This window comes from Chelmon rostratus, chromosome 6 (assembly GCF_017976325.1).
Source record: "Chelmon rostratus isolate fCheRos1 chromosome 6, fCheRos1.pri, whole genome shotgun sequence".
Taxonomy (NCBI): Eukaryota; Metazoa; Chordata; class Actinopteri; order Chaetodontiformes; family Chaetodontidae; genus Chelmon; species Chelmon rostratus.
In genome coordinates, this window is record NC_055663.1 from 19,977,453 (window position 1) to 20,118,799 (window position 141,347).

General features: G+C 43.4%; 9 protein-coding genes across 15 annotated transcripts in view; 3 read left to right on the plus strand and 6 right to left on the minus strand.

The window, feature by feature from the left end:
- Window positions 1-5,426: 5,426 nt before the first annotated feature.
- Window positions 5,427-12,905, minus strand: hbp1 (HMG-box transcription factor 1). The gene is made up of 11 exons (XM_041939200.1): window positions 12,859-12,905; window positions 11,438-11,599; window positions 11,144-11,324; window positions 10,883-11,003; window positions 10,631-10,745; window positions 9,794-9,912; window positions 9,361-9,517; window positions 8,913-9,057; window positions 7,236-7,523; window positions 5,762-5,903; window positions 5,427-5,628 (listed from the first exon to the last, which is right to left on the minus strand). The coding sequence occupies exons 2-11, from the start codon at window positions 11,508-11,510 to the stop codon at window positions 5,611-5,613; spliced, it is 1,359 nt and encodes a 452-aa protein (XP_041795134.1). The 5' UTR covers window positions 11,511-11,599; window positions 12,859-12,905; the 3' UTR covers window positions 5,427-5,610.
- Window positions 12,906-13,373: 468 nt separating this feature from the next.
- On the minus strand, window positions 13,374-20,669 carry LOC121608268 (cAMP-dependent protein kinase type II-beta regulatory subunit). 2 transcript variants are annotated; one of them, XM_041939481.1, is made up of 11 exons: window positions 20,369-20,669; window positions 19,262-19,297; window positions 18,357-18,409; window positions 18,146-18,229; window positions 17,820-17,926; window positions 17,431-17,584; window positions 15,481-15,582; window positions 15,316-15,390; window positions 15,130-15,198; window positions 14,892-15,027; window positions 13,374-14,799 (listed from the first exon to the last, which is right to left on the minus strand). In XM_041939481.1, the coding sequence occupies exons 1-11, from the start codon at window positions 20,631-20,633 to the stop codon at window positions 14,666-14,668; spliced, it is 1,215 nt and encodes a 404-aa protein (XP_041795415.1). In that variant the 5' UTR covers window positions 20,634-20,669; the 3' UTR covers window positions 13,374-14,665. The 2 variants fall into 2 exon arrangements, with proteins under 2 accessions (XP_041795415.1, XP_041795414.1); XM_041939480.1 differs by having other exon boundaries at window positions 20,357-20,633.
- A 5,343-nt stretch (window positions 20,670-26,012) lies between these two features.
- hsp90b1 (heat shock protein 90, beta (grp94), member 1) lies at window positions 26,013-32,638 on the minus strand. The gene is made up of 18 exons (XM_041939479.1): window positions 32,504-32,638; window positions 31,886-31,988; window positions 31,428-31,569; window positions 30,531-30,647; window positions 30,079-30,410; window positions 29,821-29,932; window positions 29,559-29,690; window positions 29,245-29,361; window positions 29,004-29,141; window positions 28,810-28,887; window positions 28,631-28,696; window positions 28,005-28,274; window positions 27,599-27,844; window positions 27,308-27,444; window positions 27,093-27,171; window positions 26,780-26,935; window positions 26,399-26,515; window positions 26,013-26,291 (listed from the first exon to the last, which is right to left on the minus strand). Exons 1-18 carry the CDS (start codon window positions 32,550-32,552, stop codon window positions 26,265-26,267), a joined length of 2,418 nt encoding a protein of 805 aa, XP_041795413.1. The 5' UTR covers window positions 32,553-32,638; the 3' UTR covers window positions 26,013-26,264.
- Window positions 32,639-34,445: 1,807 nt separating this feature from the next.
- On the plus strand, window positions 34,446-43,228 carry nt5dc3 (5'-nucleotidase domain containing 3). The gene is made up of 14 exons (XM_041939088.1): window positions 34,446-34,765; window positions 35,446-35,630; window positions 35,825-35,899; window positions 36,019-36,074; window positions 36,346-36,436; window positions 36,528-36,665; window positions 38,126-38,186; window positions 38,394-38,496; window positions 39,463-39,564; window positions 39,734-39,815; window positions 39,912-39,998; window positions 41,484-41,624; window positions 41,722-41,786; window positions 41,872-43,228. Exons 1-14 carry the CDS (start codon window positions 34,480-34,482, stop codon window positions 42,128-42,130), a joined length of 1,731 nt encoding a protein of 576 aa, XP_041795022.1. The 5' UTR covers window positions 34,446-34,479; the 3' UTR covers window positions 42,131-43,228.
- A 482-nt stretch (window positions 43,229-43,710) lies between these two features.
- Window positions 43,711-45,521, plus strand: parietopsin. The gene is made up of 4 exons (XM_041938679.1): window positions 43,711-44,062; window positions 44,537-44,865; window positions 45,026-45,271; window positions 45,366-45,521. Exons 1-4 carry the CDS (start codon window positions 43,711-43,713, stop codon window positions 45,519-45,521), a joined length of 1,083 nt encoding a protein of 360 aa, XP_041794613.1.
- A 3,165-nt stretch (window positions 45,522-48,686) lies between these two features.
- On the plus strand, window positions 48,687-50,848 carry LOC121607738 (dopamine D2-like receptor). Its single transcript, XM_041938680.1, has 2 exons — window positions 48,687-50,249; window positions 50,693-50,848. The coding sequence occupies exons 1-2, from the start codon at window positions 48,687-48,689 to the stop codon at window positions 50,846-50,848; spliced, it is 1,719 nt and encodes a 572-aa protein (XP_041794614.1).
- A 1,917-nt stretch (window positions 50,849-52,765) lies between these two features.
- LOC121608351 (potassium voltage-gated channel subfamily D member 2-like) lies at window positions 52,766-85,047 on the minus strand. Its single transcript, XM_041939606.1, has 6 exons — window positions 83,936-85,047; window positions 57,000-57,162; window positions 56,441-56,539; window positions 55,378-55,476; window positions 54,144-54,364; window positions 52,766-52,943 (listed from the first exon to the last, which is right to left on the minus strand). The coding sequence occupies exons 1-6, from the start codon at window positions 85,045-85,047 to the stop codon at window positions 52,766-52,768; spliced, it is 1,872 nt and encodes a 623-aa protein (XP_041795540.1).
- Window positions 85,048-104,349: 19,302 nt separating this feature from the next.
- Window positions 104,350-126,919, minus strand: LOC121607479 (filamin-C-like). 2 transcript variants are annotated; one of them, XM_041938304.1, is made up of 47 exons: window positions 126,242-126,919; window positions 123,692-123,940; window positions 122,081-122,178; window positions 120,717-120,867; window positions 120,457-120,575; window positions 120,270-120,347; window positions 119,983-120,145; window positions 119,625-119,825; window positions 119,344-119,460; window positions 118,602-118,739; window positions 118,281-118,407; window positions 118,055-118,191; window positions 117,759-117,952; window positions 117,542-117,655; window positions 117,287-117,430; window positions 116,995-117,118; window positions 116,567-116,727; window positions 116,373-116,463; window positions 116,052-116,221; window positions 115,848-115,965; window positions 115,471-115,733; window positions 114,732-115,329; window positions 114,118-114,291; window positions 113,155-113,317; window positions 112,742-113,070; window positions 112,506-112,629; window positions 112,158-112,314; window positions 111,888-112,077; window positions 111,763-111,786; window positions 111,413-111,654; window positions 111,206-111,305; window positions 110,956-111,096; window positions 110,709-110,837; window positions 110,421-110,594; window positions 110,122-110,286; window positions 109,770-109,973; window positions 109,529-109,681; window positions 109,307-109,429; window positions 108,945-109,193; window positions 108,537-108,806; window positions 108,300-108,437; window positions 108,035-108,150; window positions 107,102-107,234; window positions 106,806-106,982; window positions 106,481-106,699; window positions 105,795-106,016; window positions 104,350-105,083 (listed from the first exon to the last, which is right to left on the minus strand). In XM_041938304.1, the coding sequence occupies exons 1-47, from the start codon at window positions 126,615-126,617 to the stop codon at window positions 104,896-104,898; spliced, it is 8,235 nt and encodes a 2,744-aa protein (XP_041794238.1). In that variant the 5' UTR covers window positions 126,618-126,919; the 3' UTR covers window positions 104,350-104,895. The 2 variants fall into 2 exon arrangements, with proteins under 2 accessions (XP_041794238.1, XP_041794239.1); XM_041938305.1 differs by lacking the exon at window positions 119,344-119,460.
- Window positions 126,920-130,063: 3,144 nt separating this feature from the next.
- Window positions 130,064-141,347, minus strand: part of LOC121608015 (coiled-coil domain-containing protein 136-like) — a 20,460-nt gene continuing 9,176 nt past the window's right edge. For 4 of the 5 annotated variants that reach the window (XM_041939108.1, XM_041939109.1, XM_041939107.1 and 1 more), the window contains 7 exons: window positions 139,574-139,648; window positions 138,312-138,614; window positions 137,217-137,334; window positions 135,742-136,018; window positions 135,481-135,612; window positions 133,711-133,823; window positions 130,064-132,396 (listed from right to left, as the gene is read on the minus strand). In XM_041939108.1, the coding sequence (XP_041795042.1) occupies window positions 132,384-132,396; window positions 133,711-133,823; window positions 135,481-135,612; window positions 135,742-136,018; window positions 137,217-137,334; window positions 138,312-138,614; window positions 139,574-139,648 (1,031 nt within the window). In that variant the 3' untranslated portion in view covers window positions 130,064-132,383. The remainder of the gene's footprint in view (window positions 132,397-133,710; window positions 133,824-135,480; window positions 135,613-135,741; window positions 136,019-137,216; window positions 137,335-138,311; window positions 138,615-139,573; window positions 139,649-141,347) is intronic. The other variant, XR_006006900.1, reaches the window with a different exon arrangement.

A 141,347-nucleotide genomic window follows, 5' to 3' on the forward strand; every position in this document is an offset into this window, starting at 1 on the left:
ATTGGTGAGCCCTTAACTTTTCTTCTGGCGCCACTGGCAGATCAAAGGAAATATCTCGACATCTACTGGACAGATTGTCACAAAATGACCGACACCCGGAAAATGTATCCTACTGATCGATCCTCTGACTTTTCCTGTGGTTCTGAACAAAATGTCTCAACAACTGTCAGATTGATTTTTGGGAAATTTGCTGCACATATTCATGTTCCACCAAGATAAATTGTGATCACTTTGGTTATCCCCTGACTTTTTTTTTTTAGCACCATTATTAGGTCAAACTTGAATTTTACTAACAGTAAATATGGCTAACATTATACCTGCCTAACATGAGCATGTTAGGATCGTCATGTCATTGCTTGATAAATAACTAACTAAAATATACTCATTATCAAAATTGTTGCAAAATGATTAGTTAATTCACCTTTCAGCACCACTTTATAAAACAGTTATGTCACACAGTGGTGACACAGCTGTCGGACTACAAAAGCAGTCACCTGGAAAGTGACTCGGCCCAGACTTTGCCGGGCTTGTGTGTGTCTACGTGAACAGCTATGTAATCCAGGGCAGCAGCTACAGTGTGAGCATTAGTGTGGATTAGTATGCCAAGCAGCGGTTGTGTCCTCGGCTTCTCCGGAGCTTTGTTTGACTCTGCCGTGATTTCTGTCCTCCTGGCTGTTTTGTAGTTCGGCTGTCAGACCAAAGAGCAAATTCTATCAGCGGGGGTTTATTCAATTCAGTTCTCCTTTGCCTGAAACCTGTGGACCAAGAAAATGGAATGATTTTCCTCCTTTCACACCATCCAATTAGGGCTCCCAAACACAAGGGAGAGAGCAATAGGCAGGCAGAGATGTGGGCAGTACAAAAGGACAAAAGAAGAACGGTATTGTGACAGGTTATAGTATATAGTTGGAGAAGGAAAGAGACAAAAGAGGAGGCAACAATGGTGCCTTTGAATACCATCATACTTGCTTGTATAGAGTACGCTGCTCTCTTGAACTGTGTTGATCTTGATCACTGTTTTAACTCAATCGCTTTTAACGCTGTTTCCACTTAAATGTGTGTTTTCTACTGTATGCTATTAAGACATTATAACAAAATTATATCTCTCCATATGAGCTAAAAAGAAATTCCACTTTAAAAAGACTTGTTAAGGTCATTAGCAAACAGGGTCTCCATTACATAGATTGTCCACCAGAGGGCGCTGCAAAGCTTATTTTTCACAGATTTTTAAAGGATCTTCATCAAAAATCTTTGTTTATATGATGTGTTTATGTAAAAACAAAAAACAAAAAACAAGCAAAGCTAAAGATTCAAATATCTAATGGTGCCATCTTCAAAAATCCAATGGTCAGGCTATAATCTGTACTTGCTAACGTACTAGTATGAAATGCTACCACAGTTAGTTGCCAAACAGCACCTTTTTTAAATGCATTAAGTGGTCAAATTCACACAAATGTGCCATCAGCATCAAACTACAATTTCAGAGCCTCTTGCCAGCACTGAAACACACTGTAAATCAGCAGAAAAAGGTTCAAATGAGCACCTGCAGCACCATAACTGCATAATGAGCTATATTCACTGCAATATTCAGATCAGCAGTAGCTCACGTTTCAAATCTCTGCCATGACTAAGACAGGCTGTTTGAAAAGAAGGGGAAACACACATTCAGCAACAATCATTAAAAGGTTGTAAATTTTGAGCAGGTGATTCAGTCCAAACCAGAAATCGCAGATTTTGCCTCTCTCTGTGTGATCTGCATTTCACCATCACGAACATTTCCACCAACATCCTGTCGCTTTGGAGCACACGCTTTATCGACAGCCTCACTCTTAACTTTAAATGAGGGTAAAATTCAGTGAGCGGAGATTAATAGACTGACTGTTGCTCAGCATCGCCCCCTTCAGTTGCAGCAGGCAGAACTGCACCTTGCCCTCCTGCAGTGAGCTTCAATCACTGGATGACTGAGTTCTACCTGACTGATAGAAAGTGACAAGATAATGTTCACTGTTCTCTGCTGGCCTTTTAACGCGCTGGACTAAAGTGAAATATTGACAAGTTTTTTTTCAGGTTAAGTGTTGAACTGTCCATCACGGTTATTGCAGAGCCAGCCAAAATCTGAGCAGGATTATGATTGGGTGAAGTTTAGAAAGAGCAAAGCACTGACACAAACGTGTCACCATAACCACGGTCGCTCTGTGTTTTAAACCGACTGTTTCCTGCAGTCTTCTTAATGTCAGCTCCTTCCCCCTAAAGTGACACAGCGCCTTGCACAGCTATGCGAGTGATAAATGAGCATGAACTTGCCTCATGCCACATTTGTTCATGTGATCGATAATGTACTAATATAAAAATGATGAGGTGCTGCATCAGTCATTCTCCAGACTATACATAAAACTGCTTAACAATTACAGTCACCAGTATAAAAAAGTAATTATCTGTAACATAATGCCGTTTAGATGACTGCCAGACATAAACACTTTTCTCTAACAAAGACGCAGAGACTCTGCTATCTCTCACTAAAGCTAATTGCCCCTAATTAGGAAGCCTTGATTAAGGTGCAGCTTGTGATTTAAGAGGAAGCCAGCAGTGATGATCACTGTCTCAGCTTCTCGCCATTCTAATTGTTCATTTTAGTGTTCATTTCCTCTTTAATTGTTCCTGTCAAAAGACCTTTTGCATAAATGCATGCCATTTGTGCCAAATTACACCTTTCTCTGCAAATTGCTACCCAGTGACCTTAAATGAATTAGATGATTATTTTTTCCTCAATTTACGATTGTTTCAAAATAAATTACCTATGAAACTTGCCATATCTTAAATTAAACATTGCATGTTATGATCTAGATTTTTTTTTTTATATGTTCTCCAGCGATGTTGGCCGTGGTCGCATCTTAGTCCATTTTACCCTCAATTAAACCTCAGCAGTCATTAAAAATCAAATGCGAGAGCTGATGTGTGTAGTTTTTACAGCAGCATGCCATGTTACCTCACTCTGTCCGCACAGTAAAGTTCAGAAATGGAAAACCCTGCTTTCATGTTGCGTAATCTGCCTTATGACAGTGACACAGCATTTTAATTTACAAATCTGTGACAAGATGTGAAAAATGCTTTTAATTTCTGACCGCAGTAAATAGAATATTCTTTAGTTCTCCATTTAAACTTACAATAGTGCGAAGCCAGAAGCACATCCAGCACAACCCTCCATTTCCTCAAATACTCCATAAAGTATTCAGCTTGGATCATTTTGGAGTGGCCTGTTACGGATGTGCTATAATTAGATTCCTATGCTTGAGAGGCTTGCAGGGTGTTGATCATTGTTATTTCATGAGGCATGCAGTGCTGTGAATCTCATCTTTTCAGACTGTTTCATACTCGCAGACACGCAGAGCCCTAAGGATATTTATAAATATGAAAATAATAACTTCCTAATGTCCATAAATCATTTGAGGGATGCTCAGCTTGTTTGTTTTTTTTAACTTAAAGGTAAAATGCTAATCATTTACTAAGATTTCATTCAACTGCAACATTACGTTCCTAAACCACAGATTCATTATGATCAACACTATCTCTATGTCGACTTTAAAATCATGTTATCTCTTACAAAGACAGGACTGAGATGGGAGATGCTCATATGATGGGAAAAGCATAATGTCTTCCACTTAGCAAAAATGGAGCGATGGCGCCCTCTGGCGATAACAATGAAAATGATGTCTAAAATCTGTAATAATATTGTACATTATTACTAGTTTCCATCATTCCGTTACGCCTGTGCAAACCTCAGGCAGTAAATTAAGCAACTCTTCCACATGTAACGACATCACTGGTTGTTTAACAAAAATGCCTTGAAACACTGTCTCCATTAAAAGCTTATGATAATGTATTCTTTCATTTTCCTTTCAGATCCTTTTCCATCTCCAGGGGGAGAGGCCAGCGTCTCAGTAAGTGTAAGATTCAATTAAAAGCTTTAACGTTGTCCCCATTCAGCCCACGAGCGAATGATCCAGCTTCAGTATAATTGCTCCGTGGGAGGCTTTTGTTAGCATCTGCGCGTGATGGTTTTTATGTGTCAGACTGGCAGAGAAACCGAAGAACACGACTCACTTCAACCGTGTTGTTACCTGGAAACGTCAGGCTGTACTTGTTGGATTGTGGATATCGAGAGGCCTTAAAGCTCCAGTTAAAATTGCCTGGTTCAGCGTGTCATTTAAGGACGCGCGCTTGTTCGCAGGTGGAAGCAAATTGAAAGCAAAAGACAGGCAAAAACATATTAACATGTATTCAAACACGAAGCCAAGCATCACCCTGGGCTGTGATTACAGTTTAACAGTTGATGAAAACACTTGGATAAGATGCAAGTTTTAAAAAAAGTATTTATAATATGATACAAGGATATTTTGTGCAAGAGGTTGTTGGGGCTGTGAAACCTGTACATTATGAACAAAGCACTTAAAATTCAGTGGCAACCTGGAAGCAGAACATGGCTACTGGGCCATGATTGTGTCAAACGGCTAACTATCAAGATACTCGCTGTATTATACAAATGGTGTCCACCAGTATACAATGGCAGTAAAGGATTAGATTACATATTTATATAAAGTGCAAAAAAGAAACAAGCACTTGCAGCGAAGGCCTGAAGTGCTGTGTGACTGAGTGTAAACCCACCGCCACATGCTGAGAGCCTCTCGTCATGTGGCCAGGTGGCTGGGCGAAAACAATCTGAAGACATGGCGGGCAGCATGACAAACTGTTGGCCAAAGTTCAGTTGCAGAATATATACTGTATTACAAAATGTATGAAAGGGTTACCAATCTGTGCAATATACTGAGTCTTACAAATATAATCAGTATGGACAGGTGTGGAAAAGTTATCTAAAATTCCCCTTTTTACAATTATAAATAGACACTTTTTGTTGACTGCTCCTTCTACACTGAAGCATAGCACCACAGGCTCTCATTTTTCCATCCTTGAATATGAAATGACCTGAAATAGATGAGAAGGTTCATTCGTATTTCAGCGGAATAGGACATCCTGGACATGAAAGATATAAGAAAATATATGCACTGTTAGTGACTAGATTACATGTTTATAGTTCATATAACCCAGATTCCAAAAAAAACTGTGATGCTGTGTAAAACACGTGTTTACTGACAACTGTTTTACAAAGTGTAGGATGCCCCCTTCATATCCAATCATGATACTATCAACCTGTTTCCCTGTGGAATGATCCAAACAGGTGTTTTTGGAGCATTCCACAACTTTCCCAGTCTTTTGTTGCTCCTGTCCCAACTTGTTTGAAACTTGTTGCTGCAGGAAATTCAGAATAAGCTGGGTTTAAAAAAACATTATGTTTTCACTTTAGTATATTTCAAAAAGAATTAGCAGTTATTTTACTTATGTTTGTACACAGCGTCCCAGTTTTTGTGGCATCAAGGTAATTCTGTTTTTTTTTTTTTCTAATAATGCTTCAAGGTTATAAAAAGCAAGTGAATTCAGCATCACAGTTGAGTCTCAAGAATACAGGAGAGCAAAGAGGCATCAAGCGGTCCATCAGACTCTGTCCAGCACTTCTCTAGGCCAAAACACCAGCAGCTGGGGATTCTGGGGGATTATCTAGGTCTGCTGGGAACCCTGTTGAAAGACAACACAAGTGATTGGTGTACAGTAGGCTGTGTACATGATTGAAAGCAAAGACTGGGGAGATATAATAGAAAATTAAAATGAAGACTGCTCTATGCTGTAGTTCATTGACTTTGGTCCTTACTGAGTTGGTTCGTTTACGTTTCCAGCAGTCTGGATTGAGTCTTTTCTGCTCCTCTGCGAGAGCCTTGGCCTCCATGGTGTACATCCTCCTCTCCTCGCTCTTCATCTTCTTCCACTTGTCACCCAGGATGACGCTGATGGCTCTGGAGAAGGTGAGAGAAGATCAAGGACTCGCTTTTTTCACACGACTGTCTTTATAAGAATTGTCTAACTTCTAACTTTTCTTGAATAGTTTCTAGGTAACATGAAGACAGCTTGCATTTTTTTCTGATTTCAAACTAAAGCTCTTCTTGGCAGTCTCACCAGCCTCAGGAGTATGAGAGTGGGACCTGTGGCTTGAAATGAAGAATTAACTTCCAAAATCAGTCGTGTGTAATGGTCCAAGAAAATAAAAGTGCACTGAAGGTTCTACAAACTGTGAAGCCTGGTGATACTCCTACACTAGAACGTGATTGAATATGATTAGCCAACTGAAAAGGAAGATCACACATCCTCTAGATGTAGTGACAGAGGTCTTCTAATTCACATGCAGAGCAAACCACGCTGGCTGAGAGATGATTGGCTAAATAAATTGGTCCAAGTCTTTGGAGATAAACGCGATGCACGTGGGCTCTTTAATGGTGGGTGTTAGAGGAGCAGAGTATTACTCATTCAGTTTATCTACCACACTTTCACAGATTATCCAGGCATTAAAACTGATAACCACCAGTGTCAGAATTACGACTCTAACCAGTGTGCTGCTAACAGAACTGAAAGCTTGAAGAGATCCTGTGCACATCATTTTTACAGTGACTGTTACTTTATCCTCACCCCTGGGGTCTCAGGGGCTCATGAGGGATTCTCTTGTTGTGAAACTAAAGCTCATGTACGCATGTCATGGACTTTTAATCTGCAGCTCTGGCCTTGATAGCTCTAGCCTCGTCGACTCAGTAACATTCAAAACAAGGAGTTTCAATACACGCCGCACCAACATGACATCACAAAGGAGAGAAGGTCACTGTGCTGTAAAACACCTCCACATCCCTACAAATTTTACTCCCTCCCATGAATTAAAACCTGTAGGCTGGAAAGTCAAGCTTGTGTTTCCTGTTTTGTAGTGATCTCCTGCCGGCTTCAGTGAACCCGCAGGTCCAAAGTCGCCTTTGACCAAAGAAACACTGATGCAGTGTGTTTGGAAATGGGCATGTCATTATTCTACTGTGTGCCATCATGCTGTTTAGTACAATGTTACACAACCAGACTACAAACGATATGCGATCACTGATTACTTATCACCCACACTGGAACCATGACCTCACATCCTATTTCAGGGATGAGTGCGGGGCACTTTCATTGAACAGAAGGCTAATGTGACTGTAACTTAAGATGCGACACAGTGATATAGAAATTCATTACCTAAATCAGATCATTCTGCTCTACAAAAAAATCAACTAAACACGTGATAGCTTGATTAAGAACACTGAATTTCTGCATACCTGTTGTCCTTCCCAGGATACATCTGCGTGTACTCCACTCGGTACTTCTTGGCAAAGAGCATGAAGGCATTCATTGGCCGCTTGCATTTTATAGGCGTGGCACCACTGGCTGTCCCTGAGGTGTGGCTCCTGTTTGATTTGCTAGTCGAGGATTGTGGGGAGCTGGAGCGCTCGAGTTTATCACAGTCTGGACTGACAGCACCCCCGCTAGACAGGGAGGTCCTGCGCTGACGAGCCATGCTGCTCAGAACATACACTGCAGAGGAATCTAGTGGGGTGAAGTCGTAACTGCAGGAGAAAGGAAGGGAAAGAGGGACATGACTTAATAGTGTGTTCTTCTTTGTTAAAATAAATCAAAAAAACATGTCACTTCAAAATGCTGCTGCACTGCAATACACATTTTTCATTTTAATGTATTTTGCCATAAAAAAAGACCCTGTTTACACTTGGTATTAACAGGCACCAATCACAAGTGGAGAGAGCTAAATGTGTGTAAACAACCACCAAGATGATGTGATCCCATCATTCAAACCATTCATTCTTGCCGCGGTGGTATGGAACTATTGTGACCACATCTTTTGTAGTGTAAACACTTATGTGAGGTGTGAACTGCGATGTGTCTCGGCTGTCCACTTGTGATCAGATCAGCCAAGATGCATCTTAATGGCAGGTGTAAACAGGGTCAAAAAGTCTCAAATCTACAAATACTGTGCATGCTATATAATGAATTAATGCAGTGGCATATATTTTAGGATAAATGACACATTTCTAACTTTTTGTTTTATTTGATGTGATATAGACATAGAGGATTCTTGTTCTGCAAACTATAAGTGGCATTCAATAAACAAGTTTGAACAAACAGTTTCTATTCTTTGTACAAAATGATTAAATGAGGAATAGTGTACAAGATGGCTACAAGCTAAGGATGGACTAGTGTGTAAATAACAGAATTGTGATGTTATAATTAAACTGTGTGGAAATAAACAGTGAAACTGGCGTGAAACTGAAGAGGACTGTACTTAATGTTATTACGAAATATGTGGTGTGTGTGTGTGTGTGTTGTCTCTGCATCTATGATGGATGACTCGTTATGAAACTTCTCAGAGTGTTTTTTAGGCCACAGCAGGCAGCTTTACACCTTTAATAAGTGACATTTTTTGGCCACTTGGGGCAGCAGACACAAGTTGTGAACACACGACTGACAGAAGGCTATATGATGAACGCATTCAGCAGACATGGAGCAGTGTTATCATTTATTGGGAGCCGTGTCTCTGGCCACCTGGTGAGCGTAAGTCCAATATTCACTCTTTTTTTTTTAGCTCTGTCTCTGCCAACACCTGAGGGAAATATATGGCTCATTAGCTGCTAAATGCTCCGCTATGTTCAACAGCTAGACACCAACTGTGTCTGTCTGTTGTTTAGTGCTGAGCAGGTAGCATACAGTGATTTTTAAAACCTTTTCTCCAAAATCAGCAGCCTGCTGCAGCTGAAAATAGTACTACAAGAGCTGTGAGAGTGAACCAAGACTGCAAAGTTGTGGGTCTGAACAGTTTAGCACTGAGCTGAAACTGACTATGCAGCTGAGGGGAGCTGCAAAGTCAGGTGAAAACTCTGTATGTTTACGCCTTAATTCTCTTCATTACACAAAGCAAGACAAGATTAATTATAAGAGTGTACCTTCTGAAAGTGTCAAAGACCACAGAGTCGTCGCAGTTAATGGCATCTGGGTGGTTTGGTGGCAGGCAAACATCGCCCAACTGCATCTCATAGCACGGGATCCCATGGTGCACCACAGTAAGGCTCGGATAAAAGGAAGACCACCCTGAAAAACACAGATGGTATAGTAGCCGTTACTATGATCACAACACTCTGTTTACTTAAAAAAAAAAACCTGAATAGTCTGCATTTGGTGAACAACATTTGGTCAGCGAAACCTTCTGTTGGCAAAATTTCACACATTGCTATAAAATCTGTTTTTGCTTTCATTTCTTGCCAACAAAGCTGACATTTATATTCTGTTTTTGTTTGTTTGCTTTGTTAAGACAGAGCATAACCTGCGGTTGGTATTTGTACTCTATTTGAATAGAAATAATCTAAGAATTGTTTTTCAAGGGTCTTATTTTACCTTTATTTTTGACAAAAAATGGGTGATCCAATCGGCATTCAGCTGTTAACAGGCCATCATCAGGTGAGCCAGGGTCAAAGGTCAGCTTCAGAACTGCCTGGCTAAAAGATACCGTCTCTTCGTGGCTCACCAACTTCAACCCATCTGAACCATACCTCTGCAAATGAAACAAAAAAACGATATGACGAGTCTTTACTCAGCAGTAAGATGAGCGAGTTGTAAATACAACTTGATGCCCGGCTGAAAACTTGATTTCTATGATACTAAGTAAGACCACCACTGCAAATCAACTAGGATGTAATGTCTTTCAGAATTCATTCGTTCATACACTAGCTCACTTACTTCCTTTACTTCCACAGTTAGCCTGGCTGCCACCTTGTGGCCATTACAAGCCACTGTCATGTCTACTGACATCTGACTATTCGTTGCCTACCTTAAGAGAGGAGGAGGATGGCATCATGGTTTCATCATCTGAGTCATCATCAGAGTCCCCGAGTTCATCGGCTTCCTGCCACTCCACATTAGGACCTCGATGGAAGCGCAGGCGAGTTCCTGAATATCAACACAACAATGTGACATAATGAATAAGATCAGTGTTGTTACTGAGAAGAGAATGCTAGAAAATAGATGCAGTACTCTTGTTTGGACACCTGAGGTCACAATTTCTTTACAAATGTTTGTAATTCACGCTCAGCCTAGCAAAGGGAGGATCCTCTCAGAAAAGCATAAACAAAAGATTAGTGTCAGCACCTCTACAGCTTCTGTCCAAAACAGCCTTGATTACACGTCTGCTTGTCATCAAGACAGTTTGAGGGCAGAGCAGTTAAACAGCCCATGAGTGCTGTTTTCACCATATAAATTACAGGTCTACTCACAAACATATGAGAGTTTGACTTTAAGATAAAAATGAAATTGTTTAACTGATCATATTGGAAATAAAATGGTGTTTTCCACTTATTGTGTGTCACCATTACTGATTTTAACATTAACGGTTTTAAGAAAACATTGCAAATCACTTTGTTTTCCACTTATTATACGGTATACTTATCATATCTTGATTTTTACTGATGCCTCTTATCCTTTGCTGCTGTAACACTTCATATTTTCCTGCTGTGGGATTAATGCAGGATTATCTTATCTCGATAGGGAGTGCATGTTTACGCTAGACTGGGGATTGTGCCTTTAAGATATGTATGAGGCAAAGCTGGACATTAACCTCAACATGTGTGAGTGAGGAGAGCTGAGGTGGATGGACTGGTGGATGCAGTACCTTTAAGGAAGCAATGCCAGGCTGTGGAGGGCCAGGAGTGAGACCAGGCCATGTCTTCATCATCAGAAAACGATGAGGACATTGAGAAAACTCCAGACTCCGATTCACTGCTTGCCTGTTGTGCACAATTAAAGTAAAATAAACTATTTCAGTGTACATGTCATGCAGAATTTATAAGGACATTATCATTGGGTCAACAGGAATGATTGATTCTTAAGTTTTCAGAGGTTGAAGTTAGAAGTTAAAGGTTACCCTGACACGCCTGCGCTCCCTGAGGTGGCCTCTGGACGGGTTGGGTGCGCTACTAGCTAATGGGGGACGGGCGTAGGAATGTAAACTATTACTGTTGCCAAAGATGTGGACTGGAGATGATCTGAAAAAATGACAAGGGATAAATGATATTTATAAACTACAGACATCTGAATTTAATCTTGTTGTTCAGCATCTGCAGCAACAACACGAGATTAATCAGCCTGTTAACTGATTTTCATTCTAGCTGGTGTCGGGACAAACCTCTTATGTGGGGCGTTCTTCAGCAGGGGGCTCTGAGGACTGGTGGCAATGTTGGCTAGTTCAGTAAGCCAGTTGGTGCTGGGGGAGCAGCTGAGTTCTTGGTGAGACACTCCCGCTCCAACCTGAAATAACCCTGGAGACCTCTGGTCCTCCTCCACCTCCTGCAGCTCTGGCATGTCATCTGGGGAGAGGTCAACAGTAATGTGATAAGTAATAATTAATATGTGGAAAAAAAGCATAGTTTTTCTTAAACTCTTAAAGTCAGAATTTGACTTGCAGGTTTAGGATTTTTACCATAATCCATGTGACACCCGGGGGAGGAAGGCAGGTCCTCGTTACACTTGAGTGGATCAAAAGACTCGTCCATTCTTTACAATGTTCTGCTGTTTCCTCTTTTTTTTTTAAACAGGCCTGGTCAGTTTACTCAGCTTCCATCATCATATTATGCCACGCCAGCTGGTCAAAGGCCAAAAAAGACAAAACTACAGTTGTCACATACAAACTGAAACTGCTGCACAATTCTTTCATTGCTGTTTCAATCAGACCTATACAATACCTACTCATCATCAAGTCTGAATGGTGATATGTGGATTTTTACATGACTTAATGAATGGATCCATGCAATAAGACATTAACATAATGTGCTTAATCCGTAAAAGATTTCTAACCACGGAAAATAAAGAATATCCCTGACGGTATGTCATCATTGCAGGACATGTCACGTATTGAATCATTATGACGGAAAGACAGGCAGCCTTTCGGGAATCCTTTGTCTCTGATCCGACACAGTGTACCTCTGTGACTAGTCATGTGACCCTCTGCGTGGAGGCCTTGTTTATAAACTCCAAAGGATTTAGCGCATGCGTACCAGAGCTCATTCATTCATAACTGCGTAGCAAAAGCGATAAATAGCATCGATTCGTTCAAAAAAGTGACGCATAGAGAATCAAAAGCACGATGTTGAAAAAAATGCGAAAAGAATATCGATGCCAGAGTGAAAAATTTGACGCTCGCTTGGAAATTATGAGGCGTTTGGCGACATGCAAAGTAAAACAAAATCGTTAAAGCACAAAAGAAGCTGCAAATATCAAAATAATCAGTTTACAAGAAGAACTGACGGTCATTTGCGCTCTGACATCGACTAAAAGTCGCTTTCCGCGCTGACAACCCGTTTCTTCGACTTCGTGAACGCGGATATGCAAACAACATAGCGTTAATAAACCGTTTCGGAAGTACCATCATGTCCAAAAAGACAGTTTGGACGACAGGCCTACTGTTCCCCTAGTCCTCAAATGCAACAGTAGTGTTCCCAGTTCAAACCCAGAGACTGTCGGTCCAACACTGTAAACAAAAGAATGTCAACAAGTTGAGGCATGACGCAACCTCTGCCCCGTTCAAAATGAATGACACGAAATCCCCTCGAAGACTTTTAACAGCACTTCCACACTAAACAAAGGGCCTTTTACCAAATGACGGAATAGTTTTTGCACACAAAACTGCAGTCGGATGGGCTTTTTATCAGCAAAACAACAAGCGTCACAGCGAAAAAAAAACCCAGTCGACCACAACCTGTCATTCGACATCCAACAAAGGCGTGACAACACCGCCAAAACACCGTGTCAGAGCTGTAAAGACACGGATCACAAAACGCTAAAGTTAAAAATTAATTTAAACCTGTTATTTCTTCGAAAAAAGTCATCTAACTTCCCACTTACCAAACCTGTCGCCATCGACAAACTCTCTGGCATTCACTCGAGAGGTGGGAATGAATGTTTCAAGAGAAAGCCTACTATTGGGGGATAAGAACGTCAAAAACAAGAATCCGAGTCTTGTATTGGTTGTTGCTGTTGAGAAAAATATGGGAGGCGGGGCCTGGTTTGTTGATCATCGTATCATTGGATGAAAGTGCATGCCTATTACTACCCAGTAACAGCTGATTGGCAATAACAGGAACAATACATGTTTTTTTTTATCTGCAATGTTCCAACAAGAGCAAGAAGTACTCACAGTGTTTTCTACAGGATTTTCACTTTCCCTTGTAGTGCAATCATTGATTTCTACATAATCTACTGAGTGAACGAATGAATGAATAAGAATGAATGAATGAGTGACTGCACGAAAAGCTTTGAAAGTGTGCACTTCCTTTGTTGTGACAAATCTTCATGTGACACACGTGTATAAAAAGTTCTTTATTGACATGAAAAGTGAAACATACAGTACTTTCAGCCAGTATTATGGGTTTGCCTTCAAAAATGACCAGTACTACCTGCACAAAGGGGGGGCAGGGGAATAAATTCAGAATGTTTCAATGTCAAATCAGCTTTAAACATTTTAAGCTGCAGTAAACCACAGACGAAATACAGAAGACTTCAATTATCAATTTCAAAACGAGAGACAGAGAAGAAGAAGAGAGAGAGAAGACCCACTTTAGATTCGTGTTGAGAGGGAATATCAGAATATGTGTTTTCCAAACAGTAGAAGTTGTTGGCAGAGGTAGACAGCAATAATGGATGTTATAATCATAATATATGTTTCACCGACACAAAAAGCAAAATGATTTAAATTTTACATTGGAACACAGGAGAAGCAATAGTCTCAAGATATTGCCTATAATTACTACAATCTGGTGGGGTAACTTATTGAATTAAAAGTGGGCCTATATAATAACAGTAAATACTCAGTTTCAAATTGTACAGCAATGTGTTGTATATTCTTACAAAACTATCAGCTATCTCTCTCAAGTTTGTTTTTTTCTTTTTTGCAAAAGCATTTTATTAGGCTAACAGCCACACACACTAACCAACAGTGACATACAGTTTATGAACGTGTATTCGAGGGATTCAATCTTATGATCAACAGAAAAGTATTGTGTAAAAATGTACTTCCAAGTCTACATTCTGCTGTGATCGAAATGTGAGCGATGTTATTAAAGCACAGAATCAAATCCACCTTCTCTACATATTGTTTATCCTTGCTCATGTCGGGGCGCCCTTTTCTGGTGCACCTCACATGAATACATGAGTGTTGGTGCTCTTGCCAAAAATGACATATTTGCTCAAGGTTATCCGGTAACAAATTAGCTTTGGCGTCTGATTTGAACAATGTTTAGAAATTTACAAATGATATTATCCTGTAGGTGTAACTATAACACTGTGGAGAAAAGGTGAGAGTTGACAAAAGTGTTCAATACTCAAACAAATAATGCATCTGACAAGTAAAATGCACACTTACATTTTTAAGGTTAGAGTCGTGTGAAATCTAATTTAAACAAGCTTTAAGCAACTCTGCTTTGGCTTACTTTACTTTTGTTATAACACTGTGGCAAACTCTGCTAAAATTAACAGGGTCTCATATGGGAATCAGGCGTGGTCTGTTTCATTTATCTGACACACAAACGTTTGTAGTGGATATTCACATTTCTTGTAAGAAAAGCTGTTAAAGTGATTATGGGGAAAAAACATCCGTACAAGCCTCTTTTTTTTTTGTTTTCCATCCACTGAATCAAGGTCCATTGGAGCTGTCTCATGCACTTTGTTGCTCAATCTCAGTGCTACTTCCAAACAGGGTCACCAGCTGCTCCTCATAGTTAGCAATGTTTCTCTTCATGATGTCCATGCACGGGCCCAGCAACCTCTCGAAGGCTTTAACGTCCATGACTGCAAAAAAGGAGAGTATATGTAACATGGTAAGTTGCATGCAGGGATATTTGCATGCTGAATACATGAATGGTCATAAACACAAACTGTACCCAAGCATTTGACGCTCCCCACAGCATAGGCTGATGCAGCTCTGGGCTTGTTTGTGACAAGCGCTAACTCCCCAAAATACTGTCCCCGAGAGCATGTGGCGATATCCACGTCCTCTTCCTCCTGTTCTTTTTTCGTCTGGAAAAGAGAAAAGAAATACAAACTATCAGACACCAGAAGACACCAACATTGTTTTTTCTCTCTTTGTCAGAAGGTTTTTTTTAACACTTAAAAACATACCCTGCTTCTTTTGATGGTGATTCTAACTTGGCCGGACTCAACAATGTAGAAGCAATCAGCCAAATCGCCCTGTAACACAAAGCATTGGTATAATTGTAAATGAGCTCAATAAAAAAGAAGCGAGTCGGTGTTCAGAAATGCTCCGCAGCAGCAGAAAATGACAGATCACACAAAGAGATTCATCACCTGAGCAATAATCTGCTGCGAATCACTGTACACCTTGGTGGATATCACGTCGACTACCTTCATTCTCTCTGAGAGCTGTGGATGAAAGGATATTTGGTTGACACCGGTTTCACTGTAAGTGCGTTCTGCACTTTCTGCGCACTGGAGGACAAAGCTAATATTAACCTCTAATGACGTAAGCAGTGGCAGCGTTTCGATGAACGCCTCGTACAGCTTCCTCTTCTTGGCATTGTTCTTCACTATGATCCTCCTGAATGTCAGACGATCCTGAAACACAGATTTGAAGAAAAGAAGAACATTAAGGTCTACGTGTAAAGACGTCATCATGTCTCCCATACTGAAAGTACTTATGTAAAAAAAAAATCTTTTCTTTTTACACGTCTCTCTTCACGCTCCCTGTAAAATGTTACAATATTTTTGATGACTCATCTCGAACTCAAAGGTGAACAAATAACAGAGTAATAATAAATAATAACAATAACACTGTATTTTAATATCCATATCTTATGATGTGCAACTCAGAAATTTTCTGTTGGCGATATTACTTTTGTTCTCTTTTTGTACATAATGTGCATATATATGTATATGGCTGATTGTATTTTGTATCTCCTTTTATTGTCTATTTTGCTCTTTTTCTATGTCTCCTTTTTATTCTTGCTATTATTGCTGCCTGCAACATCTGAATTTCCCCAGCGTGGGATCAATAAAGTTCTTCAATATCTGATGTTATCTTATCTTCATAGCAATAATAATAATAATAAAAGAAAAAAGAACCTGCGCTGCACAGACTCTGATGCCACCGTAATTTATGATCTCATGCTCATTTTCCCTGCAGGGTAGCTGGGTTGTACGACTCATTTACATTTTCCCTGCAGTTCCAGACTGTTCTGGCAACATTTCACCACAGCATAAATCATATGAAGCAACATTTTGCAGTAGGGGTCGCTGTAAACCGGATTTTAAGAAAGTTCTGCAAACCATAACACCACTCGGGACATGTCAGGCAGCGGCACCCATGTGTTCCTGTCATCCTGCTGCTTTCAGTGAGAAATCTTTAGAAATCTCTTCAGCTGTGTGTCATGCCAGCAGGACGATACACAGTTTAGACTCAAATAATGGTAAGCAACATGTTGCCGTTAGATGGTTACATACTGTACTGCAGGAAACAGAAGCAGCTTCCTAGAGCGCCCTCTAGCTTAGAATAAAAAATAATTCCCAAGCAAACGTGGCTCTAACCTTAACATCTTACCAGGCAAATTCATTGTACACAACTTTAATCCTAAACTCTAATTAAAGCTCCTACTACAGACTTGTGTTTGCTCAGAGGCCCTTCAGCAGCGCAGGTCCTCCTCCACCTCGGAGGATTCTTGGTTGAACAGGTCCGGCTGCTTGTTCGCAGACTCAAACAAACACTACAAGTACCCAGGTCAACAGGGGACATAGCTGCAACCTGCCCCGTCCGCACACAGATGACATAACAAAGCTGCTACCCACAGTTTAAGGACACGACCCTCACTGACTCATTAATGATCAAGCTGCTCCACAGAAAGAGTAGCAACTGAATATTCACAACAGCTGTTCCGGACAAAATGATGGAATAGCTGTTTATGCTGCGTCACCAAAATATCATTCAACAGAACAGAAATCATGCAGGGGATATAACTGTTTTCACCTTGTGTTTTCTCCTTGACGGCGTCACATTTAGATCATTTATAACATCTTGAATTCTCAACTACCGAAGTTCATCTGAGGTGCATACTTACTTCAACAGACAAGCTTAGCCTTCTTTGTCTGAGCTGATAGCAACAGCCCACAAAACGATTTCATTCAATTTGCACCCATTCATTGGCTTGAATATATGCATTAATGAGCATATCAATTCATATTCAGGGGCATGATCAGCGCTCCCTCGCTTTCTGTTGCATTCAGCAGATTTCACACAGTATCTTATCTCAGTCAGACAACATGATCTCACCTGTGGTACCAGGTACTAACACTGCCACAGACAACCTGCATGTTTACTGTAAATCCTGACAACTGACAGCACGGCGTGTTAGAAAAACCAGAGCACGGAGCCAACTGCGCTCTCGCATGAGGATTTAATGGTTTACTCACTAGGCACCAAAGGGCTCCAGGCGAGGTGGCGATTATTGTGGCTGCCCTGGGGGTGTTGTACATCAACGCCAGTTCTCCGAAGCTGCCACGGTTGTCATAGCAGCCTACAAGCTTCTCTGTGCCATCAACCTTCACAAAAATGTTAAACGTCCCACTGAAGGAAAACACAAAGGAGAAACAGACGATCAGAGACAATATAGTCACATGGCAGCCATACTGGTGTCTCCTGTAGGCTTTAGTCAGCAGGAATCCATCCATCCATACAGAGAGAATAGATAGATAGATAGATAGATAGATAGATAGATAGATAGATAGATAGATAGATAGATAGATAGATAGATAGATAGATAGATAGATAGATAGATAGATAGATAGATAGATAGGATCACCTTTCAATAACATAGAAGTTGTCTCCATCATCATCTTGATCAATGATGTGCTCGCCTTCGGTGCAGAACTTCTCAAACATGGCATCCAGCACCTGAGACATCTCTTCCTGTGATGGTGCGAAATGTAAGTCAACACTTGAATCTCTTGTGTTGAAACAATCATGCAGAATCCACTCAGCTAGGTAAAAACAAGCATCTTTAAAAATCATGCATGTTGCACGGAGCCGCGACACAAAGCCTCAGGCCGTGTCCTCCTTTGTGTAATGTGAGAGGTGGCAGAGCACAAACCAGAGGAGCACAGAGTGCTTATGGAATAATCCACTCACCGCATCCAAATTCTTGAATAGAAGAATGTCCCTGCATGCTTCCTGTAGTCTCTGTCTCTGCTCATCGGTTTTTGGGTGGGTGACCTGCAAATCGAAGCACAGTCTTGTGACATGACCCTATGATGGCCTTCACATTACAGCACATACAGAAACCTCTATCACATCAATTAGACTCTTAAACAGGATCTTTGTGCAATAAAAGGTAGTTTACCCATGGCTCTTTATCCTCCTCATCTTCATCAGGGTTGAACGCTTCAGCACACACTGCATGACAGACACCAGCAAATGAATGAAGTGGACACCCAGAAATTCAAAGACAAAACCTTTGGAAAAGCCAACAGTTGAACTCCAACACTGATGAATAAAGATCAAGTGGCCTTGCAGCACAACTATCATCCAGGTCTTACGACAAAAGCCAAATCCCAGAGATGATTCAGATGCATTTCTTGCAAATAAATCTGTCAGTAAACGCAACTTCTCTTGTCTGAAGTGTGAAGCTTTGGGAGGATACAGTGAGGGTGGTGGCACGCATACCACGTTTCCTTCCTGTGCTTTATTGGCAAGCTGCAACAGTCATAAACTGTTACTTGGTTAACCTTTTTATAGGAAACAAACTGAAAAATGCTTTATAATTATGCTCACAAATTTATTTTAATTCTGTAAAAGCATGATGCTTAAACCCTTGAAACATTGTTGATAAAATATTTAAAGCCCTGTACCAATGCCTCATTAAATCTACTATTATCCTAAATACACTTTCTTTGATTCGTCTACCACCATTGTAGTGTCCAATGGTGGAGATATCAGGCCTCAAACAGCCAAGTCACTCTTCTAAAGCCACAACCTCACTACTATCACATAGAGGATATTATTAGATATTATTAGTGGTACTTGTCCTGATCTCCACACCCACGTCACTCACTGACATTATTAGCTAGCTAAGGCTCGAGACAAAGTGTGGTTTCATAAACTTTAATAAGTCAATGCTATTATAAGATGAAGACAGTGACAAAAGACAGGTGGAAAAACACTTCAATACTGCTTTTACTGGAGCAAATCTGACGTAGTTTTATATGCTTGCAGCGCTGACACTGTCCAGAACAGGCTTACACTCACCTGAAGCTCTTCTGATGAATCTGTTTATTACCGGGGCTGCAGGAGATGAGAATATTAACATGTTAAATTTCACCACGAAGTAAATCTGCCTCGCAGTAACAGATTAATGCACTGTGTTGCTTCATTTTACATTACAGTGTGGAGTGGAGTGTACCCAGCCCTGTGCTCATTAAGGATCATTATTTATTAGGCTAAAACCTGAAGAATGACAGCTGCTTTGAAGTGCGTTCGCCTCTTTGGATCACATTCAAATGAGAACTAAATGTAAATGTGAAACACAGCAGAACCTCCAAACACTGGCACAGTATGAAATATGCATTAGATAGTGGGTCTCGTGCATTAATAGCCCGCCAGCCAGTGCTATGGGAGGAGGATCATCGAGACAATGCACTGGAGGTGTGATGGAGCACATGCGACCAAAAATACTAGAATAGTTAGTTTAAGGACTGCATGTGGTGTACTTGTCCTTATGTAACCATTGCAGCCAGCCCTGCAGAGCCCACCACTCATTGGGATGCTGTGTCAGAGCTCTGGGTTGCTATGCTACTTGCTGCACCTTATGGCAACACTGCACCGGCCATTGCGTTAGATATGACCACAGTCCAGGAGGCACAAATCAATCTGGGGGTCGGCGAGAGTCACATTTTGCATTGCGTGCATCACAGCAGAGATTTAGCTTTCTGTCCTCATGTGCTTTGTCATATTTTTGAGACGTAATCAGGGTAGGCCCAGCAGGCCTGCACCTGATACTGAAAATATTCAAATGACCTAGTCTTTCTTACACACACACACACACACACACACACAAACCCACTGCAGCTGCTGTGCCCTAACGCCGTCCTTATCACAAAAGCGGGGCTGCATAGATGAAGACGAAGACACGTTCATTCACCATTATTCATCCTCCCTGACCATATATGGCAACTGACAGCGCCGTGGTGGAGGCAAGGTGGCGCGCGGCGGAGCATCACTGCGCTCTCCGTGCGCCTTCGCCTCACCCGCTGAACGGGAGCCGTGCATACACAAACACACGCTCATCATTCTCAATAAAATCAGCTCATCCTCTGCCTCACATCTTCCTCACGTGTAGTAAACCCGTAAGCCTACCTATGAATTCCTCGTCATCATCGTCCTCCTCCTCTCCGTTTTCCGAATCGATCTGCATGGCTTCGTCAATGAAATTGACCGCTTTTCCAGGTCTTGGGGCCGAATTTTGGTCATTGCCAAATGAGGCCTCTTTGGTCTCGCTTTCCTTCAGCTGGGTGAAGTACTGCAACGCAAACTCGAGCAAATCCCTGGGCTGATTCCTCAACACTTCCACGGTAAAGCTCTGTAACAGCTCCGTCAGTCCTTCAGGAATTTCTATACTCATTCCTGTTCTCAGTCAATGGATGTGGACAAAACCGGTTTGCTGCTTGAAACGAGCTGATCAAAAGCATACAGCCGAGAGCGAGTGAGGGAAAAAAACAAGGCTAAACGAGAAGACGGGTGTAGTCAGGCCACCCAGTCAACGAGCCATCCACAGCGGATCCTCTCTTTTTCTTCAATGAAAATGGCTCTGGATTTTTTGGTCCGAGCATCTTCTGCTGCTTCTGGCTACAGGAAACCCACGCATGTGACCCAGGAATCCATGGCAACCACCTATCCAGGGATTGCGTATGAGCAGCAGCAGCGCAGAAACTGCAGTCAGTCGCACAATACAGATCCTGGGTTGAGAAACCCTCTGATACATCAGTCAGAGATCGATTTTCACCGAGAGAGATGAGATGAGACAGGCGATGTCCGTATTATCTCTGTTGTTTAGTACTTAGCTTAAAATTCTTATTAAAATCTGCATTTATGCAGCCTAAATCTCACTTAAAATAATCTAAAATATAATGATGAAATAAGGCATATAAGATAAAAACAATCAAATAAATGCAACAAACAATAATTGTCCTGCAAGATTTTAAAAAAATACTATTGAAGACTGATGAACAGGAAGTGATACACTGTCACTCATTTACAATGGGACAGGTAAAGCCAGCAACAGGTAAACAGCAAAACTGATGTAATGTACCAGAAGAGGTTTGCATTCATGCTGTAAAACCATGTTAATTACAATTAAAAATTAATGAACAGCCTTACAGCTGTTCATTAGAAATGATATAATGATATAGAGGGATTGTCCCTTTAACAGCACCAGCAGTTTGGACCCTAGTTCTTGTTCCAGAGGGAGAAAAAAATAAATTAATAAATAGAACAAATGTGATGCGTAGTTTAATGTCATGGGACATGTCAGAACATTGTGTGACTCCCGGTTTGCTGCCAGGGAAAGCAACATTACAGAATGAAAGATTCAGCATCTGGGGGGAAAAAACCCTGAAATGTGACAATCAACACACGTCAAACAGCCGTCTGCCGTGAGCTCTTTAAATGAGACGGTGATGCAGTCATTGGGTGGGGTCATTTATGGATAAATGGATAAAACAGCACTTTGTAGAAACTTTATAGAAACTAGTCACTTTAAAACCTTTACAGGTTCTCTCAACAGAAAAAAACTCATTTCTGGGCTTCACATGTGCCCTTAAACCCATAAAACTGGCAACTCTCTCCAGCTGTGCTCTCAACTTTAACTTTCCCACGTTACCCACAATAGAACAAAATATAAGAGAGGACAAGGAACAATAAATTAAAAATTGCACGTTCATGACAAACAGCTTCAGAAGATATACTGGCAGCAGATTTGGTGAACCTAAAAAAACCCTGAGACTGCCAAATGTGCCATAGCTCCTTCATGTGGGGCCTATCTTAGGGAATTTGAAGGTAGAGAGCAGAGGGCAAGAGAGATGAAGGAATACTTCTACAGGTTAGCAGCAGGGAATCACTTCAGGGGAAAAAAAAGAGTCTACCAACAGAGCCCAGCTATTATCTGCCATGGTTGTTGCCCTCTGTGCCTCTGCTATGACACCCCTCCCCCTGCTGTGGCCCCTATCTGTCACTCTTTGTTAAGAAGGCACAACATTTTCTCACTCAGGCGAAACATGGGAGCGCAGCCACAGAGTGACCTGTAACGTAACGCTGCTGCTGCTGCTTCGCTGGCTGCTCTCAAACGCGCCATTCAGGGCTGCAGGCTGTGAGCCGTCCACCGAGGGGATTTTATTTGGATGTGTACATCGCGGTGTTGACTGTGAGAAGAGGCAGCTGTTAGCGGAGAACGAGCACTGTGCATCAGGCCTGCTCTCTGAACCGTAGATCCTGGAGATTGTTGCTGCTTAATGCTCCTCAACAGACCAATGGAGCTTGCAGCTGTGAGATTGTTGCACCTCAAAACGCAAAGAGATGCTGAATCGTCCTCAGATTGCAATAAGGTGGTTTACTGAATGTAGAACCAGGAACTGGCCTCTGCTGACATTTGGAATAAGGCTCAGTATTTACACAGGGCAACAGGAAACAGTCAATCTACTGTATCTGAAGATTAGTTGGCAGAGCAGATAAGAATGCACAGAATATACTCTGTTTATTAGGCAGCTAAAACTACTCCCTGTTTATTCTCACCTCTCTGAGGCGGATAACAACACAAATCCACCTGCAGTATAACACCATACAACAGTACCTCATTCTACAGCCGTCAAAGTGACCATGAAGCTGAACCTCCCTCAAACACTGAGAACAACACCTGAACATTATAATCCTGATGAATGAACAGCACATGCCGCCACCTGCAGCTTCAGACAAGTGTGGAGTCAAGCTACAAAATTAAAGGACACCAGTAAAATATATTTTACTCTGTGTTAATAACTCTCACATATTGCCATCAATTATATGCAAGTATGACAACCCGGAGGCTCAGAGTATATGCAACACTATCATATCAGTCTGTTAAGTGTTAATAAACCAGGTGTGGGAATTCATTCATCTTCATACAGCTCGGCTCATCTTTCACAAATCCAGAGGAAATGTGCTTACACACACATCGACCACAGCATCCCGAGTGTTTCCTTACTTTGTCCGCAGTTCAATGCTGCTATAAAACCTAGAAAACACAACTTCCGTTACTTGGGATGGTAAAGACAGTGCGGAGGATGCCTCTTCATGTGTGTGTTTAGGCTTGTTTGTGGTCCAAATGTGCTCAAGACATCAGACCGAGCTGCTTAAAATCAGCCTTTTTTATATGTGATACATTTCTGTGAGTGATTTAATTTTTGCTTGGATTACCTAATAAACTGGCAACTGAGTGCAGTTGAAGGCCGAACTGCAGTAACACATTGCTAAGACATGTCTTCTTTCTAAGATATGCATCCTATAGTGACGTTCTCATTTTGAAGATGTGGGTGACTCTGCCACCTACTGGGCACGGTGCGGTAATGCTTTGTTATAAAGCTCCTCTCCACTGAAGTCAAGTCTGATGAATCATTCTGGTGTTTGGTCAGATCCTCTGTTAAACTCAGTTTAAATCAGTGCAAGGGGGGGTGGTCAACAGTGTTACTCCTCAGGAGAAGCCAGGGATGGTTAAATGTGTTATTATATTAAAAATGTACTGTTAAATATGAACATTTGCAGAAATGTCACTTTTTGGTTGCAGTTATTTTGTAGTTTTTTTCTCTTTTTAGCATTATTCTCACATACAGGAGAGAAATTAGAAAAAAAATGGAAATTTGATTATAAAGTATGTTTTAATATGACTGTAGGTTGTCACACATTTTTAAAAAATGTGTAAAACAATATTCAGTGATTTTTGCTTTCTTTTTGTGCATTGTAAAGAAGATGCTTCGTAAACTATAATGAACTTGGGCCTTGCTGAGCGTTAATGTGTTCGTCAACAGACAGATATTGAGATAAACTCATACAACTCGACCTTATCAGAGCTGTTAGCAAACCGCACACAAACACTGCTGATAGGAAATCTAAACCACGCAGCCTCAGCTGAAGACATGTCAGCCACTTTGTGACAGCAAACATGCTTCATGAGTCTGGAAGAAATTCACTTGTTAATTTTTATTTTTTGGCTTATTCTGATGCTGTATTGATTGAAAAATCATCGGTAAGTAAATACGATCACTTTCTGTTGATGCAGCACTGTTGTCACTTGTATGGCCTTTGTGTTTCTACTATAAAAGCTGATTTTTGGATTTATTCATGCTTTCGCTGACTGACAAACAATAACAGTAACAGCATAGCTCCCACCAACTCGGTGAGCAGTTGGGTGACCCTTACCTGGATAAACTTCCATTCAACTCAGTATTGGTTTTGTTCACTTTCAATAAATGAAATAAAGAGGAACACTGCTACAGACACTTTCTACTGTATATCAGGTCTTACCTGTAGGCTCTCTCCCTTTGGAGGTCCTGTAAAGAAACCACAGCTGATCAGTCGTGTCCAGCTGATCAAAAGCATTGTTTTTCTTCCTTGAATCTGCAATGCTGAGAGACAGAAAAACAACATTTCATTTCAAAGGTTTGTTTCGAAAGGTTTCATTTAACATCAGCATTGACAAACAACCTTCACCATCAGATTAAAAATAGTTCTTATACCTCCAGCTCTGCTTTTTTCTCCTCTGGTTTAGGTGCAGAGAGTCAGGTACAGCAGCGGTTCAGCAGGCAGGCCAGGGCAGCCAGAAGAAGCATGGTACCATGGGTAATAATAAACCACAAATACAGCACAGACACACATCAGTGTCTTAGTGTATACAGTGGACGGATGTCCCTCATTATTTGTTTATTGTAGTTTGAGGAAGCTACTGAGACTATTTCTGACGTTTCAGTGAAACTGAAAAACTAAAAATTCAATGGAGTCGTGCTGACTCAAGGTTTTTACCTCAGAGGAACCATGTGAAAAAGATGTTAAGGCTGTGGAGGAAATCAAAATTCTCAGCTATGCTTTGAGAGACTGATTGAAACAGTATAATACATTAAATGTAAAAGCCAAAAATTTGTCAGAGTCTGAGTTAGTACAACAGAAAGCTCAAACTCTTGTCTGCTTAAGATCTTGTATTTAGTGTGTTTCTCTTGGCATATTAATTAATTCAACATTTTTTTTTCTCTTTTGATGCCTTATGTTTCATTTCCTATCTCAAAGCGCTGATGGACACAGTTCTTTGTACCTGCCAAATGGCTGGCAACTAACCTGACATGCATTTGCGTAAGTACAAATTTCAGCTGGCTAAAAGCCTTTTCCATTAAGTGTCTATCCTTCGTAATCTTTTGCTCACACATACACCTCCACAGTCTGTTCATTTATAAGATCCACAATCCAATTTACATCCAAGTCAAAGCAGCTTCCTTTCAGTTACAACCCAAATTTAAAAAAAGCCTTGACAGTGTACAGAATGTTCATTTGCTAATGCTTTTTGATATACACTCAATTGAAAACAGACAATATATTTAATGTTTTACCTCATTAAGTTTCATTGATTTTTGTAAATATCTGCTTTTTCTTAATTTGACACAGCATTATGTTTCAAATAAGGAGCAACAAAAGACTGGGAAAGTTGTGGTAAACTCCAAAAACACCTGTTTGGATCATTCCAGAGGTAAACAGGTTGATTGGTAACAGGTGATAGTATCATGATGGGTATGAAAGGCGCATCCTGGAAAGGCTCAGTCGCTCAGAAGCGAGGATGGAGCGAGGTTCACCCCTTTGCGAACACGGTTGTATAAAGGATGTTACTACACGGGCTCATTTGTTTTACAGTGTCCCAACTTGTTTGGAATCAGGGTTGCTTGTGTATTGTCAACATCAATGTGTCACCACATCAAGCAGGCACTGTATGTCCTTTTTCCAGGAAACATTTATTCGATCAAGAGGCAGGATCGCATCTTTCCATAAACAGGTCAGTTAAATATTAACAAATTTACAGACATGAGGAATGTGATAAAAAAAAAAAAAAAACAAACAAACAATGTTCGCCTTAAAAAACCCCAACCCAGGGACCCCACCCACGATAACATCGACCATGGTGGTGCCGGAACAAGATTCAAATTCATGTCCAGCTCCATTGTTACATGCTCTTCCATTCAGTGCTTCACAGTTCATCTTTGTCTGTTTTTGTCTGTAAGAGAACAAAATAAAATCATGAAGAAACAACCAAAACAGTAAATACTCCAAACTCTGAATTTTTTATCCTTAAGATGCCACAGCATGTTAAAATGTTCTCACTGTTTCATCATCGTCTTCCTCATCTACGATTTCCTCTTTATCCTCAGAGTCGTCCTCTTTGTCTTCAGAATCGTCCTCTGCGGCCTCTTCTGGCTCCTCCTCTGGCTCTTCTTCAACCTGTAGGACGGTCACATCATTTTTAACATAACACGCCCACAGACCATCGCTGAGCTGACATGCTTAAAAATGACCTGGAAGAGGTGTGGATGCTTCGAATGTTTCCAAAGACAGAAAGTACTACAAAAAAGGAAGACTTCTAATTTGCGTTCACTGGCAGTGGAAGACGAGATGTGACTTGACACATGCACACCGAAATTGAAAACATTATCTATGCAAATGTTTCCAAAGTAATGTAATCTGTGGCAGCTGGCATAGACTCGCCTGTTCGTCCACGTCTACGTTCATGCTGAGTCGGAGCATGCGCTCTATCCTGTCTCCGTAAGCCTTTGTGTCACTCAGCTGGTAGCCCGAGCGCAGCGTGGCCGTCTCAAACAGAACCACGGCCAGATCTGATGCAGTCTGGTCCTCGGCGTCATCCTGAAGAACATGAGGGAAAGAAGCTGTTCACTTATCTGCTCTGATTGGTCCATTTTATGTGTAAAAATGATGCACTAAACAGATTCATCTGTGATCACTGGTGAGATCATCATGTCAAATCATGCAAATATAGTGAAGTGACAGTGGTCAGACTTACATTGACTTTTTTAAGCATCTTCTTGATGAGAGGATGTTTGGGGTTGATTTCTAATGTTTTCTTCTGGCTGGCATAATAACTGAAGAAGAGGGAAGATGGGAATTGCCATATAAGCTCAGTGAACAGTCAGGCTGGCCACAGCGGGCTCGATATTTGCATTTTAAATCGTGATAATGAGCATCAACATTGAGAGAAAGAACTGGACAATTACTCACTTTGTGGAAATGTCTTTGCCTGTCTGGTAAGCCTGTGCCTTCATGATCCTCTCCATGTTTCCTGACCAGCCGTACTGACTGGCAACCAAAGCGCAGGGTGAGTCGGTTAGCCTCTGAGAGAGGACGGCCTTCTCAATCTGTGGGAAACACAGCATCGGATTAAATTATGTGGCTGGTGGAACAAATGTAAATTAGCAGCAGCCGCCAAATTTTATCGCCTAAACATCTCTTCTCTGGCTGCTGTTTCTGTTAGTTTATGTCATGAATATTACATAATATCTGGCTCTCTACCATGTCCTTCAGGGCCTTGTCCTTCAGCCAAGTGGTGAGTGGTTCATACTCCTTCTCCAGCGCCTCCCTCTTCTCCTTGGCCTTGTCACTCTCATCAAACTTGACACCCTCCTTCGCCACGTTCTGGAAGCGTTTTCCATCGAACTCGGGCAGTGCCTGGATGCAGTACTCATCCACGGGCTCAGTCAGGTAGATCACCTCATAGCCCTTCTTCAGCAGCTTCTCCACGAAGGGAGAAGACTCAGCCTGCAGAGGGAAAACGGGACAGACTATCAATGGCAGGCTATGACATTTCATATTACTTGAAAAACTTGGTTTGTTTGGCACAAGTGTAACTTCAGCACAACCTGGCAGCTTACACAGACTTTAACATAACCGACCATACGATACAAAGACCTCCACCCACCTCCTTCCTGCTGGTACCAGCCATGAAGTAGATCTTGTCCTGCTTCTCCTTCATGCGCTCCACATACTCCTCCAGGCTGGCCAGGGCTGTCTCGCTGTTGGAGGTCTGGAAGCGCAGCAGCTTGGCCAGACGGGTCCTGTTGGAGTGATCCTCAATGACACCCAGCTTGATGTTGGTTCCAAACTCCTTCCAGAACTTATCGTTGTACTGTTCCTCTGCGATCTTCTTGATCATGTCCAACGTCTTACGCACCAGCTTCTTGCGGATAACCTGAACAGGGAGAAGAAAAGTATTATGTCTTTTGTCGCTTTCCCTTTACATGAAGTTTAATATTCCTTATTTCTAAGTCTTTTTATTTGTTCTATAACTTTACCTTACATCTCTCTCTCCTTCCTGTAAACCACTTAGTGACTAATGCTTTGAAATGTGCTTTATAAGTAAGGTTGCCTTCTAGCTTGCTTATCAATAATCTGGCTGCATTTAATTAAAAAAGTTTTCAGTCATTAAAGATCAGATACATTATAGACTCAATGAAGAAAATGTTTAACTACAAAAGCTAAAGAGGGACATGTAGAGATAAAATGAAACAGCTGCATCCAGATGGTGTAGTATTCATGTTAGCTCACCTTGAGCAGCTTGTGCTGCTGCAGAGTCTCTCTGGACACATTCAGGGGGAGGTCATCAGAGTCAACCTGCCAAATAAATTTCCATTAATCACGGTGGAGGTGCTATTCTGAGCAAAGACCGAACAGGTCATATTAGACACGTGACTGTGGCCACCAAGAGAGTGAGAAAAACCACTCACCACTCCCTTGATGAAGTTCAGGTACTTGGGCATCATGTCGTTGAAGTCGTCGGTGATGAAAACTCTCCTCACAAACAGCTGTGACAGAAAGAGACGTTCATTAATCAACCGAGTTAAGGGAATTCATGATAATCATTCAATAAGCATAATACAATCCCTTAAAATGGATGGTGAATACTACTCAAGGGACATACCTTGATGTAGTCATTCTTCTTGGAGCCATACTCATCAAACAGGCCGCGGGGAGCTGAAGTGGGCACAAACAGGATGGACTTGAAGGTAACCTCGCCTTCAGCCATGAAGTGGATGTGGGCCAGAGGGTCGTCGCTGTCCTGTTTAGAGAGAGAGAAATATAGTTTGAATTTGTAAAATGGACACTTGTTGAGCCTACAGTCCAGCTTGCCGTTGATGAAGTGCTATTGTTGAGGCGTGTACCTTAGAGAAGGTCTTGTAGAAAGCCTTGTACTCATCCTCTTCAACCTCCTTAGCTGGTCGCTGCCAGATGGGCTTGATATCATTCATCAGTTCCCAGTCCCACACAGTCTTCTCAACCTACAGCAAGCACAACACATTTTTAAAAATGCTGAAAAATTTTATTCTCAGGAAAAAAAGAAGAAACAAATTGCCTCAATCAAATAAGTGTATTAAATGTTCTGAATAAACATAAAATCTTATAATAATTTAAATACATTTGACAGCCATTACATTGCATTGACTTTGCCCATATCGCCCACCACTGAAATTCTTACCTTCTTTGTCTTTGGCTTGTCTTTGTCCTCATCCTCTTCTTCCTCAACCTCAGCCTCGTCTTCAGTCGCCTCTTTCTCTGTTTCCTCTGCTGCCTCAGCATCTTCCTCAATGGGCTCCTCCACTGTCTCAGTCTGGCATTGTTGAGGGGAAGAAATTATGCAACAGCCGTTTGTTAATTTCCATATTTGTCAATTTCATAATAAACTTGCATTGGGATCAAGTCTCAGCCAAAGTGAGGAAGGAAGAGTCTTAAGTAATTACCTTGCTGGCCCAAACGTAGATCGGGAAGTTAATGAACTGAGAGTATTTCCTGACAAGGTTCTTGATGGTCTCCAGCTCCAGATAGTCTGAGGCCTCCTCTTTCAGGACCAGTCTGAGATTAGAAAAACATGGGGAGGATTTAATTAAAAAGTCAACACTATTTCAAGGGCAATAAGACTAACAGCAGTTGATCACAATGCTAGAGAAGCAGCTGAAATTGCTATTTTAAGGTGGATAAAAAACAGAATGTAAACCCACGTAATGGTGGTTCCTCTGCCCAGTGTGGTCCCACGTGGGTCCTCAATGACAGAGAACTGATTAGAGTCAGACTCCCAGATGTGCTGAGTGTCATTATTGTGTTTGGATGTCACGATGACTTTGTCGGCAACGAGGAAGGCAGAGTAGAAACCCACACCGAACTGGCCAATCAGCTCTGAGGTTGACTGTCCCTCAGACTGCATCTCTGTCATCTTGTTGAGGAACTCACTGGTGCCGGACTTAGCAATGGTGCCCAAGTTCTTCACCAGCTCCTCTTTGGTCATTCCAACACCAGTGTCAGTGATGTGGAGCATGTTCTTCTCCTTATCAGACTGGGGATAGGATCAATGCAGTTGAGTTACCAACAGAGCAAGAATTATTAAACATTACCAATAAAGAGTAAAGACTGTAGCATACAGTAAATGTACCCCCACCCAACTTCTTGTGCATACTTTTATTTTGATGGTCAGTTCTTCATTTGAGGCCAATGCTTCCTCGTTGGTCAGAGACAACAGGCGGATTTTATCCAGAGCATCTGAGGCGTTGGAAATCAGCTCCCTAAGGAAGATCTGAAACAGATGAATAGTCATTTGATCATTAGTTCAGCCTTTCCTGAAGAGGTAAGCCATATCATTACAGCTGGTGCCAGGTCTGGGCTTAAAGCTCCAAATGTTTTCAGCAAAGCTCTGAAATTTTTCTGCCATTTTTTGTACCAGACCCATATCACAGCTGCGTAGGAACCAATGTGTTTTAACCTGAATGGTCAGAGCATTTGCGCAGATGGTTCAGAACACAGAGTGCCTGCCTTCAAGGGCAGCTTTCGTGTCCTGATAGTCAGGCCACTAAAATAAAGTAAACATAACTTTGAACAGGTAAGTTTACTCAAAACTAATTTATGAAAGCTTTAATAATTTGCTCCAGGTGGTAACTTACCAACAGTATTACAGCAGGTAGTGCATTTAGTAAGTGCACACTGTGTCTACATGAACATGCAGATCATGATCATAATACATAAAAACTATAAGAAAGCATGCCCTGCGAGCCCAATCAGCAGACCCGCTGACTCGCCCCATGCTCCACACCTCACAGATCCACGGGTGTGCCTTTGTACATAACATGACCCAGATTGTTTATTCAGTGGCAATGTTAATTTTGCTTTTCTAATGTGCGCCTTGGTGTATATTAGGTAACCAAAACTGTTTTTGACAGTGAACGGTGTGTTGAAGTAACAATAATAATGACAATGACACATGACCCTAGAACCACCCTGCTAATACAAGCAAGTCCATAGAAATCATCTTGCAGAACTGATTATACTGTACATCAAAATACTGTTGATTCCTGCGCACCTCTTTGTTCTTGTAGAGGGAGTTGATGATCAGCTTCATCATACGGTTGACTTCAGCCTGAAAGGCATGTTTTTCTGACTTTTCCCTAAGTTCCTTGATCTGAGCTGCATTCAGTCCGTCTAGCTGGACAGCCTCCTCCTCTCTGAGGGTAGACAGATGCACAAACAGGTGAGATCAGGGACATGCAACAACAGTAAATCACAGCAGGCAAATCTCCCCTCTAGGGATCAGTGTCCAAGCTGAAGGCAAGACACACAGGATTCCCTTGTCTTAATGAGGGAACATGCAGGCTTGCAAAGCTTTGCCACCACTACAACTGGTATGAGTGTTTGAGTACATAAGCTTGGTCATGTTGACCTTGTGCTGTTAACTTAAGGTTTAGTCGACCTTTCCTGATAGGGACAGCCACAACTCAGTCAACAGCCATAATATGAAAAGATATTCAAAGTGACACCTACCTCTGCACCACCTCATCATCTGTTCTGGAGCCATCTCTGCTTTTACCGAGGTCCTCCTCTACTGTCCCATCGACGTCAAGTTCATCCTCTGCCTTTACAGCAGCTGCCAAGGGTCAAAAATTGGATTAAAAAAAAAATCTTACAGAACTGCAGACGTATTTAGAGAAATACTCAGCATTTAAGATTCTTTCATCTGCAAAAAGACTAAAGCTCAGCAAAGATGTGAGCCAAATTACCAATAAATAAGGTGCAATGCTATGTAGGATGTCTTTATCTAAACCACGATGAATTAAGATCTACGCAACAGCAACGGTTTTTCATGGTGATGTTAGCACCAGACAGCTTTAATACAGTGTTTCCACTAGAAACTTCTGGAAAGGCAATCAAAGAATTACGGATAGTGTTACTCCGAGAAATGTGCTGAAGCCTAATCAATTGTGCTGTCTATCATTAAGAAATTGGCAAAGTGAGGCTTTAAAACGGCAAATATTAGAAGGTTCTAGTCATGAATGAGCGAAGAAGCACATCAGCAAGTTAACGCTAGCTTACAGGCTAATGTTAGCTGAAATGTTGGCTGATAAAAAGTAAGACGAGATAGCAAATCGTTCCGCTACTCACCGAAGGCTAGTAGTGCGAAAAGGAGACCTATCACCCAAACTCGTTTCATTTTGAGATTGTGCTTGACTGAGGATGTGTATCTTCAGCTCCTGAACAAAAGCCGGGAGATCAGTGCATGCAGCACTGCCTTAACAAGAGAGACTGACAAGCAACTGCTCCACCAAAAGAGCCCACTCTGTTAAACCCGTGACAAGCGACCAATGGCTGCGCACCACGCACAACCTTCGACCAATCCCAGCAGCGTCTATCGTACATGTTGTCCAATCAGATTCTTCAACATAAGTCAATACCCGAAAATCGTGGCTAGACACCATTGGCCAAGAATGAATAATCAGCACATCACTTCCTAAAATTTACCTCTCAACGTAAAAAAAAAAAATCTCTGTCAACACTTTGGTTAAAGTTTTATTTTCTTACGTAATATTACAACCAGACGTACGCTGGAGCATGGTGACATTGAAAGTACAAGCGTGACTTATAAGGCTCTTGTCACTGACTGATTGTAGCATTTATCTATGTGTGTTTCAGTCTATCTTAATCTAGATTATATAGCATTTATCTACGTTTGTGTATATGGTATAGTATTTAGACTACCTGCATTGCCTTTGCTCTAAAGGCGTGGATTCATTGCGCTAAGATATCCTCCCGTTGCAGCATACAGTGAATAATGAGTACATATTATGTGCACCACTGATCTTTGTCCACTTGGTGGCCCTGTTCAGTTAGTGAACTAAAAATGCAGATGATGGCAAAGTCGCTTCTTTTTACCCACATACACTCTGATCAATATGTTAATAGTGAGCAACATTATCAGATAACTGTGCGCATGAGCGTGCTGCTTGCTTATTCTGTGTCATGGGTGTGTTTCCGATCGTATGGCTATAGGATATGTCCACAGGTGTCAAATGGCACTTATACTTACAGAAAGGGGTAAAGGGTGTGTGTGTGTGTGTGTGTGTGTGTGTGTGTGTGTGTCTGACTGGAGGTCGGTTTCCAACAAAAAAACAAAAGAGGAAGTATTACAAATAGCAAAGTCAAAGCACTTATGGTACATGAAAATTAGGATTCCTGAGTCAGTTTGATATCCTAAATGCATCAAAGTCTTCACTTAAAGTGTAATTTTGCTTTAAAAAGTAAAACCTCTGATGAGTCATTTCATTGTTATGACTTATAACCTTATTATTATGGCTTACTAATACAATGCTGAAGTTATGAGATACTTCTGTAAGACAAAATGTAGATGGGTGAGTCACATTTATGAGACAGTCAAAGATTTGTCAGAAATTTTGATTCCAAGGCAAGACAAAAGAGAGATGCAAAGCCAGAATAATGAGACAATGTCAAAATAATGAGACAGTAAGTAATTTAAAACCAAAAAACTCCTAAGTCGCTCCTAAAAAGCATCTATAAGGAATGAAAATGTTAAAATACTTTAAATGAGAAGTTCGATTTACCAGGTCACAATTACCAGACAGCGAGAACTCTCAGTTTAAAATGCAATGATTTTGCCTTTAAAAAAAGTCAGACATTCGATCAATTATCTCATTACTGTGACTTAGTATCAAAGACTTTATTTTAGTTATAAGATACCAAGTCATAATGTAGACTTTTTAACATTTTCTCAATTTCCAGAGGCGAAAATATGTCTTAGATTTTTTTAAACTCGAACCTTTCAATGCTAGAGGCCGAGAAACTCCTGCTGACCCCTATATGATCACGGCTCGTCCTCTGGATTATGCGTGTTTAACACATATGTGTGTTAACCCAGCAGCTGTTCACTGGACAGCAGGGAGCGGCTGAACCACAGACGCACCAGCCTCTGATTCGCTGGTTGGCTGGGACCTTGCCGAACGCGGAAGTGACGTACGGGGCAGGGACACTTTCGGCATTACTCACAGAGGAGCTTGTTAACTGCATGTAGTCAACTAGGAGACCACCGCGACCTACAAACGGGCTGCCACCCGAACAACACAGCCATGGCGCCCTTGTCTTTGCCCCTGTCCTCTCTTCTCAAGCACAAGGGCTGTCTGCAGAGGGCGGCTGTCTTCTGCAGCGTGTTAGGCGGTTTGCAGCACCAGCCGCTCAGATCTCGCTTATGGAAACGGAATTTCGGTGCAGTTGCACATGGAGTCGGTCAACTACTGTCACACCAACCCAGAGCCCAGAACTACGCAGCATCTGTTTGCAGCAGCTCTGCAGACGGTCAGGACTTGACAGAGAAGCTGTGGTCCGTTTACAAAGAGACCAAAAAGCAGACTGAAGGTATGGACTCAATAAAATAGAACGCCAGAGTGGCCATTCATTCGCTGACATACAGCACTGCGGTAGATACAACACTTTTGTTGCCTTTTATTATAACCGTTATGATGTTTCCAGCAGCCTAACGCGTTTCTGCAGCGCGATAAACTCGTCCTGCTCATATGTTGGCAATCATGCATTGTGGTTATAGGACAAAACATTAAGACCCGTGGAATATGATGCAATCCAAAGCAGCAGCCCTGTGATTAAGGCTGCCTCTGTGAAGCCTACAACATGCAAACCAGTTGAAATTTAGCTGGAAGTTCAAACCTGTAGGCTATATGTACTTGTAGGTTGTTGTGTTCACAACTCAAAACCGTCTGTAAGGAGCTTGATTGTACCTAAATATTTACAGAAATTTGCAATCAGGGTGAACTACAATACAAAGGCCTGTAAAATACAAAGCAATTCAATTAAACAACCATGCAGTAATACATAGTGAAGGCTTTGCTGTGAACATGTCAGAGACGGATTGAATCAACGTTGCAGTGGTTTTGTAGTGCAATGAATGATGTGCTGAGGCGTTCCTATTATTTTGTCCTCTCTTGAACTTGGAAACAGTCCTATTTTTGTCCACATTCCCGTCCGAAAATACGCCCGTCTGTCATCAAAATAAGCTCAGGGGTGTTTCTCTCTCACCTTAGATTTGATTCCAGTCATATCCACCAACTCGGTGAACCCCGACAGCATTTTTGCCAACAACGAGATGAGCCTGCGAGACATAGAGATCTACGGCTTCGACTATGACTACACCCTGGCCTTCTACTCCAGACACCTCCACACCCTCATCTTCAACATAGCACGGGACATCCTCATCACCAACCACAGGGTTCGTCCGTGACTCCTTGCACCTTAGACATGTTGTGTTCCAAATTGGCAGCAGAGCTGAATGTGTTGGAGAGCTTTGGTGATAACAGGCATCATAATTGCCCCACTTTTATGGCTATTATATCGATGTTGCTCAATTGCTGAACCTTGTTTTGGTATCAGTAAAAATCTGAAGGCAGTTTTGCTTTATGTTAGTATCCTGAGGGTCTGCGGAAGTATGAGTACATTCCTGATTTCGCTGTAAGAGGACTTCACTACGACGTCCAGAAGGTGAGGGGTCTGTGCTCGTCTAACTCAAAAACTGACAGCTGTTTAATAATTTGCATCAGTTGTACCTGACGCTCAGTGTGAGGATCATTCTTGTGGAAATGCTGAATGATTTGTAACAGGCGCTGCTGATGAAGATAGACGCTTTTCACTACATCCAGCTGGGAACTGTCTACAGGTATCTGTGCACTGTGCTACTTCTCACACCAGGGTAGTGTGTAGTAAATAATACGCTGATGACAAATGTGCAATTCACACAACACTGTGTGAGTATATCATGCTTTTTCTACTCAGGGAACAGATTTAATTTTTTATCTGTTGTAATGCAGTCTTTTAATACTTCAGTCTAGACATCTTACATCTTTTCTGTGGTTTATTATCATGTTGCACATGTTAAATGACGTGGTGTGACTTGTCTAAGGATTTCATATTCTGTGTCTCTTCCACAGGGGTCTTCATCCGGTTTCCGATGAGGAAGTAATCGCCATGTATGAAGGAAGTCACGTCCCTCTCGAGATCATGAGCGACTTCTATGGCAAGGTAATGATCATTTCCTCCTTTGTGTATGACAGCAGAGACTCTACAGAAATGAACAGCACAGAGTATAATGATGTTAATCGCTGCCCGGCAGAGTTCCCATGGCCACACCATGAAACAGTTCATGGACATATTCTCCCTGCCGGAGATGACGCTCCTGTCCTGCGTCAACGACTTCTTCATGAGCCACAACATCGACTACGAGCCCGTCCACCTCTACAAAGACGTAAAGGTGAACCACCCTGTTATAATTCTGCCGTCTTTGATGAATGTTTTTGGGAAAGACGGCACACAACATTTGCAACAATCTAACAAGGTCATTCAGTAGAAGCTTCTCCCAGTTAATGTACAACCCCAATTCCAAAAAAAGTTAGGACGCTGTGTAAAAGAAAAAATTAAAAGGAATGTGATCATTTGCAAATCCTTTTTGATGTACACTCAATTGAAAACAGTACAAAGACAATATATTTTAAGTTTTACCTATTAGCTTGATTTTTGTAAATAGCTGCTTATTCTGAATATAATGCAGCAACACGTTTCAAACAAGTTGGGACAGGAGCAACTAAAGACTGGGAATTGGGGAATGCTCCAAAAACACCTGTTTGGAACATTCCACAGGTAAACAGGTTGATTAGTAACAGGTGATAGTATCATGATTGGTTATGAAAGGAGCATCCTGGAAAGGCTCAGTCATTCACAAGCGAGGATGGAGCGAGGTTCACCACTTTGTGAACACATGATGGTATAAAGGATGTTACTACATGGGCTCAGGAACACTTCATAGAACCGTTGTCAGTAAACACAGTTCGTTTGCAAATGATTGGATTGTGTTTTCATTGAAATTTTGCACAGGGTCCCAGCTCATTTGGAATCAGGGCTGTTTCTCCCAGGGCTCAATGTGTGCAAATACGAAATCGCTCCACACGTACATAAAAGTTAATGTATTTACATGTTTACAGTGTGCCGTGACACCCCAGCCATTCAACACCGTCTTAATTTTAGCTCTGAAAACCGGTGTCTAATTTTAGTCGAGCAGAGCCCGCCCCCAGCCATCTGCGTCTGTTCTCCGGTGGCTCTGCTACTTCAGAGGGAGAGGGACGGGAAATCAGGCCTGTGTTCTCCCTTTGAGGGTGGCTGTCATGCCGGTCCTGTCTCTTCTGTGTGACACTGCAGCGTTTTTGACAGATCGCTGTCATTAGAAGCCCTCACACACGCTCTCTGTTCCACAAGTGCCTGTCATATCTTTTCAAGGACACCCGGCTCAATCTTTTTTTTTTTCCCTGCCAAGCCTGATTTATTATTCAGCGTATACTCTGTTTTTTTTTTTTTGCTTACTTTTCCTTTGACTTTTGTGTGCATCAAATAATCTTTGCATATGATAAACTTCCTTTAAATGTGCCCTTAAATGTGCAACTCTGCAAGGGAGAGTCTGTTTACTCTTCCACGGATTCTAAAGCACAAGTTGCGCTGTTGTGAAAATGTGGAAACTGTCTCACTGTGTCACCAAAGTAACTAAACTCCAGGGCCTGCTTTCTTCATATTTAATTTGTATTCAGAGATGCACTTCTTTGTGCTTCCAAGTCAACCATTTATATACAGAGCAAAGTGTTGCTACTGGAGCTGAATGCTAACATTGTGTCGCTGAAGTCATGACTTTCTGGCTGAGGGCTGTTTACTTTTTCCTCTTCACAGGAAGCCATTAGAGATGTTCACGTCAAGGGCATTATGTACCGAGCTGTGGAGGCAGATATTGGTAATGTTCTTTGATTCATATTGCTTTGTTTGAGCTAATATAAAATAAATTACACAGCCATGTCTGAGCTGCTGCCAAGACATAAAAAATAATTCAGTAATAATGAGACTGTGATATACAAATAAAAAGCAGTGCTTTGTTTGTGCGAGTTATATCAGTATCACACACCCCATCCCTTCCCTCCTCCTCTGTTTTCTCATTTTCCAGAGAAATACATTTGCTATGGTGAGCAAAGCCACGCTGTGCTGAAGAAGCTGTCAGAGGACGGAAAAAAGATGTTCCTCATTACCAATAGCCCGTTTGACTTTGTGTAAGTGTGAGCAAACAGAGCGCACGTGGTTGTTGGCACGACTAATTAAAACCGCCATGTTATCGGTGAACTAATATTTAGTTGCCGCTACTGTATAATGTTCCAACTTCTGTAGTTCGGCAACCACACATCAAAGGGCTTTCCCTCCGCGTGTGTTTGTATTTCATTGTAAGTCTTTATGAGCCTCTTTTGAAGTCGGGCTCCATTGCACAAAGTGAGGAGCTGTGCATATCCAACCTCGAAAGGCTTCCCTGAGACAAAGACACTAAACCTACAGTAGGTTGTTACATTCAGCCCAAGGAGAGGCTGTCTGCACACTGAGACCTGCAGGTTTTTACTAATGCAACTCTTGACCTTGACTTCCTCCCAGATCTATATTCTTTATTCCTTATTTACAGTCTATGTGTGATTTTGTTTTCCTCATTTTTCATTTTGTAGTTTTGTTATTTTTGTCTGTTCTGTACCTATTGTCTATCTGAGATTTCTTCCATTTGTGAGTTTTTCCTTACCCAAATCGAGGGTCTAAGGATAGAGGGTGTCAGATCGTGCAGCCCCTTGAGGCACCTTTGTGATTTACCATATTGGGATATATACATAAAGTTGACTTAATTGACCTGCAAGTCCTTACAGGTTGAAAATACCTTGCAGGTTGAAATGTTGCAGCAGTGAAAGCTTGCAAATTCCAGTGTGCAGACAGCCTCTTTTCCTTTTTTTGCTGTTTTTGTAATGCGTACTGGGGTTGGATGTGCACACGATACACCTTTTTTGCAACCAACAGGGACCAGCAAGGTCGAAAGTCACCCGGCGCTTTCATTGAGTTTTATTTAAACTCAGACTCGCATCTTAGAAGATGGACATGTTGTTGCTGGCGTATCACTGTGCCCTCAGCTCAGGTGTTTGTTACCCTCATGATGAGCTTTAAAATGTTGCTGACAGGATAATGTCCTGAATCTTTGTCCTTCTCAGGGACCGAGGAATGAGCTTCATTGTAGGGAAGGACTGGAGGGACCTGTTTGATGTCGTGATTGTTCAGGCTGACAAACCTGGTTTCTTCAATGACAGGAGAAAGTAAGTGTGTCTGCGTCTGCTGTGCCTCTATTATCCCACAAGGGGCCTCAGTGGGACTGCCAGCAGTTACCAGTGTAGCCTGTACACTTTGCAAAGGAGAGATATGTTTGTTTGGAAGCTGCCACTTTGATGAGAGGCTAAGATTTGTCTTTGTGTATTTTTTTCACAGACCTTTCAGGCGAGTGACAGACAAAGGTGCGTTGCTGTGGGACAGGATTCACAGGCTGGAAAAAGGGAAGATCTACAAACAGGTGGTGTAACAGAGAATAACTGTGACATGCTCCTGGATAAAATGCATTTTTTTATGTTTTGTTTTTTTTCATTCTATGTGTGTTTGATCACTGTAGGGAAACCTTTATGAGTTCCTGAGACTCACCGGCTGGAGAGGATCCAAAGTGCTCTACTTTGGTGATCACATCTACAGTGACTTGGCAGTAAGCAGCATCCATTTTTACAAACAAAGGACTCAGAACTACACAACACACTGTAGTATGAAAGATAGGATATCATGAACAAAGAGGGGAGTGTATGTCTGGGAAGATGCACATAGTTTGATACTGATTGAATGCTTGAAAGAGATCAAAGATGCTAAAATAACGAGTTGAGGATGTAATTCTTCATGCATTGAACCACAGTTACTGTAACTCTGCATTGAGTTTGCTTGACAGGCATTTTAATGAGTCTCTATATGTCCTACCATATCTATTTACCTTTTCTTACCTGTAACCTAGCAACGCGTCAACGGCTTTCCCTCATCTGTGCTAAACAAACGAAATGGCATCAGTTTATTTATTTTTAATCTGCGTCACAAGGAGTTATAATGAGTTTTGTATATATGAGTGTGTCTGTTAAGCTGTAAATGGTGGCAATGAAAGACAGAGTTTGGCATTATGCCTCGCTGGTGGCAGGCAGCCGGCTGTCAAACATGTCGTCCTGCTTATTTAGGGAGATGGAACATGGCGTGTGTGGTTCGTACAGACCGCAGCTTGCAGTCAGCCTGAGATGAGATCATTACTGCGAGTGGACACAGAGCCGAAGCGTCTCTGAATTGCTAAGGAGTTACAGGGGAGGGAAGGATGGAGCAGTATTTTATTTCCACTTTATGCGTGTTTTTTTTTTTAAAGCCTCCAGATACACTGATGAATCCCCCAAAATGACTCACTTCCCTGGACCCATTTCAGCAGAGTTTTTCAGTCTCCCGTCTCGTGTTCTTCTGATGGAACAGACACGCTTTCATTTTAATTGCCGCTATTTGCACTTAATGGGTCAGCCCCTGCTTGAGCTTTAGGTGTGTAGCTGCAACCAGAGGAGTACAACTACAATGATTGTGTGTTGGGCTGCAGCGCTGGGCCTACAGAACGAAAGTGACATTGCAGTTGTGCAAAAATAAAATGAATAAATAAATAAAAGGCCCAATAAATAACTTAACATGCCATTAAATGCACTAAAATATTAAGAATAAATAAAGGCATTCATTAATTTAGAAACTGTGACATAAGTTTATATTTTTGTGTGTTTTAATTTGCATCCTGTAATCATTTACCTAAATACCCTGTTTATTTACATATTATTCATTATATATTCTTTGCATTTTCCCCATTTATTTCCCCAAAATTGTTTATTACTGTGTTTTTTCTTTTGACATTTCTTTATACATTTCAGCTTCTTTATGCAAATGAGGGGGTTGTCATTCAAAGAGTGTCAGGTGGTCAACGTGCCATAGTTTAGTACTTCCATAGTTCAAATCATAGTTTTCTCAACAGGTAATACGAGTATGTATATTCAGGCAGTACTGTGGGATTTAAGCCTGCAACTCCATCGTGTATTTTTTGATAGTGCTTCCTTTCATTTATTATTTAATGAATCATGCTGTACAGGTCGTAGGTTCAGGACTGATCTTCTGGTCCTTTGTTTTGCAGGATCTGACGCTGAAACATGGCTGGAGGACGGGCGCCATCATCCCTGAGCTGAGGAAGGAGATCAAGATCATGAACACGGAGCAGTACATGCACATGATGGCCTGGTTACAGGCGCTGACCGGACTCATCGAGCAGATGCAGGTCAGCGGACTTTACAAAACCATTTGTGTCTGTCTTTTGCTTTTTGCCTCCCTCCTCCAATTTTTGTGCCCAACTTCTGTGCTCTGCTCCCAAATAGGTCCACAGGGATCCAGCATCTCAAGCCGTCGTCGAGGAGTGGGTCAAAGAAAGAGAAGCCATGAGGTAATGAGAACTTTTGATCGCTTGTTGAGATCTTTGTAGAAGTGATCTACCTCATCTCGACGGTTTGAATGCGTTTTCATGGCAGGGCACAGACGAAGGACATCTTCAACGGTCAGTTCGGGAGTCTCTTCCGGACATACCACAACCCCACCTACTTCTCACGCCGACTGTCGCGCTTCGCTGACATCTACATGGCCTCCATCAGCTGCCTGCTCAACTACGACTTCCAGCACACCTTTTTCCCTCGCCGCACTCCCCTGCAGCACGAGTCCCCCTTCTGGCCCGAACACAGTCCTGCTGGCATCGGCGTCTCCTCACAGCTGCACAGGACCAATTCCGATTAGAGAGAGAGAGGAAGAGAGAGTTTGGAATAAAGACGAAGATGAATGATCTCTGATCACTGCTTACTTTTTACGTTCTGAGAAATTTTAGAAGATGCATGCCGCATTTTAAGATGTGCATAATTGGTAACAAACTGTTGATGTTTATTAAGCTTTAAAATAGTCATTTGCTTCCTCTCAAATAAGAGGAGCAGATTTAGTGCTTTTTAAGACAAATGACAGGTGACAGAATCAGTATTTTGACGTCTTCATTTTAAACATGAATGCGATGTATTTTACACTTTCCTCACACAGAGTTTGGAACATCGAATGCACTGATTGTTTTAGCTTTGCATATGTGTGTGTGTGTGTGTGTGTGTTTTAGTGTGTATGAGAGAGAGGAAGGGTAGTAAGATTATACAAAGATGATGCAGTTACCCCGTCTAAACAATAGGGGGCAGTCACACACCAAGTGTATCATGGATCTCTTGTACATGCTGTGCATTTTATTTTATCCTTTGCATCTGTAAAACTGTAAAAGTGAAGTGCAAATACTCAGACGTGACATTTACATCACAAAGGTTGCTGCCTTAATCTCTTTTTCACATCACTGCAATGTATATATTTTTGTAATAGCCTAATGTAATTTATGGTAATCAAGCTTTTCAAATTCTACCAGCGAGCATCTCAGTTCATTTCATTTCTGAGCTGCACATTGCGATACACATCGCACAGTTATGTTCTGAGATCTTTGCATCTGATTGTTTTAACCAGTTCCGCACAGCACGGCCTGTATATGTCTCATTTTAGCACTTAGACATGTTAATATTTGTCAGGAAAAAAATAGAGCATCACTGCTATATATAGCGCGAGTGTTGCTGTTTGATCTGTGACGGCAGCTGTGGGATTCGTGGGTTTGGCGCTTTTGCAGAAAATGTGTGAAATGTTTCCTCACGTGCTGGAATGAGAAGAATATATTTGATATATGAGTCTTTGAGATTTATTTGGAAAAAGGGAATTATCAAGTACCAGTGGCCACAACCAAGACCTCATGGTTCATTAGTGTGTCTGTAGTTTAAATGGGTATTGATGATGTGTATTTTTATTCCAATATTTATTAAAATGGAGCTGGCTTAATGACCTTGCCAAGTGTTTATGTCTTGAATTTAAAGCAACTTGATGTGGTTGGATAATTAATCAGATTTAATTAGCAAGAAGGAGAATGAGTTATTGAACCTGTAGTCCATTTGTGTACTATGCTCCCTTTTTTCTTTTCTATTAGCGGTACAAACAGCAAGAGGAAGAAATATTTAATAATTTGAAATTAATTTTGAGGCCTAATTCATCCCTCTTTAATATCGCTCAACTTTCCAATTACCATTAGAGCAGTGGGTTTATTGGGATTAATCCTTCCAAATCGTGTTATGGAGCAATTTCCCATATTGCATTTGGGGCTTTATCTATCAGACAGGTGCACAATCTGACATCTTGCAAAATAAGAGAAGCTGACTGGTTTAACGGGGGATCAGAAATGATAAGATCAATGACGCTGTGCCCTGAGCTGAGCAGAGTGTCTGCAGGTTCAGTCTCGCAATTGTTTCACCATGGACGGCAACAGCACACTGTGGAGCTCCGGCCCCCATCCTCCTTCCATCCAGGCCGAGGTGGCGACCGTGGTGCCCACCATCTTTCCTCGGCTGGGCTACAGTATACTCTCCTTCCTCATGTTCATCAACACAGTGTTAACAGTTTTCAACAACGGTCTCGTCATAACCGTGATGCTGAGGAATCCGTCTCTCCTCCAGCCCATGAACGTTTTCATCCTCAGCCTTGCTGTGTCTGACCTCATGATTGGCCTCTGCGGCTCCCTGGTCGTCACCATCACCAACTACCAAGGCTCTTTCTTCATCGGCCACGCAGCCTGCGTGTTTCAAGGATTTGCAGTCAATTATTTCGGTAAGTGGAGCTGTGAGAGAGCAGTTTCTGTTATACAGACTTCTCAGATCAATTGGGTTTTTTTTCTCTGCGCCCGGAGGTGCATTGTTGTGAAACACAATAAGCAAAATTGCAAGGCAAAAATATCCATCCTCCTCGGCGATATTGCTTGACTTCACCTAATCTCAGAAAGTAAAATGTTTATGCTCGATATTTTTTTGAAATTTTCTACTGTTATCGGATCTTGCAAATGTCATGTTCCTTTCTTGAAAAATATGTTTTTCTGAAGTTCATTGAAATTCCGTAATTCAAGGCACACTTTAGCTTTCTTCCACAGTTTTAAACAATACCTCACAGTCCTGATGGCTCAGTTGCAATGGAGATATTGCAAACTCCATTCCCAGAGACAGACAATGAGATGCAGTTAAAGATTTGCAGAGGAAGCTCTGTGGACCTTGAGCTGAGATTTTGTTTTTGTTGATTCGTCTGTCCTAGGTCTGGTGTCCCTCTGCACTCTGACCCTTCTCGCCTACGAGCGGTACAACATGGTGTGTAAGCCAAAAGATGGTCTAAAGTTGAGCATGCGGAGAAGCATCATCGGGCTACTTTTCGTCTGGATCTTCTGCTTGTTCTGGGCTGTGACTCCGCTATTTGGCTGGAGCTCCTACGGACCTGAGGGAGTCCAAACCTCCTGCTCTCTGGCCTGGGAGGAGAGATCGTGGAGCAACTACAGCTATCTCATCCTCTACACACTCCTCTGCTTCATTTTCCCTGTTACAGTCATCATCTACTGCTACTGCAAAGTGCTCACATCCATGAATAAGGTGGGCTCCTGATGGCTTCTGCATATTTATTACACTTTTACACCATTAGAGCCAGATTTAAAATTCATACCTCCATTTTCATCTGGATGCAGTTTACCACCTACAGGCTAAAACAAGTTATTAGCTTTTAACGGGTGTCGAATTTGCTTTCTGCTCGTAGCTGAACAGGAGCGTGGAGCTCCAGGGTGGGCGTTCCAGCCAGAAGGAGAATGATCACGCCGTCAACATGGTCCTGGCCATGATCATAGCTTTTTTTGTTTGCTGGCTGCCCTACACGACATTGTCAGTGGTGATAGTCGTGGATCCAGAGCTCTACATCCCTCCACTTCTTGCCACCATGCCCATGTACTTTGCCAAGACCAGCCCTGTCTATAACCCCATCATCTACTTCCTTTCCAACAAGCAGGTGAGCAAAGGCTAAGGTGTATATCTGCTGCAAATGCTGAGTGTGCACAAAGGTATATTTCCTGATGGTGTTCCTGTGTTTTTATGCCCATCAGTTCCGTGATGCTGCTCTGGAGGTGCTGTCCTGCGGCCGCTACATTCCCCACGTGCCCACCAGCGTCAGCATCAACATGTGCTCCTTGAGCAAGAGGAGCCGGCTGACTTCCTTGGGCAGGAGCGTCAACACGCACAGCAAAGTGTTGCCTCTGTGACTTTCTCCTGCAACAATGAGAAGCTGCCACGGTCGTCAGTGTTTTTCGGTGCCTCATCATGGACACAGACCTGCACACCTACAGGTCCGCGTCGCTCAGAAAGGTCCCCACTGTAGCCCAGTGAGAACAGGATCGGCTCAGAGACTGATAGCTGATATTCAAGAGGTGGACAAAATCAGTGGAAACTCACACACAGTAATGCAATACAATACAATAACACTGAAAAAGTGTTACTTTTTCTTATGTAAGAGATGCATTGATTCATCTCCTGTTGAGACTCATTTGATTTGGCATATTATTGAATTGCATTATATTGCAGGGTGTTCCTGTTGTTATTGTCTATCCCATTTTCTAGCAACAAGAGTATTCTGTAAGATTGTTATATTTGTGTGTTTTCTTTAGATCAATAAACTGTTACCTTTTTCATATCAGCGTTTGCAGGTGTGCACTGTATGCATGTGTAGCCAAAAGGAAAGGAGATCTAGAACGGGCAGAAAACACTGACTGTAATGAATGTTTAGTGCAAAATGTAGTTTCCATTTGTTGTTCTCCACTTGTATGCATTTTTAACAAGACTAGGCAAGTGAAATGCAACCAGACTGCAGAGAGAGACTGGGAGGAAGTGAAACCTTTGACCGCTGAGTTCTTGTTCATAAATAAAATGCACCAGGCCAGTTTACGTGTAGTCTGAGAAGATGCTTCCTCCTTTCTGAAAGTCACTTAGATGTTTAACATTTTCAGAGTCTTGGGTAATTCATTCTGCAGCATGAAATATTGATAGTAAATACATAGTAAACTCTATAACACTTTTTATATAACAAGGACTTTTTCTGCCTTTTTCCAGAAACAAATACTCAGATTTTATGTAAGCTATACACATATTACACAGCAACTCTTCCTGTGTAATGTTATTTTCTAAATAAATAAAATCAGTGTCAAAAACAGCCACCCATCATATCATCATCACTGACAGCTAGCCCATATAATGTTATTTATTATGGATTGTACAACGTATAAGTCCTGCCTTTTGCAACGACTCACACTTCCCAGAAGTCTGCGGCACAAAACACATAATATGAGAGTGCTGCAGTGTATGCACACGTAGTTTTACTCCTAAGCACCTGTGTGAACACAAGATTTACTCAGTACAATTATTTATCAATTGCAGGACATTTGCAAAGGCAATATGCTATCCCTCACATTGTGCAGCTGGCCTAATACATAATATGTGTTTTTAAGAAGGTTTGGCAATACCTACAAAATCAAAAATACTGGAAATTTGGGTGCACTTGTTAAATAAACCTGCTGCACACCTCAGCTTGTGCAATTAACAATGGGATGTCAGTCAGGCATTAAAGACTTTCATATTTCTTGCTTGGCCAGTTCTGTCAATTTCTTATTTGTATTATTTGTTTGTTTGTTTTTCAATCTTTATCTTAATAGGCAGTTCAGAGGGGGATTAAACAGTTCAGAGAAGGATGACATAATGACAAAGTCTCTGGGCCCGATTCAAACCCAGGCCATCACGTCTTATGTGGCATGCGTGTGAGCCCACAGTGAGTCACCACAAACGAGGATTAATATGCATCACTGAATGAAGATGAAGTAAACGGACTGTTGAGATCGTAGCCAGTGTGCAAGAGCAACTATGAATTCAATCATGAATATTTGACTGAGGTTTGATTAAATTCCCTGTTCAGTGTTGATGATCTGATCTACGAGGGGTATTTATTGATTTACTTTACTTCATTTCGCTGATATGTTTTTTTAAAATTGGTTTATATGTTTTTTTTGGGGGGAGCAATGATTTGATTATATTTATTAAACCATAACTCAGTTCAGCATACTACTGAAAATATCGTTTCATGAGCTAGTCAAAAGGCTCTACTTTACCTGTTGTGCTTTGTGAGTCTCTCCCCACCAACAGATCCTTCCCTCATTGGTCAGATTGAACTTTAGTCGTCCAATCCCTGACATGAACACCTGATATAACGACTGTAAGCATCCAGAGAGTTCATTCTCTCATTGACTTTGTTTGACCGCTACGCTTTCTATAGTATTTGTGTTTTTGATAAATCTCCACTATGACAGTATGACTGATCTGCCCTTTACACCGTGCACACATTTGAGATTTCTATTATTGTACATACAGATGTTAGTGGTAAATTCCCCCATTACAATGTTATTTAATAGTCCTTTTATAAATGGGTTGGTAAAAATAATGAATTTTTGTTTTGTCCTGTTCCCTCCCACTTGTTTGGCACAGTTGATGTAAATATTGTAAATGTTTTTCATTTACAACTCTTTTGTCTCATCATTTCTATTGCAGCAAGTAGTTTATTATACCATCCGGTTTATGGTGTCCTAAAATATTTACAGTTGGTGAATTGCTTTGTGTTTTCGCTTTTCTTTTGCAGAACTTCCAGGTTTTTTTTTTCCACATGATTTTTGGAGACATTTGATCAGTATAATATGTGGGATGGTCAGGAGGGAAATGTATTGTGTTGATCTAATCCCAGATTTGGCATAGTCAATAATCTTGCACTTTTCAAGCAAAGAGCATTTCACACTTTATCTCCAAACAGGATTACACAGTGTCATGCTATAATCCAGCAGCATAGCTCCCTTTATTTCCTGAGCCAATTCAAGAACTCCGAAGTCATCCATCTGGCATGCTCTATGCAAAGCTTTTAACCTTAGTGAGGTGCTGCATTAAATGAAATGGACAGCTGTTCACTTCACACATTCTCTTCACAGTCTATGCATCACAGTGTCATAATAATCATCATTACTGCACTACAGTTTTGAGCTCTTGGTTGACTTTTTAAAATTGTAAAACAGGATTGAGACAATAGTGACATTCAATTAACAGCCATTCTTTTTTTTTTTTTTTCTTTTTCCAGTTGTCGATGCTGTGAATACACAGCACGGTTTTTAATGAATGTGAACAGCTAGGACTCCCAGGTGACCTGCTGCCGCTGTGGAGTGATAATGAAAGGGGTGGATACTTTGCCGTAATTTGTCCAAGCTGCAGCCTCGTCCATTAAAATTATTCGTTCAGAGGAGAATCACTTGCCGGCAAGCTAAGCGGGCTTTCTGCATGTTCGGTCAGCGTAGAGAGAATGGAGATGCAGAACTAAGCATGACGACTCTTTGAACCTGGAGATGAGAGGCGAGCCTGCACCTGCATGGGACTCTGGGAACAACACCGTTTGGGAGGAATACACTGATATCGCCTTTGTGGTGGCAAACAGCTTCATTCTGTTTATCACTGCTCTTGTGGGGATTGCAGCAAATATTTTTGTCATACTGGCAGTTTATCACCAAAAATCACTCCAAACTTGGAACAATGCGCTGTTGGTGAATCTTGCCCTAATAGATATTCTGAGATGTGTGATTGACTGCCCCATTCTCCTAACCATCGTCATGATCGTGTATCAAAGAGGACATGTGGACGAGTTGATCTGTGATGCACAAGTGGCCTCTTTCTCTTTCAGCTGCTGCATCCAGCTGTTGACGCTGGCCTGCATAAGTGCAGAGAGATACCAAGCTATTGCACAACCCTTTAAAACCAGTCAAAGGCGAAGACGGATTATGGTTCTGATCCCTGTCACATGGACTTTGGGCATTGTGGTAGCTGGTTTTTGTCTGATGTTTGTGAAGGACTCACCCGTGCATTTAAAATGCAAAGGATTACAGAGAGAAACATCATCCTCCTATGACACCTTTGGACTTTATATGTTATTACCACTTTGGGCAGCTTGCTTTGGTGTTATCACTGGATTTTATGGTCGCATATTTATCCTTGTCAGATCACATAATCGCAAAATATTTGACAAAGGTACTTTTCCCCTTTCAAAAGTAGACAAAACAGATGACAAGCAGAAGAAAGAAGAAACCACAGCTGTGCAAAATGGACATGACAAATCAGAACAAAACCAGACCTTGAGCAAGGATGTTGCTCAGATGGAACTAGTGACACAGGCTGAACCAAATTTTTCCAAGAAAGACTCTGAGGCTGCTCTGCTGGCCTCAGCAAAACCTCTGCAATGTGTCTCCATCAGTTCAGAGAATAAAACAGAACCAGGAAATACATTTGAGACAGCGGACTTGGAAACAGAACAACCTCGCCTTCCTGCAATGCGGGTTGCAGTGGAGAGTGAGGAGAAACCTCTCACAACAGAGCAGTCAAATCTCTGTGCAGAGAAAGTTGAGGCAAAACCATCAAACGGAGCCGCCGTTGCTGGTGTTAAGAGCTCAACCGCAAAGCCGCAGAAGGTGTCAAGCAATTCTGACACAGAGAAGCAATCCAAAGAGAGAGTGATTAACAAAGCACCCTCTGAAATGAAAGAAACCAGCCCACATGTCCCATCGTCTGCACAGTTAGAAAACCTTGAATCCACTTCTGTTTTACTGATTGACCCAAAACATGCTAAGAACAACAACGGAGGAGAAACACTGGCTGTTGCTGCAGCGGACCAAGCATCTTCATTACCCCCAGTCTCAAATAATGTCCCTGAAACAGAAGCTAGAAAACCAGTTGTGGAGGTGGAGGGCGCCGTTTGCATGATGCCTTCGAAAGCAAGTAAGGAGAGAGCGAGCAAGAAGAGGGAAAGTAAACTGGCCCAGCGTGCCGGCTACATTATTGTAACTTTCCTCCTATTCTGGCTGCCGTTGATCACAACTATCCTGGTGAATTTTGGGATTCACAAAAACATGAATAAACAGGTAAGTAGTTCTGGAGGTGAGGATTCAAATTTTTACCGACACTTTGCATGTCAAAAGGTGGAAGATAATGTTTTTGTTTGCAGCAAATGATCGACTGAGATCTTACACTGTGCTGCACAGTGGGGACTCTCAGCTGCTTGAAAACTCACTTTTTGGTTGCAAAAATTATGCCAGCAATTCAATTTTCTTTTTTGCTATATGGACAGAGAGAGAGAGAGAGAGAGAGAGAGAGAGAGAGAGAGAAAACTTAGTATTTTCAAGGTCAAATAAATTTTCCTTGACCTTTTCTATATATATATATATATATATATATATATAGTCACTTATATATGTGTATAAGTGACTATATGTGGGACCTTGAAGGTTGAAAACCTCTGATCTATAGGTTGATAGCTGCTACCCAAACTCTAATGTTGTCTAATGCTTTTCTTCTTTTTTTTCAGATAGCAATCATTCAGCATGTGGAGATTCTGTCAGTCTCTGTTGCCTGCATCACATCACTGAGTGACCCGATAATATACACTGCAGTAAACCCACAGTTTCGGACAGAATTTTACAGGCTTAAAAACAGGGTTGCATCTGTATTCAGTAAGAAATGATTATATTTCCACTTCTGTCTAACTTTGAGCTGCACTAGACCAAATGACCATATTCAATATTCACTGTGTAAATGAATAATAAAATGGTCAACATTTGTCTAGTCACTGTCCAAATATGAACTGAATTAAAGCCCAGACGTCAAAGTGTGATTTTTTTATTTGGGTATAGGAGGCCTATTATTTTATATGCCGCTGTGTTGTATTAGATTTTAATGCTGGCTGACGTCTCAGCAGCTACTAAACACTGCAGAGCAGAGGCGCGGCATGCTGGGTGAAGCAGCCTGGACCGATGCAATCAGCTCAGCAGGAGGACGCGGCTGAGTTTTCTGTCAAACAACCACTGAGGCCTGCTCGTCCGTCTCCAGAGAGCCTGCAGTCGCGACCCACCGCTGGGCCGGTCAGGTCCTCACATGTCCTCCAGCAGCACCTAATTATGATCTCATCCTGTTATTAGTGGCGCTCTTTGAGCAGTCAGGCAAGACCTCATGAAGTCCATCCAATTGTGTTCTAATAAAAAAAGACATGGGTCATTTAATGGATGTTCCAGTAGAGCTACAGTATTTATTCTATCCACTGCACCAAATGCACAATGTGTGATTATTTGTCCCTTTTCCTTACCTCTTATATATGTACTCCATGACAAGATTAAAAGCAAAGTGTTGCAGAATTTACATCATAACATACCAGCCTCATTGTGTTTCCTTCCGGCATTTTTACTGACAAGCCCCCAACAAGAAGCAGAGACATACTTATAATAAAACAGAATTCTGCAATGACAGCATGCAAATCCTTAATTCAACCAGTTAACAGACAGAAATAGTATGCCAACAACTGTCAACTAAATCTAGAAATAAGAGGAGCCAACTTCAAATGCAGTTGATAAAGTTCTAACTGAGATATTTACAATATGAAAAATGTACAAAATGGCCCTTGAACACAGTGAAATCTACCAAGTCTCGCTTATGAATATTATAATTTATGAGGAACTCAATGGAATCGGTGTTACACTCTTTCATATGGTGTTCCAGGTCAATACTATGTGTCCACATTGGGGTTGGTATTAGTTAAGTGTTGCGCAGAACATTCACTTGTGTTTCTACCTCATGACCTAACTAATATGTACCCTGTATAGTTCTCAATATCGATTGTTAATTAATGACAGTGGCTTCCACATAGATCCATATCAGAATGTCAAAATATGTAAGCTAACACAAACTCTGTCATTTCGACTTTCACTTGCACATTTCACAAACATGTCAGGATGCGTAGTATATTTTGCTCATCAAGCGATGACATCGACCAGTTAATGAGTCAGTTAATGAATATTCACAACAGTTATCCATTCCAGCGGATGTATGTTTTCTGAATTTACAACAGCGAGGGGACCATCAGAGACCAGTTAATTGAGGGGTTGCAAAACAATCTACTTAACTGGGAGGTGAGTGAAGTGGATGCTTCTAATGTGTAAGTAGACTGATTTATTCACAAAGATGGCCCTCCGGTGATGAATATGTGTGCTTTGTCATCAGAGGCCATCGCGGGTGACCTTTTAACATCTGCCTTTCCTCCTTTGTATCAGAAGACAACAAATACAACTACATTACATATTCAAAAATAAAGTTTTTTTCTCAGTATTTTTAGGCAACAACGATAACCACGCAATCCCAACACTTCCTTGCTCTGCTGTGCTTAATGGAGCAAGATCTGCTGGTTCGCTTTCATTTCCAAGGCAGCCGTCCATTCATCATTCTAATACCATGCAGAGTTTGACATCAGATGAGATCACTACTTCAAAAAAACCCGACTTCTGCTAATCTTATAATCCCTCTAGATTATGGCAGGTTGATGCTCGGTGGTCCCTCTCCTCAGCATCTGGTGCTTCTTGAGACCAGTTATCTGATCAGATAGGCATGACATCTACAAGGCAGATACTCGGACAATGTTGCTCTGAGAGTATGCGGCGGTGGTGGTGGAGCCGTGCCCGTCTGATGAGGTCACCACGGGGGCAGATAGGCTGACCATGGAGGGAGTGATGTAAGGTTCGTCACATTTCAAGGGCACGGTCTCATCAAGTTTGGCGTTCAGGCTGGAGCGGCTGTAAAAGAAAACACCAGATGAAAGAGGGTGAGAGGCCTGACCTTGTGAATGTATTACACAAAACCTGTATTACAAGGTCTTTTAGACATTCTTACACTAAAGAAAAGCCACTTAAGAAATATCCACATTCTTTGTACAGTGAGGGAATATAGAAGCTTCAGCTCATGTTGCTCACTGAGGTATATTTCAGCTTTCAGTGTGGACTTCTCTTTTGTCAGAGTCTATAGAGAACATACTGTGTATAAATACTGTGTATAAAGTCTGAGACTGCTTATACTGTATATCTTCTGTACAACTGGGTTTATATGTGGTTCATCTTGTACAAAGGCCTGGCATGAAAACATATTAAATGTGTTTTTTTTTTGGACGCACGTGAACACATTGAATGCGTACTGTACTGTCTTGTTGCATGTGAAATCTCACACAAGAAATTAATATTTCATGCAACAGCATGCATGCTCATGAAAAAGAATTTGCAGTTTCTCACCTATGCATTGCAGTTTTCAGTTAATCTAATCTATGAAATAACGTGTTTTCTCATTCACCCCTTGTGGCGTCAAGAAATGCAGATGCGGCCGAGCTTTTGTATGAATTGTTCTGAGATATCATCACTGAGAAGTCTGCAGCCGCGATAGAGGTGAATGGGATTTTATTTGTGCTGCTAACATCGAGAGATTACGTTCAACAGCAACACCTCCTTCCAGTGTGCTAGTCGCTCTGGATAATCCACAGAACAGGAGAGGGAACAAAAGAAGGGACTATTTCTTTGGTTGACAGTAGTTACACTGAAAACTGCACCGCCTGTGGATTAGCCAGAGTAGCGGGGACGCTACTGTTCATTTTTTCTTTTTGTACCACCAACAGAATTCCATTAACTATAACTGTATTGGGTTGGAAGCAGAAATGGTGCAGACGGGGCAAATTAAATCCAAACAATCTGGAGGTGGACACCAGTAGAGGTAGAGCAAAGGGTGAGAACTGGCCCTTATGACTATCACATGCAATGTAAAAATAATGCACCCTAAATCCATGTCACACATGCTTTGGGTTTGCCAGTTGTCGCTGTCCAATGAAAACCACACATCTCCAAAATGTAGGTTTTTCATTAAATAAGAAAGACAGCCTTGTCTGAAGCCTTGGGCAACTGTGCAGGGTCATACAGACAGAGAGACAAAAAAGAGCAAGCCAGAGAGACTACCTGTTGGCCACTGGCCTCTCTCGTATCTGTATGGTGCTGAGCTCCTGGTTGTTTGTGCTGGGCAGGCTGAAGCTGCTCTTCTTCCTGTGGCGCCGAGAGCAGCACGAGCTGAGTCCGTGCGGAGACGAGGACAGCGAGGACGCACGGGAGCCCGACTTGTTCATCACAGAGATCTCCATGCAGTTGGACTGGAACGTCTGCTCGTCCACGAACTCGTGATTCTGCAGCGGAAGATGGCGAAAATGTTGCTCATGAATCACTCTATTACCTCAATGACGGGCTCTGCTAAACAATGAGTGAAGATGTTTCACAATGAAGGCTAAACAGACTGAACGGAATCCACAGCAAAATTGCTTAATAATTGGAAAATGAATCATCAAGGGAATAGAAATATATTGGCCCAGATGCCCATATTAAGTGCCATCTGTGAAAACATTCACAACTGTTATCCCTGTGACAAATGAGCGTGACTTGAAGGTCAGGCTCCAAGTGCGTTTCAGGCTCTGCCAGCAGGTGGCAGAGTGACACCATGCAGGATGTGATGCCATGCCCTGAATCATGCATCCGTTCTTATATGTTCTCCCTGTCACTCCTGCACAACACTCTGCCATCTATAATGCACACCATGAAGAGGCCTGATGTAAACACGCGCGCTGCCATCTGAATGGCATGAAGCCTTTATGGAGCTTTTCCCAGACGACTGGCAAGCCTTTTACTGGGGGGAGGATCATCTATGAGGAGCAACACTGATTTACTGCCTGTCTATGTCTCTGTATGAGGTTTAGAGCTGCAAGTGTAAAACTCATGTCACAGCCAACCATTAACGAGGCTCTTACATCTCTGAATTATAGATAGAGAAAATTAAGTATGCTGGTTTGTTTGGAAGGAATAATGTTACTGGCTGGTGGACTCATGTTATCTTTAGCATGTTGCTGGAGAGGGGACTAAAGATTTCCCATCCCCATTTACAGCTATTTTTAACTCGTGCTGCATACAAAATGATCGTACAGTTTGTGCATGGATGAAAAAATTCACTTTGTTTCTATTTGCAGCACACTGTAACAGGCTGGCACTACCGATGACACAGTGTCGACTGCTGAAGTGATGCAATTTAACACAAAGGGAGTTATTTTTTACAGTGAGTTATTTTAAATCTGTTGAATGAAAGATGCTGAAGTGAAGCGTTTTTCCAGTGGACGCTTTTAAGTTTCAGAAAAGGAAAACAGGATTTTACCGTGGTCTTCTCCAGGCAATGCAGCAGGTGATGGTGTTGGCTCTCAAAAGGAGGGTTGGGGGCCTTCCCCACCAGGGCTTGTCCTGCCTCCTTGGCAGCCTTCGAAGAGAAACGGAAAGTTAAAAAAGAAAAGAAAAGAAAAGAAACAGCGCAGATGAGCAGGTGGAGGCTCTGCATAAGAACGGAGTTTCAGGCAACAGCTAGCTCGGTGATGTAGTGGAGAGTACACAAAGCACTGAGGGTTGAAATGCTGATCTGTAGCACGGCAGCCAATCTACTGAGAACCTAGTGAGATGGGGATGTTTTATAGATGCACAGAGACAGTGGCCGATTACAACGTGTTTCACTGATAGAATTGGTTTTGCCATTCTTACGCCGATTTGGTGAGAAAAGACCAGGAAAGTCAAATTAGAACTGAGCTCATTTCAGTGCAACAGCAGTGGCACACCTAGACACAGATCGAACAGATTGCACCAACCACGGCACAGATTCTGGACCACAACAACACCACACACGTTGATGAAGCTCTGCGCGGCTCTGGGATGGAAGGTATGTTGTGTTAGTCTGCACTACGACCTGGATGCTCTAGAAATAACACACAGAACACACAGCAGATCAAAAACAGAGTTTAGAGGAGATGCAGGCTGAGCAGACAGCCTCCATGGGCGACCTACTGTCCAGTAAGCCTCTGGTTCCCTCCTTCCCCTCCAAACCCTGTTGGACAGACATGCAGAGCTTGGTCATGAGTCAGTGTGAGTGTAATGGCCGTGCTCCACCAGAAGGCAAGTGTGCCTGCCTGGCCGTCCTGCTGTATGGGCAGAGAGAGAGAGAGAGAGTGTCGACGAAGCATGTCAATGCTGCAGCTGAGAGGTGTGATGTAAGAGAGAGGACGATCACACTGAAGCACTGGAATGACAGCAGCCCCTGTGTTACAGCATGAGAAGCATACCCCCCCCAACCCCCCTCCCCTGTGTGTGGTGGCATGGCCCCCGAGCAGAGCGGCATGCAAGCGTCAGCGAGGCCCCGGTCAGTCAGCCCCCAAGCCGCCGCTTGGTCCCGTTACCTCCTCCAGTGAGTCGATCAGGAGCCCATTTTGTTTGTAGCGCATATAGGCATTAGTGCCTCGAATCTTCGCAGCACGGATTCTAGCAAGCCGAGTTTTCTGTTTGAACAAACAGACCTCTGTTTTAGCCTCTGACGGTTTGTCTGTCACACTAATTGGCTCTGTCTCCCTCTGGCAGCCACAGTATTTAGCAGGGAGAGGCCACGCTTAAATCTACCATTAGGAAATTCTGCCTTAGCAAACACTTTTAGGAAGAAGTGCACATATTGCTATTGAAAAGCTGCTGACACTATACTCTGAAGATCATTTGTTCAGTCATTGTCATTCCCTCTCTTGTTCCTTTCTCCCACTGAAATATACTCAAGCAAGTTTAGCCCGCCAAATACACACATACACAGAAACACAATAAAGGATTAATATTCTGGAAGATAGTGTTTGCCCTGTCATCCTGTTACGTGCGGATAAGACAGGGACAGAGGAAAGAGGCAGATAGAAGCAAAACAAAGAGAGATAGAGGGAAAAAAAGGGAGCGGGAGGCAGAGGGAGGGAGAGTCAGTACCCTCTGGGCTCGTCGTTTCTCTGCCCGCTGGCTCTGGTGGTAGATACGGCTGAAGTTTGACACTATGACAGGGACAGGCAAGGCGATGACCAGCACCCCACTCAGAGAGCATATGGACCCGAACACCTTCCCCACGATTGTTTTTGGCACCATGTCACCGTACCTGCAACACAGAAAACAGACGACAGTGAGCACACAGGGCGGAAAAACAAGATTCCTTTAAAGAATCCACTCCGGGGGTTTGTTTTATCGTGCTAAGTTGTTTTGTGTTTCATGTTATTTTTACTAGTCTTGAAATAGTTACACTGACCTTGGATTATTTCGCAACTTCAAATACGAAGTCACACATTTGAAGTGGGTGAGGAATAAATAGGACTTTTCTGAAGCCTCTTCTCGCTGGCCTACTTTCTGCATGCCATCGTGATGTTCCTCTTTTAAAACCCTGTTTCATATATAATTACACACCTGCTGGCACGAGCTAATGCTTTCACGACGTGACCAAACGCACTACATATCCCCTGTGACCTCTGTTAGCCAAACAGCTTGTGAAAGATACAGGGAGTAGTATCACATCGAGCAAATGCAGAAGGGGGAGGGAGCAGTGCGATGGCGAACCCTGGAGAAATCGTTTAAGTCTGCAGGCCACTTGTGTGTTTTGTTCCTCTTCCCACATCAAGCTGGACCTTGAATATTGAATGCAGATAAGTGGTGAAACTGCATGAAAACAATTCCTGTTTGACATAAAGCGAAAAACAGCTCTTTGGAGAAGGCGCGCGGCACTGATCTGATGGTGTACCTCAGCACAAGCGTGTCATTTTTCAACGCTATACAAACGTTGAACAGGCTACATTCAACATGAGCAGATTAATGGTTGTACATATGTCAGATGGGGCTGAATCATCCCCATTAGAGAGATTAATGCGCCTGTCTTCTATCAAGTCGGACCTGTCTGTGCTCAAGGTAAAGCTCGAATCAAACTGTCTTCACGGTTTCACGTTCTTTACATTAGCCCACGCCTCCAGCGCCGCTTACCAGAGGTGTAAACAATGAATCGCTTTGCTGACTTGAATTGTTTCGTTCAGATTTGTTGTCACCAGCTACAGGTTGCTCACTGTTCGTCTAAGCCAAGCACCCGCATTTAATTTCAAATGTGCAACGATCCAGATTAGAAAGTTCATAACAAAGAGGCAAAACTCTGCAGGTCTGCCAAATCACAATCAATGCCCCCTCGAGGCAGGTGGCCAAATCTCCTGGTTTTACCTAATTATTAGCAATGTAGCCACAACAAAGGGATCTTCAGAAGATTAAAGGCTCTCTTGGTGTTCAGACCTTGATGAAGAAATTACAGAAGACGAATGGCAGGATATCTGTTAACTGTCTCGAGCCCAAATTATGAATACTTGCTTCAAATTGCTTCAGTACAAATGGATAATGAGACGACACATTAGTCAGCCCTGATGCACCTGATCTGTGTGTCAAATGTGGTTCCGCGCACACGCGGGCGGCTTGTTTCTTTGCCACCGGGAACGACCAACCACATCAGAGTATTGGAAGCACATAATAACTTTATCCACCGCCACAGAACTAAACAGTGTATTTTCAGATGTTTCCCACTAAACTGTTAAACAATACAAATAAAAAGGACGGTTATATTCTGTTTCCTTGAAGCCAAACACAAAATTGCTCTCTCATGGAAATCTGTTCAAGTCCAAGCGAGCAAAGTCAGCTTGATGGATGGTTGCGGTGTCTGTCTGCTGAGAAACTTACACTCAACATTTCTGAAAAGATTTTAGGGCTCGCTCATGAAAACTTCTGCAGGGGAACGATTAAGCTTCGGCCTGCCGGTGAACTGCTGTTTATTTTTATTTTCATTTTGACTCTCGAAGTGTCTTTAAGTGTCGGATCATTTCTTTTTATCCACCAGGATGTGATTTTCGTGCGGCAGCAGAATGCATGCAAAGTGCCTTAATGTGTTTTGTTTAGCTGTGTCCTTTTTTTTTTTGCCTTTTATGTTTAATGTGAAGTGTATGATTTGTATGTTACGCAGAATATACAGTAAACATATTTGTGAAGAAAAGGCGAACTAATCACCGTTCATGAGGACAAAACCAGACTATACAGACACAGTTTATAAGGTTAACGGCTCAGCAGCCGGCTATTTGAGGCAAAGTCATATCATGATTGTTTCTGTAGCTTTGTGGTCTCTGAATAGACTTTTGACGAGGAAATAACATGACAACAATGCTTTCAGGAGCTCCCCTGCTAAAAGCCACTGGTTCGCTCAGCGACAGTTTGAAGATTCTGTGTTTAAGATTCGTTCCTACATGTGTTAAACGCCTCTTCCCTCACATTCAGCGGCAAAACTCACTGACATTCTGTTGCCTCACAGAGAGGTGATTATCATTCAACATCATAATTAGGGATTTCTCCCTGGCAATTAATAGCACCAGACACAAACCTGCAAATTATACCCACAAATCATTTGAACATAACCTGCATGCTCATGAGCAGCCTTCTGCAGACACTTCAGGCCACAGGCAGCGCTGGGATTTAAGCAAAAGAGTCTAAATGAATGACTCAGAGCATGTTGTGTGTTTTCCTTGTCTGTCTACACGCAGCGGAGGACCAGCAATCCACAGGATAGCAGGTGGGTGAGATGAATGATCGAGACCCTCGTGCGCAAATGACCTGAGAAGACCATTACCTCCGGAGAGTAAGATGAATGCAGGTAGGAAAGGACATCAGCATTGCTCAGTGGCTGTGACAGCCGCGCGTCTCTCAAGTGAGGCAGGGTAATGTGAATGTATCGCTACACGGGAGGTTGACTATTTCATAAATGAAGTTGTCTAATGCCCACGGCCGTCTGCTTGAGTCATTAGCTTCAGGTTTGCATCACGTTGCGCCCAGCAGCCTGGGCTTTTACAGAGCTTGGGCGGAAAGATGTAAAAGTGGACATTTTAATATCACGCTTGATGGGACTTCATGTACAACAGTTTGCTTTCAAGTTGAGTAATCTCACACAGATGTCATTACTTTTGCAGTTCATTACAGGTCAAGTCATTTTCATATGTAATCACTGACGAAGCCTGACAGCAGGTGTCAATTATAGATTCCGGATGTACTGTTGAAAGCCTATTAAGAGATCCACATAAAAAATGCAGGGCAGCATTCCCTCACATAAATGTGGCTGCTCACGTGTGAATTATTCCAATGGGGGGGGTGTCAAGATGCTGTTGGATGTGAAAATAAGTCTGAACAGTCAACTGTGGAATACAATGCATTGCGGTCCTTTCAGCCAGCGTCGTCTTTTGAAAACAAAGCACAGTAGTGAGCAGGTGAAAAAAAAAAAGAGGGGAGCAAGCGCACTCTGGAGAGAGGCACTAACAGTGATGGATTGTTCATAAGGGGGAAGCTGAGATACACAAAGCTCTGCCTCCTGGATGACGGCAGAGGTAGGAATTAACAGCGGCGAGAGATTAAAGTAATGTTCCTGCTTTGTTCTTGTTGTCTCTGACTACCAGGTACCCACGTTTGCTACCCCGAGCTGACATTGGTGAGACACGAAGATGGATGGCCTGATCCTTATCCACCCTGCAGAGGAGGAAGAGGAGTGTCGGAATGACTGAGTATCAATTCCCCAGTTCCACCCACCTGAAACCATACTGCGCTCGCACCGGTCTTAAAAACAGCGCATTCTGTAGAATGGTCCTACAGCGAGATGACAGCATTGCAGATGAAGCCTGGTGTGGTGAGAGAGAGTGAAACTGGGGGTTCGCCTCAGACAGTGCAGGAGAAATGTCAGACTAAAAGGAATATTTGAATTCCAGAAGCGGGGGATGAATGTCCCCGCCCGGCGTGGATAATAGACCAATCAAACATTCATGAGTCCCTGTATCAACCTGCGTGGCAGGCGAGTTTGTGCGCTTGACCTTAAAGACGGTGCAGTGTTCCATCAGGGGGTGCTCTGAGACAGATTTCTGTACATGACCTCACCGCCTCACAGAGAGCGCCGACACCCAAAAGCATGCACACGCCTGGACACACAGGCAGACACACACACACGCGCGAGCAGAACGAGGACATGTACTTGTTTTTGTGCGTGTGAAAAGGCCTTTAATTTGACATCTAGTTAAACCAATCCCCCTTCCTAAAAAAGCAATCTTGTTCCTTGATTGTCTTCCAGAACCCTGTGTCTGAAATCTGACTGCCATCTGGTTAGTGGGAAGCGAGAAAAAAAACAAACAAACAAGATATCTGGATGACTTTACAGGCACGTCATTTGTTTATTCCTCTTCTGAGAGACGGGACAGATCTTTTATCCCCCCTAAAATCAAACTAAATAAAATGAAATCTTTGCAGGTAAAATCAGCCTAAATTGAAACCATTGTGTACACCAACCTATGAAAGGGTTGGCAGAAGAAAAGCAACGTTTACATAAAAAAAAAAACCCTCTTGAGGGAGAACAGGCTCAAGTTTCTGATGTAATCAAAGAGGTCTAAAGTAAGTCCTGCTGTCCCGTCAGCTGACATGCCAGTTGAGATCACCCCCAACAGCTTAGCAGTGCTGACAATTAGGATCCAAGGAGGATTGTGGCAGATCTTTCAGCTGAGAGGGCTTTGTCAACTGAGTTAAAATCCAATCATCCACTGGCACCTCTGTCATGGCACTTGTCGCTTCCGCTTCCTGGGTTTTCCGGGGAAACTAACTTGCCTCCTGAAGAAGTAAGTGTAGTAAAGCGCAATAATAAAAGAAAAGGGAATGAGTGACGCTGAAAGGGCCTCGCAGCGTTTGATTCCACTGATGTGAGCGCTGAGGTCAAGGTGCTCAAATGAAGAGAAACCCTGTGATGAAGATACGGGAGTTGCCGGACTGTGTGGTCCCATCCTATTAAATCTGTCATGGTAAAGACATCCAATCTCATCAAACTGCACTTTGATCTACTCCACTTTGATATTTCAATGAGAAGCAATGGAACGAAACTAATTTGATTAATACATTAAGCGTTTTGATTCGTCAGCTGATTAGAATGGAGATGAATTAAGCACACGGTCCTATCTCATGCGCCATCTATCCCCGTTGTTTCATGCCAATAATTACTGAGGGGGCCTGCAGTCTGCTAATCTGAATCTGAAATTCATTTCAATCTCACCTTCTTCCATGAGATTGGTTTAACTTCACATCCCTCCCGGCGTTTGTCCCTCATTATGTGCGAACAGGGGAAATCGTGAGATACATTCATTGGACTCATTGGCATCTGTTGAGTCACAATGGACTTATTACGAAAAGCAGTGGTGCAAATTAACTTAAATTATTAAGTGCTTTCACTCAAGTATTGTACTTGAGTAGAATTTTTGAGGTATTTGTACTTGAGTTTTTCCATTTTCTGCTACTTTCTACTTCTTCTCTACTATATTTCAGAGGAAAATATTGTACTTATCAACTTTAGTTCGTAGTTACTTTGTAGATTTTGTACAATAATACAACAATACTAAATATAATCAACAAACAAATTCTGATGGAGTATTATAGATTAAGATACAATTTTATTGATCCCTATGCTTATATACTATATAAAGTAGTTACTAGAATCAATATTCAAGTGATGAATGCATCAATAATTATAATCAGATAACAGCAGTACAGCATTCTGAGATATGCCATTCTGCCCAATGAGTCCTTTTCCTTTTTGTACTTTTAGTATTTCTACACTGTGGTATTGATACTTTTACTTAACTACAAGATCTGAGTACTACTTCCACCTCTCATGAAATGCTTTGAGATGCTAAAACAAGACATCTGTTTGAAAAAAAGCAATTCATTGAGGAAAAAATGTCAAGGTCAACCACTTTCAGTCTGACACTGAATTAGCATTTTTTGTCATTTCAAAAAGATGAGATTGGTAAATTCCAAACATGCTCCCTGCATCACATGTCCTCAGCATGTCTTTCATAATCCTGTGAATGCATGATTTTCTGTTTGACCTTCACCAGCCACCCCATCGCACACCCAGCTCCCTATCAGTGCTTCCTGGGGTAATTCACTCACTCAGTTTCACAGTTCAATGGTTTCTACAGCACAGACAAGCCCTCCAAACCTGTGAGACCAAATCCTGTCAATTATCCCGAAACTCCGATACTGTCACTGACTGTACCAATCAAAAGTTGATAATGACAGAGAGGGGCATTAAAAGTGTGCAGAGACAACGGGATAGCGGCAAGGTCGGGAAGTATGAGATATCCTTACAGCGGTGACATCTCCTGCGGGCGTGATGTGAAACGTAAAGCTACGGCAGAGGATCAAAGAGTGTCAGAGTGGACACAACATTAAAATCTTATCTGAGAACACGACACAGAAGTGATGAAGCCTTAGACTGACCAATCGAGAAAGCCTCCATTTTTTACAAGTCATGACAAGGAGCAAATGGAGCAATGCTCCACGACGATACGGTTCTCTGTACCTTCTCCACAAGGCTGAAAGAGCACAATATTCATCCTTGCTGACAGTTAAATAATAGATGTACCAAAAAAAATGTAATTTTCCTCCTGAACTCCATCATGCTCATACGACTATGAATTCAGAATCTAAAGAAAATGGATTATACTGCCTGCATGTCATGGAGGCATACTAACATGAGTGACAAGAAGACATCAATTTTCTGGGGTGTATTTGTGAAGACCGCAAGATTTATGTGGTACTGTTGGAGAGGTCTTGAGGGTGGTTATGTCAGAGCCCTCATAAAAAATGTAGTTCATAAAAACAAGAATGGAAAGGCTGTATGATCGTTCTCTTGTGTGCCAATAGGCATCATGAATCTGACCACCGAGGAAGAAAAGAGAAATGTAGCAAACAGACTGCTGCATTTACAAACAAACAAGTGCAAGTGAAGCCAGTTGAATAAAGGAAAATCCTCCCTTGTGTACCATACGTTTATATTATTGATGAAGCAAATGTAAATCTGTTTTGTGTTTTGGCCAGCATGTTAAAATATTAAGCACATTCTGCACTAATCTATTTCCACCATGAACAGACTGTGAAATAAAATCTCAGAGAGACTGGCAGCATCACTGACGGCCTGCGAGAATGTTTCAATGCAGTGGTACAGCTACAGCACGTACTACTGCAATGCAATCCTTGGAGGGGAGGTGTACCACAAGGTTTCGAGAATCAGAAACACAATAAATGAACACGATCTCCAACATGATCCCTAAACACCACCTATCATTCCTGATGTTCTGCACTGCATCTCTGGCTACGGCCCGGGAGCACAACATCCAAGGCGCTGCCTCTCTCGGGTTTGGACACCAAAGACTGATGGGATTAAGAGTGTGTGGGCTGATAGGACTCTGCTCTGATGCTATCCCTCAGATATACATCATTATAGAGGGGGGAATCCCACAGGCGCCGGGATTAGCCCGTTAGATTTTCACTGCAGGTGATAAGGGAGAGAAGGGGAGGCTGGCAGAACTACACGACATAATGGGGAGATGGGAAAGCAGAGATAGGAGGGAGCCAGAGGACCGCACTGCCTGGTGTAATGCGTGCGGTAGGAAAAACAGAGCTCTCCAGTATGAGTAACTGTGAACAATAGCTACAGGGAAGGACAACTTTGAGATAGGTGAACATCATGGGCTCGGTGGGCAAAAATGCACAGACTGCATTGCTCTGACTGAATGTTGAAATGCAGTAAAACGAAGCGTGGAGCAGATGCAAGAGATTGTTTTGTATGCTCTCTACAGTCCATCTGAGATCCAGTCTCTGCAGATTTATGAAAGGCAATGGGTAGAGATGGAGGTTAGCATGTGAAACAGACATTGCGTGCATGGCTACATGCCAGTCAATGTTAATGCATTGTAAATGAAGACTTTGTGCTGCTGCAGTGTCAATGCAGCTTTGATCTTCCAGCTGAACGTTCACCCTGGAGTCTAAGCAACTACACAGACCCAATAAAGGCCGGTGAAATTCCTCTCTTTTTCGCCATGCAGACACAGATAAACCATATAGAATAATCCCCCACGTATAGCTCTGGCAAAGGCACCTCAGCTCTCTCTCGCTCACATATCAAACATGTATTCCCTCAGCCCTCCAAATCCCAGCTTAACCCTCACCCCGCGAAACCAGGCGGCTAGTTATCACCACAGCTTTGACATTAGCATGCACGCCCTCTCTCATTTGAGAGATCTTCTTAAGAGTCAGGGATGATAAAAAGCTTTCCTCTCTACCGCTCTTCCATTCCTGACTTTGACTCACCCTTCCTCTGCCTGGACCTGCCTGCCTCTAACTATGAGTTGGAGATGAAACGCTTCATTCTCTTTCCTCTTCTCCTCCTTTTCTATTATCATGCAGTGCTAGCACAGCCCTGCTTGACATTTTTCTTTTCTTCTGCTGTTCTCCAGTTTCTTTCACCTGCTGACACTTGAGAAACAACTGCTGTCCTATGCGAAAAAGCGGCCCTTTTTCACTGCTATTATATGCCAAGTCACCTCTACCTCGCCACCTCATCGTCATGATTACGACCAATTCCTTGTGGCAATTTCTTTTAATTACTAGATGAATGGCTGCTCTGTATTAATAGAAGTTTTACGAGGGTTAAGTATCCACATGGATCCATAAAATAGCGTGCTGTCCTGCAAACAGGCAAATGTGAGAATAATAATTTGCACGTGTCGACGGGAGGTCTGGATGATGTAATTCTTCGAACATCCAGGGCATGATGAAACCAAGGTAAACTGACTCAAACATTGCTCTAATTCCAATTTGTTGTTCCATGTTTAGATTTCTGCCCATTTCTTCAGCAGGCCAGGGGCTAAAAATATATTCCCACAATGTCAGTATAATATTTGATAATGCAATTACACTGCTTCGTGGCTGAATGAGGAGGGCAAAGGAACATGAAAGAGGGGTTGGAAGCACGAAGGGGCGCCAGAGCTACGGATTATGAGAGGACGTGATAATAAAATGAAATCATCAGACACTCAAGCGATTATGCTAATGAAGTCGTATTCATCATAGGTTAATCGGCATGCGAGCGATAGAGTGGTGGCATTTTCTTGAACACAGAAAGCTTTGATCGAGCGGGCGGCAAGTTACCGCACCTCTGGTGTGAGGGCCTGGGTGGGGCTAAAGGTGAGAACGCTGAAGTTTGAAGATGACCCATTGTCACAGTCCCTGCTTAGTGTGTGTGTGTGTGTGTGTGTGCGTGCATGTGTGCATACTATGTCAGCTATTGTGTCCACCTATATTGTCTTTAAAGGACTAGTGTGTAGGATGTTGTGGCATCTAGTGGTGACTTGTAGATTGCAACCAACTGAATACCCTACATGCAAAAAGAGCCCTCTAGAGCCAGGGTTTGGTTTGTCCCTTCTGGGCTACTGTAGAAATATGGTGATGCAACATGGCAAACTTCCCGCTCCCCTCTGTAGATACAAAGAACAACAATTCTTATTTTCAGGTGATTATGTACTAATGAAAACATACTTATGAATATCATATTCCACTTCTGCCAGTAGATCCCTCTAAATCCTTCACACTGGACCTTTAAGCTGCCAGAGGAGCCTGACTGCAGCGTCCAGCCAGATCTGGAGCACCAGGGCCCAGAGCTCCATAGGATATAAAAGTCTCAACTTCCAGCTTGGCTCGCTCTCTTCCCTGCCAGCGCCTGCAACCTGCTTTTGCCTTGCTTAGTCTTTTTGTTTCATTTTCAACCTCACAACACCTTACATGCATCTGTACACACACATCCACATGAACGGTACTGATTTTACTGAAAACACAACCACATCTGAATTTACCTCTTGGTTTATTTGTTGCTATTTATGTTCATATGACACAATTATATATATATATATATATATATATATATATATATATATAAAATAGCGTTGTTGTGTTAAATTCTTATTTCCCATTAAAAAGCATCCGGATGCTGCTCACAAGGACACAGCAGACCAAACTGGCCTTTTACTGGCACATACCGTACATAAGGACCTATGCAAATGGTGAACTAGTATTGATCAGGTGAGGTGACCCCTGTGACCTTTGTTGTGCGCTCAGGTGATGTGTACGAGGGAAAACGTGAAAGGTCTGGCGGATTAGTGCCTCTGTGTTGGAAAGGGGAACTGGTCCAGGAGCCTCATCACACTGACAGCAGATTAGTGCTCCGCGGCACCAGAGCAGACGGTGCAAGATTAACTTTGATGTGCGATTCCACACAGAGCAGCCGCTGGATATCAGCTCCCTCCACCAAATGGCCCCTTAACTTTGAGTTTGCAGTGTGTGCATTCACGAGCTGCAGTATTTAAAAATCAGCTATTTGGGAGGCAGAGAACAGTGTCGCGCACATTTTGGGCTCCTACCATAAAGGCACATGTCTGTAGTTTTTAATTCTAATGCTCCAGTTTTAGCCATTAGCCATTTAGACCTGTATTTACAGATTATTTCGATTAATCTTGTGATTGCAATGATGATTAAAGGGACACTCCAAAAATATTGGTATAATGTCTTCTGTGGGTTTGGCTGAGATTTGGCTAGTCTAAAATATTAACCTCCAGTGATGTCATTATAGTATAATGAGGACTATCGGTGTTTAGGCTTAGAAACGTCTAATTTATAGCATAAAGCCTGAGCTACAAACTAGAAATGTGGAGTTTGAAAGAAGTGGACATTCAGTCAAGAAGAGTTTAATGAAAGGTGCTTTTTGAGGGGTTTTTTTTCAATGTAAATCCAGTACACCCATACTAGGGAGTCAGGATATCTCGGCTTTGACATTGTTTTTTTTATTATTATTTGTCTCTCACAACTTTATGGAAATGCAGTAATAAATCACTGGAACATCCATTTAATCTGGTAACTGTTTAAACATGAAAAAATAATTGAAAATGCCTATCACCATTTACCAGACCTGACGTCTGATGTCTTGACCAACAGCTCAAATCCAAAACAGAAAAGAAGGAAAACCTTCCTCTTGTTTGAGAAGCTGGAACCAGTGACGGTGCTGATATCAAAACTATTGATCTCACATGTGAACAGATCCATCTCTCTGACAACTGAGCAAACTCCATGAACCTCTCCGACGCCGATCATGTGATCAGACTGAAAGCTAGTATGTGGGCCTAATCTTGAGATTGTTTGGTCAGACTAGTACAACCCTAATTCAACAAAGTGGGACTCAGAACAGAAATGAAAACGGAATAAGATCATTTACAAATGAACTGTGTTTACTGACAACAGTTAAAGTAGTGTTCCTGAGCCCATGTAGTAACATCCTTTATAAAATCATGTGTTCACAAAGTGGTGAACCTCGCTCCATCCTCGCTTGTGAGTGACTGAGCCTTTCCAGGATGCTCCTTTCATACCCATCATGATACTATCACCTGTTACCAATCAACCTGTTTACCTGTGGAATGTTCCAAACAGGTGTTTTTGGAGCATTCCACGTGTTCCCCAGTCTTTTGTTGCTCCTGTCCGAACTTGTTTGAAACGTGTTGCTGCATCAAATTCAGAATAAGCAGATATTTACAAAAATCAATCAAGCTGGTGAGGCGAAACATTAAATACATTGTCTTTGTACTGTTTTCAATTGATTATATGTCAAAAAGGATCAGCAAATTACTGCATTCTGTTATCTTTTACACAGCGTCCCAACTTCTTTGGAATCGGGGTTGTATTTCCGAAGTCAAGAATAAACTTTAATTATTAACTGACTAATTGTTAGAGGATCATTCTGCAGTCTACAACAAAAGCTTTGAAAATGTCTTCAGGTAAGCATATTAAGCCATGTTCAGTAGGCTGAACATGTACGAAATACATAGAATAAAAGACTCAAGATAATATATGTTGTTGGGAAAAGATTGATTTTCTTCATGCTCAACACCAGAAAACTTCTATATTCTGTATGAGTTGCAACTTTAAATTGTCTACATCAGCTGTTTACACCAAACAGCTGCAGCTCCTCATCTTCCACTTTGTTTCCTGTTCAAACAAAACACTTGCATGCGGGATAGTTAATGTCTCATATGGGGTACTGTAAGCAGAAACAGAAATGGCCTCAGATTATGTGTGACAGCAGTGAAAGAAGCATTTCTAAATTCCTCAGTGGGCGCCGTTGAAACAAACATCAAGGTACAAATTCCAGCCATTTAAAAAAAACAGCTGCAAGTTCAGAGGAACTCACAGTGAAACTGAGGGGAATAGCGGAGGTTGGGATGAGACAGAAAGAGTGGTGAAGCGTAAAAATGTACTGAGCACTCTCTCAGTGAGCGTGGACAGCAGCCAGACTGGCGACAGCAGTGAGCCCAGATAACAGCGAGTACCAGGAACCAGCGAGAACCTGTGGGGAAGTATTGGGAAGAGTTGCATCTCTTCTAACAGCTGCTGACTGGCCCCTGGGGCACAGCAGAGCTGCTAGCTGCAGTCATATCCACCATCTCCCCACCTGCACCATGCTACTTCATGCGCATTGGGGACGTCATTACTTTTTCCATTTCACTCCATGAGACTTCTCCTGTCAAATCAAAAAAATGACATGAAAAATAATAACTCGGGGCCATGGGCGGAACAACAACAACACGACCGAAAGGTCATTTTGCCGATGAAAACTGGTCTTGCATCCACACAATCTATCAGTCATCAACAGGTTTATTGCTGTGTCTGCTTTCACAGCAGGGGTGGCAGAAGCCCGAATTAAACTGACCCTGGGCCAGTGGGAGAAAGCATGTGTGCTTAAAGACACAACTCCCATTATTTATAACTTCAACATCTTTGTCACTGCAGAGGACAGGCCTCCTGATGAATAATGATGTTAACACTCCGAAGACAGGCGGAGTAAAGGCACGGCTTTGGCTCAACCACACACGGCACATTCGAACGTACCGTTAACAATCGTGGCTGAATGAAGGTTATTCATTTTAATCACACTACAGCACGCCCTCCCTCCCACTATCCCAGGGGGTTGCTATATTTAAGCACTTTTTCATTTCTTCTCCTTTTTTTGGTCTTGGCTGATGGCAAGGCAATTGCTTTGTGGGACGTCTGCCCTTGAAGAATCAGACAACAGAAGGAGATATTTATACATACTGTAGATGTGGAGTGAGAGCAAGCTGTATCAAATTCAACGCGTTCCTCTCTGACTGTGTAGTGTTAAGAAATCAAATCACAGGTGCCTTTTCTTTGCCTGCTTTCCAGCTTTTATTCCTCTTTTTTTTCTTTTTTTTTTAATGTTTCACCTCCAAAACAGACATGATGTTGGTTTTGTACCTGTACTCTAAGATTAGCTGTCTGTCCTGGGGGAGCGAGAAAGAGTTGGAACATTCCTCTCCCATTTCTCCCATTCATTTGCCCACTTTCTAATTGGACTCCTCCATCTGTTGAGGTCTACAAATTGTCTTCTGGGGATGCTACGGCTAAAACATCCTATCAAACACGCAAATACACCAGGGACAGTCTTCTTGGAGCGCTGCCATGGCAGCCACTGAAAGAGTAGTCTGCGTATATGCGTGTGCCTGTGTGATGTATAATCAGAAGTCCAGAAGCATACAGCCTGGAGATAACTAGATATCCAGCACACGCTGAACTCTGATGTGAAGCTGGGATTATTGGCTGCTTGGAAAATTATTCTATCCACAACACAGCAGATCTGTCGGTAGCAAGTGATGTACTTTAATAAGAATTATTTCACAAGATGACGATGTTGATGGGTGGCTGAAACACAGGGTCAGTAGTGCTGACTGCATGTCTCAGGCACTTCTGATAAATGTTCTCCTCAAAGATGTTGCGCAAACAGACGAGAGTTTTAAAGTCTGAAAAATGGCAAAGTTTTCTGGATTCTCTTCCAATTCTCACTTAGAGCCGTTAATGATATGGGAAATTGTGTTCCTCACGCTTGTCACCCTTTACATCCCATTGACTGGGAGTTGAATACTCAGGAGCGAGCAGTGGGACGTGTGACAGTGTATTTGTGGTGATGATTACAGCCCATTAACTTTGATGGATGCCATTTCATAGAAAAGAGGATGGGAGTTGGAACGACGGCGGCGCAGCTTGTTTTCCGTCACCGACACGTGTACACAAAAATTCTGGAGGAGAGGCCGGAGGAGTAAACTGCAGCAATGTCCATGCAAAATTGATTTTTGGATCCGTATGAGACCGCTTCACCTTTGGAGGTAATTGAATGTCACATTAGAGTGGCTGATGCTGGATCTGTCTCCCAAGATGCTCAGGCATGATTCCCCTGTGACCTCCAGAGGACAGCAAGGACCAGAGGATCCAGCATCACCACAGCAGACACAGTACATCAGGAATGTAAATGAGTGGTGTGTGTGTGTGTGTGTGTCTGCCATGTGTGTTTCATGCATGTGGGAGCGAGTGTAAGTGCAAGCAAATGAGACTAAGCTTGACGTGAAACAGATTGCATTGTCCTGCTTTATTAATGCAAACTGTCTGGGCGGCTTTCTTCTCCGCTTACTCGCTTGCATGTCTTTGCCTTTTGGCCCAAAAGTGTGGCTTAGTCAAAAAGAGACACACTCCATTTGTCTGTGGCCATTATGTAAAGATAAGGCCACGCATGCCAGAAATCTAACTCTTAAGCCCCTCCACAGGGATTACGGACAATTGGCTAAGGGGAAAAAATACAAATAATAATCAACTGTTTACGGTTTTCCACTAATACCTTGAAAAAGAAGCGAAAATCCCCACATGGAAATGCAATCCTTAAGCAGCTGAGATACTCCTGTGTGGGGACGCCTGCAGAGAGACACGCAAGCAGGAAATCCTCTAGGAGAGAGATGAACCTGCACTTTAATAGCACCTAGACAAATATATCAATCTACAGTAGCTATCATCTGTCCCATTCTAAAACAACGCTTTTAAATTGTTGCCAGTTCCAACCAGAAGCCATCGACAGAACAGGATTAGGATTTGTCTTTTAGTTTTTCTACTTCCAGCTTTAATATGCTCACTTGGTGTGACCTTGTTAGTCGTTAGCCTGACTTACCCACTGCTGTGTGTATTCACATCCTGCATGTAGGATTTAAAAAATTACCTAAAGTGAATACACAAAGAATTGTTACATTTTTTACCGTACAGTTTGGGAAGATCTGGCCAGTGGTGGAAGAAGTACTTAAGTAAAAGTAGTAATACTTTCATGCAAGATACTATATGTGTACTATATATATACTGTATATCTTAACCTTCCAGACAAAAATGTGTTTTTCTTATTCTCCTACAGTTGAATGTTTGAGCATCACTTTGCAGAATGATGTATGTGCATAGTTCCACACTAGAAGGCCGTCTTCACATCCATTGCTGAAAGTGGACATTTTTCTATGCTAACTGAGCTACTGATTTTGAGAGGCGGGCCTACGAGCATGATTTATGACAATCCAAATAGTTGGGAAGCCAATCTGGATCCAATATTCTACACGCACAAGTGTGATGTGGCAACCTAAAGCCTCCTGTGCACTAAAACTGAGAAATGGACTTTGCAGTGAAGTAGAAAACATTTTGTGTACAGCAGTTAAACTGAGAAACTATTTGCATATTCATGTATTCTGGAGTTTTTAATGAGTGAGATGGCATCGGTGCCCTTTAAAGGATTTTAATGTGGTGGCTATAGACACACATCAGACAACTTTAATGCATGTCTTAATACATGTGTGGATTGGATCTTAAAGTAAAAGTACAGAAGTATTATCAGCAAAATGTACTTTAGAGTATCAAAGTAAGCATTTATAATTCAGTATAGCACTTTCACATTATTATCATTATTATTATTATTGCTGGTCAATGTGAGACTAATTTGAATGACTTTATGTACTGCTGAGTAGTTTGAAGATCCTCTCTTGGCATTGATTAAACCCCTAAAAACTCACCTCTGTTCAGCAAAATTACATATTTAGACTTTTTTCCATGAAAACATCCCTTCATGTCTTGCATCGGCTTAGATGTAACTTTGCCTTCATGCTGTATGCTCAGATCTGAATTGTCTCCACCTCTATCTATGCTCACCCCTCCGCCACTCGCTTGCAGCTTTGCTCTTCAAACACACGAACCTCATCAGCAGCTTGGCTATCTGACAAACTGTTTTGAGTAACGTTTGCTGTAACTTTCTTCGTCAACACCCCTAAGCCACATAAAACGTCCTGTCAGCATTTGACATAAATCATCACGTAACTTGGCAGGCTAACGTTGGCTGCCATCGTTTTGAAAATAGTGAAGCTTTGCTTGCAGAATACTGATACGTAGCTCCGCCTGGCTTCTCCACTGATACCCCTTGTTTCACCGTATCCCCACCCTGCGAGTTGAAGGGATTGGTTTGTTATGTATGTTACATTTAAAACCCTGGTTGAATCCATATTTGACAGACTGTCACTGCTCCATTGCTCCAAGGTGGACATGCTCAGGCATGACGTGACAACTTATTTCGCTCATGATACATATTGCAGCATATAAAAAAAACCTTGTGGAATGCTAAAAAGGTTTGGGGGGGGGGTGCAAACAGCAAATGGAAGTGCAAATAAGAACAATAAATTACAACTGTGCAAACCACAAAAAGACACATACTCACAAACCCAATGCTAACTTACTGATTTTTAGCATAATGCTAAATTGCTTTGCTAATAAGCACTAAACACAGAGTACAGGTGGGTATGATGGTAATGTCAATACAGGTAATACATCGAAGAACTGGATAAGTTGAAATTTAGATGTCAGCGCGAGAGAACGTACCAAAGTTATTACAACCCATCCTGATCAGAACATGAATGTCTGCGCCAAATTTCACTTGTCACTTCACTTTCACTTTTGAAAGTGAAGTGACTAGAACAAAAGTCACCAATCACCAAAGTCAATACGCTTCATCCACTGGGGACCATGAATAGCTGTACAAAATTGTCAAATTCTTGTTGATATATTTCAGTTTGGACAAAAGTGATGGGCCGACAGAGAGACGTTCTTAGAGCAATACCATCACTATGGCTAACCCTCGCCCACGCCCACGCCCCAAGTAATGTGTTTGAGCAGAAACGTGGAAAAACACTATGGCTGATCACTGTGGGACAGTAAATTATGCTGCAGTACAGACAAAAGATATGTGCTGCCTTCAACCTGTCATGTGACAGCTCTGGATTTACAGTGGGTGGGCACAATAAAAGCATCATCACCATTTCCCTTTGTGAAGATTTAATGCTCAATGCTTGTTGCGACTGTGGCAGCGACGTGTTGATTTAACACTGTGGTAATTCTTTAAGACTATAGTTTGGGGTAATTCAGTTGCATCATGTTGTTATGTGTGATTGAAATTTAGACTACCCCCATAAAAGATCCAATATCCTTCCGACTGGCACAAAAAAAATTACACAATAACTAAAAAACAATGCAGTTCTTACAAGCTGGTAGTTATTGCAGAGCTATTGCATTGGCATGCTTTTTTATTGTACAGGCTTTATTGTGTCCACCCCTGATATACCCAGAAGCCTACAGCCTAATAGTATCTGTAATAATACCAACTGGCAGTTATCATTACACTGTTGATAGAGAGCAGAATCATAATATATTAATAATATTTATCTCTAACAGATCTATTGCATTAGATCAGCAGATATTATCAGTTGAAGGTGTCTGAAGGTCTGAACTTGACGTGAAATGATTGCCACTTAATATGCCATCAATCCACATGCACACAGTTAAAGACGAAGATGTTCTCACAGAGACTGTGGTGGTGACTCTGATACACCTGTATATGAGAAATTAGTTTGAGGTGAAAGAGAAATATATAGCCCTCGAGCACATGCCCTGTTTAGTTTCTGTTTGACCAAATGGCCTACATTAGGTGATATATTTAGCTATTTATAGAAGCTGGGGCAGGCAGGAAACAGCTGCCATGCGTCAGGGTGACAGGCTGACATCCCTCATCTCAGCAGGACCTCCCTGCCAGGCAGACAGGAGGAAGCTCTTTATACCTAAACTGAAATGGGACATAGCCTCTTATCATTCATACCGCATACAGAAACTAATAATCTATGGCGCCTGTGGCAAAGACTCAACAATGAAACTGGGTTAACAGTGGCTGGTATGGGCAGCTCCATTCGAAGCGGCACTTGCGCGCCTTACAGGGATCAGTATTCTGCCTTTACAGCGAACCCTGTGGATTTCATTCGAGTGGGATCAGTATTGATCATGAGGAGCTTTTACTGTGGTATCTTGGCGCTGTAAACTGGCACAAGTTTCCTCAGCTCTGACAAAAATGAGACGGTCCATGAAGGGCGAAGTAGAGCTTTAAGCCGACAAACCGACTGAATCAATATTCATGACTTTGCCACGAAGCTGCTCACGTTCAGCTGTTATGAATGGGCCGTAAAGCAAGTTTCAATTGATGCGTGAGCATCGAAGTGTCATTGCTCTCTCTGAAACTGATGGCAGGCTATACCTTTCGTTTGTCTCTGCTACATGAAAGTGTATTGATTTCAACGCTCGCAGAGGATACAAGATGTTAGCATTACGAAGTATTATACAATGAAAGTGAGTCACCATGGAACAAATGTATGCTACGCAGCATTTAAGTACTGTCAAAGTAATGGATGTGTCTCATTTCAGCCCAGTTCATGTTTTGCTGAGCGGCTGTAAAAACAGCACAACTTTCTTTTTCAAGCCGTATCTATAGTAATATCCCATCACTCTTCGGATTAGGTATGAGACCAGCAGAAGTTACATCACTCTTTGAATTCTTTTCTGCTTCGTTCACACAGCAGACTGATGATTGCTGGTAGCTATAATCCCTGGATCTCTGCTGATCACAGATGTTGGCTTGTTGGCTGAGGGGCATTTTTGATAAAGAGACAAATGTCAGGGGGAGGGATACTCACACTCATGGCATTATAAAAGCTGGCACCGTTTCAAGATATTGTGTTTGCTGTGCTGTCCCATGCGCCCGGGACAACAAAATCAGTGCAAAGAGCAAAACGCCCCTCCCAAATTTCTCTCAGCGACGCGTGGGACTATCGTCACTTTCCCCACAACTTTCTGTTGCTACATCTGTGCTGCAAAGCTGGACTTGCAGGTCAGGAAGGGGGCAAAGGCTGGTTTGGGTGTTGGAAATGCAGTATAATGAAGGCTAGTTCAGTGTTCAGCATAGTGACAGTGGCATCTAAAAATAAAAGAACAACTGTTTCCCCCTCAGCCAGCACTCGTTACATGCCAATGCGGGGAGTGGCGTGATGTTCAGACAGGCATAGCGGACATTGAAAACGTTACAGCTCTCCATGAAAACCAAGCCTGTTCTTTGTATGCTGGTTAGCTCAAGTGTTGCAAGTAACAAGTGCAAGGCCAGTGACTTGCATGTGTTTAACTGTAAAATTCATCACAGACTTTTTTTTTTTCAAAATGCTAATGTGACTGTGGGGGAATTACTCGCATCAGTTCATTCCTCTGTTGTTTCAACACTATGTTGAGTTGATAATTATTTTTCTGACCCTACGGTGAGACCCTGAACATGAAAATTTAAACAAGTGAGTGGTGCTGAATGTGTCTCTCCCATGAAACTTTTATTGGCTGTTCTTGAACTTATGAAAAGGCTTTCTGTGTGAAAATGTATTGAAAGTACATCTGACTAAAATGAAAGGATGTGAATTTACACAATGGAGTACAGAAAAACACTCAGGGTAATCCTTTCAGAACGAGAGAGTAGTGCGGCGGCTTCAAGAACTCAACGCGCTTCAGCTTAGAGGAATAGTTATATATTTTGGGAAACGTATGTATTCACAGAAGTTAGAGTCATGTCCACCGAATTAAACGACAAAACGTGTTGTTTGACCTCCATAGTGACATTTTTTTAAAATGATCTGACGCTTCTATTGGCAGGATAAAATGATTCATTACAGTATCATATATCAGTTTTATGAAGTAACAATGCTATGGTTAAGGTTTGGTTAGATTTTAGTAGAAAAACAACTTGGTTAGGTTTACAGAATGTTTTTCTTCTTTAAGGTTTTAACTATGCTGTTAGAAGGATCTGTCACTTGTACGTAAACATGTTGTTTTGGGGTCCTTGCTGAAGTGACTGATGTTCTTCTTGGGAGGACAGTTGTAGATGAAAGGATTGATTAGCTTAGTATAAGGGATGGAAACGGGGGCAAATGGCTGGTCTGGCTCTGTCAGACCAGCCTACCAGAGCCTCTAAAGCTCACAAATTAACACTGTATATCTTTGTTAATGCACACGAAGTGTAAAAATAATCCATTGTGGTTTTGCATAGTTCCTTGGCGCCAGGCCTCCAGGAGGGAAAACACAAGCCAATGAAAAAAGGACAACATATTGACAACATGTAGGTGGCGTTCACCAGAGTGAAACATAAGTGACCTAAAGAAACACACCTTAAATTATAAAAAGAATAGCAAAGAAATGCTGCAAGTGGTATGCAGAACAACGGACATCAGCAGGGGACACTAAAAGCTGGCGACCAGCCATTTATTTTCAGGACAACAGGATGTCAGACAAATGGCCATTTAGTCCAATGGGACATTTTTTGGACAATTGGGGTTTAGGAATAATGGGCCATTGAAACAATGGGCAGTCACCGGTGGATCGATACCTGAGGGATTGATACTACCAGCGCTAAGTCTCGTTTTAGGTATCGATACTCACATCGATAAGATCAATACAAAAAGAAAATGGAACGAACCGGACTGCGTTTTAACATGTCGATGGTTATCTTATTAGCAAAGAATGGCAAAAAGAAATCCTGAACGTTGGTGGTGATTAAAATATATTCAGAAGTGGCCTATTAATATACACCACATAAATCACAGCCATATGATATTACTGTACATTACCACCTTTAATAATGAAAGCTCTCAGATCAATACTGGTAATTCTGGCCATGGTGTTACTTGGTATTCGATCGAAACCAAATTTTGTGGTGTTGCTCTCCCCTCGTGCAAACAACAAACATGCTATGCACCTTTGTCAATAGAGGTACAGTTCTAATAGCAATAGCACTAACAGGCATTAGTGTTTAGAATAAGAAGCTCTACATATCGTGACAATCCTAAAATCTAGTATTTTTTATAGAAGACATGCAATCCTGCATGATAACTGCATGGATCTAAGACTAAGAGAATCCTCTTTGAATACTGTTGCACATTTCAACAAAGTGATGAGGAAGCATTATGTGTGTCTGCAATCTCCGTGATCAGACAAGGCATTTTCATCTGTATGTAAATTTTGAGTATGTACATAATCCATGCAGCACCAGAGGAGGGGATAGCTGTTGGGCTTGGGTTTATCATTTGCACATCATTTGATCCACTGATCTCATGGCGTTCACCACATCCGATATCTTTTACAACATACCAACTTTCAAGACGGGACATAGCCCCATAATAGGCAATATTTCCCCATTTCATTCACTCAGTCAAGCTGGGTCAGGGTTTCTGGACTGTTAGATTGGATGGAAGTGGAGCAAGGCAAAGCAAATGCTTTCTAACAACAACGAAATTGAGGTGGTGTGTTTTCTCACATATCTCCTTATTTCCTAATGCAGTGATGCTGCATTCATTCCGAGTAACTTTAATCTTGTTCTGGAAAATTCCATTAATCTTTGGCGTTGCTTGCAATACAAAGAAGATGAAAATGCTGAGCAGTGTAAAAAACACTGATGCCATATTTTATGTGCTCACACTACGTTACCCAGGCCCAAGTGCAGAACATGCTAGTCTATTTCCCTGCTTAATGCGCCGCATTCAAAGTGAATTAATGAAAACCCCCCGCATGGAATGAGTGTTATTGGCGCTGCCTCGAAGACGGGTTGTCAAAGAAATCGAATCAAATGGAGGGACAGCCATTTTGTCCTTGCCATATAGATTATTTATCAATCTGACCATCCGCAGTGACGCATGCCTGCTTTTAGAGTCAGTTCACACACACAGTATCCTCACATCAACCTACCAGCTGGCCACAATCTGTTTTTCAGTTCAGGGTTGACTGACCACAAATACATTTTCTTTCTGACATTGTATTGTTCCATAAAAATATATAAACCATCATTAAAATGTAATTTAAGGTGCAAATGAAAGTCTTTGAAGTTTCCACAGATTAAAGTACATAAATATGTTGAAATAAATCTGTAATATATGAATACCTATAAAATGCTAATCAGTCATTCATCTCACACCTCCACAACACCCTTTTAAATCTCTTGCTGCCAGTGTGAAACTGTTTCAATGTGATGACAACAAAGAAAATAAAAAAAATGCAAGGGTTTGCGTATTTTCAATTTAGCAGGAGAAAAAAAAAGCATCTCTGTTTTCTTTTTCACAGATTCTGTCTTTCACAATGATCTTAATCTCCGATGAAGAAGGCTGCCTGTTTCCCATCCCTCACTCTCCCTCCTCCATTTCGCAGTCATTTGCATGGGCAGAAAGGAGCTCGCACAGAACACATTTCAGTGCCAGGTTCCCCTCATTAAGTCACCTGTCACTTCAGGACTATTATACCAGCCTCATATTAGCATCACCTCTCCTCCCCAATAAAGCACCTGGAGGGGCACTGTGAGCCTGCAGGCTAATGGCAGCCTACACATCTCACATCAGCCACTTATGCTTTACACAGTAATACATCACATGGCTCATAATGGATTGCTGATTTTCCTAATGTGCATAACATACACAATGCCAAGTGGTGTAATGTATTCAACTGAACACAAAAATTACACCCATTGCGGTACATAATCAAACACACCAAATGTTCTCGCTGACTGTCGTGCTCTGTCAGGAAAAAAAAAGAGTGAAAATCCTCTGCATCGTCTGCCAGGGGCATGGTAACTTATCCAACCACATGAGTACTATATCATCAAGAATGCATTTGTTATCTCTTGGGTACAGATACAGTAGAAGGCCCTGCAGATTGTCCCTGTACATTTCAATTACATCTGACGTGCAGTGAAGGGTTTGGACTTCAAAAAGCTTTGCTCTGCACCACGTCGAACCATGAAGTTAATGCTTTGCATTGTAGGCTTTGATTGCCATGGGGTTGAGGTGTCAAAACTGGCAAGCATGATAATGGTTATACTTCTGGTGGTTTATGGGCCCTACAGTGACCCTCGTGTCTGTTAACCTTGCCTCCTCTGTCTTATAAATCCTATCCTGAGAGGTTTATGGGGCTCACTTGTCAAGCCTTTCCAGTCGTATTTGGTGGGTGGAGCTGTAGCACAGACAAACGACACGATGATAAATTATGCGTTTGTTGAGTAACTACGATGTACAGCCGTGTTTGCTGCACCGCAGGACAATGCACACAGTAAACATTGCAACAAATCAGTAATTAGAATGATTATTTCTCTCAGCATTACTCAGAGGCAGTGGCTGAGAAAAGGATATTGATACGAGGATTTGGAGATTACTGTGTGTGTGTGTGTGTGTGTGTGTGGGAAGCTAAGGCCTGCTATGTCTATCAAAGGTAATGTCTGTTTGTGTCCAGAGGAACGCGTGTGCCTCTGTGTCAGACTAAACCCTGTCCTCACCAATCCTCTTCCCTTGTGGGTTGCGCTTGACTTCCACCGTTTTCACAGCTGCTCTCAGCACTGCACTCCATTACACCTTAAATCACTTAAAAGATCTGAAGCACCAAAAACTCCCTCTGCAGCTAATTCACCCTGACCGTGTGGATCATCTAGAGAAAACAAGAGCAGAAAAACACTGCAACATCTGATTCCAGACTAATAAAGTGCAACGCTATCTTTATATTGGAATCTATCGCTGCCTTAAACGGACAACATTGAATTATACTCTCGGGCTGTAGCGTGGTTTGCAAATACACTGCAAAACACAATACCACAGATAAAAATCGCGGATTTTACACCCAGCCGCCCAATTCCTGAAGATCTCTGCAGGAGCGTTCTGACAGAGGCAGATTCCTCCTTGTCTGATTTCCGAAAGCAGCCACAGAGATTAGGCTCAATAAATAAGGAGGGATAAGTGGGTCTTGTCCTGTGTTTGGTGGCACAGAGCAGTAGACACACAGAGGTGTGACACGCAGCTGCACAGCGCTATTGATTCTCCACTGGTCTCCAGGCACCCTTCCCTTTCATTCAGGCTGCCTGCCAAGTGCCTCTGAACAGGAGCCCCTGCTCTACCAATGTCTGCACGTCTGCTTAAGCACAATCAATGGGCCATCAGCAGGGGAGAGAACGCATGCCACTGTCTTTACTTCCACAGGGTGTGAGTCAGGGAAATTGAAAATATATGTAGTGGAAAGGTATCATGATAGCATGCAGGCATAAAGCATCATTGACTATCAGAATGAAATCAAATGCTTCAAAGGGAGGTTCCAGCCAGTAGCGCCCCCGCTAGTCTTTAAAGAGCTTATTTGCAACCGAATGAAAAGACTACCCCATTCATATCTGACTTAAATAACTATTTGTTAGGAGTGGATTGATTTTTGTGCATGCTGAGGTCTGAAACAAACCGTCAGAATACCTCATTTCCCCAGATCAGATAAGCGTTTGAAGGTTACTGGAGGAGAGTACAACAACAGATATTTTCCTCACTTCAGTGTATTCGGTAGACGATGACAGCCACATTGCAGCTCTACTGTAGGGTTGCATGAGATATGTCTTTTTAAAAGCACACCTCAAGACAATGATGGATCATGAGAAGGAGCCGACTTTGTCTTTCAGTGATGGGTATTCAGCCTCTCCACCGGTGGTCCACTATGCAGCATTCTGCACCACTGCAAGGCTTCAGTTCAGGTTGCAGATCTGTCAGCCAGCTTGTCGTGGTTCACAATGGAGTGACAGAAACGTCCCCATTATCAAGGACACTTCGGTTTTGTTCTTGCACGGCAGAACATCTTTTTCAAATCCATCTTAAGCAACACAAAGGGGATTCCGTGCTGAATGCAGCAATATCTTTGTTGCTCCCCAAAGATAAATAATGTCCCCTCTTACACAACTCATCTTTCATCTGCACTTTGAATCTGAATGGAGAGCATGGCCAATGCAGCATTACGTCTGAGGTGGCAGCTTCAATCACCGGATCATGCATATCACTAATTATGCACTCATTGGTCGTTTCGAGGATGAGTGGTAGTTCGACTGGTATTGAGTGAGTGCAGGGGGAAAGCTCTGTATGCCATTAAGAAGATAGGAAATCCACTAAGTCAGCGTCATCCGCAGCATGACAGCAGATAAAAGAGGCTGGCATTGTGACAATACATAATAATAACTGCAATAATAGTAATAGTAATAACATATGATGCCTGCAGAGCTGGAGAATAACCAGGTGCAGAGTGGCTGCATCGATGCAGATATGAGGGCAGACAAAAACAAGGAGGATCGATATCAAACACATGAAAAGCCAAGCACCCGATTCAGCTTGTATGTATGAAGCATGAACCTCCCTGCATCATTCAAACCAAAAAATAATAGAAAAGTGCACATGTAAACTTTATATTCACAGAATTATGCCACATTTCAAACACACACACACACACCTGCAGACACACAGGCGAGCACGGGCATGCACACCCAAGTACACACAGCCAGTGGCAATTTGTTTTGCAATGTTTGATCTGTGATGTTATGACTTTGAAATTAAAAGACAACATTATTTCAACAGGACCTCATTTCTGTGTCAGCAGTGAAGAGGAGGGCGTGAGGACTAACTCAGGCTGAGTGGCTGCTCAACACCAGACGTGCAGAGTAAAGAAAGCAACCAGGATATTTTTACACCCGAAGAATTAGAAACGGTCTAATTATTATTTCCTACTGTATAACTTGCAATCGCGCCTCAGGCAGCCAAAACGCCGCACTGGCTTTATTCATTTTGATCAGATTTTAAAAAAAAAACAAAAAAAACAAAACAAACGGAAGTCAATCAGCTAATTGACACAACTTTTCAGCACATTGGAAAGCGCGCCGCACCAGAACGCTGAGCCGGAGCGAATAGTGGTAATAATAACAATAATAATGTTAACCCACGCCGTGCAGCTGAGCGGTTGAGTGCGCTCATCAATACAAATTAATTTGATGTAATCGTCTTAAGCGCGTTTAATTGTTTTATGCCACATCAGCACATAGTGCAGCTGACGTTGTTCATGAGCATGAAATTAGCATTCAAATATTTACTGCACCTCGTTATAGCCGAGAGAGAATGAATGAGAGACAGGGGGAGGTGGTGTTGGGTCGCGGTGTGTGTGTGTGTGTGTGTGTGTGTGTGTGTGATTGTGTGTGTGTGTGATCTATACATTTCGTAAACTACTTTGCCTTTAAATGCCTATAAAATGCGGCATGCAGGATCTTGGCCAGTTGGGTGCTTTGTTGTTGTGTTGTGTTGTGTTGTGTTTTTTTTTTTTTTTGCTTGGTTAATCAGCTCTCCTTTAAGGTGAAACTAAAATTGAAAATAAAAAAAAAAACACCCCTGCACCGTCTGTTGATTGGCCGCAGTGTTTGTGTCCATTGCGGTAACCTTTCCAAAAGAGCACCTCCATTAAGGACCCTTAAAAAACGGGCAGCAACGAGGCCTAACCTTCAGACAAGAGCTGCTTGTGAGGTTCAAGCCTATTGATAGGCAATGAATGACGCACAGATCCCTCCACAAAACAGGTCGCTCCTGCCCTCCTATTGGCTGAGCAGTGCTCGAGGTCGTTAATGTGGCCAGTAAATGCGCACCTGTGGCCACGCCACAATTAGTTCAAACAGTGGCCCAACATTTGTGCCAATTCCACTGTGTCGCTCTTCAAGCTAATTCAAAGTACCCCTCAAGAATTAGAAATAAAGAACAGCTGATTAATACATGGTGTTATTCTAATTAAGCTGCTGAGGACTTGTTTTTGCGTCGTGTTAAGGTAAAAAATACAGCCGTTTCATTTAGGTAATAACCCAGCTGAGGATGTGATTTATGGTGAGCAGGGTAAGCGTTGGGGGTTTTATGGACTTATATGCAGGCACCTACCCGAGTGTTGTCATGGTGACAATGGTGTACCAAAACGCTGCGGGGATACTGGTGAACTTGCTGGCTGTGGAGCCTTTTTCTGCATAAAACATGACCGTCGCGAAGATAATGATGGCCATGGTGAGGGAGAATAGTAGGAAGCCCAGTTCGGAGGCGCAGCTCTTCAATGTGTAGCCCAGGATGCGCAGCCCCGCGGAGTGTCGGGAGAACTTGAAAATCCGAAACACCCGGAAGACTCTCAGCGTGACGAAAGCGCCGCTCACCTGGTCATTGTCGGTCATGACCAGGCCGATGTAGTAAGGCATGATGGCGACCACGTCGATGACGCTCATCACACTTTTCATGAACTTGTAGCGGCTGGGAGCTGCGATCAAACGGAGGAGATACTCAACAGTGAATATCATGACGCACGCAGTGTCTAAACAAAAGAAAGCCAGCGCGTAACGGTCTCCACAGGACATCTCCTTTGACCTGTTGGGCAGAGTCCCGCACGGAACCGTCTCCACCACGTTGGCCATCACTGATATGGCGATGAAGAAGCCTGTGACATAGTAGAAGACCAGAGCTAAGGTGCTGGTGTGAGGGTTTTCAAAAGCCCGCCACAGGAACTCCCGGTAAGTCAGGTTCACCGGCGTGACGTCATTGTTCATGTCCATCTCCTCGTCGTCTTGAAGCCTCTCTGCGTTCTCGCGCCTCCGGTCCTTGTACTCCTCGTAACAGCAGTCCCCGATGATCTCGGGGATTATACCAAAGAAAGCGAGCTCCTCGTCGTACGCGGATATGCATTCTTGGCGCGGGTAGTGTAGTTTCCCCGTGCGGTAAAAATTGAGGATATGTCTGAAGATGTCAGGGTCACGGTCGAAAAAGTACTCATTCGTCTCCTCGTGGAAAAAGAAGTCCCTCTCCGTGCTCCCCAGCAAAGTGTCCGGGTACCTCTCCAAAGTGGTCCGCCACGTCTGAAACTTGGTCCCGCTCACGTTGAGGATGATGAGCCCGTCCTGGCCCTTCTTCTTGTCTTGGGGAGGGATGGGCATCGGGGTGCTCGCCACGGGCATCCATCCGATGGCCGCCGCTCGGGCGAATGGGAGCCATGCCGCTACACCTGCTGCCATGCTGACCTACAGTGTTAAATACAACCCCGCTCCGGTTATCACAGTGCTATGGCTCAGAGATGAATTGCATCTGCAGGGAGAACAGCAGATAGATAGACACCGATGGTTAGGCTTCTGGAGCACCTCGGCTTAACGGAATGTGATAAGAACACACACAAAGCCATTTACTTGGACTGATACTGCGCATAGCACTGTTGAGTATCACTCTCAAGCCTTTTCCCCATTGTAATTGTTCAGTTATGGAAGCCTACTTTGCGGCAGAATATGAATTGGGATTTCGAAAACGTCAGCCATCAATAAGCAGGAATAGATTTTTTTTTCAATGAAAATCCAAGTAACGGAAAACCACCCACCTTAGGTTAAGGCTGCTCTTTAAACTGCATCCACGGTGAGTTTAATAAGATGCCTTTCCTCGGAGGAGAATACTTGCGATTCCGCCACCCATCTATCTGTCACTGCGGCCAGACGATAGAGGAAAAACAGTAGAATAACGTCGCATCAACAAGTTAAACAATTCAAGCGGCAGTTTCTCGGCAGAGAGCGGTCATTCGTCCGAGCGCGATCCTCTCTCTCCTCTTTTTTCTTCCCCCCCTCCTCTCTCTTCTCACCATTCGCGAGGCAGCGGCGCTCAGTTGCATGCGTTTTTCCTCCCGTTGCAGCTACTCCTCAATAAACTCCTGTTCCTCCCGTCGACTGCAAGACCACCCCCCTCCCCCCTCCCTCCTCACCACCGAGCCCCGACTGTGGAGAGAGGAGAGAGAATCGTATGCAGAGAGAGAGAGAGGAGTGGTCCTATCTGCACCCGGAGATTCCTCTGCTGCTTCACTCTGAGGGGACTAATCAATGCGTAATGGTGGTCTAAGTAGGCGGCATCTCCCAAATCTCAAGTTAACGCTTATGTTGGTGTGTACCCCCCCGCTGCACACCGTGAGCCCTCTCAATTCAACTTACCCCAAGTGCATAATATCGTATGTGATACAATGAATATCGTGAAATATCTTGATTAAGGTGGCTTATTTTCCGTGTGGGTCTCCGACCACATTAATGCACAAAGTGATTTAAGTTTTCCTCTTTTTTCTTTGGAGAAAATTAAAAATAATCATTCTGATACTGCTCAGTTTTGGGGAGTTTAGAACCACGCTATTAAAACTCTCACAGGCTGCTGTACTTGGCGAAATGTATCGACCGCAATATTCAGGCTTATTATTGGGGCTTTTTTTTTTTAGAATAATAGTAAACACACGGATTTCGGATCAGCAACAAATCGTGATCAATAACGTTTCTTGGATTGCATCGTTCTGTAATGCTGATCTGCGGAGTTACACGGCTTTAAAAGGTCAAAATCATCGGGCTGCACTGCTCTACTGACATTTTCCAAAATAAGCATAATCAATGAAATGTCTCTTGTCTTCTATAACACAACATTGGCATCTCCGGGGGGGATTCGATGCAGCTGCGTCCACTGCGAAGCGCGTGCTCGTAGCGTGGACCGTATTGGGCTTCAGATCCACACATTAGGACATAAAGAGCACGCTCCCAGTCAGCCTTGAACGGATTTCGGTGCCGTTTTACAACCGTTTTTGTGTTTGTTTTTCAGCACCACGGACAGCTCCAGAGCCTTCCGCAGACGTGCCTGTGCGCGCGTTTCCTGCCTTGTTTTTGTGTAGTCGGTTAACTGTAGATCTTCTACAGCTTCAGCGAGGAGCACAGGGCTTCAGAGTCACGCTTAAGCACACACTGCTGCTGAGCCTGGAGAAAATGGACGGTCTCATTGACCATTAATACAGACTCTCAGCCCCAAGCGGAGTGAGGCGTGGATTCATTCGCTTTAGGGAACCTACCGCTCTCCAAAGTGCTGTACTGTAGTTTGCAACAAGTGAGAAAGAAGTGGTCCAGTGGACAGTTTGACAGGCAGCTGATGGGCACATTTGATGTTGCACCAGTCAGACCTGTGGCTTTTGTTTTCCAGATCTTCAGCCTTTGCACTACTTTCACACTCTGCCCCTCATCCCCTCTGGCACAATGCTGAGTTTTTGTAGGATGAATGCACAGGACTGTCAGAAGTCCCATTAGTGTATGCTGAGCATGTCAGAGCACAGTCAGTGTTCAGTTTGAGCAGTCAGGCCCAGGGGCTATGTATTCATCAGGGCATTTAAATATTCCAGCGGTTGCCAAATGGCACCAAACACAGGCGTCCCAGCTGAGCTGGATGCCAGACTAGCTGCAAGCTTGTCAGAGCACAGATAGCCACTGTGTTTTAATTTAAAATGTAGTCAGAGTGGTTATTTAGCATTTAACATGTTCTGTAATTTAAGCAAAGCAAAGCAATTTGTCAGAAATGTTCTGAATTTCTGATATTTCTGACAGAACACGGTTATATTTGCTCAGTGAAATGAGTGTGTGACAACTCAAAATACATGACAGGTTTTATCTTTCATGCATCACGTGTCCATTTGCCTTCAGTTTAATTCTCTAAATCATCACAAGGTTTTTCAACAAGTGAAACCTGCCACCATCCGAGGTACCGACATACTTTATGAACGCGCTCCATTCCAAGAGGTTCCAAGGTCATTTCATATGATTGGTGTTGACACAGAGCGGTGCCGATGATTTAATTACATCGTCTGTGTGTTTATGGATTTACTCTTTGGATCACGTAATTAGCATGTGTCCTCAACAAGGTTGAACAACTCATCCGGCATTTTTGCTGTATTTTTGCGTGGACCTAAGTTCAAAGATGGTTGTAAAACCAATGCGTAAACCTCAAAAACATGCAGACATTACGTTTAGCCGTGGCTTCCACTAATAATAATACATAATCAGGCTCATGTCCTGTCGAGCCAGATAGAGCCTGCTGCCGATTTGAACTTGTACCACCGAAGTGATGCTGAAGCGTTTGGGATTAGGTTGTGTAACAGGATACGTTTCGTAAACAGGTCCTTAAGTGTGGTCAGTGTTGTAACGTAAAGGCATGCACCCAAAACAAACACACACACACACACACACACAAGGCCATCTTTTTTGCATTTGATCCGCTGACAGCAACAGTCTGTCCACTGTAGTACGCTAGTGCAGCCCACACTGCAGCCTGTTTGCTGTATTCTATATTTAGTCAGGTCCAGCTCAGTGATTGAGATGATTAAACAGATGAGTCCCCTTCACTGGAGACGTGCCAGGGCTTGTTAAAGAAGAAGTGAAGGGGCAGCCGCCGTTTGATTTGGGTCATCAATTAGAGAAACTCAAAATATTTGAAATTATTGAAGCGATTTCCTATGCTTAGGCCAGAAATAACACGTGAGCAGCATGTATCATCTACAGTGCAAATACTTGCTTCAAAGCCTTTTAAGACAATCATACAGGCTGAATGCTCTCTGCACTGGGTTGGTAGTGGGACGGAGGTCTAGTTTAACCTCACAATAAACTTTGTTTTTATGGAGCATTTCGACGAGATGCAAAGTTCATGACAAGCGATAAAGGGATAATAAATAAAAGGCCAATGGGACGAGCAGTAAAAATCCCAGAAAGGGAGAAAAAGGTTAGAGACGAATAAAACAGGCAAATTGCGCACAGCACCCTATTTCAGGCCCGGAAACACCCTGGCATGTTTTATGACATGCTGCTAATGAAGTCATGAATCGTCCTCGTGACCTCCGGGCACAGCGACATGCTGATATCCTCAGGTGAACAGCCCGCAGCCACACAGCCCATCTCCAGCCACGTCATCTCCCTCAGCTGCCTCTGCCTTTCCTCGGCTCTAATGAGTTATTGACCCCCTGCGGATGTGTAAAATAGAGTAGGTCTTCTTGTTTCGTTATTGCATATGGCAGCTGGTGTATGTGTGTGTGTCTCGGTGTCAACGTGCATGCATGCACTCGTGTGAAGCTATTTATATGTGTGTTTTTGTGTGTGTATGTGTGTGTACTTAAAGACAAGGGAGGCTGATGTTTGCGCTTGAGGACGGTATGAGTAGTTTTATCCCCGTCAGGACTGCTGGAATAATCTGTAATTCAACAACTGCTGGTTGTCAGAAAGATATAAATGGGCCATATGGGTATGTGTGGTTCACATCGCTTGTAATGCTATCTGCTTTTTTTATCATTTAAGTTTTGTAACTTCATTCTCTGCTGCCACTAGAGACAACCAAATATGTTAAAACCTACATAACTAGCACCATACCGGGCTGGCAAAACACGCAAAATTGCAGTTTAAATATGGTCTTACTCATTAAATCATTTATATATACAGCACATTCTGGATGGGAAACAAATGAGATGGGGATAAGTGTTCCACCCACTGGCGCAATTTTAATTGTTTTTCACCTTGCTCCTTCTCACTGTGTCTATAGGGAAAGTAGCTCTTGTCATCTGGTGAAGAGGTGTAGAAGGGATTAGAAGAGAAAAGGGAGGTGTCTGTCACTGTGAGTGCTTGTGGCTATATCTGAAGCACATACACTGCAGCATGCGTCTGGGGCTCTGAGAACTCCTCGAGCACAGTATATCACTGCAAGATCAGCCGCGAGTCCCTTAACCACCGCTGCTCACGAGCTGGAAAATATAAAGGCCATGAAAGGAAACAGATCCACGCATTCCCTCACCTTGTCTTCTCACTTCAACCTTGTAGTATTTCTTTGGCCTTGTAGCGGTGCAGGCAAATGCAGATGTGTGTTTATCTCGTGTGTGTAATTAAAAACCAAAGACAGCATGGTACCCAACTGGCAAACCATCATTGAAATAGTAATTCTTTTCCAAGGACATCGCATTGTTTGCTCACCTCATCTGTTGAACACAGTTCCCATTGCAGAGGTGCTGAGCAGATGCTATGTGAGCATCCAAACAAAAGGCTTTTAACAGGTTCACACCGCCGCAGCCCCGAAATGAACCTGTGGCAAGCGTTGAAACCTTTATGTTCCTGATGCTTCTGTGCGCTGAAGTGACGGCTAAGACGGAAAGTTGGGCTCAGGATCAGATCAGGCTTCAACCAGCACATTCAGAGTTCACTGGCCGTCATTGGCACGCGTCGATACAAATGACGGGCATGTTGGAGCGCATGGGATGGCATCCAAAAATAGAAAAAAATATTAATCTATCTACATTGGAGTCGTATTTGTTTGGCAGATGTGAAGTACCGTTTCATTGAATTGTGTTCAGAATTTCATCACCATTTCTGATTGATACTTAGATGTCACTGGCTTTAATATGGTTGGCACAGACTTAGATACTGAATCAATTTTCTGGATCTGTTTTCTGTTGTCTTTTAAGATGATCTGACTGGGATGAAAGTCCATAAATACTCACAAGATGAGGCCATCAGTTTTCTCCGCACCCTCTAAACTTCTATCTAATCCCTAAAGATATATTATACTTGTTTCTCAGCGTTCAGCACTTTTCTAGGAGGACTGCCGCTGAGTGCCACGTTAGGATAAGCTTTAATTCCTAGATCGCCATCGCCATCATTACAGACAGCCGACAGTGAGGCAAAGGGTCAGGAGGGGATCGGACTCGGGGGCAGGGTTGTTTGTTTGGGCAGTGACAGTGTGGGCTTCTCCTGACGTCATTTGTCGGGACTTGGCATTGGCTGGCCTGACCAGTGACATTTGCTTTCCCACCATGTGGCCCCTGTACTTTGAGGCCAGATGGCAGATGATGCCTCCAAAGCAGACGACACACAAACAGTCATGCGAGCGTATCCACACACACACACACACACACACGCTCACATGCACAGACACATTTACATAAGCTCGCACACGCCGCTCACAAGTTTCCCTTCACTCAGCAGAGAGAGGGGCAAAGCGACAGATCGATTTGTCACCCAAAATAATTTATAAAGTCCTGATAGAATGCCAGAAAGTAAACTTGGGGAAAAGTGGATGTATTATGATTGGAGCCGGGTAGATCGATGCTTTCCTCTCTCTATGCGGCTCAGCTTGTTTGTTCAGGGTGAAATATCATCATGAAGGCGCAGCACACAGCTCTTCCACCTCTCCTTTATCTGGACTGCGAAATCGGCTTCTCTTTCGTCTCGTGTCCCCTTCCTTATTTATTCATTTATTTATTTATTTTACTTGTGTCTGTCCCTCCCCGTATGAAGGAATTGTCAGTCTACTGTGACTAGTATTCAGTGGAACAACCACTGAACTGAGGTTTGTCATAGAGCCGGCTATCTTGTGATGCTGTCCAGGCGCCCAGGGAGACACGGGTTGAGAAGCAAACTGCAGACTTTGTTGGGTGTATACAAGTGTGGCCTATTAACCCTGCTAGGAGGAGGCAAATCAATTTACTCCCTTTGAAAGTTTTATCAATCATAAGCATCGCAGCTTGGAGGAAGAGTAAATGAAGGAGGGCTTTTTCTAAATACATCATGTCAGTAAACTGCGATAAGCATCAGCACTTTAAAGCTTCTTTCAGCTGCTTTTGTAAAATCATTTCTGCTCTACTAGAGAGCGCACAGACCAGAGAGTCACAGGAAATGATATGGACAGAGAGGCGATGACAGGGAATGGTGATCAATTCATAAGAAAGCCCAGCGCGAGCTGCTTCTCTTAGCATATTTCATTATTTCCACATTCACTTCCCACTGCTTTTGTTGTGTAACTCATCAGACTATAAATGAACAATTATTTTCTGTGGGGAATTGAGCCCAAGCAATGCAGAATTTGACCAAATGAATGCACACGGCATCGCATAAATACTGCAGGGGGCTGATGTTTCCACCAGCGACAGTCAAATAAATTGTTCAGCATTTTGGGAATTATACTTATTCCCTTTGTGGCAGGGTTAGATGAGAGGATCGATACCACGCTCATATTTTTCTGTTCAAGGCTACAACCAAATCCACCTCCCACCAGCTCTGAAGCTCACTAAATAACACGCTGTATCTGTATGGTTAATTTGTACAAAAACGGTAGAGTGTAAAACAAAGTTTACTGACTGGACTTTTTCTTGGCTGGGAGCAATAACTTCCTGTAGTTTCCACTGGTTGCCTGGCAACTGCTCAGAGCCAATACATAGTTTGTCAGGTAACCCCCCGTGAAACGAAGAATTACCGCTTTAACGGTTCCATTTTTGTACGGATTAAGCAAATAAGGTATAATGTGTTATTTGGTGGACTTTAGGGCTGCTGCTAGGCAGATTTTGTAACCATCACAGGGCTATGTTTTTTTCCCCCCCCCCAGTTTCCAATCTCTGTGCTAAGCTAAGCTAAGCAGCTGCTGGCTGTAGCCGCATATTTAATGTACAGTTGAGAGTGTTATCAGTCTTCTTGGGAGCGTATCTATGTTCTCAGGTTTCTACTATTCTGTTAACACACATTAATCCTCCTATTGTGTTCAGGTCAAAACCTTAACCCTGGGAACATTGGACCTTAACACAGGAGCCCTGGAGAGCACAGATGCAGAACCGTGAAACATAGGACCCTTTGTCATGTTCCCATTATGTGCCACATAAATCTGGTGCACACAGGACCCTGGTAACACCTTCTCACCCTACTGTCTCATGCATTTCCCAAAATGACATCAGCAGCTATTTTCAGAGTAATATAGTATTGAGGAAACCTCGTATTCAGCATCCTTACGTGAGTGAACGCAGCCAAAGTGAAAAGTACAATGTAAATAGGCTATGTGTCATAAACTCAATTGAAATTCCATTGAGCGCACGATTGTCTTACCCTTTAAAGAAAATCTTTACATGGAACAGCTTGATACAAAGATAATGATGTATTTCAGTCTCGCAGAAAGAGCAATAAAGCAAACGAACGGCTGAGCTGCAATGAATAACGAGATAACCTGCCTATTAAAGATAAAGGGGAGGTGTTGAGGTCATCAGCTCCAGAGCAGCTGCTATTGGATGGCAGTTCTATTTAAGAGGGGTGGACCATCCTTTGAGACTTTTGTAATTAATCAAAGTCCCCCTTTAAACTCAACTATTTCACATTCAATTTTATCTGCTCGTCTCCCACGTGCAAAGCCCTTGTGTGATGTGAGCCCATATCTTAATTACTCTCAGATCACTGATACCCCCCCACACACACACTCCCGGTATCTCTTGAAGAGACAGAAAATCATTTTACAGCTGAGCAGATAAGTCCCCGTGCTCCCTTTAACAGCCCCCCTAGCCAAAGCACATCTGACAGTATTGTAATGACAGACAAGCAGCGAAGGGCCTTGTTCCGATAATTCCTCAGCTACATGCTAGTAATGAGCCCCCCACAACCGTGATGGATTTCAAATTGAGCCCCTGCAAAAATATTATAATTTCAAAGCAGACATACATCGTTAATATGTTATTAATGGCAATGGCTGCTGGAACTGGCCTGCTGCTGTATAAGTTTTTCAAGTTGAGTGAAGGATCATTATCGAACGTGTGTTTGGGCATGGGCTCGCGTATTTGTGAGCATTTACTGAAGATGTGTCCTGCTTTATTACTGGCCCATACTAAGGCCACTAATCACTGAGTCTAATTTGGTGTCATGTTCTACTGAATGCAACGTTTGCTCTTTTTCAGTTGCCTGCAAAAAGGCAGTGCAGTCACACTCCGCCGTTCGCTCCGTGTCGAGTGCAGATCAGTCACCCGAAGCGTTCAAGATGTTTTCCTCTACTTTCCTTTTTCTTTTGTTCTGCTGCTGTGATGCACTCGGCTCCCTTGAAAATGATCAGAGGAACGCTGTTCAAACTCGATCCATAAAAGTTTTAATGTATGTTTCATGGGTAATTAAAGTTTTGTGCACCCGCAGGAGCGACTGCGGTGGCTGTAAAAATGATTGCAAAGGCATGTGTTTAAACTCATGAATATCTGAATGGGGAAAAGTTTGGACAGGGAGCATTATTGAAATCCCACAACGCTGTCAGGACTGGACTCTGGCTGCCTGGAGCTGCTTGTCAGATATTATGATGGCGAGTAGCACATACAAGCTTTAGAATGGCCCATTCCAGCATGTCTTTTGATGCTAAAATAATTATAAATCCCTCGCTCTATAAATAAACCTGCCACATTAAAATGAATATTTTGATATGCTAAGCCAGGGGTTTCTGTATCCGCAAAGGGAAAAAAAGGCCAGAGGGCAATGCTGCGGCTTTGAGCGTAGCTCAGGGGCTACACTGACAACGCAAGCCTGTGGTTAAATTAAACAAGAGACTGAAATAAACACAAGGTGAGCAACCCAAACTGAACTGCTGATATTAAATAGATTTCGACTTTCTGATCTGCCTGAGCAGACACAGCAACATAAAAACACTTCCATTTCACTGTGCCTTAGTGTGCCTCCTGTCCAAATTAGAGTAGTAAAACCACATTTTATTACAATTTAAGGTTCTCGTAATGGCTGGGCTTACCACCATGAGTATAAACATCGTTAGAGCAACTATTACCGCATAAAGCAACACAAATATTCACCTGCAGCAGTTTGGTTTTTCCCACTGGCGGATGAATCAGCATGCAGTTGTCTAATCACCTCCTTTCACTCTTTCAGCTTGTTACTGGCTAATCATGCTCATTTAAACGGCTCACATGTGTAATTACCGCTGTCAAGCAGTCCCAGGCCTAACAGGTCAGCTTGCTTAGAGGGCCAAGCCTATTATGGAGACAGTAAGTTATGATCACAGCTGTAGGCCAGCTGTAGTAATACCACCCCAGGGAACAAATGCCAGTCCTTCTCATCGGGAAAATAAAGTGTTTGTTTAACATAGGATGAGGTATGTGTGGAGTGTAGCTTTGATTATCATAAATGACCATAACTCATTTATGGCTCATCAGTGGCTGCTGTTTTTCCAATCAGACCATTTCTGTGAAACTCAGCAGGCCCTAATGATGAAAACAGTGACTTTTCGCTTCTGTTTTTCTTCTAGCAGCATAAAAAGCCTAATTGTGTTGGTGAAAGCTAATGACGGTCATGATGAAGCAAAGCTCATGCAGTTTATTGATGGCGTTTTGTGTTTTTCCAAGGCTGCGTGAGCAGCAGAAAGACGGGGGGGAGGGACAGAGATAGTCACGTCCCGGGAAGTGTCTGTACTTACCGCACGAAAAAGGTTCTTATTTAGGATGCGGAGAGTGCAGTGACACTCAGAGGATTAGCCACAGCGTTTTCCATGAAGCAAACGCGCTCTCAGGACACCTTCAAGTCTTTCTCACTTTCCCTTCAACTCCCTGTTTCTTCCTCTCACTTTTCTTTTACTCCATCGCCACACTCCCAGGAGGTGAAAGAAATAAGCCCTCAACTGTTGGAAGGGAGGAGGAAGAGGAAGTGAGAACAGGGTGAACATAAATTCACTAGGTGTTTCACTAAGATGTGTGTGTGTGTGTGTGTGCGCGCTTGCTGCATGGGTGTGGGAATACACAGACAGACATCTGGGGATGTCATGGTTCCTGCAGGCTATAAACCAGTGTTAAAAAAAAAAGCAGTGCATATCCGCAGCTGGATTAAACCACTGTTATGGCTGGTTTATGGACTGTGCCCATCCAATCAGCTCTCTAATTAAGCAAGAGCAGTGTGGGAATGGTGGGAGCGTAGCACCTCATAGCCCTCAAGATTATTTTTGCTGTTTACTAGAGCCAAAAGACTTTGCACTGTGTGACTGCTGCAGCGCCATGTTGACACGGCTGTTTTATTATGAGCAAATACAGTTTTTTCCGGCGCCTTCCCTGCTTAAAAGAGTCTTGGCGAGGCGGACCCAGGAGGCTGTACATTCTATTTCATTTCCATTTGAAAAACAGTGCAGTGGAAATGACAAATGTGTGAGGCCTATTGAGGAGCCTTCAGGGCAGTAATGTAAATAACAGAAATTAATCATCTTCTCCAAAGAGGGAGAAACACGCCTCACAGTCACAACAAAGGTCACAAATCCGGCCTACGCCTTCACATCTTCCAAACAAGAAATGACAGACTTCTGACACGCCACTAATGTTTGACTGTGTGGTCTGTGTGTGTTTTGTGCGTGCGCGTTTACCGAGCGTGTGTTTTCGCATTTGTGTGCGAGCGTGTGCAAGGATCTCTCAGTGAGTGCTTTTTTTTTTCCTGTGCATTTCTGAATCTGCCTTTGAATTTCTTGGGTTTATTTGTTTACAAGTGCGAGGATGTGCACGTGCATCTGCATCCACATGCATATGTGCATGCACGGCCGCTATTGTCTGTTTGAGTGAGTGTTTGGTCGCAGATTCACAGGATACCTTTTTCTCTGAGGCTGAACCATCTACTTTTAGCTGACAGCAAATAGTTGAGCAGAACCAATTTAATCTTGTTTTTCAGCCCAGGATGACATACGGGAGAATAAAGCAGTGAAGCCTGTCCTAACTCTCCTGGTGGAGGCAGCCACCACGGGCAGCTGTACACTGAGGAATAGATGGTAATTGCAATGTGTTGATTTGAACTTTATAGGCATCATGGGAAGCTATGGGAACACATTGTGGTATTACCATGCACTGGGCAGAGACAAACTGCAAACCTCTCATAGGTAGTCTAACAGCTTCCAGGGAAACTAATTTGCAGCTCAGGAAAATACTACCTGACAGATCGATTCACCAGTTGTACCCACAATTAATGGACGATTCACTCTCATGGAAAAAAGAATCCTCTGGGTAGCTTTGGCACAGGAGAAGGGGAGCACAAATGTTGCTCTCCCACATCTCATAAATGTCACAATTAAAACCAACCACAAGCTCTGTGTACATTACAATGCCTCTCGGGGGACAGCTTGACATTTGGACAATCATGTTGAGTTTCTCATCACGAAAGAAGTTGGATTTTATGTACCCTGAAGAGCTTGCGCATTGCAGCATTATTGGGCTCATTTGGAGAGAAAGAGGTAATTGCATCGGAAATAAAGCACGGCGCAATGTTGCACATATATTCATAGCAGCAAGAGCCACCGAAATAGGCTTTCCCGATGACGGCGATCTATACATAGAGCTGGTCTGAGCTGAAGTGTTGCTGGTGAAGTGCACACACCAGCTGTCAGTGTGGGGAAAGAGAAAAAAATAGCTTTCATCACTGAGGGGAGAGGACTGTCGGCCACGGGGAGGCAGAGACTGAATCAGTCATACATTTTCAAATAAATTCACATGGGTAAACTAGAATTTGACTGCAGGAATCCAGAGTGGTAACGTAACCGAACTGCTCATCCTCCCCAGAGAATCAGCAGATGAACAGAGTAAAGCTACAAACAGCAAATCCTTTCAGCTCCCAGAATTCTGCAGAGTCCAAACCAGATTAACGTAGCTTTGCACCAAGTAGTCGATGAAAATTTAAAGGAAAGGCCTTCTGATTGTTTTACGTAACACCAGTGAATGAACTAGTGTTGACTCTATCTAGACTTACCCCATTTTGAATGGCTGGAACCGGGTAGTTTAATCATTGCCCTGTTGCTTATGTTTTTGTTGATGGACAAAATTATGGGATTTGACTAAGAGGATTAAAATGACAGCAGCTAATGAGACACAGCTGGGACTGGATCACAACAGACAAAATTGTAACCCACCCCCTCGCCCCAGTTGGAGTTACAAATCCATAAACGCATAAACAGACAACACACGCACACATGGGCATACACATCAGCACGCAGGCCCATATGTTCCCTCACTCCCTCTCTCTCTCTTGCTTTCTTTTACTCTCTAACACACACCTAGAGGCCAAGAGACAGGCTGCCACTCACTTCCATATAATGCTTATTACACAGGGTTTATTATCCCATTCAAACGAACCAGATTAATTTGTGTCCTTTCAACTTGATTTGAAGTATTTAGCCTGTCAGGACACATTGGGAATAATAGCACAATTGTAAACTCTCCCTAACCCCTCCTTTTTGTAATGTTGGTCACAGGGCGAGGGCCAGCACATGACAATGAGACTTCTGATGCTGTAAATGAAATTCAAGGTTAAGCCACATCACATTACCACCTTGATCCACATTATTATGTCTTATAAAGTCAACAGGATGAACAGGAGTACCTGGCATCTTTAAGAAAACACCTTATTTCTCTACTCTGACATGGAAATAATGACAAATTGATAATTGGGGACTTGGGGACAGGGGAACAAGGTGTAACCACAACGCTGGCGTCACCATCACCTCCGCTGCTGAAAAATGAAGCAAAGCTGCCAAAAACTGCAGTTACTGGAATGACCACTTGAGGCTGGCTCCAAAAGTGAGTCAATCCCCATTGAAATGCTCAACTTTACAGCAGATATAATTGTAATTGTTACAGCCTAGTACAAAAAACAGTTTTGGTCTCTGTAGCTGTTTTGCCTCAGTCATGACAACTGTACGGTGGATGATTCTTTATATAACTCACTCCTTTAAATTCTATCAAAGCTTAAAGTTGCACATGATTATTGGCATGGCCGCTTTGAGTGACAGCTAGCTGCTAGGATTCTGCAACCAGGCTTCATTCGGTCTGCCTCAGCTCCACCCACACTCCACCTCATTTCCCCTTTTTGGATTAGCCGGGAGTTTGGTGGAATCAGACGCAGGATGACAAGATGGTGACGGCTGGTGCCGCTGTCACTGGGCGCCACAGTGACTCTTCAGAAAGAAAGTTGTCTGCTTACACATCCTGCAGAGCAACATTAACATACATTTAAAGTTGTGTGTCTGCTCACCCGGCAGTCCAGTATTCGTTCTCCTTTTTGTCTCCACTACCTCCTGAGCAACCGGTCAGTCACTCGGGGCTGGGCAGACAGCAGGTGGGAGCAGGAAAGTTGGCTATAAAACTAAAACAATGAGCTCAAAGGGGAGTGTGGGGGGAACTGCAGCATCAGGTAATAATTCTCTGTCGGCTTGTCATTAAGAGCGACTCCTTTCACATCACATGCAGCCATCTGACTTAATGTTGAATATTTCAGCTTTAAAAGCACAATCAACAATCCAAAAGTACCCAACAAATTGTTAACATCTTGAATTCCATATGCAAAAACGCTCTGAGTTCTCTGTCTAAAAAAAATGACAGACTGGGGCTTTAATGAGTTTTATGGGCACGACATCATCTCATATCTTCTGTGTAAATGTCAACACGTGATATTTAATGCAGTAAGTGTCCTGTATAGGAACAGAGCTTGCTTTCATGAAATGACCACGTGACTGATTTCCTGTGATGATCACTGTCATGATCATGATGTCATCAGATTTGTCCTCTAATCTTTGCAGTAAGTCAAACTTTCCGTCCTTCCACCTATGTCTCTACACTCTTGGGTCTACTGTATGTATCTGATGGAGATGTGGGATTTCTGATGTACTTGAAATGTTAATGACGTTCCTGGACAACATGTCCTCATGAGCAGCCTGCAGCAGACCCATACACACTGAGGACAACATGCTTAATTAAATTCATGGGGAACAAGATGGGCCTACATGACACTGATGTGGCCTGAACCTACATGATAATGTAATATGCATGTTAATAAAGAGGCATCTAGTTTAAAGATTCTAAATAATGTAAGCAACACATTATTAATCATGGCCAGGAGCACGTCTAGAAGACAGAGTGCCTGCAACGCATGCATTTTGAAGCTATCCTGATTATGTATGTGTGTGTGCCTGTGCGGGTATGTGTGTGTGTCCATCAGTGTGGGCGTTTTAATCTATGTACACCTTGTGACTTTCGCACACAGCGATGATGCATTATATTACATTTTCTCATACAGCAGTCAAAAATGACAATCCCGGCATCAATTTGCCGAGGCACATTTATTGTGATTCCTCTCATCTCTCAATCTTACAGGCAGCCCAGTGTTCGGTTGGTATGTTCAAAAGGGGTTGACTGTATAATAATCAAACTTTGATAAAACTAGCTGCGCCTCTCCCTGAGATACATGCATTAAAGTGAGCCCTGCTAGTCAGATACAAAGGACAAAATGCAGAGAAGGATTGGAAATCAGAGGGACATCACAGCAGCAAGGCTGCGGCCGTGAACTCCACTATTACTTGGTGTTGTGTGGGCTGAGGAGAAAGCCGGCAAGATCAGAGGGATAACCCGTCCATCCGCGGCGTCCTATGGTCAGCCCTGCATGACGGACACGACATCTCCCCATGCAAGGCTGCCTGCTTGTATTAAGATTCAACAATTAAGTCCAGCACTTGTTTAGGCTGTAAACAGTCAATCTGCTCTAATATTTGAAAACACATCGCCCTTTCAAACCTCAAGGGCCACAGTATTATTTAGCTTGGCCTGATGCTGTGATGAATTAGTGAATTTCTGTGAGTGTGCTCTGAATTCCATTATGCTAATATTAACAGACGGCCCATCTGCAAGGAGCATCAAATAGAGTGTATTTCTGTACAACCAAGCTATTTCTATCCGGTGGAACATAGATTTAACCACCTGTGCACATATTCTAATACAACATGATTTTCATAGAAGCACTGTGGCCATGACTGAAGAAATATTCCCTAACAGGAATTGGAATACTCACTGAAATGTAAAAAGCAGTGCAGGTGGTGCCCAATGACCCACGGGCCTCTATCATCTCTGGGTTAAAAGCTGATTAAGACCAATGACTTTGACTCTTACAGTAAGAGTGAACAAAAAGTTATGCTTCCATTTCAAATCAGCCTGAGTTGCGGCCCATACACAAGACATGCTTCAATGATCTGAGAAATTACAGGATACCACCCCTTCCAATTTCGCCAGCACTGGACCAGACTGTTGCAGGCTTTTGAAACAATTACCCCAAGGGGACCGGAGTAACCTTGTTTATAGCTCATTGAGCATCCACAGTTCCAATTTAGCACAGGTAATTACAACATCGTTATCTTCTCCTAAATCTTCACCTGAGGTGTTATCAAAAAGAGCTACCTTTGGCTCAGCTGTTTGCCTTTTGGACATTGATCGAAACAAACACGGCATCAGTATGCCAATGCATTTCTTGGACGGGCTTATGTTCGTTCTCCAGGTGTCGGTGACCCAGCGCAGCCTGCTCACCCAGAACACATCAGTCACACTAACACACATCTGTCGCACCGGTCCAACCCACTCCATCACAGCCATGGCTGGTTTCTCTCCTTGAATGTCCCGCCCCGCATGGAGAGGACAAACAAATCTTCTGATTTGCCTCTAATCTGCAGTCTACCCTCAGCGTGGCCCACCGTCAACCCAGCACATCAAGGACAAGCACTCCGCAGGGGGGCTATCCATTAGCACAGCATCCTGCCTCTACCATAGTGTGATAGGGACAGGGCAGAGGGATACGCTCCAATTAGTGACGGAGACATGGGGACTTTGCCCCTGACATGTCCCTGCTGCTCCACAAAAGAAGTGTGAGCACACCTTTCCCATACAAAAGGAAAGCTTTCCTTCCTGTCATTCCTCCCGCCTCAGGCTGTTGCTGTTCATTCACCTCATGAAGCCAAACCATTTCGCATCATGCTGTTTCTTTTCGTGTGTGGTGCTGCCAGGGTGTGTGCGCCTGGTCAAACTTATGTGTGTGTCTACATCTACGGAAGAGAAATGTGTGTGATCTTCTATATGTGTGCTCGGGGTCGTCTTTGGCATGCATCTCTCGTCTGAAGCCTCCATCAAGAGAAATCCATCCCTCTATATAGTGCAGCATGTTCAGCTTGCCTGTACTGGGTTGAGATAGGTTGGACCAGCTTCATGCTTCATGCATTTGCATGCTGCATGAACACAATCTGCTGACGCCCGGTGGGAACTCTGTCCATTTGCATTGTTTCTGCGTTCCTATGTGAAGGGAAACAATTTGCGGCCATAGTCTGATTTGTAATGAGAATTTGTGTACATGAGAGGTAAGAGACACAGAAGAAAGCATAGCAACAACACTGTGGTATGAATATTTAATCTTTGTTCTATATGAATAAAACACAACATGGTTGGTCCTGATTCAACTACAGGACAGCCTACCTTTCACTGGTCCCATGTGGATGTGTCCATTCTAAAGGGGAGAGATGAGCACTCAGATATGAATGAGGTTTTCCATCATAAGAACGCCTCCCATTGAATTGAAACTTCAACAACAGCCTGCAAATGCAAGTGCAGCCCTCTACATAAACACAGAAAAAATCTAGCGTATTTGGTTGATTATGCAGTGTATCAACTATGCATGAAGCAATTACATACCGGGGCCTTGGGGCTCGGATGGAAACCGAATGGATGAATTCCTTCAACGATCCCTCCCTCCACCCTCTCTACATGTCCATTCATTAATCCAGCCGGGCGGCCATTTGTTTGTGCAAACATTCGTTTAGCTGTTTGTTTGTCTGTCTGCTCAGCCGTGGAAGTTTTCCTTTTTTCTGCTCCGAGAGACATCAGTGTCTTGTGACCAAATCTATAGGGATTTCCATCTGAGTTGAAGGGAGAGCTGCATTGATAAATAAAGGTCAAAGGTAGACGAAGCAGGCCCGGGGACAAGGCTTGCGGTGACAGAAGAAGCGAGAGGAGAAATAAACCACTGGATCTGCAGAGGCTTAGATTGATTGGAATTTAGAGAGGGGGAGGAAAAATTAAATTGGGGGGTGGGAGGGAGGGAGGGAGAGGCTGGATCAGAGTAGATGGAGAGAGAGAGAGGAGAGCAGGAGTCAGCATGATAGGGGTAAACCAGAGAATGAGATTTTTGCCCTGAGAGCACCAACTTCAAAAGCTTTTGGGGGCATGCCTTTACACAATTTTACTCTTAACATAATCCAGATTTTGGAGAGCGGGTGTGTGTGTGTGTGTGAGAGAGAGAGAGAGACAGACAGACAGTGAGGATGGGGAGGAGAGAGATGTAAAAGAGACAGCCCCCTCCCCTCCCCCACATTGATCCCCCCTTAGAACAGAATTAATAAGTCATCACCCATTTCACTAAGTCCAACATTTATGATTGCTTTGAAGGTTAAGCTACACGCTGCATTAGCATGTTCTGAATGAATCTGCAGCACTGATTGACTCATATGCACTGTGTGATTTTTAGCTTGTCTCATAAGCACTTGTGCTTGTTTGTTTTTGTGTTTTTGTATGTGTCTGTGTGCCTGTCTGTCTCCCATTCTTCCATCTGGATTCTTTTAATCCCATTCTCTTCCTCTAATCCATCTTTCTCCCTCTCTTCCTCCCACACTCTCTTTGCCCTCTCTTCCCTCCTCTCCCTCCTCTTCTCTACCCCCCCTCCCCTCCCCTCCCTGCTTGCTTGATCGCTGCTGTCTGCATAGCGAGGAGCTGTATCTTGCACGCGGTTGTGATTCACTTGGCAGTCACTCCAGATAAACATGTTGTGGTGGACAGACGCCTGGGTCCCGGTCCGGAGGAGCAGGACGGGGACGACAGACTGACGTGGGTGGGCCCTGCCCCGGTCCCAGCGTCAGCGCGGGCAGCAGCGGGCAGCGCCAGCCACTTGGCCAGATGGTCCAGAGTCGAGCTCTCGCCACTGTTCATCAAATACACCCGCTCGCTCTGTCTTGCCTCGCCATGGCCCCCAGCATCATGTCACAGTGGAACCAGAGAAAATTAGCACCTAATTATAGGCTCCTCTCTGTGAAGAATGGTACTGGTGCTGGTGGTGCGTGTCAGCGTGTGGAGGCTGGGTGGTTGACTCACTGTGGGGCTGAGGCCTGCAGTCCAAGCGGAGGACATACAGAACACACACACAGGCCACGGGAGAGACACAAGTGAATACACACACATATGCATGGGCACACACACAGGCGAAAAGGTTGAACCTCCCTTCTTTCTGGTTGATTTGTGCCTCAGCAGGGTCTGCCCCCTCCCCCCCCCATAAGGGTGCCACAACAGAAACCACTTGTGTTCCATCTCTGATCCAACAGGATTAATTACACTCACAATGGAAGCTGATGCCTCTGGTTTCTATGCTCCGCAGGCTCCCTCGCGTAAAGGATGGTGTAGTTAATCTTCACTGGGAACAATGGAGCTTTGCTCTGGTGTATTTCGTTGAGACGCAGCCATAGAGGAGAGCTTGACTATGCTGCCATCTTGTGATTGCATCTGCACAAGTACAGGATGCAAATGACAAGACTCTATAGTGGACTGCTTCATCAGTGCAATATTAATCAGGGATGATGAATTGATGGCGAAGGCAAACAAAGGGCTCACTACTGTAAGATCCACAGATCAAGTCATGAAATCTAACTATCTTTCAGATACTAGTCTTAGATAATGCTTGATCGGATGCTACCAGCTGAGCGCCTCTGCGATCAAGAGAAAATATCCTGATAGCTGCTCTGACAGAAGAACCAGCATTGGTCTGAAAATAGCTGCATGATGAAAGTATCAAAATCTTGAAAGCAAGAAATGCCTCCTGCTGAATTAGCGAAGGGTCCCGCGAGAAATCAAATAAATTCACTCACATTCATACATAAATTCATAAAATCACTTTTGTCTGGAAAGTTAGCCATTAAAACTTTATTAGGTCGGCAAAGACTTACCAAAAATAGGTTAATATAACAAAAAAAAGTCAATTTCTCATTCTTAAACCATACAAAACCATATTGCATCACACTTCAATACTGCTGATTACTCCAACATTTCCTAACATTCAGTTATTTTGCCATTCGTTTACGACACAACAGACCAGGAGAGGAAACTTTATGGGCCGAGCAAAACATTTAACTAACATCACTCAAGGGCTCGTAAACCACGCTGTTGCCTTTACATCACTCTGAATGCGGATGCAGACTTGTAAATGTAATTTCTGGAGTTAATACAAAACTTTGGCACAACAGATGCTCTGTCATCAAGAAAGCTGTAAGCGAATGTCCTTGCGGGTTTTAGTGCATTTTGAGTGTATTGTAATCCGCTGAAGGCCAGAGAGCAGCACCGGGAAAGAAGCGCTTGGGAGCCTGACTGATGCGTGCACATGGCGAGAAAAGGGCGGTGGGTCAGTGGAACAGAGGGTATGGGCCATTGGCGCAGTTCATTTTTAGGGTGCAACCACTTTGTAAGGGCTCCCGGGGATGTTGTCGTCGCCCCATTTGACGATGATGGAGTAGCTGCCCTTGTCCTTCACGGTGTAGGTGACGTTATAGAGCTTGTTGCCCATGTGCTTGACATACACCTCCTCGCAGGGAGCATGGGGTCCGTGCACGCCCACCATCAGCATGTTGGTACCTGGACGGAGCAGGAAGAGGGTTTAATGATCTGTGTGTACAGGCGTGTGCGTGGCTGTTAGCTTAAAGCTGCACTGATGATCAATGCATGAAATGATTATCCATAATGTCAGAGGGGTCACTCATGGTGACAAACCCATAGAGAACTATCACCCAGTTCACCTCAGCTCTGCTCCAGTGTTTTAGTGTCTTTCAGCTCTTTGTTTTGGTTTTGCGGCCTGCAACTTTAATATTTTTGTTTACTCTCGCTAATTAACATTGTTTTCACATCGGCAGGCAGCTGCTCTCAGTAAAAATTAAAATGTATGCCACCTGCCCAGCCCAAACCCCAGACAGACCAAGTTCACAACAAGCTCTTGAATGTAGTGGAGCATTTAGCTGCTAAAGAGCCAGATATTTCCCTCAGGAGCTGGTGTAGAAGGAGAGCGAATGCTGGGCTTGGTTGCCAGAAACACGACTCCAAAAGAATGCTAATTTTGTTCGCTGGATGTGTAATCTTGCCGTTGTTTGCTAACACGTTCACCATAACAACTTTATGGGGTGATAACACATGAGTGTTGTGTTTGCGGCTCATTCCTCTGCCCACAGGTGACAAAAATCAATATTGTTTTAGTCTGTGGTGTCTGGAGAAGCTGTGTGTGTTTGATGAATTTCTTTTTACTCCATGAGTATAAGATGTGTGTGCGGCTCTTCATGCCACTGATCACCTCACCTGCTTTGCTGCAGTCGACTGTAAAATTGTTTTTCTGTCCGACCAAAGCCTTGGACAGCCCTGTTCCACGACAAACCACCTTGCTGGCGTCGGACGTCAGTTTCGTTGAGGTGGTGGAGGAGGAGGAGCTGTAGGCACCTCCCACTTTGGAGGTCTTGGTGACTGTTTCGACCAAGACAGAGGAGGTCTCGTGGAGGCTGTGTCCCCCTGACAGCCGGGCGCCTGTAGGGGAGGGAGAGACATTAGATAGAGAGAGAGAGGTTATCTAATGTTATCGCGGATCAGTCCAGACATTATATAACACACTCAGTGTTGACAAAGATATGAGGGAAGCAAACACACTGCTGCTCATGGGGAGTGTCAGTCCACAAAAAAACAGTGCGAGGAAGTGGACTAGTACCTGAGCTCAGAAAGGAAAATATTTCAGCCCACTTTCAAATAAAGGGAACGTCCAGGACTTTCAATAAAAAAAGGAGCTTGTATACACCAAGTAGTGGCAGTAATATATTGGTGTAGCGCCAGAGGAAAGATGCTTTTATGTAAGATGTACACTGCGTAGAATGGACCCAGATGACATAACATTTTCCTGACTTCCACACGTTTTTCAGAGGAACATTGGTTTCATAACTGAGACACTCGTCATCTGAGATCAACAGATCAGATGGGAGAATGACTGTCAAGCAGACCTGTGATTTTGGCTTTGAAAGGGCTGCCCACTATGTGCTGTGGCCCTCCGTATTTAATGGTGATGAGATAGTTGCCGGGCGCCATGGGCGTGTAGGTGATCTTGTAGCCTTCAGGACACTCCCGACAGTCCATCTTGACCTTGGACGGCCCGTCGATGTTGACCGATAGAGTGGCAGAGCCTGCGTTGCAGGTTTTGACTACAAACTCTGAGGGTACACCTGGAGGAAAGAGGGAAATACAGAAAAAGATGTTCGAAAAATATAAAAAGGTGCTCAATTATCAGCAAATGTGGTGCATATTTGTAATGGTGGTGGAGAAATCTACCTGTGGTTCCTCCCTGCAGTCCAGGGCCGTGTGCTGTGACCATGCCTGGGTCTCCAATCAGCCCCGGGTCTCCCACTCGCACGTTAAAGGGGCTTCCAGGAATGTGGCATCCATTGAACTTGACGTCTATGGAGTGAACTCCGTTCTCCCGTGGAATGAAGCGGATCGCATTCTTGTCTGAACACAAGTGAGGACGTTACTGATCAGTTACTCATAAAAGATGCTTACAGACAAAAAAGCTGCATTCTCTGTGTTCTCAAGCCTGCTTTGCACTACAAAGTGAGGTTGGTGCGTACCGCTGTCGAGCTCAGTGACATAGCACTCCTCAGAGGAGCCAGAGGGGGTGTGGACCTTGGCGTCGACCACACCTCGAGCCCCGTTGCGCTGCACCATGAACGACGCCTCTTGGTTTACCTTCAAGTCCTTCTCCTACAAAAGACAGGGAAGAATATAATCAGAATACATGCGTGTGCATGTGCGTGCATGTGTGTGTGTGTGTGCCTGCACCTCGAGGGACACGGAGTGTGTGACTCATGGCTGAACAAGAATAGATCGAGCGGTTGGGTGTGAGAGGCAGAAAAGGTCAGAGTTTACAGCGAGGCGTTTAGTGTTTTTGACCCACAGGCGGACGAGCAATCCTACCAGACATAAGAAGTAGCGTGACATTTTAAATGTTGGCCTGATATTGCACTTCACCTGGCTTCTTGTGGTAGAAAAGCACTCAAGTGGCATTTGAGTTGACTAAAAATATATGTTTTTAGCATTGTTGGCAGTTGCAATGGAAAGTGTGAAAGCAAATAAAACAAGCATCTGTGGAGTGAGGAGACCAATATTGTGAGCTGTCACAGGTTTCTCCAATTGGGTCTTTATCTCCTGCTCACTCTATTCTTGTTCTCTTCCTCTGAGGCAGAAACACAGTCACATTGACGAGCTGACTGCCCACACATAGCACAGCTTGTGTTGCCCCACATTAGCAAGGGACAGTTAATCCAGCCCTTCATCACTGGCCAGCATCACAGTATTATAGTCGTGGATAATGCTCCAACACTGGCATTCAATTACACTCCAAGGGCAAAGTGCTATTAGACAGAAATATCTACAAACTCATACATTGCGTTACATGCAATCTGTCGTCCAGCCCTGCTTTTTTGTGCTGTGCTTCTGTCTGTGATTGTTTTGTTCCATAAATTAATGTGTGTGAAAACCTGCGTGAGCGAGTGTGATCTTACCTGAAGGCTTGTGACAGTGAGCCTGCGGGCCTCGTCTGACAGTGTAGCAATTGGAACGATGAATGGGCTGTCAGGGATGTGCTCGTTGTTGAACTTGATTGACACCTCGTAGTCGCCTGGGGAAGCAGACAGGTTATTTACTTTCAGCATCAAATGAACTGGAAGACGTCTGGAAGAATTACTGAGTAAGTTTAGCAGTTTGGAGACAAAAAAAACCCCATTAAACTGAGGAAAATTCTACATGTGTGAGCTGCAAAAGTTCTACCTGGTTCTTTCACTATGTAGGAGACGCCGCAGGAACCATCCTTCCTGTCCTCAAAGGAGATTTCAGCCTTGCTGGGGCCCTCTACAGCGATGGAGAGACCGCCAGCACCTGCCTCTCTGGTCCAGATACTGAATTCAGCTAGAGGGGTGAAACAAAGCTAAATTAGAAGGTTCATCTTAAGTTAAACTGTGCTAAGAAAGGACAGTTCTTTGCAACGATACCACAGAGGGAACTTACAAGGCGCTCCAGCCACGCCTCTTTCCAGACCAGGTCCTCCTGCACGGACCTTGTGCGCGCCTCCCTCCCCCATGGGCCCCACCGTGAACTGGAAGGGGCTACCAGGGACGTGTTGGCCTCTGTACTTGACGTTGACAGTGTGGGGTCCAATTTCCTGTGGGATGAAGCGCACGCTGTAGGTGCTGCTCCCTCCATCCACTATGTCAGCATCCACTGTTTTCCCGCTGGGGCTGGTCACCTGAGCCGTCATCGCCTGAGAGCCACTTTCGACTGGAGGCAGAGCGGCACGGATAACAGATACTCTTGGTTAAAAAGTACTCTAAAATATACATAATTTACTGGACAGTTAAGGGTAAATCATACAAGATTTCAACATTTCAGAAACTGGGTTTATATGTGGACCCTCACCCTCAGGTCTGGCAGTGATGCCAGCGAAGCTGCTGAGGCTCTCTCTGCCCAGAAAGTCTCCAAAAACATCCCTGAAGGGGCTTCCTCCTCCGCCCACCTGCGTGCTCTCCTCCACTCGTACCTCCCTCTTGGTCTCTCCGCCTCGGGTTTTGCTGATCTCCGTGCGCTCCGTGCGGGTGTAGGTGTGACTGCTGCGGGTGAACGTCCTGGTCAGCCTCTCCTGAGCTGAAACCATCTGGAACCAGTTTCCTACAGCGAGGAGACAGCAGTGAGAATACGAATGTGAGTGCATGGCAGGCTCATTTTTTTCAAGATAGTTGACCGCTGCTCTCTAACCTCTTCTCGCTGACTTCTGAACTCACCTGGGATCTTGAGGTTAAGGCCACATGTGCTGCCCACTGAGGCAATTGAAGACGCCTGTCTCTTTCTAGTAATACTCTCCTTGATCCTTCCCTCTCCGGTCACCTTCACTGTGAAAGGGCTCCCTGGAGGGCACAAACACATATATAGTAAACAAAATATATGATGAAGTCTTTTATTTTAATATATTTTATATGTCAGTTTTCCAAGTAAAATATTCCAACCTGGGATGTGCTTTTCAGCAAACTTAATGTTAACAGTGTAACTTCCAGGCTCTGTCGGACAGTAGGTCACTCTGCACGTCCCGTCCTCCACATCTTCACAGTTGATATCCACTTTACTCGGACCCTCAATTGACAATGCTAGACCTCCATAACCTAAAGGAAGAAGAGAAGCAGGATGATAAAGTGTTTGTTGCGACTGTGCTCGCGCTAAAGGTGAAACACACCGTCTCTAAAAGCTTGCCTGCATTCCTCGTGTCCACAAAGAATTCAGCCATTTCGAAAGTGTGGGCCTCCACCAGGCCTTTACCGAAAGCCTTCACTCTGCTGGCCTCGCCAATCTCTGACTGGCCGACCATGATTTTAAAAGGGCTGTTGGCCACGTGCATGCCATCCTTTCTCACGCTCACTTCATGCTCGCCAACCTCCTTAGGCGTGAAAGAGATCCCTGTGAACATGAAAGAGGCAGAGAGGAAAAAAGAAAATCAAGACTAAGAGCCAGAGAAATGAAATATAAATGCATTAGACGAATCTCAACCTCGCAGTGTCTTATCTATGTTCTACTCTTCCTGTTATCTGGCAAGTGCATATCTCACCGAGGTGTCTGTTGGGCAGTTTCTTGAGCAGGCAGGGCTCCTCATTGCCTGATGGTGCTCTGATACTGGCAGTCAGGGAGCTCAGATCAGTCTCCGCGATCTTCAGGGACACGTCAGCCGCTGTGCCGACGTTCAGCTGAGATGTCCGGGTTATGGAGTCGTCCCCTTGACATAAAAAGGTGGTTTAGATGCTTGTCAGCCCCTAAAACCTGATCTATTACATACACAGCCACTATAAATATGTAAAAATCAGCTATATAAAAAAGTCAGTCTGTGGGAGAAGTGATTTATTTCCTCACCGGTGATCTTTGCAGTAAAGGGACTGCCAGGAATGTGCTTGTTGTCAAACTTGACAATGATGTTGTAGTCTCCGGGAGCTGTGGGCATGTAGGACACGGTGCAGGTGCCGTCTTTGTTGTCCTTACAGGTGATCTCGGCCTTAGAGGGACCTTCCACTGCCAGTGACAGACCGCCTGAGAGGGGAGGAAGAAGATTCTTACTTTTCTGCAGTGGGACGTAGACAACAGTTTGTAAGGATAAACTGTATCGCCACACTGGAATATAACTGGAAAAGTCAGGTACGTTACCTTCTCCTGCATTCTTGGTGACCACAGTAAAAGTGGCGGCCTTGTTGACCATGCCGTAACTCAGACCTGGACCATAAGCGGTCACCACTCCACTGTTTACGGCATCCACAAAGAACTGCAAAGGACTTCCTGCAGAGGATAAAATCATTGGTGGTAACTGTGTGTAGTGTCATTTCAGGATGAGGAGTCTATTGTGTTTTGCATACAAAAATAAACCAAGGTTAATTTTTCTGTCTGTGTTTCTGACCTGGAATGTGATTGCCCTCATATTTGATGTCCATCTCGTGCAGGCCTCTCTCTGTGGGCTGGTACTTGATTGTGATGGTGCCATCCTTGTTGTCAGTGATATGCGGGCGGGCAGTCTTGCCTGAAGGCATCCGCACCTCACCTAGAAATGACAGCGGCTTGGTTAAATGTCAGTGACCTAAAAAAGATGCTTGGTGGGTGTGTGTGTGTGTGTGTGTGTGTTGCTTCTGTTCGAGCGGTGTTTGTCACACCTGTGATTTCTCCTTGCTGTGGCGTGAAGGGGACGAGGAAGTTAACAGGACGGAAGAGAGGATCCACTGTATCGCGGGGAACAACTGGCTCATTTGTGGCCTGTCAGTACAGAGACAGGAGAGAAATAGTCGGTTTCATACAACTATCAGAACAAGATTGGATCCAGTACACAACCCTAGCAGCTGTTTAAAAACTCCTGTACTCACCACCACCTGAAAGGGGCTCTTGGGGATGTTTTGTCCCCCAAAGCGAATGGTAATAACATATTTCCCAGGTTCAGGGGCTGTGTAGTAAATGTCAAAGGTCCCATCATGATTCTCCACCACATCCATGTCCAGCTCCATCCCCTGTGGCGTTTGCACCTTGCAGGTCACCTTGCCTTTCCCAGCAGCCTTGGCATCCACTGTGATAACTGTATCCTCAGAGGTCTGCAGCTTCTGAAGGTTTGCTGTTAAGGACAGAGAGGGAATGAGGATGAGGTGTCGCATAAATGCATGCATTATAAGATTTTCCAGCAATGTAGCACAGTAATAAAAACAAAGCAACGGTTACTCACACACGCCATGTCCTCCGATAGAAACTGGAAAAGAAAAATGCAGGTTTTTAATATAAATATGTAAATGCAGCATGCATTACTTTTATTTTTTCAGTGGAATTATGGATGCACGGTGGTTTTCTTACCTGTGAGGCGACATTTGCTGGCGTCCCCTGTGGGCAGGGACTGGATGCGGTATGGGGAGTAGGGAATCTCATCTCCTCCATATTTAATGGTGATAGTGTAAGGGCCTGTGGAGTCAGGCACATAGGAGACAGTGTAGGTGCCATCCCTGTTGTCCTGGATGGTTGCATTTTTTGGCTTGCCCTCTGGGTCCTGTCAATAAACAATATGGAGTTATTTTAGATGGTGGCTTCTACTTCAAAAATTATTGTGTGAACGGTAGCTGAACCCACCAGAATCTGCACAGTGAGCAGTCCCTCTCCAGCATCGCGAGCATCAATAGTGAACTCAACAGGCAGGCTTGCAGACACGCCTTTCGTGTCTAGACCAGGGCCACTTGCGCGTACCTTACTGGCATCATGCCCAGGCTGAGACATTACCTTGAATGGACTGTGGAAGAAGGAGAGAATGTCAAGTGTAATTACTAAGCCCAGTCCTACAAAGGACAGAAATGGGAATAGAAAATTTGCTGAACTACACTTTTCTTTTTTAAATCCAGCCAGACAGAGCAGAACTTTAATTAAGACATATCTGCATATATTGCCTGGCTTTATGGGTTTTTTTTTAAATTCACACTGTACCTATGTGGGACTTCCTGATCTGCATATTTGACAGCTACAGTATAAGGGCCATCCTGGGCTGGGGTGTAGTGGACTGTGTGGGTGCCATCACCATTGTTCTTCACACCAACTGGCTCCACAGTACCTGGAAATCAGACAATATGGAAATGATGACATACCGCCAACTTGCTGATCTTTGTCAGCTTAGTGTTGGCAAGCTTAATGGGTTTTCACAGTTAAACAGGATGTACTTGTACCTGATGGGCCATAGAGTTTGACATCCAGTGGTGCCTGTCCAGCCTGGGTACAGTCTACTGTAAAAGTCTGAGGAACATGGGCTCTCACGCCGGTGCCCAAACCTGGACCCGAGCACTTCACCTTGCTGGGGTCCACAGGGTCCCTCACTGGGACACGGAACGGACTGCCAGGGATAGGATGACCTCCGTAGTTAATGTTGACGTCATAGTCCCCAGGAGTGAAGGGGATGTACTCCACACTGCAGCTGCCATCTTTATTGTCCTTGCAGGATATTTTTGCCTCTGAGGCTCCCTCGATAGTTAGGCCCAGGCCTCCTGTGCCAGCACCCCTGAGAGAGGAGCCGACACTTTTAATTTATTGCACATGTCTGAAGTCCCCCCATATTTCTACTTTAAATGTGGCTCAACAGTACCTGGTCTCCACTGTGAAGCAGTTGGGCTTGTTGGTAATCCCTCCCTCCAGACCTGGTCCATAGGCCCGGACCCGGGTCGGATCACATCCCTCCACTACAGACACTCTGAAGGGACTCTTGGGCACAGGTGCATCGTCATACAGCACCTCAATCAGATGCATTCCTGCACACAAACAGACACATCAGCACAGTGTCTGATGTCATTTCCTGACTGTTCTCACAGCGAGCAAATATTTTCTGTTATTGCCACTTGCTTTTAATTATGGGCCAGACAAATTCCCTTTTAGGGAGATAAACATCTGTTTATTTATAAAAGACGCCATCTAGAGTGCAGACGCTCTGGTGAACGTACAAGGCATTACATCTGTTCCCTATTCATTATTCTGTTACAACATTTTTCTGACAGAGCCCTCTCTGTAGGCCTATATGCCAGATTCCCAGCCGCTCTGCTATGATATTAGAGCATGTCTGCTGGTGGAGAAGTGCTCTGTGATCTCTTTGCTTTGTGTTATAGGTCTCTATTAATATCCCCTGTCATTTCCCTGCTGTATAGCTGTGTGCAGGCAGCCTTCAGCACACATACCTGCCTGGTTAAGAGCTTCTGTTCCACAGCACACTATTTATAAAACAGAGTCTGTCTGCCTCTCTGCCTCCCTGCTCTCTGCCCCTCACATCATTGCTCCACTGCATCATTCTGTATTTATACCGCTCTCTCTCTCTTTCTTTTCCCACTCTCCTGCTTTATTCCCAAATGGCGCCTAAAGCAAGCACCTGTTAGTGATTTCTTCTTCTGTCTGTATGCACTCTCTCAGACAGCCTTCTATGTAAAATCCTCTATCTGCAGCAGATTATACTTTTGATGTAGATCTATACTTCCACCACTGTTGTTCGATGCCTCTCCAGCTTACAATCCTATAACTGTGTGAATAAAAGCTGGGAAATAGAGTAATATTTTTCTCCTACCATCCTCGAATGCTGTGTACTCCACTCTGTAGGTGCCGTCTCCCTTGTCAGTGATGTAGGTGTCTGTGTTGGTGCCGGAGGGGTTGATAATGTGCACCTTCACATGATTTCCTCCAACCTTGTTGAGGGCGCGGGCATCAACGATGAAGTGGGTCGTGACTTCTCTGAGTACACCTGGAAACAGAAAAGCCCCTTCAGGTGTTTTGTTGGCACAGAGAAACAAGACCGAGTATGCTCAGTCACATTAAGGCTTAAATCTTAAACAAATCTTTAGAACACACTTGTGAGAAGTTTATGAACAAGTTAAACAGTACATACACACATACTGCGGCTGCAACTAGCAATTCAATATTTGCATTATAGATTTATCCATCATTTATTTTTACTTTCATTAATTGATTGTTGGTCTATAAGACATCTGAAAATACTATAAAATGGTCATTTAAACCTACCAGACTTCTCCTAATAGCTTTTGTTTTCCAAAACTCAAATATACTGAAATTACAGTGATACAAAACAGAATAAATGTATCAATTTATTAAATAAAATGTCTTTATTTATAATCTACATAGAGTTCTAACTAATTTTTAAGATCATGGTTTTGGTCTCGTTACCTCTGGGCTCCACTCCTGGACCGTAAACATGCACCCCGCTGGTGTCCACAGACGGCTCGACCTGCAGGACTTTGGGAAACTGGGGAATCATATGGCCGCCATACTTGATCGTGATGGTGTGTGTGCCATGGAAAGGTGGGATGTATGTAACAGAGAAGGTCCCCTCCGCAGTTTTCTGGATGTGCACCTCAGCCTTAGCCCCGGTCTCTGACACAATCTCAATGGTGAGCTCAGCATCGCCTGCGCGGGTGCAGTCCACAGTGAAGGTCGCTGGTTCGCCTGCCTTGGCTCTCTCCAGACCTGGTCCGCTGGCCGTCACCTTGCCGGGGTCCAAAGCTGAGCGCACTGCAGCCTTGAAGGGAGAGCCGGGGATGTGCTGCTCAGCAAACAAGATGTTGATGGCATACTCCCCAGGCTCGGTGGGCAGGTAGTACACTGAGCATGTGCCGTCACCGTTGTCCTGGCACTCAATTTTGGCTTCGCAGGGACCCTCCACAGTCAGGCCCAGCCCACCTGCACCAGCTCCCTTTGTGTCAATAGTGAATGGAGCTGGTTTACCCACAATGCCTCCCTGCAGTCCTGGGCCAAAGGCGCGCACCTGTGATGCAACAGTCAGGTCAGTTTTTGAGATGTTGTTTCAAACCTCTACTCAAAAACATCAAAAATGTGTATGTCATGTTTCATGAGCCTTAAGTATTGACAAAGTGAAGAACCACATGCAGCTTTCATGAAGTTTTACCTTTGAAGGATCAGCAGGCATCACTGCTTCAACCCCAAAGGGGCTTCCCATCACCGGGTTGCCATCATAGCTGACATCAACCTTGTACTGCCCCTCCTCTGGGGGAATATACTTCACACTGTGAGTGCCACTGGCTTTGTCTGATTCCAGCTTGCATGGGATTGGTCGGCCAGAGGGTGAGGTCATCTTCACACCTACATTGCCCTGCCCACCGGCACCCTTTGTGTTAACAGTGAACTCCTGATCCTTTCCAACCTCCACTTCTGCAAGAATGATTAATATGAAACACTTAAACTTTTGCAATTAATTTTTTTATATACTGTAAAAGCCAGAGTATAGTATTGTATAGTGCATGGTGTATAGTGTTTGTAACTTACTGCTGTCTAATCCCTCCACTTTCACCTTTCCAATATCCAGAGGTGGTGCCACTGTGATGTGGAAAGGGCTCTTGGGAATGGGATCTCCTCCGTGAGTGACTGAAATTGCCATGTTACCCTGAAAAGACACATTTGAGGCGTTGTTATGAATAATCTCTGCATCTGTACTAAAGGTAATGGGCTTCAAACAGAGGCCTACTGTACCTGTTGAAGAGCTGTGTACTTGACAGTGTAGGAGTAATCGTGGTTATCGATGATCTCAAAGTCACGAACTGCCTCTCCTGGGCTTGATGCTGCAAAATGCACCTCAGGCTTGGCCTTGCCAGCTCCCTTTGTGTAGATGGTGAAGTGGGTTGGAGTGCCCACCTCCACTCCTGAAACACACACGCGTTTTGTCAGTGCTGCCAATCCTAGTCTAATCAAATATTGTATTGTAGTGGGTCTTTGTTGCCGAAACAAATACCAATCAATTTAGCATGCTTGGTATTTAAACTAATTCTGGTTCTTGTTGTCAGTGGATCTCACCTGTCTTGTTGAGTCCGGGGCCCTCTGCTCTCACCTTGCCAGCATCATGGGAAGGATCCACTTTGACTTTGAATGGACTGATGGGAATTTCCTGACAAAGCCAATCATAAAACAATCAGAAGAAATTACCCAAGTCTAAATACAACTCCAAAAATCATTCTTCAAAACTCTTGCAGTGAGAACTGTATTCTTACCTGGTCCGCAAACAGCACCATGATGGTATATCGGCCTGGACCGGGGGGAGTGTACTTGACAGTGAAGGTGTCATTGTCATTCTTGATGATGTCAAAGTCGATGTCTGCTTCGGCAGGGCCAACCACCCCTGGGGCACACTTGATTCCAATGCTGATGTCCCCTAATGGTGCATAGCAATGAGCACAGTTCACTAAGGTCATTCAAAAGTAGATGATCTGAATAAATAGAAGCAGTCTCTCCACTGCCTAGAGCTTTATTTTAAGTGCATTTCATACATTTCAAACGACTTGCCTCAGCTTTGTCAGCTAAACTGCATAGATTTATTTTTTCTGTGGTTTATAGTTGTTATTAATTTCATTAAGAGCCAAATAAACTCAGAAGTGTTTTTGTGACTAACCACCCACACCACCTCCTCGTTCATGCTCACCTTGACCAGCCTCACCACAGTCCACGGTGAAGTATGTTGGCTCGTTCGCCTTGAGCCCTGTCTTCTCCACTCCAGGCCCATAGACCTTGACCCTGTCGGGATGAGAGCCCTCTCCAACCAGCACCTAATGAATTCACAGTGTACTTGAGGCAGAAGCAGTTGGTTCAAGTATAACTGCCGCAGTCCTCTAACTTTGTCTACATTCAGTAGAGTATCATTATATTAAATTGACTGAATTTTAAGTGCAGCAGTTGTGGGTGTTTGTGTGTGTGTGCATTGTCATGTGTCTTACCCTGAAGGGGCTGTTGGGCACATTGACCTCCCCCCACGTGATGATGATGGTGTGTTTAATGGGCTTGACAGGAGTGTACACACACAGAAATGTGCCGTCTCCCTTGTCATTGATCTTGATGTCGATGGTGCAGCCTTCAGCATCCTTAGTGGATGCAAAAGCATGTCAGTACTGGTCCGTAGAGGCACATGCAATATAAATGACATGTTCTTATGAATAAACAATGGAGGTTTCACAAACTAGTGCTCTCCGTACCTGTGCATAGATCTTGAGGTGACCCTTCCCTGCCATGCGGGCATCAATGGTGAATTCAGTCGGTTTGTCCACAATTATACCAGTTGGCTTCAGGCCTGGGCCATAGGCTTTCACCTGCAACATTTCATTGTTTTAATATATTTTGTTTGGAATATAATCCAAACAGGTCACCATAACCTGTTTTATATCAATTGTACATAAATCAGTGAGTGTGAACCTTCTCAGGGAAGACGTCATTGGCTGCAGGAAGGATGTGGGCCATGAAGGGGCTGTCCTTGATGTCCTCGTCGTCACAAATGACATGGACAGCATAGTCACCTGGCTCAGTGGGCCAATAGCGCACATCACAGGAGCCGTCACCCTTATCATCACACTCAATTTTAGCCTGTGATGGGCCTTCAATGGAGAAGCCTGAGCACAAACATAATTAAAACATTCATACTTAACATTTTGAATACATAAAATATTCCACTTTCCTTCTATGCGAGCTCATATTAGTTGCACATGGCTCACCGAGAGTTCCAACGTCAGTGCCGATGGCCTCTACCACAAAGTCAGCAGACTTTCCCACCATGCCAGTCTTCAGACCAGGACCCCAGGCCCTCACCTTCTGAAAACCTGCCTCAGCACTCACCTCCACTTCGAATGGGCTGCAGCACACAAGAATGCACAATATTACCTCGCGTAACTGTGAATGTGCATTGTTAATGAATAGCTAAAGGTAGCAATAGGACCCTACCTGCGTGGGATGGACTGGCCTCCCCAGGTGATGCTGACTGTGTATTTACCAGGCTTAAGGGGATAATATTCACATTCATACACACCGTTTCCTGCATCTCGCACTTTCACTTGCTCCTCTGCACCAGCTGAGGATGAATAATACAGTTAATATGGATTTTTATGAAGTCGTAAAGACATTTTGCGCATTTTGTTCAGTGCTTTATCATATGTCTATGTGAATGCTAGCCTTCAGACAAAAACCCAAACAAAGGAAATAATTCTAAAAATGCACGAGAAGGAGTGGGGAGTGATGCAGAGAAGAGAGAGCTGTCTGACTCACTTGGTCCTTTGACTGAGACGCTCAGCTCTCCGCTGCCAGCTCCCTTGGTGAAAACTTTGAAGTCTGCAACCTCCTTTACTCTCACGCCTTTAGGCTGAAGGCCTCTGCCTGTGGCTCTGCAGGCGTTTGGGTTCATTGCTGAAAGGAATGACGACAAGTGTGAAAGAGAAACAGTTAGCAAAGCAAAAGGCAACTGAGAGTAGCCAGCAGTTGACAGCAATGTTAGTAGCAAAGACAGTAAAATATCCAATTCATGTTGGATTTAAAGGTTGACTGACAGAACCTGTAAATGAGGATGATGCTCTTTGCAGCACATTTAACACAAAGTGCAGAATGCTGAATGGGATATTGACACATTTGAGAGCATCGAGGGAGCGTCTGACAACATTTCACTCACTCGGAAATGTTGACTGCAGGCTTTAACTGAATGCTGGCTGGTGCAAATTTAGACGTGATAAAAACAAACATGTCGACAGCGCAGGCAAGGATAGTGGAAAGAAATGCAAAGTGGGGCAATCTGCAAACTATTTGTACAACATCTCATCTCCTCTTGAACATAACTACACCATCAAGCTGCAGGATGCAAGAAGATGGAGCAGGCGACCAAGCACGGCATTGAGCCATGGCACCCTAATCTGAGAGAAAGCACAGAGGGGCATCTGCAGGGCACGGCATAGGCAAAGGTTTTGGGGGGATCTGGCTGAGCATTGGGCACAGGCTCCTCCCAGCACACCATACTAACTTGGGTGGCCAGGTTTTGGGGGAGGCACCCCCCTCCCACCCTTCGCTCCAGGAGGGGTGCGCACTGACTGAGGGACTATCTGCAGCGGAGCTCCCATGGGAGGAGCAATGGATGGAGCTACAAATGACAGATAGGAAGGGTTATGGTCTATGCCGGGTGGTTGTTCCCTGGGTAAATAAAGTTGACTGCAGATTGTGATGGATAGATCACCCTGACATTAACAGCACGCTAAGAAATCAGATTTGTCTGACAGTAATTTACAACACAGACAGATGGCTCACCCTCTGCGATGTTGACAGTGAAAGGGCTCTTGGGGATCTCCTGGCCTGCAAACAGTACGTGGACGGTGTGAGGCCCTTCCAGCATGGGACGATAGGTGCAACGGAAAACATTGTCGCCCTTATTCTCCAGGATGAGCTCCACTGTGTCCTTTTTGCCCTGAGGATCGACGATGACCACGCTGACGTCACCATTACCAGCACCTGGGTGTGTAAGGAATAAATGATCAGTTATCAAGGTCAAAGCAGATGCTGAGAAGATTCTCGTAATTCTTTTGACTGTTTTAAATCACGTCAAGCCTTTCATCAGAGCACATTCCTGCATGTCAGTATGTAAAGTGTCTGAATTTTCCATACTAACCAGCTGTGTAGATGTCAAAGTAGGTGGGCTTGTTAGCCACATTGCCTGTGGGCTCCAGACCTGGTCCCCTGGCATGCACTTTGCTGGGATCACCCATAGCCTTTGCTACGTTCACCGTGTAGGGGCTCTTGTCAATGTCCTGACCAGCAAACAGCACTTTAACCTAAGAGGACAAAATCAAGACGAATTTAAGACTCCTTTAAATAGAGTCATTTGTCCATGTTGTGCTGAGTGATGTGTGGACTAACGTACAGCAGAAGAAAAAACAGCTTGCAGCTTGGTCTTACCTTGTGAACACCCTCTACTTTAGGAACATAGGTGACAGTGTAGGTTCTGTTTTTGTCATTGTTGGGTTTAACTTTAGCCTGGAGAATGAGAAGACAAAGTAAGAGAGGGTCAGATTAAAGATTAGATGCTACACAGACAGCTAGTAGCCTGTATAAGAAGATCCCCTGCCTATCAGGTATCACGTACTTCCTCTTTGTGTCCCTCTGGATCCTCCACATAGACCAGGACCTCACCACTGCCAGCTTCCAGAGTTTCGACAGTGAACACAGCTGGTTGCAGCACCTTGTTGCCATGAGGCTCAATACCTGTAATAACACAGGGTGTGGTGATACATTCTGCAAGGTTCCAAAAGTTTCCTGAGAGTCAGACGCTTGTGCTATTGCTAATATGCATTCATAATGTTCATACAATCTGCAGGTGTTCATGGCTATTGTTGGGTCACCTACCAGGTCCATAGGCTTTGGCCTTGTTGGGGAAAAGCTGTTTGGGCCTGAGAGGAGCTCCAGGCTTCAGCTTTGCCTTGGGGAACTGAGACAGGTAGGTCATCACAGAGTGCTCGTCCACATCTGGGTCCACAATCTCCTCAGGGGCGATCACCTACAGCAAGACAACCAGCACAGCAGGGGTTAATCATGTACAGTATATGTGCGAACAAATAGGGTTTTTTTTTAAAGACATATATCAACATAAAGGATACGGTTCAGTTGTTATGCAACATCCTGCAACAACCATGACCATAAAAAATCATCTTAGCTCTATTTAAGTTTTAATTGGCTGTATTATCATTGTAAGAAGGCTATGATTGACTCCTTACAGAACTTTCCTTTATTACGCATGCAGCAATGGGATTTAACAAGGATTAAACTTATTTATTCCCACCACCTCCCACCTTTGACTCCTCTCTCCCTTCCAGCTCTTGTTTGCTTGTCTATCACACAGTGGCACAAAGCCATGCTCCACACTAGTTATATTTAACCCCAGGACAGCAGGGTTAAGGATTGTTGCCCTCAATAAGCCAGCCAGGGGGATTAATCCTGAGCCAGACCTCTCCTACATCTCCTTAACACCACCACACTGGAATCCAGCCCTCAGGCCTGCAGAGCCATGACATGCACCCCACGGCTATCTCACCAATGCTAAGCCTCATGGAGAATAGCTAACCCCTGTGTCTTAGACAAACAAGTAAACAACCTGCATAGTGCACATTACAATACGGAGACTCAGAGTCTCAGTCTTACAAACGGAACTGGAAATATTGCGCTCTGGCTCTGTTCACATTGTTATTCTGATGAACACGGGCATATTTACACCTCTGTTTCAGTGGCTGGCTCGGAAGGCGTTAAGAAATCTCACACCTCCACAAATTCACGAATCTACTAAATAAAACTCTTACAAACTCACTCACTGAGAGCTACAATACAGTAAATGGAAATATTAGAAGTGAGCTGGGTAATAAATATTTCATGACACCCTCCAGCATGATCTCCTTGGAAAAGCACTAGGCCCCATATCATGCACAGCACTGCCTTTTTTTCAGCTCAGTGTTGCCTCACAGGTCTATGTGGATGTGGTGAGCATGTTTGCATTTGCAAATGCGTCTCGGTGCTTGCTTTAAACTGCTCAGAAATAATTGGTGCTTCCTGAATGTTTGTCCGCTGAGTATAATATACCCTGCCAATCAGAAAACAGAGAAGACTCCTGCTTTTCTCATTGCATTGCCCTGTGAGATGAACCCCACCCATCTGACATCCGGCTGAGCAAAAGCAAACTAAAAAGCACTTTTTTGAGTGACATCTATCATGCATCTTACCTGAGGCACACCCAACCAGTCGTCGGCCTGTTGCATGGCTTCTCTGGCATTCTGCACAGGCTTGTTTGGGTCCCACTCTGCCCAGTCAGGACACAAGCCTGGCAGAACGTAAACAGGGTAATTAGACAATTACTAACACCGATTTACACTATAGTAAGGTCACTTGGGCAGTCACTACTATCCATCTAATGCCACCAACTACAGCATCACATGACCTTACCCACGCTGCTCTGCTCCTGTGAATTAAATGAAGGTGTCTTTCGACTGCTCAAAACAAACAACCTCGAGACACTCTGGCACTTTCACTGTGGCTAAAGCTAGCCTCCACTGCGCTGCTAATGCCTAAATTGGATTAGTGCTGGTGATGGAGTGGCCACTCGCTCTAAAGGCCCATACAGGCACGCCATAGAATACTATCATCCAATTAAAATAGACACAGGACCACCGTATTAACAGGGCTGAGTTTGAATGCATATGCAAGGAAGGAGTTTGCAGTGACAGCGCTGAAAAAACTTTGTAAAGCTGTCATTTTGGAGGCACCAGGGTGGGTCCTCCACCATGTTGCTATGGGAATTCATGGCTAATTAAAGTGATGTCAGCTCTGGGGTAAAGCCATGAATAGCCATGCAGTTCATAATGCAACATCACTGCAATACAAAGAGAAGGAGACGTGTGATATAGTTGGAAAGAACACAGTGGATATACTAACAGAAGTTTCTGGTCAGAGCAATTATCTTGCTTTGCACACTTGTATCTGAATTAAAGGAGCTTCTGTGTTTCAGGACAGAGCTAGTTTCATCATTACCCTGCTGTTTGGTATTAGCTGATGAAACGACAGAACCTTGTATGGTCAGCATTGCAGCAGTGTTTGAAAGATGCGTCTCCTCAGATCAATGGCTCATGTAAACACAGTTAAACATGGTTCTGTACTCCTCTTGCGACTCCTCCACCTTTCGCTCTGTGAAGCACAGCTAGGAGAGGGTTCTCTTCAGTGTTTGAAGCAGAGGCCTAAACTGGCGCTGGCTCAAATCGTGGCCTTGTGGACCTTGGATCTGTGGCTTAGGCACCTCCCTGTGACAGATCACTCTGCATTTTGTTGCGGAGCCAAGCATCCCCCTTGACAGAAGGGGAGGAATGGTGCCCAAATTTGGGGGTGTTGTGTAGCTGCAAGGCTATAAACACTAAAGCCGGAGCTTGGGCCTCAGGGCCCGAAACAGTGAGAGCGAAGGCTTCAGTCAGTGTAGGACAGCTGGCAGGGACGTCCTCCGGCCATCAGCAAGCCCTCTACACCCCGCTGACACTGCCTAGCCCCCAGAGACAGATTACACTGTCTGATATCTGAACCTGAGTCTGGTTGTGTGTTTGTGTGTGTGCTCCACAATGTGCGGGAGATATATAGCCCTCACTTCTAATGAGGACCAAAGGAGACAAATTCTCATGAGAACGAGATACGCAGATACACTGTCTGACACATGCCTGACCCCAGCCTCCATAGCAACCAAGGTAAACCGCTACATACAACAAGCCTTTAAAGAGGCACCACACGTAATCTGACTCAGCACTTACTCCACCGGCCTGTGCACTCAGCTCACGCCGCTGCACACTTCTTACCTGGGGCACAGTTGTCGACCAGAGCTCCCAGGGCTTTGCCATCCCGCCAGTCACGGTTGAAGTTGTTGATGGGCAGCTGGGGCACCTTGTTCTGTATCCAGCCCAACAAGCGCTGTTTGGGGGTCAGCTTCTTAGTCTCCTCGTCATCCTCGTCGTCCCACATGGGCATGGAGATAGAGTAGTGGAGGATGAGAGTCCAGATAAGACCCAGGATCAGCTTTAGATTCCCATCCACAATGGCTTTGCTATCTGTAGTTGGACAGAAAAGACAACAGTGTTCATGAGGATTTATAACTTTCAAAAGGTCAAATAATGCACCGTGTCCTACAGTGTTTCGTGGTACACTAGCTAACTGCATCCTCCAGCTGTGGGCCCTTCCCTTCCAGGGAGATTTGTGCAACCTACTAGTAATTGGATTATATTTTCCATATTGTTATCACTGATCCAGGCAGCCAACAGCTAAACCATCAAAATTTAAGATCTGTACATGAGTGTATGACATCAAAGCAGTCTTTCCTTGCTGTTGTGCAGAGTTGACCAGACTATTCTGAGTAGAAATATAAACAATGATGATTGACTGCTGAGGAGACAAGAATCTAATGCTCCTCACTGCTTCCCCCGAGCCCCTTTCTCTCAGACAGCTGTCTGGCTGAGGACCCCTGACAATCTGTCATCCAGTCACAATGGTACGCTGAAGACAGTGACAGCTGAGGATATGTGGAAGTGGATCCCGCTCTGCATAAATACCACTTGGATTTCAATTACGTCCAAAACTCGTAGCGCTGGCGTGCGATAAATCAAATAGGTGGAGATTAGACTCATTGACAGCGAGCACGCAGCTCATTTCCTCAAGTTCTCCGAGGAAAAGTTTGTCAAATAAACCATTTTAAATCCACTTTCATTTAGAAATTCAGCCATTTAAACCAAGGAACCTCTGAGGAGCGCTTGACTTTAATGTTTCATCGACTAATCTTGTGTGATACACTCTGGTTAATTCAGTAAGACTTTAATAAGGGAGGGACTTTGGTGCCAGTTGTTTATCACGGGACTGTTTTATTGAGACCGTTTATCTTTTCATAGGTGGGTGCCTCCTATCAGAGGGTAATGCCTGATGTGCCACCGCTTGACTGGCACAGGCAGGTGGCACGATGTGGCACAGCGTGGTTTTGATCCCGCCGTGTCCGACTTTAAGGGCGAATGTGTGGTCAAAGAGACATCCATCAAATTGTATCTAGTTACACACTGTGACACATGTGCAGCTAAGCCTGTGGGGATTTTTTTAGTGTCTCTGGGTCACTGGAATGAGACATTATCTTGAGAGGGCTGCACTGACCCACTAGAGCTGCATGGAGGGAGAGGGTGCTAGCAAGGAAAGTGCCAGGACTTCTATTATCACGCCCTACTTCTGTCAGAACAGTCTGGCCTGGTCTGGTGCAGCTGGGACGCTAACATATTAAGTCCTAGACACGCTGTCCTGCACACAAACCCTGCAGAGGTGATAGCTGCGATTGTGACCTTTGCCCTCCTGTGACCGCCAGGATTTCAGCTTGCCTCAGTATCATTGCACACGCTCCAGGTGGCACACCGTGGCCTTCACAGTCCCCCGGCCAAAGCCTCAGCCATGCCGGGAATTTCACTCAAGTGTGTGGCAGGCCCATTAGTTACCAAAACAGAAAAATACTCTTGTCAAAATTTTAATAAATTCCCTCCTGTATGACTGGTGGGGTTGTCTACAGGTGTGTAATTGAGCCATAACTCTTCATCTTACAATATCTGCTCTTTTCAGATTCGACTATTAGTTTCTCCTCTGTTATTAAATATTTCTAAGAGGCAGCATTCTGTTCAGTCTGCAGGAGCGAAGTCTTCCTCTGGCGACTCTGCGGATGTGACACACATCCACAACAATTTATTGTAAGCTCAGCTATGTGTTCCACGGTCTGATCCCCGAATCCCACCGGAGTTAATCCTTCCCCTCGCAGGAGTTGCTGATGGCTCTGGCTGTCAACGAAGAGCCCCAGCGAGCCGTCCTGACCCCTGACCTGGCAGAGATGAGCAATTGTGCCAGCTTGTGTTTGCGTGTGGAGGGGTGTGTGAGTGTGTGGCTGCTGTCCACATGGAGAAAACCGCGTCTCGTTCTCATTAGCACAGTCCTAGTGAATTTCCAGCCCATAATTTACCACATTGCTGCAGCGGGAGTTAGGTTAAGCGTAAGGTGGAGCCACTAGGCCTTGGCCCCGACACAAGTTAATGACCTCAGTGGCACCTCTGCAGTAACTTTCCAATAATCTGTTGACCCCAGCTCAATGCAGCCTTCCAGAGGCCCGTGGACATCATGTCTCGCTGCTGGCTGACGCCTGGGCTGATAACATACCAGCAGAGCAGCTAGTGGACGTGGATGTGTTTGTCAAGATATGACACTCGGTTTACATCTCTGCGTCTTTTTAGGACACTGTCGCCATCAAAGTCAACTTTTATTGCTTTTTCCTATCTAATAATAGCCTGGTAACTTTTTATGTTTGCATTTCACAGCTGAAACCATGTCTAACTTACCTATTGAGACCAGTTTGATGTGCTCTCTGTCCAGGAACTCCAGCGCCACAGAAACATTTTCCAGCTTCATCTGACGGAAGTTGGGTCTGGTGTGGTACTTTCTGTACATTTTCTTCTGGCTCAAAACTTCCAGGAGAGAAATGAGCTTCAGGCCGTCAGTGAAATCCCTCTGCAGGTCGGTGATGGTCTTGTTGACGCACTTGAGGTGCTCGTTGCACCACCTGGTGAAGGTGTTCTGCTGGATCTTCTTCCATGGCGCGTCCTCGGCCAGGTCCTTCTCCGTGGCTGGCATCTCGTCGTCCTCCTCTTCCCCAAAGTCGGTGGCCTGGTAGTACTGCGGAGGCAGCTGGTCGTCGCTGTAGTTGTTGCTCATCATGGTGGCTTTTTCCGTGTCCACTTTTATACCTCGGTGACACTTGCAGAAAACTTTAGCAGGTCGATGGCAAGCGCGCTCTCGCGGAGGAAAGTTCAGACTTGGAGGAGTTTAAAAAGCAGCCCGGAGATTTTTCGGACGCACTTGCGAAGAAGCCACTTGTGTCAGGACAGTGATGGATTAAATGATCCGATTTACAACGTGCGAGGCAGCTGGTCGTCCGCTTTTTTTTAATTGGCACCCTCTCGACAAGTCGTTCCTTATGGCCCCGAGAAGAATGACGCTTTTTGACAAATGGAGTTTGGTGGCAGGTGAGCTGGAGCAACACTGCTGGAGCTGTTTAACTTGACTGCGCACACGGGACAGAGTTGGGTATATAAAGGACGCGGGGCCACGTCACTCAGCCTCTGTGATCATAGTCTATTTGTTAATCCATAAGGATAACGGGAGTCGGGGTCGGTTTACGGGGAGGATGGGGCAGCGATTGGCCAAACCCCGGGCAGCGAAACAGTTGCGGCATGCTCCTTATTTTTAGGCGCTCCTATTTGGGCGGCTGTGGGCTGGGACTTCACGATTGTTGCGTATGTGTGTCATGTTCAGGATCCAAGTGGGTGAACAATTGAACTAAGAAAAGAAAGCGAGAAGTGTAGTGGCTCCCTCTGTCTCAATAAGTTGTCCTTTTTTACAGAGGGCGGTGGTGAAAAAAGTGGCTTTTTGCACATGATCACTGAGAAAGATTTTAAAGGATGAGGTCAGCCTGGTGAAGGTGAAGCAACTGCATGACGTGTGTTTCCCAGCTATCTGCCACCCCTGAGTGAAATGCATCTGTACGTAGACAAGCAAAGGTCAGTGCAAGCTCAGGGGAGGTTATGGAGGATGCTTTATATTAAAGGAGACCAGTTTATTTGGATTTTGATTTCCAAAAATAAATGTTTCTGCAACAAAAAGCAAAACCAGACCAGTTAAACATATTGAGGAAACTGAGAGCTGAGACTTATTGTCTTTCAACTCATCAGATTCAACATTTACGCCTTTAAAATTGTCTCTCTTTTAATGTTTTTCTTTTAAATACAGAAAAACAAGAAAGGACAAAGTAACTTCTCGACTTGACTGAAAGCAAATTAGTGTCATCGCCAACACTAGTCAGCACAGCATGACAGTGTTCATTGATTGGAGAGGAGGCTGCGCATAGAAATACTCTGGGGCAGTTGTCAGTGTGTCCACATAGTGAAATTAATAATCTATGCATGAAATGAGTCAGTTCCAATAAATATTGTGTTTGCTGCGGATTCCTGGACTGTCATGGTGCTGTGACTCAGCAGTCAGTGACACGGCAGTGACACCAGATGCCAGCACCATCCTTGATGAAGTGGTGGGAGGTAATAATAACTGTGACACATGCAGAAGGCATTCTTAGGATGCTCAGCCTGGACACAGTCAGGGGTCCCCATGTTGATCTCCCACCCACTTGAATCATGAGCCAGAATATTCTACAATAATAATTAGAAATACGAAATTTAGCTATAAATACCAGCATTTCTAAATCATGTTCTTTCACAGTGTTATGAGTGTGAATGTGTAAGAAAATAAAACTGTAGTGTTACAAAATGTTCATATATTGACATGTCACAGTTCTCATGTAATAAACACTAGTGGAAGACATACTTTTATTAAGGTATATATATTATTTTGACTAGTAGATTATTATTCCTAATGTATTACTGTGTATGTACCATTTTATGTTGTATTTTGGCAAAGTAAAAATAATTTGTACTGTTTTATATACTAATATCTATAATCTATTGTAATATAATCTCATTATATTATCTCATTATTTGTATGTTAAACCTTGATTTTCAGCAGCTGTTTGCTACAACCCCATCTCCAGAAAAGTTTGGAACGCTGTGTAAAACATAAATAAAACCGAATGCAATCATTTGCTGATCCTTTTTGACATATACTCAATTGAAAACAGTACAAAGACAAAATATTTAATGTTTTACTTCATTGATTTTTGTAAATATCTGCTTATTCTGAATTTGATGCAGCAACAAGTTTTAAACAAGTTGGGACAGGAGCAACAAAAGACTGGGAAAGTTGTGGAATGCTCCAAAAACACCTGTTTGGAACATTTCACAGGTGATTGGGTATGAACGGGGCATCCTGGAGAGGCTCAGTCATTCACAAGCAAGGATAGAGGGAGGTTCACCACTTTGTGAACACATGATTGTATAAAGGATGTTACTACATGCTCTCAGAACACACTGTAAAACTGCAAACAGCTAATTTGTAAATGATTATAATTAATTATGTTTTACACTGAATCCCAACTTTTTTGTAATCAGGGTTATAAGCGTAGTGGACAAAAATATATTGCTACTGAAATGCAGCAGTTCTAGTTATTTTTTTTTAAGTAGGATACATGAAAATACTCACATCAAGTACAAGAACCTCAAAAATGAACTTTAATACAGTGCTTGAGTAACTTCTAAATGAACACTTAGAAAGTCTGAATTGCACCAAAGTCTGTCACAGTTTGAGATCTAGAGATATAAACAACAATCTGTGTATTTAAAAAAAAAAAAGTAAAACTTTTTACAGTGTGATTTTGAATCAGTCCATTTTGGTGTGTATCGCCACATAATAATACACTATAGTCCCAACCTTGATAAGAAGTATAAAGACTGTGTGACAAAAACCAAATCACAGAGATCTGTTGACCCGGACACTGTTCACTTGACATTACATCACCAGAGACTGCCCATGGCTGCTCTCAGTCAGTTTTCCACCTTTTTTAATTAGCTTTTTCCCCGTTAGTCTGTCAGTTGCATATATTAAATATTTATGAAGGGATTTGGGGTGAATCTGCTGGACAGACAGGCCCGAGGCCAGGGCCCAGTTGATGAGGTTTCACTGGTGATCTGGATCTGACATTTTGAGCGTTAAGATTCTTTTTACTTCTGTAGCCGGAACTCTGACACAGAATGAGAAAGAAACCTGATTCGGAATCTGTTGGGAATATCTGCAGAACATGGAAATTAATTAAACTTGAACCTCGAGTGACAGAAGGTTGTTCAGTGTGGTTAAACTGCAGCCCATGACTAGGTCTGCACATCCAGGCTACTTTTAGATCATTAGACACACTTGAACACAGTAAACCGTGAGTCGCGGCTATGGAGTAATGAGTGTAGTTCAGAGACCCTCGTCAACAACGTTGACACACCAGTTCCTCCCATCTGTAAAGAGTACACGTCTGTGAGCTGATGTCACGTCTCTGGAGTGAACGTTATTAATATCCATACAACCCGTGTAATGTGATGCCAGAGGAGAGACGGGTCTCACTCAGACTGACTGCTGGTGATTTCATGAATGAGATTCTCCGACACTTTAGACCCAGAGACTGTGATTGCCAGTGAGGCCACCTCCCAAGAAAAGAAAGCTCTCAGATGTCATGTGGGGTGGGTATATTTATTTTCTCAAGTCATTTACAGTACAAAATAGACCTCCAGGTAACAAAATAGCAACGACTATATTGAAACAACAATGCTATCAATATGTAAAGCAACGAGCTGAGAAACACTGTGCATTACATAAGCTTGTGAAGCTATGATAAAGTTAATGAAAGGAGTTGAGAAATAATGAAAAGTCATGTTCTGAATCAGACAACATTCATTATGTACCATTGCAATCAGAAATAATTGCAAACTGATATATTTTTTTAAATAGACAGTGACAACACTTGCAGTCCAGTGGCACATTGTTAGCTTAGTGTATGTTCATATGCAGAAATAACATCAGGTCAGGCATTGCTCATCAGGGCTCTGTTTAATAACAGATGTTTCAGAAGAGATTTCAATACAGCTCTGAAATCTAGCAGACTGGAAAAAACAGGAGTCACGTTGCTCTTTCGGCCAACCAAGATCAAATGCAATCTAAAGGCATGCAATGACTACACCTATGAACCGAGAGGTACTGAATATGATCAGCAATGCGAGCATTTGTTCTGAATAACGTCACCATAAACATTTACACAGCATATAATCTGGCTATCAAATATACGATGCTCTTTCAAAATAGAATAAACTTTCTACAAAGCTAGTACAAATGGATTTAAGAAATATCTCTCCCATAGTACTATATGTCACATCTATTTACATGAAATACAAAGTAACTGATTCAACATAAATTATATATTGTGCTTTCTATATGTTTTCTAGCATGCTTTTCAGTTCTAAAATATTTTAACAATAAAAAAGAAAAACATTTCACAGATGTAAACAATAATCGGAGTCCTTCCACATATATATATATAGATTTATTGTAATTGATGCTTAAACAAACTGCAATTTTCTGTCACCTTCCTATTTACATATTTTGGAACCCTTAACAATTTCTAAAATGCCCTCACATCTAACTGTCCCTGATTTTTCACTTTAGTGGCTTCAGTGGTTTAATCGAGGTGTGAGCGGATGTCGTGCCTAGGTGCGATCACCAACCCTGCGATCACCATAAATCTGAATAATAATGCACTTGGAAACCAAGCTGTTTGAATCATGCTGCAGAGGAAAAGAAGGTTTATTTCTCCACATTGAAATCAAGCTGGAGTTCAAAATCATAATATAGCTTGATAATCCTGGAATTTGCACCCAAACTTGCTGAGCATCTTTACGAAACTACAGCAAACCATACTGGACGTGTTCATGGGGGATTTCAGATTTTCAGAGTGACCTGTGAGCATCTAAGATGATTCAAAAATACTGCGCTGGCTTCCTGGCATCATGCTTAACTGGTAATTAAAGGGGAAGGTGGGAGCTGTCAGGTTTCAGAGTCAGACACAAGACAGTTGTGAGGCAGCGAAGCACATAACCGGAAAAACACTGTGAAGAAGAGCTGGTTCCAACCATGAGGCGTGACGTCTGGTTGAACATCAGCCACGTGCTGATGGGGACAGGAGCTTAGTTAGCAGTGCCTGTTCTCTCTATAAAGACATATCAGTCAATTTGATGTTTCAGAGTTGTATTTTGAACTTTTACAGGATAGTCATGGAGATTTTGTATATTTAAATCCAGTTTTGCAGTATGTACATTTATTGTATCTAGTATTTTGGGAGAAGCAACAACTAATTTTAATTCTATTAATTAATAGTGACCTTATTAAGAGAGAACTGTTTTATTATGAGGGATTTCAGGGATTTCAGTGCACTAAATGTCCAGACTCCATGTTAGTCATTATTATCAAAGACAACTATGAACAATATTTTAAACAAACAAATAAATAAATAATGGTTAAATAAATCGAAAGCCAGCTGCTGCACATTAATAATCAAAACCTTAATTTCATCACATTGTTAGCTGAAGGAGGGAAAAATAACACAGACACGGAGGAGGAATGACACAGCACGAGCAAACATTTAGTGGAGTGAGATCATGTCCTCGTGTGGGCTCTCTGCAGGTGAACTCATCATCACAGCCGTCTCATATCTCAGGTGAGCCTGAGCACATCACTCTCAGCATCGGTGCAGTACCTTCTCGTTAGAGGCCGAATTTTTCCACACATATTCTACAACGCAGGCGTCGGCTGTATCAGGTGTAGAGAGCTCCAGTTCAGTCTATAGACACGGCAGGAGAGAACGAGGGCTGGTCTGAAGCGGACGTCTGTCCCTGTGCAGTTGTTGCCCATCCAGTCAACATCGGACGAGAGCTCTCAACAAGCTAGTCATCATCAGCAGCACCGCTGTGGCTGCGGTGATGGTCAAAATGGAGTTCCAACCTACCTCACTCCCCTGAGGGAAGACAGGAAAAGAGTGGCGTTAAGAGTCGGCAGAGGCTCTCCGTCAGCCATAGATAAACCATTTGGAAGATACGCTCGCTCGCTTTCTCACAGAGAGGGAGATTGTTACCGCCCTCATGGCTGCACATCAAGTATGGAGCGGGAATCAGGGAGGTTATCTTAGCACAAAAGCTAGCAGCTAGCCTAGCTCTGTCCAAAATTGAAGAATACAATGTACTCCTGCAAAGCACCGCTAAGGTTCACTAATTAACATGTTGCATCTTGTTTGTTTAACCTGCACGCAAATAGAAACATAAAAACAACAATTTATGGTTTTAGGGTGGTTACACGCTGTTACTATTTCTTGACGAACAACAGTTAATCTGTCCGCCCACCACTTAACTGCTTCCTGCTGGTTGTGGTGACAGTGAAGACAAGAAGTTGGCCGCAAGTTGTTGTTTTTCCATTTCTTGTTGTGTACAGATTAAACAAACAAGTGTAAATTGCTGGGACTCAGATGGGCCGGTAGAAGTATTTTTGAATTTTGGACGGAGCCAGGCTAGCTGTTTCCCCCTGTTTTCAGTCTTTATGCTAAGCTAAGCTAACCATCTCCTGGCTGTAGCTCCATATTTAACGCACAGAAATTAGAGTGGTATCAGTCTTTTCATCAAACTCTTGGCAAGAAAACAAACAAGTACGTTTCCCAAAATGTTGAACTATTCCTCTAAATATCTTATTCAGTACCATACAAGGAAATATTTTGATATAATTTGCCAAACTGCCCACTCGCCCCATGTCCACCTTACATAAATGCTTCACGTTATTATCTAGCCTCACTCCCTCAAGATTTTTCCAGTGAGTTTAGACCCTCCCATAACAACCACCACTCTAAATGAATCTTGAGCAATGATTTATGTTAAAGGGTCAGTTCACCCAAATAACACAAAAACATATTTTCTCACTAACCTATTAAAGCATCGAGCCATGCGGACGCAGCACCCAGGTTTTGATATGTTTGATCTTTCACCCAAACACAACAGAGGTGAATGTAAAGAAACAGACACAGTGTTCTGATTATTCTGGATAATCAGCAGAAGACACTGAAAACAGTTTCTGTGGATTATCAAGAATAAATGAGAACGGCCCCTATAGCCAAACAAACAAACATCTCATAACCTGAGCAAATAAAACCAAAACTATCTGCACAGCTAGATAAGATATATGAGAAGCCACGTTTTTATGTTATTTGGCTGAACCGACTTTTCAATCTGTGTGTGAGAACCATACGTGGCATTACACATCACATAGAGATAAGCTCCTCCCATACCTTGCCCTCTGGGACGCCAGCTCCGACAACCAGCACCAGACCACAGCCACTATTACAATCATTCCTATGAAGGGGATGGAGAGAACAGGGTGCTCAGACGGATGGATGAATCTCTGAGGAGGGAATAAAAGCAAACACAGGGACCATGGGGATGAAGGGAATGAATGAATGGATGGACTGAGGAGGCGAAATAATAAAAACAGATAAAAACGGCGTGACGACAGAACGGATGGACCACTACGACAAAGAACTAAATTAAAAGTGTGACATGGTCTATGGCTGTGATATAAAGGGGAAGTTTGGTGATGGAGTGATTTACATTTCCCGTTATACATAACAATGCATAACTGCATGGTGACACACGCATCGACTCGATGTGAGTATGTGTGAGCAGTCCTGTGTGGCATTTATTGGCTGCATGTGATGACAAAAAAAGGAAGGCATACAGCATGAACGTTGTGACTAGCATATGGTGGTATTTTTGTCTCTCTATCCTCATTTTATAGTTCATTTGTTGTGCTAAATTTGTTGGCATACAGGCTGAGAGGTCATGGACATTCAGAGAACAAGGACAGCATCAGAGACAGGCACGGGTAGACAGTTTGACACAACGCAGAGACATCTCATCACGGCTGTTGTAGACAAAACACAGAGTTTTAGCCCCGTTTGCTTCGAGCTACAGAAAACATGCAGGACCAAGTTTTGAACTGTTTATCTTGTTTTTTTGCTTCTTTTTGGATGCACATTTCCTTTCGGTGAAAATCAACTTGCAGAGCACTGAGTCGGTCTTCGTGAGGTAATGCAGCTGAAACCGCAGGTTGTCCTCGGGTGGGGGCATTCAAGCGCAACACTGTGCTGCGTTCACAAACTGTGTTGCCAAAAAGTCAAACCCAGAGGACAAACAATGAGCAAATATTGACGTCATGAAAGGTACAGTGAATCTGGGGGCTGCAGCTTCTTGCATTAAGAAGGCTGTTGCTCAGCCTAAGAGTTTTGGATGTTGCAGTTTCCCACTTAAAAGCACATAAAACAGTGTAACTGTGATAGAATATAATCAGGCAATGCTGTTAATTGTTCAATTGTTTCAAATCATTTTTCATTTCACTGCAAGTTGACTCTCATGCAGCACATTATTAAAATGCATAGACACGAGTCTTAAAGTAGGAAAAAGCATTAAAAAATCTAAAGGTCATTTAATTACTTTTCCTCCACTGAACAATCCGGCGCCTGCATAGGATTCAGTGATAAAATAAGCATTCTTTGCTTGGTGGCTGAACGCCTTTTTGCAGATTTTGTGTTTTGGCCAACAACAGTATTAAAGCATTGCTGTCATAGACACAGTGGGGAGGGGGCAGCGGTTCCCCGGCCCAAAGCACACAATAAATACTGATATGGGCTGACAGGGCAGGTCAGCTCATATCAAAACACGTATCGCTACAGTATGAGACACACAGAGAGTGGGCTCAACAGACACAGGATACAGTAGGTGTGATGTGAGGTGTGTTATGTTTTAGTTGACAGTGTGCAAAGAAAAAAAAAGTTTCTTTAATCATGTTTAAATCGTGGCTGGAAGTTTGTCAGAACTACTTCTAGAATAAGTTCACATTCATTTTAAAATAAACGAGCTAAGTCAACAATGCAAAGCTAACCACACAAGTTACACATCTTAAAGACTGCTATCATTAATCATTTACAGCTGAATGTTTTAATCAGTTTCCCTTCATCTGATACCAACTGTACACCACTATGTTATTCACGTCTGCCCCTCACCTGAGCACCCTCTGACAGCTTCTCCAGCTCTGCCTTGCAGCGCTGCAGCTCCTCCTCCAGCTCCGCTCTCTCCCTCTGGCTGCTGTCATACAGTACCTGCAGCTCCTGCAGCTCCATCTTCAGACCGTCACACTGGAGGACGCAGAAGTCAAACTCTCAGTCATTTCCTGACTGGATGTACTGAAGCCAGTTGTAGCGTTTTTGATTGAAATCATCATACCTAACCCAAATCTCAACTTCTAACACACTGAAGCATCATACCTCTCTCTGAACCTGTGAGGCCTTCTCCTCCGCCTGTTTGAGCTGGTCCCTCAGGGAGAAGATCTCTGCGATGCCTCCGTTCCAGCCGGTCGGTGTCATGGGCTTCCCGTCAAATGAAATATTCTTCTGGATGGAGGCGTCCACCAGTCGGCAGTTCTCAGACTGGGCCATGGTCATGTAGCTCTCGGTCATGACCTCATCTGAGCCGCTCTCCATCTCCTTCCCCTCCGTGCCCTCTCCTGCGTCTTCCTCCTTCAGCGACAGGTAGACGCTGGAGCTGGACGAAAAGGATAAAATACAACATGCTTTTAGCTTCAGCTGAAACATCTGAGAGCTCAAAAATGGGCTCCAATTTCTGTGATCAAAGGCCGAAAAAGGCTGCAATACTATTTTATGTGATAATCAGAGAGCTCGTTAGCATTTTTCTGCTCTGGCTTGCCAAATTCACAATACAGAGATTTCATTATGATGTTTGATAACTGTTTTCATTATTTTTGTTTCTGCTACAGACATGCTGCCACATGTATCCAGCCAGCCTTGTAATAGGAAAAAAAGGATTACTTCCATTTTCTTCTAATCTTTTTTTTTTTTTACCATCAGTTTATTATTTAGTCTATAAAACGTCAGAAGAAATGAAAAAGACCCATCTCAGTTTCTCATTTGTGTGTTCTGTCTGACCAACAGCCCAAAACCAAAACTGATTTTTTAAAAATTACATTCAAAAAGATGCAGCAAATCACATTTAAGAAGCTGGAGCTGGAGAATGTTCAGCATTTGTGCTCGATAAATTCAATCTGCTTAATTTCTTTCAATTGTTGTTGAAAAATGCTATCACAGGGTCCGCTGAATATCTATCTTAGTCATCATGCTGTTGTTACTTCACGACTCTGAAATGGCGAAGTCTCACAGAAACCAAATCAGTGCACATCATTAAAAAACATCTTAAATCTCATTTGTTTTATTTGGCTTTTTCTTGCTTTTACAACATTACTTTGTGGGTTATTTCTCCCTGTTGTATATGCTTTCTTCTCTTGCTCTTCTATCTCCATTTTCCCCTTTTCTTCTTCCCTAAAGCACTGTGTAACTTCTGTTTCGACTTGCACTATAAATAAAGTTTGCTTTCGATGCATCACAAGCTCTTCCTCAGCAGATGGAGTATGCCCAGTTCTCCATCTGCTGAGGAAGAGATTGTGATGCCTTCAAAAATTTCAGAGCAGCTGCTAAGTAGATCTTGTTTGCAGATTGTTTTCAAGCTCAGGGCTGAACTTTCGGTGTCCGAGTTGTTGTCGATTAATTCTCTGTCAATCCACTAATCAATTAATAAAGTTTTGCTGCGGAGATGAAACAGATGGCCCGTCTTCTCTAAACGAGACATGGCGTGGATGGCTGCGAGCGGGGGGTAGTATTCCAGAGGGTCTCCCCTCCGGCTGATCCGGTGGGCACAGCTGATGAGTGAGCAGCCATTGACCTCTCACCATGTCCTCTGTCTCTGCAGCAGCTGCAGCCTCTCAGAGAGACGTCTGTTGTCCTCCTTCAGGGTCTGACACTCCTCCTTCAGCATACGGCACTCCTCCTTCAGCAGGTCCACGTCACCTGACAGAACGACGAAAGTCAGAAATGAGGATATTCATATTTCTTTCATTGTATTGTTAAGAAAATGCAAATCAATAAATTTTTTATAATTTTTTAGAGGATGCAGGACGTAGCTTGAGGCGTCATAATGTGTATAGAATACATGAAAGGAATAGTTTGACATTTATAAAAATTTGCTTTTTTTGCTGTGACTGAGGTGAGAAGCTACAGCAATCAGCTAGTTAGCTTAGCATAAAGACTGGAAACAGCTAGCCTGGCTTTGTCAAAATCTGTCACACACCTGTGAAGGAACCTAAAATGTCGAACTATTCCTTTGAACGCCACTTGCATATAAAACCCATTTTGGGGAATGTTTTCTTGAAAGACTGTAACAATGACACACAATATTAACTCCCCTCCCTCAGTCCCACCCCAGGCTCAGCTGCAGAGCCCAGCAATGACATCATGTGTTAGCGTGTGTCCCTCCCCCCCATGACTTCATGTCCCTGCTATCCTAAATGCGGACACACATCTGCACACACGCATGCACACACACACACACACACACACACACACACACACACACACACACACACACACACACACACACACACACACCACTCCCTTCGCAACACTCAGCAGTCACATTTGTAATTTGTAATATTTATTAAACCCCACAAATGATTTATGGGCCTGACTGCGGGATGCTAACACGATGTGAGAGTGGAACAAGTACATCACGCTTTGTTTTCATAATATCAGCCACAAAGGCTGATCATGGGCTATTTGTGCAGGTTGTGAGTTGGATAAATTCCATAGTACAAGCAGAGACAGTGGGTTTGTGTCTTTTAGTGTGTCCCTCTCACTGGTGGCTGTTTACACAAGGTGTGAAGATGAGGTGTAAAAAAAGACGTATTGTATTATAACTTTGATGTACTGTAAGTAAAACAAAGTTGTGCAGGGTCTCCTCTGTTACTGCACCGCTCCTCGTCCCTCACCCTCTCTCCTCTCGGCCTCCCTGCGCTGGCTCTTCATGCTGATCTCGGCCCTCAGCGTGGTGATCTCCAGCTCGTACTCCTGCGTCTCGTCGCTGAGGCGCTGCAGCTCGGCCCGCCGGCGACACAGCTCCTCCTGCAGCGAGGCGATGTCGTTCTCCCGCTCTGCCGCCGCCTCCTCGGCCGCCTGCTGGAGCAGGAGCACCTCCTCCTGGGCCACGCGCAGCTCCTCCTGGGCCTCAGCCAGCTCGCTCTCCTTCTCCTCCTCCAGGCTGTCCATCTCCTCCTGCACGGAGCGCAGCTGGGCTGTGGGGAGAGGAGGAGGAAGAGGAGGAGGAATTTTTCTTTATGGGGGCTGTGTGAGTGAGACTGCAGTATCAGTATGGGTGTATATGTGTGTGTGTGTGTGTGTGTGTGTGTGTGTGTATGATCTCACCTGAAGTTTTGTAACAGTGCACATGTGTTTGTGTGTGTGGGTGGTTTGTTCTTGCACGTGCATGTGCCTGTGTGTGTGTGTGTGTGTGTGTGTGTGTGTGTGCATGCCATATGTGTGGGTACTGTTTGAAAGAGGAGCTGATGTAACTGATGGTAACAGTTTTTCAGGGTCAGAGTCGGATTATTAGTGTCTTCAGGAAAGGAAAACCTTTTCCACCTCTTACAATAACAACAAGAGGAACAATCATACCGGGAAATGGTAATAAAACCGGTTAAACAGCCACAACATAATTCTTGCACCAATGCAGATGTGTCATGAAATAGTCTGGCATTCCCCCAGCTAACAAGATAAAACTTTGCAGCTTTTACACGTCTCCACTCCATCTTTTTCTATTTTCCTTGTCGTTTTTTTCTTTCTCCTTTTGATCTTTTTTTCTTGTTCTTCTTCATTTATTTTTTCCCTCCTGCACTTGGAGCCATTATGCTGGGTTCTTTGGATGAGTGGTACTGTGTAGGTCTCAGAGGGATGTTTCATTCACCCTCATTGCCGAGCTCATTTAGGCTTTTTGAGAAATAACTGCGTCTGTGCAATGTAATAAAAATTGGCCTCAAACAGTAAATACAACCTCTAATCAATAAGCCAAATGATTTAACATGTCAGTTACATCCTGACATCCTACTTACATGGTACTGTCTGTCTGAGATAATCAGGACATAAATTAAGAACTAATTAAATAAGAATAAAGTGGAAGTGGTGGAATAGTCGCCCTTATTTTCTGGGTTTATCGAGGAGCAGAACTTCACTGCTGAGTGTTTTATTTTGTCGATACCTTGTAGATTCTGAATCTGGCGAGTGAAGGTTTCAGCCTGATGGGCACTGGCCAGACGCTCATCCTCCAGCAGACCTGGTGGAGAGGTGAGGAGAGGAGAGGAGAGGTGAGGAGTGGGGAGGAGTGGGGAGTGGGCAGACAGATAAGAGGCAAAATGTCACTTCAGCAGGCCAATAGAAGAGATGACAACTTGATAAGCTGTTCAACCTTGAGGCATGACTGAATGACTCAGGCAGTTTTTGTGTGTCTGCCTGTGTGTTAATACAAGACACCAGTATTAGTATATTAGATTTCTGAGTGTAGTAATTTATAAATGGCCACTTTATTTTCATTTTTGACATTTTTAAAGTCATTCTTTTTAGCTTCAGTGTCAGTGTCTGTCCACCACTGACACTGACTGAAATATCTCATGTTGCCTGAACCAGCCAAAAACATCCTACTTCAGATTTAGAGAATAATGTCATTCCCACTGAGTATTTCTCATTTCCTGTCTTCAGATTTTTTCCAGTTGGTTCAGAACATTTAGTCTGTTAGCTCTGTTTTCTGCTTGCATCGTAGTACAAGCACTAAATAACTGGTGAGCGTAGTATGATTAGGAACTTCTATTACTAATCACCTACAGTCAAAGATCCTCTTGATCTGTACCTACACCTCACCTTACATCATTCTCTGACAATGTACACTCAGGACCTCCACCACCTCCACCCCCCCAACAGCTGCCAGCAACCAGCAGCTGACTGATCCCAGTGGGAGTTGACCAATGGTGATTTCTCAGTGTGGTCTCGGACACCCAGTCTGGAAGCTTCCCTCAGCATGCACTCAGATGTCTGAGAAATGCCTCTGCTGCTGCCAGACAAGCAACTGAGCTCACCACACCATGTCTTTAAGTATGACACATACACACAGTCATAAATACACACACACACACACACCGAGCTCTCTGTGGCCCCATACCCAAGGCCTTACTCACTGCTAGTGTCCCTGAACGTTAAGCTCATCATTTCTAAGGTATGATGCGATGCTCCATTTAGCGCTTATGAGGAGCTGACCGTGTCAGTGGCTGCATATAAACATTTATGCTTCTACATGTTCTGCTTGATTTTGATGAATAGTTGATGTCTGTGGTGGAAAGTTAAGCTGTCCAGGTAGAGAACAGGAGTTTCCTTCTGCGGTTTCGTGGAAAGAATTGAAAAATTGTTAACAGTCACTGAGATGCAAAGTGCAATTTCTATTTTATTTTACTGTAATAATGGTTACAGTTGAGCTCTCCCAAACAGGAACCCATTCCCATCTTTCAGCATTATAAAGTTGATTCATACAGAGGGAAGACTCCAGGTGGAAAAATGGCTTTAAATGTTAGTTTAATTGCAGGGAGATTTTTCTTATTGAAAACTCAGTTATGTATCAATTTGGATGTTATTCTCACATTTTTCCACTTTATTTATTGGTCCAGATGACATTTTACCCATCATCTCCATTGCAGAGATTTGGGAAACCTGGACTCAAGAAGTGCAGATGCAGTGAGGCCCGTTGCACAACAGTGATTTGCAATAACTGTTTACATGCAGATTGAAAATTGCAAATTGCACATAAATTTACCAGCCGGGCTGGACTTTTTCTAATGGTTAACTGTGTCAACAGTAAAAAGTAAATGATATCATGATGCAAATTGCAGCTTCCATGTTGCAAATTTGGTGAAATGGGTCCCTGCGCAGCACGTCATAACCACTTTTTGGTCATCTTGCCACTGACTTACCTGCTCTATTTATGCAAG

What these genes read in the sequence shown, in the direction of transcription:
- hbp1 (XM_041939200.1), bottom strand. Translation starts at nt 11,510, where the DNA reads ATGGACGAGTCTTTTGATCCACTCAAGTGTAACGAGGACCTGCCTTCC. An exon ending in AAGAACGCCCCACATAAGAG is followed by an intron (nt 11,004 to 11,143) that starts GTTTGTCCCGAC and finishes TCATTTTTTCAG; the next exon opens with ATCATCTCCAGTCCACATCT. An exon ending in ATTTTTTGTCAAAAATAAAG is followed by an intron (nt 9,058 to 9,360) that starts GTAAAATAAGAC and finishes TGTGTTTTTCAG; the next exon opens with GGTGGTCTTCCTTTTATCCG.
- LOC121608268 (XM_041939480.1), bottom strand. Translation starts at nt 20,633, where the DNA reads ATGAGTATAGAAATTCCTGAAGGACTGACGGAGCTGTTACAGAGCTTT. An exon ending in CTGGAGCCCTTTGGTGCCTA is followed by an intron (nt 15,583 to 17,430) that starts GTGAGTAAACCA and finishes TCTGTGTTTCAG; the next exon opens with GATCGTCTGACATTCAGGAG. An exon ending in TCACCATCAAAAGAAGCAGG is followed by an intron (nt 15,028 to 15,129) that starts GTATGTTTTTAA and finishes TCTCTTTTCCAG; the next exon opens with ACGAAAAAAGAACAGGAGGA.
- hsp90b1 (XM_041939479.1), bottom strand. Translation starts at nt 32,552, where the DNA reads ATGAAACGAGTTTGGGTGATAGGTCTCCTTTTCGCACTACTAGCCTTC. An exon ending in ACGTAGACGTGGACGAACAG is followed by an intron (nt 26,516 to 26,779) that starts GCGAGTCTATGC and finishes ACCGTCCTACAG; the next exon opens with GTTGAAGAAGAGCCAGAGGA. An exon ending in AGGAAGACGATGATGAAACA is followed by an intron (nt 26,292 to 26,398) that starts GTGAGAACATTT and finishes GTTCTCTTACAG; the next exon opens with ACAAAAACAGACAAAGATGA.
- nt5dc3 (XM_041939088.1), top strand. Translation starts at nt 34,480, where the DNA reads ATGGCGCCCTTGTCTTTGCCCCTGTCCTCTCTTCTCAAGCACAAGGGC. An exon ending in TCCTCATCACCAACCACAGG is followed by an intron (nt 35,631 to 35,824) that starts GTTCGTCCGTGA and finishes GCTTTATGTTAG; the next exon opens with TATCCTGAGGGTCTGCGGAA. An exon ending in ACCTCTACAAAGACGTAAAG is followed by an intron (nt 36,666 to 38,125) that starts GTGAACCACCCT and finishes TCCTCTTCACAG; the next exon opens with GAAGCCATTAGAGATGTTCA.
- parietopsin (XM_041938679.1), top strand. Translation starts at nt 43,711, where the DNA reads ATGGACGGCAACAGCACACTGTGGAGCTCCGGCCCCCATCCTCCTTCC. An exon ending in ATTTGCAGTCAATTATTTCG is followed by an intron (nt 44,063 to 44,536) that starts GTAAGTGGAGCT and finishes CGTCTGTCCTAG; the next exon opens with GTCTGGTGTCCCTCTGCACT. An exon ending in TGCTCACATCCATGAATAAG is followed by an intron (nt 44,866 to 45,025) that starts GTGGGCTCCTGA and finishes TTCTGCTCGTAG; the next exon opens with CTGAACAGGAGCGTGGAGCT.
- LOC121607738 (XM_041938680.1), top strand. Translation starts at nt 48,687, where the DNA reads ATGAGAGGCGAGCCTGCACCTGCATGGGACTCTGGGAACAACACCGTT. An exon ending in ACAAAAACATGAATAAACAG is followed by an intron (nt 50,250 to 50,692) that starts GTAAGTAGTTCT and finishes CTTTTTTTTCAG; the next exon opens with ATAGCAATCATTCAGCATGT.
- LOC121608351 (XM_041939606.1), bottom strand. Translation starts at nt 85,047, where the DNA reads ATGGCAGCAGGTGTAGCGGCATGGCTCCCATTCGCCCGAGCGGCGGCC. An exon ending in GTCACCATGACAACACTCGG is followed by an intron (nt 57,163 to 83,935) that starts GTAGGTGCCTGC and finishes TCTGTGTTGCAG; the next exon opens with GTACGGTGACATGGTGCCAA. An exon ending in GAGAGGCCAGTGGCCAACAG is followed by an intron (nt 52,944 to 54,143) that starts GTAGTCTCTCTG and finishes TTTCTTTTACAG; the next exon opens with CCGCTCCAGCCTGAACGCCA.
- LOC121607479 (XM_041938304.1), bottom strand. Translation starts at nt 126,617, where the DNA reads ATGATGAGCAACAACTACAGCGACGACCAGCTGCCTCCGCAGTACTAC. An exon ending in TGGTGCTGTTTGCGGACCAG is followed by an intron (nt 116,464 to 116,566) that starts GTAAGAATACAG and finishes TGGCTTTGTCAG; the next exon opens with GAAATTCCCATCAGTCCATT. An exon ending in CACCAAGAATGCAGGAGAAG is followed by an intron (nt 110,595 to 110,708) that starts GTAACGTACCTG and finishes CTCCCCTCTCAG; the next exon opens with GCGGTCTGTCACTGGCAGTG.